Source organism: Gymnogyps californianus, chromosome 1, assembly GCF_018139145.2.
Source record: "Gymnogyps californianus isolate 813 chromosome 1, ASM1813914v2, whole genome shotgun sequence".
In the NCBI taxonomy this organism is placed as follows: Eukaryota; Metazoa; Chordata; class Aves; order Accipitriformes; family Cathartidae; genus Gymnogyps; species Gymnogyps californianus.
Window position 1 is genome coordinate 117,723,498 of NC_059471.1, and position 129,445 is coordinate 117,852,942.

The window sequence follows — 129,445 nt, forward strand, 5'->3', positions numbered from 1 at the left end:
TGATAGTTCTGTTTAAGCTGGTTGTAAAACCCCAGGGTGAGAGTCCATCTCAGTAAACACCACGCAAAAATCTTGCACAGATTTTGAGCTGAGCTGTGGTTTTTGCTGGCTTTTGAATTCTTTTCTCTTCTAGTACTTTGCAGTCCTTACGTGCCCAGTTTGTTACCTCAGACTGTTTGGGACAGTGTTGAACGTTCACTTGCCACCCCTGCTAAGAGACTTGGTAAAGAGCATAACCATAAGAGCTGGGTCCCACTGCAAGTGTTAAGTAAAGCACTTCATCTGTTCTGAGATCTGCAAACTGGAATCATAATGTTCATTCTCTGCTTTCCTCTCACTTCATCTTGTTAGGAAATGTGAATGGATACCTTATTCTGGAAACTTGCTTTGTCACTTGTGTTAATATAAGCAGGACAAAGCGTCCTTGATTCTGACTAGTATTTTTGCAAGTCACCATGATATAAATGGTAAGTGCTATGCGCTGAGTCTGTTACCATAGAAAAGCAAAATGCTGCCTATTCTTGTGCTGCAGTATTGCATGCACACTCTCACAGTCAGTGCTCTGGTTAATCTGCTTTCTATGATTTGCTGGTTGTTTATCAGAAATGAGTGCCTCTTAGAAGACTCTTAGGAATGTTTTTTTCCTTGTGTTTCATTTTCTGATTAGGAGAATAAAAAATACATGCCAGGTAAACCTATGCTCCCAGTTCCACATAGCGTCTCTTCTCACTGCAGCTAATTTATGGATTGTTAAGTGCTAGTGTGCTGTGGTGTTTCAACTCCATATGTTTAAAATGGCCTTTAGATGTGCTCAGATTTTCTGCAAAATTCCAGCCTCTGAAACATCTCTTCATCCCTGGCATTTTTCTGTTCTTGTTTTTATAATAGCTGTTGTCAATTTGCTTTGCTTTGTGATCTGTGGCAGAGAGGGGTCTGTAGTTCCAGATTGTAATTACCTGAAACTATGGTTTATTTTGCTCACTAAAAGAAGGTATCTCATTTTTTGATACTAGGTGGTGTATTTACCTTTGTTTCTTTTTCTTGCTTGGTTGTTTGTAAACTGTTCCACTGAGCTTATGCACTGTTACCATGCACTAGGTTTTGTCCTTGAAAGACAAGCATTACAAACTTTTCATGGGCTACAGAGAAGGGATAATTTTAAAGAAATATTTTAATGACAGCAAAGAGACGATGTTCTGTGTTTAAACACAAGGACCTATCAATGACTCGCCCAGTACAAGCAGTGTATTATCTTGTCTTTATTATTCTGCAAAGACGGATCTTCATAGAATTTATTACTGACAAATGCATAGGAGATTAACCTGTTTTCTTAATGGTAATTTATAATGATACTATAATCTGCTCTGTGTAATGCTCTCTTACCCAGAGGAAATGAAAACAACTCTAGCATGAAGAAACCCTATTGCTGTGGGTGACATCTAGTTGCCCTCACTGATATTACACACCCGTTAATGGAAGTGTTCACCATTTCACTCTGCAGGAGTCCCTCCTGAAGACTTCACGTGTGTGGGCTAGACAATTAGTTTCTGGAAATATGCCATAGCCAAGGACAGAGGGGTAGTGCTTAGATTTCAGTGTACTTACGCAAGGCCTCTCAAGGTAATATTTAGTGTTATGGCATCAATGGTGTGAAGGTGGTGGAATATGTCAGTACATCCAGCCCTTTTTTTTTGACTAAAGCTGATTTTAGCGGGGGCAGTCACAGGAACTTTGAGCATGTTTTGGAAATCCTCCATGGGGCAGTCTTTTCAGCACCACAGCTTAGTGGTAAAGTTCTTGCTACAGCCAGGAATAATAAAACAGCGGGGTGCTGATAGCTGAATGAAAACAACATCTAATTGCCTCTTTCTATATTAAAGACTCCCCTCTTGGCTGATGTGCCTTCTGGAGGGAGGGACATCCATATGCAGCTTGGCCAGATGCACGCCAGTCATTCTGCAAAGCCAACTTGTTTGTCTTTGCCATATCCCTGGAGCGGGGGTTATAAGCACTCCCTTTTCCAGCTGGGAAACAAATACACAAAGCAATTTTCACTTATTTATTTTCAATGGACTCTTTTGACTTCCTTGAGGTCAGCACACAAAGTCAACACATTTATGCATTAGCATGCATGATCTAACCTCAGGTCCCCTTCAGACCTCTTGGTGGATAACCTCAGCACCTGGAAAATCCTCTCCTTCCCCATTCCTTGTCTCCTGCTTAGTGAGGATAACAGCTAGCAGTTTCAGCTAAGGATGATGTTAATGTCTAAAATACAGCTTTCCCAAAAGTCTCCGGAAACAATGTGGATGATTACTATTAGCAGAGAAGACAGTATATACATGTTGCTATTCCTTTGTAGTTGAGGAAAATGGTTGGAAATGAGTCAACACTGATGAATGTGCAGATAGCTGAACATGCAGAAATGTGGTAACACATTTACTATGCAGCCTGCAGTGTAGTTAGCTTTTTATCTGATTTGCTAGTGTTGCTGCTACTGTTGGGCCTGTGCTTGGGTGGGGGAAGAGGAGGATCCAAAGGATCTTGGATCTTTTCTTGTATGTATGTCATGGTTTAACCCCAACCAGCAGCTAAGCAGGATGCAGCTGCTCCCTCATGCCGCCCCCTGCTCCCAGTGGGATGGGGAGGAGAATCGGGAAAGAAGGTAAAACTCATGGGTTGAGATAAGAACGGTTTAATAACTAAAGTAAAATACAATACTAACAATAATAATAATGAAATATAATAATAATAACAACAATAACAATAATAGTAATGAAAAGGAATATAACAAAAAAAGAAGAGGGAAAAAAAGAGAAAAAAACCCCAGTGATGCACAATGCAATTGCTCACCACCCGCTGACCAATGCCAGAGCCACGATCTGCCCCTCCCAGCCAACTCCCCTCCCGTTTATATACTAGGCATGACGTTCTATGGTATGGAATATCCCTTTGGCTAGTTGGGGTCAGCTGTCCTGGCTATGCTCCCTCCCAGCTCCTTGTGCACCTGCTTGCTGGCAGAGCATGGGAAACTGAAAAGTCCTTGGCTTAAGATAAGCGCTACTTAGCAACAACTAAAACATCAGCGTGTTATCAACGTTATTCTCACACTAAATCCAAAACACAGCACTGTACCAGCTACTAAGAAGAAAATTAACTCTATCCCAGCCGAAACCAGGACAATGTAATTTAATCATGTGTGCTGATACTTTGATATATGTAGGCTGGATGAGACTAGACAACTTAACCAGACTGGCTCAGGAACAAGTATTCTCTCTACCTGGAACAAATTCTCATTAGAGTTATTGTTTCTTTTCCCTTTTCCACCCAAATGATAGTGCAAATTAATGGAACCTGTTAAAGGTCTTACTAACTGCAGCTTGTGTTTACCTTCTCCAGAAACTCCACCCTGGGAATACACCAGACCTGCTGGATGCCCTCTCTGACTGTCCCTGGGTCAGGCTACAAATGATCTTCCATAAGTTCGCTGAACAGGAAAGGATTAAACTATGAACAATGTAGAATGAGATGGGTAATAGGGTTGAAAGCCTTTGATCTAGGCCATCAAATTCAGTCTAACACTGTTGAAGTTTTATGCATGGTTGAGAAGGGATTTTTTTTTTTTTTTTTTTTTTTTTAAGTCACAGGCAGATAGCTGTTCAACTCCAAATGGAAGAAACAGTGGGAATTAGCTGTCCTTTGGTAACCTCCTCCTGGAAATCATTTGCCGCTGAGAATTATTTCTTAGCCCAAGTGAAGTTAGTTGGGAATCTCAGGGAACTTCTGAGGAGGCAGATACCCACATCACAGAATTATTATCCCAATGTGCTTGGGTGTTAACAGTCTCAGCAGACACAGTGTTGGGTTAGTTTTCATTCCTTTGTTTGTTTGTCGTACTTAGGAAGAAGTCTACTGCTGGGAGACCTGAATTACTTCTACATCTGTTAGATAGGGGTTGGGTATTTCCATTTCCCTAACTTTCAATCTCATATCCCTAATTTTATAGATAAAGAAAAATAAACATGTGCTGTCAATTTTGATAATTACTGAACTTGCTGATGACTTGAAAAGGATAAATTTCACTGTGTCAGCTAAGATGGTGTGTCCAGTATTGCGCAGTTTTAAGCCCACAAGAAATCTTATCATCTTTCATAGGAGAAGCAGGCATGCTCAAATTATTGCTTAAGCAACATTTTGTTAATAAAATGTTTTGCAATTCAGTCTCCTATTGAACAGGCAGGGCAGGCTAAATGAAATAAAGATAAAATTAGGGGCAGTGGAAGGACACTGGATCTTAGACATGCACATACCTTGTAAATTTAGGGTAAATTAAATAGATAGCTGCAAAGCTTAGTAAAAGAGAAAAGAAAAAAAAATGATTGTTGGTATTTCCAAATGTTATTGGGGAATATTGAAACAAGACTTCATTTTTAGTTTGGACTTGTGCCATGATATTGTGCTGTCTAAAAGTAGTTCTGTATGTACAGACAAAATGCTTGCTACTGCAGATCACAGAAAGAGAAATTATGTTAATGGTTGGGAAGACAATACAATATAGCCAGTTAATGAAAGAGCTTGATCTGTACAGAAAATTATTTTGAGCAGATACACACATATATAGAAAGCAAGATTAATTTAGAGACCTTTGTCATTAAAGCAGATTTTTGTATGGTTTTGTGTGGGATTTAAGGGGGATTAAATGTTTGACATCACTTTGCCTGCACAGGCTATGCTGAAGAGGTTACTGAGCGGGTGATGGAGAATTCAAATATGCGCCTATGCTGAAAGAGTGGAAGCAATGGATCAGACTGCAGCCTGGCCAAACAAATTGCTGTATCTACTACGTTTCTAAAAGCAAGGTGCTTCTGGTTTGACAGCAGATGCCGCAGGGATGTAGAGCTGAAGGAATTTCTATGATTTGCCAAAATATGAGGGGAGCTAGGCGAGGACATCAGAACTGGGATGCCCCTGTCTTCTGTCTTCAGTGATGCCTTTCTTCACGTGCATCCTTTGTATGCTATGCTGTTTCTAAACAGTAAAAGCACTAAAAATAAAAAGTCAGCAAGGTGGATTGGCTAATCAGGTGCATTTCTCTTTTGGAAGAGATGGTCCTGGTCATGAAACTTCTGTTCCTCACCTGCCTGTGGCCCACAGCAGTGCTACACAGTTCTCAAAGTCAGCATCACCATCTTCATCATCGGCAACAATTCTCATTCTTAAGAAAGCATAACAGGTAAGCAATATGCTCTCTTCGTCTATGTTCATCTGATAAACTTCATGCTGTCAGCAACCTTTCAATGCACCCTCTTTGTTCACTGTCCTGTTTTGCCAGTTTCTGGATTTATAGTATGCATAGTATTGATAAGGTGTTCCCAAAACAGAAATGGTGAACTATTAATTAATTTTTCATAACCAGACATTTCATATTGTGATTTCATGAATGCTTCATATATATGCAGGTATGTACACACTCACACCCACACACAGCTCTTTTAACTTGTGTGATACCAGGCTACTGTTGTGATACCAGACTACTGTTGTGATGTACCAAGTATTCTTGCCCTCTCACTCCCATTACAAGAAGCAGAAATGCCTTCCAAAGTTATATGCCAATGCTGTAAAGTGACTTCCATTACCTAAACAGCTGAGTAGCTACACTATCAAGATACAGAAGACATTTTTATGGCACTAAATGAGGTGAATTATACCTTATTTGTAGTGATGACACAGTGTGTTCCCTTTCTAGAATTTACTTATGCTTTTAGACACTGAAGATTGTCTCTGTTCTTAGTCTTTCCAATCAAGTAGCTGCTTTAAAATGAATAATGATACAAAGGTTTTTACAAGTAAGTTTCTGTGCAAAGCGTTAGTGCTTTTTCCCACAAATGCAATTTCACATCTGCCATGTGAGGTCTCTGAATGTGTTTCCAGATCAATCTAATAGTATGTGAACAGACTGATGACTGCCAGTGATAATCCAAGCAAAATCTCTCTTTGTTGGGAGCTAGGAGAAATTGTAATAAGTAGCTCCATTTAAGGAAGGAGAAGGGATACAACTGTTACATTTTTCTATGTACTCGACCCCCTATTAAAATGGGCAGGGGAGCTCATAGTTTATTCATACAATATCACATATTGAGGAAAAGTAACATAAGTGGGCTCCTTTGATGTGTTTAAGCTATTTTTTCAAGGTACATGCTTTGTGGCAGGTGTACAGCTGTTTACCTTCTGTATCATTTCTTATGTGATAATCCAGCAGTGACATATCTCTGAATCCCTACATGTCTTGATAAAATCACATTTAAGCAATGCAAGGCAACAGAACATATTCCAGTGACACAATGGAGGTGCCTGGAGATGCTATATCGCTCAGTACTTCTGGATTTCAATTCAAGGTCATAGGTTCAAGTTTGGTCTAAGCCAAAAGCTCATGAAAAGAATGGCTATTCAGCAGACTGTTTCAAACTCACTGACAGTTTTGGAGTGAGTGCGGGTGCATGATTATTTGTAATAACAAAATAAAATAAATGGAACTAGCCCTAATATCAACATAAGGTCTAATCTGGTGCTTTGCTAATCTCAGGAAGCAGTTAAGAATCAAATGGAAACGGAATAAAATATCTTCTTATTGCTGTAATGGTAAGGAAGGTCTATTTTAAGCTCAACTGATACACTTTTGTCAGTGGTAAAAGGGAAGCATATGCTAGTGTTGTTTGCATTTATCCTGTTCTGCAATAGCTGAGAGGAGTTGCTCCGTCACTGACATAAAAAATCACAAAGCAGGAGAGAAGCCTGGTGGTAGGAGACAGCATATTTTGTGGCATCCTGCTGGACATCCTTTGCTGACCTCTTGCCACAGGATAGCAGTAACAATACTACAACAGTGTCCTCTCCATCTTCACAGATCTTTACTAATACATACAAATGGATCCGTACGACAATCCTGTGAGACAGGCAGAAGTGTGTTAACAGAAAGGAAGAAGGGGAACAAAGAGGAATGCCAGGACTGCATTCTCAACTGATGCTGACTGGTGTAGCAGTTTTCTTTACACAAGGCAATGCTTTGGCCTTCCATATCTTCATTTCCTAGGTCCTAGTGATTTGGAACTGGGAAGAAGACTGCAGAATCGGAGCCACAAAAGATCCCAAAGCTTAACAGCTGCAAATCACCTTTTGTGTGGAAAGGATCCAAATACGTTTAATTTCTCTTTGTTTGATTCTCTGGTTTTGTTCTAAAGGCAGCATTATCCTCCAGTACATTGCAACAGGGTCTGACTTTCCACCAGCCTCTTTTTCTTTCTGAGGAATAACCTTTCAGCCAGCACTAGGGTTATTAGGGACACAGCTGACAGATGGCCTTGGTTAAATGGGTGGCCTTTTAAAAAGAATCCCATGTGAAAATGTTACTTAACCTACAAGTTCCACTGTTTTAATAGAGTAACCCAATTCTCCCTCCAAAGCTATTTGTCTGCATTCTCTTGTAAAGAAGATTTTAAAGCATTAACCAAAAGTACATGAGAAAGAGATTATTCTCATGGTCCATTTCCTACAGTAAAGAACAAAACATTTGACTGTCAAAATATTAGACTTTTTGACAGTACATGTTGCTGATGTTACTGAACACTTAGAAATACATTTTTATGTGAGAGAGAACCGTACAATTTTGATTATTACACTTATCTGGGCTTCAAGATTTGATAAATGTGTTAAAATGTTTAAGAGATCACACTGCTGTATAACTGCACAGACTCTCCTGGGAGTAAGATTTCTGTAACTTCTACCTTTTGAATACCTTTGACTTGGTAGTAGCTAGACTATCTTGGGGACATAGCACTGGAAAGAAACTTATGGCCATTAAATCTAGGGTATTCTTTTCATAGAAGAGTTCTTCATAGTATTCTTTTCATAAACTTACCTAGTTTCATTTTGAATAAGATGAGAATTTTTTTCCCCACTATCCCCATACTGCAGCAATAAAGGAAGTGTGGTATCTTGGATACTAAATTAGCGTAACTGAAACCAAAACCTCTCCTAACTATCCTTCCTAAGACACAAGTTTCAGATTTTTCAAAATCTGTTGTGTTGAGGATGATGCTGGAAATGTGCTTATAACTTCCTGAATACCCAAAGGTGCTTCAGCCTTCCTCCGGTCTCCTACCAAGAACTTTTACCATATCATTAGTTATGCAGGGCATTAAAACAGAAGAACAGCCATGCAGGATCTTACCAAAGGTCCATGTACTATAGTGACATGTTTCCAACAAGGGCTGTAAGCACAAGTTTGGAAGAATAAGGACAGGGCAAACAAATAAGATATTTCCCCCTAATACTCCCACCCGTATCCAGTCACCAGATTTCCCTCAGAGATTTCCTGTGTTGTATGTAATTTCTGCAGATTTAGTGACCTTCAGTGGATTTCTTTTCCATGAACTTGTCTGATTCCTTCTTGAACCAGCATAAACTTTTGATAACCTGGTAAGTTGAAGACAACCAGATGGGATACTAACCACATCAATCCCGTGAACGCCACTGGTTATGGAACTACACTGATGGCATTATGTGGTTAAATGCTTTAACCAAAAATGATCCAAGTACCCTTGAGCAGACCTTTTACCTTTCGTTTGCTATCAGGTATTCAAGGTTAGGTAGGAGCAGCTAAATTTGTCTTTAAAGGCCTGCCACGTATTTGTCCATTGTTAAAGAATTCTGAATTAGTTGCTTTGGTTTTGGAGGCAGTGACTAACTGCTCTTTGAGAGCTCTATCAGATCCCAAGGCATTGAGCCATGAGTCCATATAACAGTACTGGGTAGTGAAGTGTCCAAAGAGTATATCTCATTTTTTTTCATCCAAAGAGCTAGTGCTTCCATTAACTTCCTATATAAGTACCAGCAGGGGTGTCTTCCCTATGTGATCTGAAACACTTCAAGTGCTTTTTATGATGTCTGTTGGAATTTAATTGTAGATTACCATTTCATTTGCATAATGTAAAATGTTGCCTGGAATACAGCTGTGGAAAGCAGAGCTATTATAACTGGAAGCAGTAGTTTCTTGAGCATATGCCTCACTGAGACGAACAAACTCGTATTTATCTTTGCCCGGATCTATGCCAATACCAAGCCATCTGTCAGAGTTCCCTTTATTACTACTACCCTAGGTAGGTAAAGAGAGATTTCCTATTCTTAGGTGCATGTATCTGCTGATACATGCATCTGCTGATGATTTCACAAAAATTTTTTCACCGAAAGGGTTGTCAACCATTGGAACAGGCTGCCCAGGGAAGTGGTTGAGTCTCCATCCCTGGAGGTATTTAAAAGACATGTATATGTGATGCTTAGGAACATGGTTTAGTGGTGGACTAGGCAGTGTTAGGTTAATGGTTGGACTTGATGATCTTAAAGTTCTTTTCCAACCTAAATGATTCTATGATTCTGTGATTCTGTGTGGGCTTTTCCTCTCAAACACCACAGCCTGACATCTGCCATACAATGAATGTGCAGAATCAATGACTGCATTTAGACTCCTAGATTATGGTGCCCTGGCCAAAGCTGCGTGATAAAGAGACCAGGGTGCCAGGCCACCGAAATATAATCTGTGTCTCTGCTGTGCTTCTGTGAGAATGAAAAGTATATCTTGACTGACCTCAGGAAGCTTTTCTGAGACCTAGGCTAGTTAGATCTGTCTCTTCTGCTTTTTAATGGAATTGGTGCCATGGGAAGGAGCACTCAAGAAAACATCTGCTGATGATTTCACAATGCTGTAGTGCTGATCAATAGTTAGATATGGGTTTAGGATTTCTTGGGAGTAAACAAATACATACATGCAACTCCCTTTGAATCACCAGTTAAATAACTGTAATGCTGCAGTGAGGACAATTTAATACTGTAACTCTTAGCCAAGGAGCAACATCTGGAGTCCAGATGCTGATGTTAAAGGAATATCTGCTGGAGAACACTTCTTAGCCTTGGGTGGGAGAAGCAGTCAAGAACGAGAAAAAATGTGAAGCAGAAGTGTATTATTTTTTAATTATTTTAGAAATATTTATGGAATTTTTCTAAGTTTTGGTACCTTTACACACGCAATGTTACCAGTGTCCATGAAATTAATTCCAAGTACCATAAGCATATATCTCTGCATGTAAGCCTATTTTCCTTTACAATAAAAAAATATATTCTGCCGAAGGAAAGTATTGAAGAAAAAACGTAGCATGTTTGTAAAGAAAGTGCTATTCTGACGCCTGCAAGATCTTGCCTAGCTTGAGCAACCACTTTTGATAGCAGCTAGAAACAATTATAGATACTCCAGCATTTGTATATAAAACATCAGCTTGACGAGGCTGTTCAAGTAAGTAGGCACAAAAGATGCTTTTCATATAGGCAGCATTTCTGCTTATTTTGTCCTCATGCAGGAAAACAGAAGGAATATCCAAATCCCATAACATCTCTTCTCAGTGGCTCATTAAGAAAAGAATTCCTGCCCTGGTAGCTTATGTTTTGCCTCTCATGACTAGGGAAAGTCTTCCTCAGTCACATACTTGCTTCTAGTAAGAAGTTGTAATGGATGTATCATAGTTTTAGCCTGCTTCTTCCAGTGAAATCATCGGAGCATCAAACAGGTATTTTCCTTGGCACATCCGATGACAAATAACCTAATGCTTCCAAACTGTATTAGCTGTGCCATGGCATTCTGAACATAATTCATCATTTTCTCTTATACTGGTTCCCAAGCAGCAGAATTTCCTCGTATACCTATTGCAGAGCATTGCAGGTGTTCAGTTCTACTGCCCATTCTACTCTGATACAGGCTTGCTCTGTGGTGATTTTAATTCTCTGAAGCATGGGGTTTCATTTTAGCATCCACATAATTTTCATACTTAGAAAAATAAAGTCTGTATTTGAAGTGCCTGATGGGCGTTCTGATTGCCCTGATAATTTGGTTCAGACAACACTGCCAAAGACATTCAAGAATACTAAGGTAAATTAATTTGTTCAAGCCCAATGATTCTGAATAGCCCAGCAGCCACCTCAGCATTCCTGTAACATAGCATTTTTGAAAGTAATTTCTTGGGCTTCATTATTAAGAAAAAAGGGGGGAAAGGAGAAAAAAAAAAAGTAAATACAGGCGCATACCTTATCCTAAGGTATTCCATACCTTGTCTTAAGCACTGTTTGACTATAGGGCAAATCTTCAGAACAGACTTCTATCATTCAGTCTAAAGTAATTAGAGTTGCTGGCAGCAAAGTCCCAGAGAATCAGAGAAGGCATGAAAGAAATTATGTCTAGGGAGAGTCCCTTGCCTGTGGCAAAGCAGCTGTATTTAAGTCATTCCTACAGATATATCTAACCTATTCTTAAATAGCCCGAGTGAAAGGAGTCTCAAAACCTGCCCAAGCAATATGTTCCCATGTTTCACTACTCTCACCATGAGACAGGTGTTCCTAATCTGTACCATAGATCTCCCTTGTTGCCACTGCTTATCCTACTGGGGAGTGGGCATGGAGCAAAGGGCCCTGTAAAAGCTCATGATGTGTTCTGAAGGCTGTGATGTGTTCCCTCAGTCTTCTTCCTCTAAATTAAACTACACAGGTTCTTAGAATTTTCCCATGCCTTTCCTGAAATGGGGGCCCAAAGCTAGGCATAATTCTGCAGCTAAGGTATGGCTAGTTTTGTTATTACTTGGGACCAGCCACTTAAAGCAGGACATGCAACAAGGAGTGGAAACTTAAGGAGACACCAGAGCATTTTCCTTATAGCAGAACCAAATAATGTAACGGCTTCTTTCTAAAGCCTGTGTCCCCCAGCTGCCAGATCTGACTGTAGATAGTCTGTGTTTTAACCCAATACCTTTGTGATATGAGCATGTACCAGACCCCTCTGCTGTCTGTGCCATGGTTTCTGTTTATAGGAAAAACAGAAAAGGAGTCTGCATTGTGATGGGCATCTGCTGTTCATTTTAAATGCAGGCCCAGCACATGAGATTTCTGTCTGGAGAGCTCGAGTCCACTGTTAGGCATGTGAATTTCCCAGTGGAGTTTGGGATGTTGTGCAGTACGTTCTGTGAAGGGAAGAAAGTTAGCAACAGTCACCAGAAAGAAGTACAGAATTCATGGCATCCTGCTTAGAGCACAGGTCCATCTGTGTTGCCTTGCTGCTACGCAGAGGCTCAGTTATGTGTGGCATGGGGAAAAATGCAGAGACAGGACTCTTGATGCAAAGAAATACTGCATGTCTGAGCCGCAAATAAGGGGATGAGCTAATGAGTAACTTGGCCAAATTTGAGTGATGTTTAAGAGGATCTCAAAAAACAAGTCCCTGGATCCAGGACCATCAGTTTTTCAGTCCTGAAAAATTATTGACTCATTTGAGCTCCGAGGAGAAAAAAAGATTTATAATAAAAAGTATAATTGTCTCTGTAATATGGATAATGTATGAAGTGATTTAAAACCATGGATACGTGGTGTTATTTCCAAGTCTGAGTTGCAAGTGGTTATGTGAATAATAACATTTTTTCAAACAGCTATAATCTCTTATATAATGATAGATACAATCTCAGAGGGGAACAGAAGAAGAGCTAGATGTTCTTCCTGGGACTTTTTATATATAATTGGTGTTCCTCATGGACCTGGGCACCCTCATACCTGATTTTCCTACCTTTTCCAATATATCTTTCTCCAACTTTATTAGCACAGTTTTTTCCCTTATCATACCAGATTCAACTGTCCAGTATTCTTGGGTCCCTGCTTCATGTAACTAGCACTCTTAATATCAGGCAGAAAAAAAAAAGAAGTTTATTACTTTTGTTTTTTTAAACATAGCAAACGAGAAATTAAAATGAGGAAACTTGACAGCACGAAAGTACGGCCACTTAAATCTGAGCAGCTTCTTCGCATAGAGGACCATGACTTTGCACTGAGACCTGGATTTGGAGGTAAGCAGCACATGCCTGTGCTGTGCTGGTTAATAGTTTATCCTCTTTCTGGAAGTTTACTTAAACTCTGTCCAGCAGTGTCACTTAAAATTGAATGACAGACTTAATTGCAGCTCACCTCTTTTGTTGTACTCCAGGAAATAAAGAAAGAAGAAATCCAGAAATACTTGAAGGCAAGGGACTTTTTTGTGTTTAGCATATCAATAGGAGAAACTGTTCAAATTGTCTCCTTTTCAGAACTAATTAAAAAAAATATTATTAGAATAAGATTCTTTGAGAACAGTGATTAAGGTATCCCTGTAAACTGCATAGTCGAGTAGCAATTAGCAAATTACTTAGTCATCAAATTTGTTTTGAGAGATTGAAATGAACCATCAATTCCTAAATCTGTTTGCTCTGTACAAAATTAAAAAGGCCTTCAGTTTACTACGATGTTGTTTCTGTGTTGTTGGGCTCTATGATGATTATTTCTTCATTTAACTAAATTGCATGTGGATAAAGGGAGTATTCAATGGGATGTTCACAGTTTGGATTCAATTTTGACTATCCTTCCTGAAAGGTAAAATGAGAAAGCTGCCCCACTAACAAGCTTTGTCTGAGCCTTTGCGTCACCAGTTCCACGTTCATGATTCATGAAAATAGACTGAACTGCTCTGGATTATGAAGCCATAATAAAATACATGAGGACCAATAATCAGCTGTGTAAACAAACATAAATCTGGGAGGCTAGCTGAAGTCTGTGGAGCTATTCTTGTTAACACCAGCTTCTGGGACCTGAGGCATGGCAACCATGCCAGGAGGGAGACCTGGGGTAAGAAGAGCGTCTCTGGATGTACTGGAAAAATGTCGAAGGGTTTCTTGTTACCCTAGAAATTTTGTCTTGTCAGAGAGCAAAAATCTTGCCTGATTTTGAACAATAGTTGAGATATACATCTGTTTCTTGACAACAAAAGTTAGGGTTACCTCTTGCCTAATACCTGTCTAGTCTAATATCTGTTAGTCTGGACATCTTCTTGTTACCACCTGCTTTGCCACACAAGAAATTTAAATTTTTGAGACTGCCATCTCAGAAAGGAAGTAGCATTTCCATGAAAGCAAACAACGGTTTGGGATGTACTTTATCGCTGGATCATCCCAGAAAGCAATAGTTATGACATACATAAAAGCAGCTTTCAGAATATACCCTGTGATCTGGCAGTTGTAATTTTCCACAGGCAGTGAGGATTTTTTTTTACACCCAGCAAAACTGTACCAGGCTTTTTCCCCTTGTCCTTTTATTTTCAGATGACTAGTCATAGAGCCCATTCAATTCCTCTTGAAGCCAGCTGTAGTTTTTCCACTGACTTCATTGCACAGGCCTCTCAATAATCACATTGCCATGGGTATGATTGCAGCTGTACTCCTGTCTTTCAGAAATAGCTTTCAGCAGAAGAGTGCATCAGCTTTGCTTCTCTTCTATCATCTACATGCCGTAGTGGCATGGGACGCACTTTTTTCAGTCACATCCAATAGTTCACTCACTTCCAAATTTTCAGAACTCTCTTAATATGTGGAATACTTATGCGTGAATCTCTCTAAGACTAAAACATCGATCCATTAACATTTTCACAGCACACAGTGAAAAAAGTCTCAGCGAAACGAATGTTGATCCCAGATTTATACTCCATTATTCCTACGTTACAGTAGTCAAGAATGGTTTGTTCTGCACAAGTGGCAGGTTAATAAGGCAGCAGCAGAGAGTTAGTACACAAGTGTGACCTCATCAGAGGACAAAACTCACCAACTGAAACATGAATCTGAATAACATACCCAGAATTATTGTATGACAGCAGAGGCAGGGTATGGGTTTCTCTGAAGAACGCTGATGATTAAGTGTGCAGCAGAAGGAAACTTAACTAGAGGAGAAGGTGAAATTAGAGATACCATTGCTACAGTCATTGCCATGGCAGTCATAACATAGCCCTGAACTGCACAAAGACTTACAACACTGTGGCTTTATGTATTTAAAGCAGGTGACATTTTGGGTTTGTTGTTATCAAATCTAATGAAGCATTTCAGTACTGTGATTCATGAAGGGCTTGTATCTGTCACATGCCACACTGCATGATTTATTCAGCTCAGCACAATGCATCAATTCACAATACTGATGGGAGAAAAAAGAACCAGGTCAAAACAGCTGGGTGAAAAACAAGTATTTTAAAATTGTTCTTTACCTTTAGAAGAGGGACAATTTTTTGCCCTCTCCTATAGCCCACTGCGATTTTCTGGGTATGTCAGGGAGTCAGAATGACAGATTTTGTTAATCTGGCTCCATTGTGCCCCTTTCACTGAGAAGGTCACTCATCCTTTGCACCAGTGTGGGAGAAAAAGCAGCTGGAAAATTCATGCTGTTTTGAACCTGCTGGAGATCCCTCAGTTCAGGGAACTCTTAAATCTAAATCTGGCTTGTTTGATTTCATTTAGCCACACACATGCAAAGTAAATGAGGCAAAGTACAGGACCCAGAGTTTTTACTATTTATAATTAAGTAACAAAGGAAAAACAGAGAGCGCACATGCTGAATTTGATTTGTAAACCGAGCAAACATGCACAGGAAAAAACCTGGGGGAAATGGATGTAGAACTGTTGGATACTGATGCTACCAGCTGCAGTGCTACTGGAAATAATTGTGACTTTGCTCATGTGACAGATTGCTTTCTCATGAAAGTATATCTTTGCTCTGTGGAGGTAAGAGATCCTTTTTTTGACCAAATGGACACAACTCTGCTGTCATTTATGTGAGTGTATTTTGGCATTCTTCTGTTGATTGTAATGCCATTCCAGCTGCATGATCAGAATTTGACTCTCTGACTGTTGATTTTAAAATTTAGTCCTGACATTGTCCATTTATTAACAGATTAGAGATCAAAGTATGAGAAGCATACTGTGTCAAGATGAAGCAGAACCAGCAAGCTGCTAGCAAGCTGTTTCTACATTTTTGCTATAGAAATATTACTTTGGCTGCAGTTCATTATACAGTGAGGTTGAGTGAAGCAAACCAATAATTCAGTACACCCAAACGTTCTTTTAAAAACTAAATTTACATTGTTACATTGTACTTATTCCCTAAGCCAGGGTCTTGGGTTGTTGTTTGGGAGGGGTGGGGGGTTGGGTTTTTCTTCCTTTCCTGGATTTTTTTTTTGTTTTGTTGTTGCCTTCTATGTAATGTCATGGTCCTCTTTTGTTTGGAAGTCTCCAATAGATGGACCCCCCGCTGATGCAAAGAGATGTGGACCAGCATAGTGATTTGAATAATTGCACTAGACATTGGACTAGGAGCACGGATGTTTCCTTTGCTCAAACAGCTTTATCAACTGCATCAGTGAACATTGTAGGAATTACATTTAGTCCTTGCTGCTTCCAGTAGCACTGATAAAGGCCAGGAGATGGGTATGTGAGGGGTCCTGCAATGGTATAATAATGCTTGCCAGTTCTGGTAAGGCTGTCTGTCTGCGTAGATCCTACCAAAGGAAACAAAAGACTGTCAGTAGACTCAGAGTCAGATCTTCTAATGACTTACATATCTTCGTACTACTATGGCCTAAAGTACTTGAACTGATTTTTCAGTGGCCTGATAAACTGATAATCTGTGAGAAGATAGCTTAATTTTGAACTGGAGAAAAAGTAAGAAATTAAATTATGTTGCCAGCACTTCTTGGAATGGTCATCCCCATGTTTTAAACTCAGTGAGAAAGGGTGAGCACAGGCCAATATCAGACAATGAACAGAGATTTCTAGCAGCTTAGATCTGAAGACCATGATGCAGGCTGCCTTAGCAGCCAAAATTGTGTACATTGAGAGAGGTGTTAAAGCAAATCCTTGGAAATGCTTTAAAGTTACTTTCTTTTCTACTATACATCTATTTATCTATATCCCATTATTTTCTGAACTATCTTATTTCAAAATACTGGCAGAAATCATTCGTGTGAGCTCTTGGTTTCCTGAGTTCTGCCTCCACTTATTAAAAATTAACGTTGCCATTAAAAAAAATCATAGACTAGCATATAGAGGTCATTCTTTTATTTCTCTGTGCCTTGGTTTTCCTGACAGTAAAACCCTTTCACAGACTCTCTGAACTATTTTGCAATCTAAAGATTATGGAACCACATGATCATTGTCACTGTGTACATGCAAGTTCTCACTGTGTATATATATATATACTGAAGTATGACAACTTTATTTTTCTTTTACATTGTGTCTTAAGGACCTGTCATTGCCTATGCTAACAGTGTGTTAGTTTAAGAAGTTTTAAAATTGGTTATCTCTGCTTTGTCAACCAATATAGAGGATAATAACATTAGCAAATATTAGAAATGATGGAAAAGAATTTAGTAGTGTTTAGCTGGTCAAGAGGTAACAGTCTTTCTAGACAATTTGCATCCCAATCTGCAATTAAGCGTGATCTTAATTCCAAGTTTTCAGAAGATCAGAAATCCCATTAGCTCACTCCCCCTTATGCTTCCTCACTCCTCAAGCTAAATTAGTAGCATTTAAAATCATCTGAAGGTAAAAGGGGGGAAAAAGGAAAGAAAATAGGGCCCAATGAATGTTCAAAAAATGCTGCAATTCTAATAGCTCTTTGCCACCAAGTTGTTTTCTTTTCTGCACCACAGCCCTCCCTGAAAGGTCAGAAATATCTTCGCGCTGTGGTGGAGAAGACTCTCTCTGATGAAAGTGGAATGGCTTTTTCTCATGTGTTACTGGAAGGAATAGCTGGGGTCCAGAACAGGAAGGAAATATTTTGGTAATTCGCAAGACCTCTAATAGGCTCCTTCTCCTGGATTTTTTTCTCTTACATTGCTAATTCTTCCATTCCAAGAGTTGGCTACTGCTAATACCAGTCCACCTTCATTTCTCACATAAATAAGAAAGAAACAAAATAGTAGCAAGATGAAAATACCATTGCCAGTAATTCTTCTGTTTCAGTCATTGCCAGAGGAAAGTAAATACATCGACATAGCTTCACTTCCCTGGGGCTTGTTTACATTTCTGTCTACCTGGTTTTCTTCCTCTACAGGCCCACAAGCCTTTTTTAGAAGAAAGTACTCCTATAGACCTTAATCCTTCCCTGGTCTCTGTCTCCTACTGAGAGCTTTCTGTAGACCTAGCTTTCTTCCAGCATACACTGTTACAAAGCCAACTGGGATACAGTGGATGGTTTTTCTAAATTCAACATTTATCTTATGGAATTTCAGGTGCAATCTGCTGCGTGTTCAAAGGTCTGACTATTACAAAAATACTATAGAATTCACTAAACCAGTCATTATTACTGTTGAAATTGATCCTAAAATGCTAAAAAGATCTCCTTTTTATGTAATATCCCTTTAGAATATTCCTTTTTAGAAAAAAGGGTATTATAGAATTTGCCTGCTGTACTTATCTATTAAAAAAATTCCATGCTCATCAAGGAATTCTTTTGCTATGCTTAAACCTTTAAAATGAAAGACTGGAAATGGCTTGTGTGAAGATAAACCTATCTGAAAACAATTCTATTTTTTCTGCTGAGGCGTAATTATCTTAAAAATCTGTGGGGCCTCCATTGTGAAAATCGCTAATCCCTCTAAAATAATGATTTGTAGCAACGCTCCAGAAGCAACTGAAGCTGCTCAATTTAATAACAAAATCCTCTCTGCCATCCCCAGTTTTGTCAAACTGGGAAATAAAAAACACAGCTTTGCTCTGGTTACTTTTTTCCAAAGTGAATTTGATGTTGTTGCCTGATGGTCAGCCAGAGATCGAAATTCTCAATATACTAGGGAGAAAGCTGTGGTGCAGACATAGAGGTAGACAAATCACTTCACTGTTCTGGCTGGTTTAGGATCCTTTCCAATGCTTATTGAAATGCTTTTTTTAAAAAACATCCAGTTGTGGTAAAACAAATCCAAGTGATGAAGAAATTACAGTTCTCAGCAACCTGTTCCCAATAGTTAATTATTACTGTTTCTAGTGGAGTTGATTTTGAATCACAAAAAAAAATGTTCCCAGAAAACTACAAAGCTCAGAAGGCCTAGACCAGAGTAAGACCAATATGTATCTTATGGGGATGGTGGTGTTAGTGACAACAATATAAAAAGGCTTCAGATTAGAAAGGTGAACAGCACACTGAAGTGACCGGGGTTGCATATATGTGCAGTGCTTAGTGTCTTTATCATCTACTTACAATTGTTGCCAAAGTAGAGTCAGAATAGGAAGAAAATACTTGCAGCTGCTATGATCTGTCAATAATAGGTCACGGCTGGGATTAGGGAATGTGGTTTAATAATTGTCTGTGGTGAATGCTAGACTGAACAGTATTTTCTCATTAAGCAGCATGAGTACAGTCTTTGGCCTTTCCCCAGACAGAGAACAGGAATCTCTTTTTAAGGAGTCTGTTTCACAGTTCTGGCATTTCTACCTAATCAGGAACAAATTTCATTGTAACAGTTCCCTTTCTATTTAATTCACTTTAGAACCATTCACTGTATTTCTCCTGGCCGTAGCTTTTGATCTCTTTTATGCTATTCAGTGTCCCCACTGACTTGGTTTTATAACAGTTCCCAACTTAGAGCAAGCTGTCCTTTCAAAGAATCAAGTGTCTCTGTGTGTATTCATGTATAACAGGCACTTCAGTTTGTGTGCATGTAACCAACGTAATCATAAGCTGCCACTAATTTCTAGTTCTGTGATCAGTTCCTTTATATCTGCCCAGATGAAGTGAATTATTGAATGAAATTGTGCCCACAGCTGAATAGTGCTTGTTGGGGTAGGAAATTGTAATTTTTGCAAATCCCAAGAAAGTATTAGGACTGCCATCATCACACTTTGAGCAGCTGTCACTAAGAAAAACCTTTTCATTGCTACACATGATATATGGCTTAGAAAGCCAGTTATCGTATTCTGTGATATGATTTGTGGGTAGCTCCTTGCCTGTTTGAAGAATGTTGATGGTAGACATTTAACTTTATTTGCTTTAGATTTGTCCTTGACTCAGAAACTGGTAAAGCCGTTGTTTTATGTAGAGAGCTGCTCCCGTCTCCTCCCCTTCCACCCACATAATTCTACATAAATAGGACTAAACCCACTGTTTTTAACATGCTAGGCAAGCAAATCATCCCCCAAAGTTTTAGTAATAGCAGTTAAGATCAAATGTACGCCCAGATATGAGCATTTCAGTATATCCTACCATGCGCCTCTCCCATAGTCCCAGGGTAAGAGTTTGGACACACCTACAATATCAAGAAGTTGAAGCTTTGTGGTGGGTAAGGTTAGATAATACACAGTTCATCTGCCTATTTGCAGTCACTCTAACCAACAGGCATTTCCAAGTCACAAGCCACCTCACCCCAATCTAGAATGTGCCTGTTACACTGCATGGACTTTAAAGGGAGCCAAGGGCTGAGGCCAGATTTCTATCTTCAATGCTGTTCGCATATTAGTAAGCTTTCGTACTGATCATGCTCCTAGGCTGTAGCACTGTGCTTCTACAGCTAGCCTGCACCAAGCCACCCTGCCTTGTGTACAGCTAGCTCAGGTGTCAGCTCTGCAATGTAGGCTTGTCCTGTTTCATCATGCAAATAAGGAGCTTGACAGACAACACCTCATCTTTCTGCGGTGTTTGCATTTAAATGATGTGTGAATGCCATTTGTGAATGATGTTCACATCATGTATAAATCCCACAATGACTTCTGCTTAGGCTAAACCTGTCTTTAGTTTACAAGATAGTTTAGATTTCAGTGGAATACTGAGAAGACGACTCCACTCAGATTACAACCAGGCATTTTTGTACCAGTACTTGGTACAAGTCAGTATTTAGCATAAGTAAACTACTTGTGTGGTGTGGTCAAAACAAAGACAAGAAGTGGTCAAAACTGGTTTAGGAGAGGCATCAAAATTTTTATTGGTTTGTGTGAAGAAGCCTGGCTGGATATATACATTGATACTCTTTTGCGTCAACCTCCAGGGCAGATGTCTCCTGCTGTCTCTGTTCTCCAAAAGAAGCAGCATTTTCCCAAGTGCTGTCTAGTGTTTTACTAATAAAATAATTGACTGAACTTTGCTGTCTGGAGTCCTGAATTTTGTTTTGAGCTTTGGCCAACAAACTGAGCGATGCATTCCTCTCAGAGAGAGACGTGATTTCCGAGCCAGACAGCACAGCTCTTGTCAGTGCTGAAACATGCTCCTGTGTGCCCTGCTAACTCTGAACACAATTTACCTTGCTTTCCCATGCACAATGCATCTTCATCTGTTCTGTGCAGGGTCAAACCCTCCATTAAAAAATACAAGTCAAATCAAGATATTACAGAGCCAGATTTTAAAATACCTCAAAAATAGTTCAAGATCTCTACTGGTAAGAACTGGAGGCAGCTGTGTAATCCTCGAGGGCTGCTATTTTAAGGATAATTCCAAAAAAAGACACAGTATTGTGGCTGGTTATCAGGAGAGTGATATTTCTGGACTACTTAGGCTTGACACTGATAAAAGGAAAAGACAAGAAAAAGACAAGTTAAAAAAGCTGTTGCTATCTCCTGCTGTTCAGACTTCCTTGTACTCATGTTTTGTACCAGATTATTTTAAATGTGTACTTTAAAAATATTTTAACTGACTCTTTTTAACAAATGTAATTGGAATCCCGTGTACAATAAGTACTATCAATTTTCATGCCAAATGCAGAATATTCTTCGGGGGGGGGGGCGTGTATACACATGTATGCACACATCTCTCTCCCCTCCCTCCTCTGTAAGGAAGTGATTAGTCAATTGCTTTAGTGGAATGACTTGCTTGCTGAAAATTACACAGGTACATAACCCATATAGAACTAGATCCTTCATTCTAGATATTGTACACTGAAGAGACTGGAAATAATTTTATATTTTGCTGTAATTTTTAATTGATTTTTAGTCACTTTATTGTAAAAATGCAAATATGGTTTTATAATTTGTTCATTCAGATCCCATTGTGTGATAAACTCACAGCCTTTTTCAGTGGCATGAAATAGTGGGGTAGTATATAAAATAAAGTCACGTAGTGCAGTTTGGTATGTATTGTACTTGCTAATAAATTATGTACTCAGTAATACCCAACGCTCCACAGAACATGCTTAGTATGTGTACAGCTTTTCCCTTATGAAGTAGTGAGCAAGCAATCCTTTTGCACAAATATGTATGCCAAACTTTAAATAGTTAAGTAACTAAAGATAATTAGGAGGCGTAATAGATATTTTGTATGTAAGTGTGGGAATAAGCATTGGAACTGGTAAGAAAGCTTTGCAATCTTTGATGTATTTGATATATTTACTCAGCTTTTCCCTATGACAGTTCTAAATAGCACTCCGAGCAGTTCATTATCTTTGGCACCACAAGGAAGCTGTCACTGCTGTCCAAACTGCAATGCCAATAACAACTAGTCTAGCTGCAAAAAGATCACTGAAGATTTTGTACTTATTTTTAGAACTGCTTAGCATCGCGTTTTACTTTGTTGCCATGGACTTTCTCATTCAGTGTACTAAGGTGAACAGACCATAGTAAACGCTGGGATGGGGTACTCTCTGTATGTTGCTAATACACAGTCTTCCCTTTAAAAATATGGATTTACGCTCCTCATCACTCTTTCATTCTGTTACATTGAAGGCTCGCCAATACCTGTGGGCATTGATGTGCAGGTAGAAAGCATTGACAGCATATCTGAAGTTGACATGGTAAGTTGGTTAGTAGAACTGGAATAAAGAATTTCAGCCAAAATTCAGGGTCTCAGAAACATCCAACTGGATGATACAGAATAATACAGTTAAAGAAAGTAAACCCTTAAAGAGCGCACACAACCTTGCCTTGAAGCATGCAAGTCATTCTCATTTAAACTAGTAAGTGTTATATAAGAGCACATGTTGAATCTCTCCCTGGGCAAGAGGAAGAGATCAGAGTGGACAGTGCTCTGATTTGAAAATGCCAACCATTCAGTAAGCCCCATGGGCTTCCACATGAGCTCTTAGTGCTCTGCACATTAGATGATGAGGCTTCATGTCCTTTGCTTCCTTTGCTTATGCAGATCTGAATATTCCCATCATTTCTGGCACGGGTGGAGCTGTGGTCATAACAAATGGAAATAGAAAAATCAGTTCCAGGAATGGTCCTAAGAAGGAGACGCCCTCACTGCAATCAAGGACCTGTAGCACTGGAATGCAGGCTGTTCATTCCTCAGCTGAAATTGTCACTAATAATGCCACCCAGACATTAGTGCCAAGTTGCTCTGTCCTAGAATAGCAGGGCATGTTAACTTTGCAAAGAGATCTCATTTACAATATCTTTTCACAGTGAGTGTAGCTTTAGTCGTAGGTGTTCAGTTTGCAATGGGATGTGTCAGAATGAACCCCTGCATTCCTTTGCAAACCTACCCAAATCATAAAATCATATTACAGAGGCACAAATCATATTACCAGGGAAGATCTAAGTATCTTCCCACTATTCTTATCAGAAGTAATTGTTCTACTGAGATAAATGATATCTGCCTAATAAGGCAGAAGTTATATAGGTGAGCACAGAGCAGTCAGGCTGTGCAGAAGCTCAGACTGGGTTTGCGGCATCCTCACCATCTCTTTCCACATGTATATTTGCAGTCATGTTATTTCTCAAAATAGGATGATAAAATATTTGTAACAATCTTTCATATTAAAAAAAATTGTAATTCTTGTAAAATTTCATTGTTTACTCTTATGAAATTCATCATATTGTTTCTTTATGATGCATTTCATTCATAAACGTACTAATCTAAAACCCCTGTGCAATATTTGTACAAAATGTACAGATTAATGAATTTTACAAATTGACCTAATGCTCGTGAAGAACTCAAATTAATCCCTTTGTAAAGGAACCACAGTCCATTCTAGGAAAAGCTTGTGAAGATTTCCAAAGGAAACCTGTTTCCATTTGCCTTTGGTTGGTTTTAAAGTTTCTTTATCACTTCACTGATGGCCCAATCCAGCGGACCACTGAAATCTGTAAAAGTTTCATCTAAGTATACATGAAGTATGAACCTCAGACTCAGACACCAGTGACAAGGCAAACAGCCAGTATCTCAGAGGTAGTTCTAATCTATATTTAAACTCATTGAGTGGTGTTTGATTCCTCTCATTGAGGATCCTCCAGATGATGTCCAGAGAAGAAATTGAACCTTTGCATGAGTTGATTACTTTGTACTGTTTTCTATTGTACGTGAATAAAACAAGCATTGTCTTCTTTTATTTTTAATTAAACGAAGGACTTCACAATGACTTTATATCTCAGACATTACTGGAAGGATGAGAGACTTTCATTTCGTAGTAACAAAAACAAAAGTATGACTTTTGATGGAAGACTGATAAAAAAGATCTGGGTACCTGATGTATTTTTTGTACACTCCAAAAGATCTTTCATCCATGATACAACTGTGGAAAACGTCATGCTCCGAGTATACCCTGATGGCAATGTACTCTTCAGTCTACGGTAAGAACAATACCCTTTTATAAGAAAATACATGACTGCAATTGTGGACCAATAGTCTGTACAGTAAGAAATTACTGGAAATACTTGCAGTTAAGATTCTGATACTGGACAGGCATTAATACCCTGGCATCATGTAATGGGAACTGGTGACCAGTGCGGCAGTGGGAAAATAAATTTAGGATTGATAACATATAGATAACGTATTTTTCTATCATTCACATATTGTTTCCTGTCACAGGATAATGGCAGTTTTTTTCATCTGTTGTAAACAGCGCTGAAGTTTATCAAGTGTTAATTCATTGCCAGTGGTTTTAGCAATATTGCAGTAGTTTTACTGTTGAGTATAGTAAAGCCCAAAATTATTAGCAAAGAACAAATGTGGGTTTTTTTCCCGAGCCTTTTAAAACTGTCTGTCTCAGCTATTTTCACCGTGGGATACCTGTAAACACACCATTGATATTAATCGGGGCTCCAGATAGATAGGCACAGAGAGCAGATCATTGGTGCTGATACCAGCAATGTTAGACAGGCATGTTGTGTGACTACAAGGAACTGGAAAGTGAAACAGCAATTCCAGGACTGGAACAGCAAGGTCATTAAATGTGTCTCCCTTCTATCTACATGTTATTGCTTTTCTTTATGAAGTAGGTTTGGATGATGTGGCAAGAAATAGTTTTAATGGAGGAATTTTCCCCCTAGGGTAAAGGCCCTGAGGCCTGTGCATTGCAGAAATCAGTTCTCCAGTTTGTTACTAATTAGGCCTGTGCACAGAGGTGATATTTCATCTAATCTGGCTAGTTTGAAGATTTATGCAAGCACTTGAGATTTTGGCTATGCAATAATTGTTCCAACAAGTAATGAATGTATCTACACTCTCATGAAGACATGCAGAAACCCTTACAACAACAGCTGTACACCACTTCAAAATAGTGTACGTTCAAGAATCACGCTGACCAGTAAGAAACAATGAGGTGAAATATGCATTTTATTGCTATATTCATTTCCATGCTTCATGAGAGAGAGAGGGATCAGAGGAACTACACTACTACACTAAGGCTTACAGCAGTGGCTCTCCATGTGAGGGGTATGACATACATTCAGCTGGGGGAAGGAAGAGTGGTGAAGAGACATAAGATGGGCAAACACATTCTGTCATCTTGCTGGAGAGGTAAAGTGTCATCAAGATTAACAGCAAGAAATTGTGCACAAATAGTTACAAACCAAAGGGAGCATGTGACGGGAAGGACAGAAATGGAGAGAAAGGAAAAAGCAAGATGGGAGGGAAGGAAAAGGAGAAAGTAGAGCTGAGGGACAGACACAGTGTGAATCAAGTTGCTACGTTTGCTCATTGCTTGGAATCCCCTCTGTGATGGGAGCCCTTGCCCTGTGTCCTGCATCACATTTGCAAGCTGGTGCTCTACTTTTCTTCCTTGCCCTTGTCCTCTCTGCTCCCACAGTTATCTTTCCCTAACCCCGCGTTACCAGATGGTGTGTACTGGGTGACGACTCCTTGCTCAGACAGGTGAGCTTGCAGCCAGCCTCACCTTCCTGTGCCAGTGAATAGCAAAGCCCCAAAGTTCCTGCCAAACCTGTGGATTTCTTCCTGGACATAAGCACGAAGGGCAGGTGTTCTGTCCTCTTCCTTTCCTTCTCTGTCAGTTCTTATCAAACTGAGAGGCAGGGAAAGGGGTGACCTAAAGGCTGGTGAATGAAGGTTTTAAAATGATTAAGGTGAAACAATGTGTTTCTAGCCTGAGTGGTGTTAATGCCTATGTTCCTAAAGAATCAGATGTTCATTAAAACACCCTTTTTGTATTGCCAGTTTTACACACAGTGGGTAGATTATATTCCAAACACTTATGTGCAAGAAATCTGCATATTCCACAGTTTTTCTTCAGTGCCTAGCATCCAGGATTTTATCAAAGCAAAGCAGAACAAAAATCCAGATTTGTTGCTAAAATAGCCTTTCTTTTTTTTAATCAACATTTTCTTGTTGTTCCCCTGATCCTTTAGTCAATAGCTAAAAGATGGAAACAACATCCATAGTTGGAAGTCTCATGCATGATTTTAAAGATGTACCACTCTTACAATCTCATTTCAAGCCAGTAAAATCTTACACTTGTAAAAATTCAGCTACAGGGTGATTACTGATCACAAGTTTTCAAAGATCACTTATATAACCAGTATATCCCTTATCACTTAAATCCCTGTAGGATTCAGTTTGGGGAAAACTGAAAAATCAAACTAAAACATCAAATGACATGCAAGCTGTGGCAAGAAAGGGAAATTTGGCAATATTTACCATATTTAAATTGCTGCCTCTAGCCTTTTTTTTTTTGTTTATTGGTTAAAATGTCAAGGGACATTTATCTTCTAAGCATTTGTGAAAAAGCAGGTGGAATGCAAAATAATGTCTTTGCCTAGATTTCCTTAAGCTTTTTAGAGTATAAGGCATTTCCATGGTGTTGAAGAGGAGAGTAGGCTTCCAGAAATTGCAGCTTATCTTTTTATGCAATTAAATATTATAACAATTCTAGCTGGGAAAATAGCACTTGGAATAATATTTGCTCTAATCAGTAATATTATCTACTTCAATCTATGACAAATCCAGTCAAGAAATGTGAACTCCCCTTGTTAATCTTCATAAGTGAAACTCTTCAAAGCAAAATGTGTGAAAGGCTAATGAACGATCAGGCCAGTAAAGGGTTTAAAAATAGAAGGTGATAAACTTAATAAGAAAGACTATTTATGATTAAAAAATATGTTCTCTCACTGATTTAGTTTTCTCACTATCTTGAAGCATCTAAAAAAAGTAGAAAAGCTCAATCATTAGGATTCTAAACAGCAGATTGGTTGGGGATCTCAGTAAGATGTCTGCACAGCCCTAAGAAAGTGTGAAATTTTTCATTTAATTTCTGTTTTTCTGTTCCTTTCTGCAGAATAACAGTTTCTGCTATGTGTTTCATGGATTTCAGTAGGTTTCCTCTGGACACTCAGAACTGTTCTTTAGAACTGGAAAGCTGTAAGTTTCATTCATACCTGTTCTTCACATGTGCATTTGTACTAACACTCCATCTTGTTCATAATACCTTTTTCACTTATTTTGATGTGTGACCTGAACCCATCAACCTGTACATATTAAACTGTGGCCAGTTTGGGATCTTTCCAGAACTCAGTGAGCTTTGGGAAGATAGAAAAACCATGATGCACCCTGCTTTGCTTTGACTCGGTTGATATTTCAAGGCCTAAATCTAAAAATGTTTCCTCTGTCAAAAATAATGGTTTTTTCTGAGAAAAAAGTGCAAGTTAAAAGTAAAATAAGATGTCAATATTTGACCTCATAGAAAAATGAAAATGAGAGCTTGTGTTACTGTGAAATGTCTGCTTTCTCACTCAGTTGTCTGTAGTAAGCTGTAGAGCTGGACAACAAAAGGTAATTCTGTTTTGCAGAGCCTTTTGATATCTCAAAATTTACTCTTATTTGGATTATGACTAAAACTGGGATGCTGGTTTGTTGTTTAGTTTTGGAAAAGAGAACAGATCCCCAGCGTTCAGGCAGTCTGCTCCGTGTGGTAGCTCCAGAGCTCCGATCCTATGTGCCCTGTGACCCTGAGCATGCCCATGTCCCCATCTGTCAGGTAAGCTGCTGGCAGGGCACAGGACTGGGCTCCACTTGAAACAAGATGGAATATGGTCTTTGCAAATTTTTCCATGTCAACTAACTGGCAAATCGATGTGAAAAAAATGTTTCTTTGGGGTTTTCCCAAATTGTTTGAGTGTTCTCCTATCCCTAAGAAAAGAAAAAAGAAGCATTATTCCAGCAGAAGAGGTGATTTAGTTTTTACTTTCTCATAGATGCATACAATGAAGATGATCTGATGTTATACTGGAAACATGGAAACAAGTCCCTGAGCACAGATGAGCACATCTCCCTCTCCCAGTTTTTCATCGAAGAATTCAGTGCTTCCAGTGGACTAGCTTTTTACAGCAGTACTGGTATAGTAAGCCCCTGTCATTAGAAGAGAGAAGCACAGGACACAATCATGCAGAATGTCTTTCACATTCAAACTCGTTGCTAATAAATGACTGAGAGATCTCAGTCAAAATGAGGTCTGTCAATCACACTGGTCTGTCAGCCTAGGTCCTCAGTTCTCTTTACATTACCAATGTGACACTTTCTTGATATTAGAAGAAGAGGCCATAATAGTACTTGTAACTTAACAACTGACAATAAGATCCTGAAAAAAATGTACAACAACCAAATATATCCTGTTGTGAGCTCTTGCAAAATCGTGGTGCTTCCCTGAAAGCCACTGGAATATTGGGTTTACAGGAATCTTTGGGTCCTGGTTATATAGAAAAGCTTGAAAATGCAAACTTTAAAGGGTCAAGTACTAGAAAACAAACAAGAAGAACCCCTGTGTGTTTTGTTGTCTAAAATCTCCTCATTTTTGGAGCTGTAAAATGTCATTAGAAGCCTACTAACTATCAGATTTCCACATGAGAGCATTTATAACCTATTGAGGTCTAATTCATGGTTTGCTTAATGTTCTATGTTTATACATAAGTTGCAGAAAAAAAATCCCTTTATGTCAGTGCTACATTGTTTAAATACAGGTATCTTCCCCAGACAGGTTTTTATTTCTCCCTGTAGATCTTGAACTATACTTCCTGGCAAACTGCACAAGGCTTTAGGAGTTTATTATAGTCTTGATTTCATGCAAGGTGGGTTTTATTTTCTTTGTATTTGTACATGCAATTATAAATTTTGAAATACTTCTCTATGTAAGTAGTCTAACTATACGTTTTTAACCAGATAAAATAGCATGCTTGCTACTGTACTTACCAGTCTGAGTCAATTCATTTCAGTGTGGATATTGCCCTTTATATCAAGGCAGATTAATAAAATAGAAATTATTCCATATAATATGATGAAATGCATAATGCTTTGGAAAAAAGCCTTTAAGACATACAGGAAAGCTGCAAATAATAGATTTATTTACTGTATTTTATTTACAGCATAGCTTCTTTTTGCATTTAAAAAAGAACCATTCAAGTTTGCAGTGGCTGATATTGAATGCAGAAATTCCAGTTTAAATTATGATGCAGTCTAAGCAGTGAGGAAGTCACAGCTTGATCAGGTTCTTCATCCTTATCTCTTGCTTGTGTATGAGCTAAGAACAGAGCTCCAGCTTTCAAGAACCACTGTCATGTGAGAAGAGGGCAAGTGATACCTTACTATCATAACTGTGCCTTGCTGAGATCTACGTCAAATTTGTCCTTGTTGCAAGAAGGAGACTGGGATATTTTCCACCAAACTGCTATCACTGTGTGTTGAAACTGGGTTCCAGGAACTCAGTTGGCTTCTCTCTGCCTTGCTATTCTCATCAAAAAACACTTATGCAAGCAAATACGGCCTTGTGTACAACAGTGCAACCTCATACCACCCCTGTACCCAGGCCTTTGCAGCACCTTCACAGCACCTTTGACTTTGCAAAGTGTAACTGCTTAAAGCTTACATGCAGATGCTTTGATGATGAGCTTACTCAGCAGGGTAAAGGTGAAAGGAAAGACTTCTTTTAAGTCGCAAGGACCACTGGGAAGTACCTGAATAACACGTGTACCATATCTGTTAATTAGAACACTGCCCTTTGTAGACATACACTTTTCTTTGGCTTTGAGGTTTTGTTTCAGTCAGGAAGTTCCACTTTCTCTTGTTCTTTTATTTTGCTTCTTGTTGGAAGAAAATGATTACACACAGACCCCGCCCCCCGAAGTAAGTAATAGTGGGGAACAATCAGCACAACTCTAACGGGAGCCACCTCCCCCTGAAATGTCTCAGGCAAAAAATGGACAAAAATGTTGCTCACAAAGCAGCCTTCTGCATTTTAGGTTCTGCATATGTTTTCCTGTGAATCTCAGTGAACTACACATGCGTAGCATTTAGGCTTTTGGAGTTCCCTGGCCTCCAAAGGAGCAACAATTTCAATCCATTTTAAAAAGACAATCATTTTTAAAACCAAAAACCTGCTCCACAACTGAAAACACACAGAGTTTCTTTTTTACGAAGTCGCTCTTTGTGATGGCATGACTGCTCCCACACAGGCTCATTGAGATCTCTATTTGTAGTGGACAGGCAGATGCTGCGCAGCCAGCAACTTTTGTCTTCTTTTCACCTCGCTATAAACTGATTTCCCTCCCATCGCAGGAGGTATAGCACACATGCTTTGCTGCACAGAGCATGCCCCAAAATTCACTAGATGGCACCCTTTCCTCTAAAGTCAACGCTGGGCAGGCAAACCGGTCTGACCGTAGGAAAAGACGTGCTGATTGTTGCTGGGTATTTGTAGTGTGAGAGAAGGCAGACTACGTTTTGGGGGAGAAAGGGTGTTGGCTTCACTGTCCTAGCTGGACTGGACAATTATATTCTGTCTGTATTTTCCCGGCAGTGTCACTCGAAGTCTATTTAGTATTTTTCAATTTCCTAACCTCAATTATAATATAGTATTTTATTTACACAGTCGTGATGCTTCACTCCCAAGGCAGCAGTATTTTAATGAGGCATGATGGACAGTTTGTAAAGCACTATATAAAACCAAGGTAGTGGCAATGTTTCTTAGGCATTTACTATTATTGACGTGGATACACCATTTCTTCTGGAAGGAGGGGGCCAGTGAACAGAGCTGTCTTCTCCCCCCAACCTGTTCCTTTCTCTTTTTTCAATAGGTTGGTACAATCGACTTTTTATAAACTTTGCACTCCGGAGACATATTTTCTTTTTTGTGCTACAATCCTATTTCCCAGCCATGCTGATGGTGATGCTGTCTTGGGTTTCATTTTGGATTGACAGAAGAGCCGTTCCTGCCAGGGTATCACTAGGTAAACCTTTAATGTAACCTCTAAACTTTAGGGAAGTGTAGAACGGATAGTGAAGAGGTTTTGAAGTTACCTTAGCTTCTTATTTACACAGGACATGAGCAAGTATATCAGGTAATTGCCTGAACAACACTACTATTGCCACTGTTGTCACTACCACAAACTCCTTTAGTCAACCTCTACATTTGGAAATGGGATGTTTGTTCAGACTGGCTTTGCTATATTAGATAACAGCTCACACACCACAGAAGGAAAAAAGGATGATTCTGCAGATTTCCCTATGTAGAATTTTACTTCATTCCTTTTTTTTTTTTTTTTTTTTGCAAAGACTGGGTTTTTCGTCCCTTCTTCCCAGCAAAGTAACAGGTAGTAACAGGTAGTCAGATCCCTCCCTAAATCCATGGTTCATAAGAGATACTCAATAGGCATAGCACAATCTATCTAAAAGCTGTGCAGCTCTGCTTTCTCTCTAGAAACATTTGATATCTTCCTACCAACTTGGAACCAGTTTCCTGACTTGTCCTATGTAGCAAAGCCTTTCTTTGTTAGGCATCTAGAAAATGTTTGCTTTGGTGCCTTCACTGTGCAAGGCACACAGGCTTCTGTGGAAGCCGAAGAGTAAGTTGGGCATCTTTCTGCTCTCACAGTTTTGGTTTTGAACACCACAGCTCAGGAGAAAAAGACTAATTACAGTGGGTTTTTTATAACATTATTGTTTTTCTCAGTGATGAATCAGTTGATACCACTTCAAGACTGCCTTTGTTGGGAATTTAATGCTGATGGCCTTGGAATGAGTACATTTTTTCAAAGATTAGCATCTCTGTGAAGATCTGATGGAAATTTGTTAAGATATCTAATGTAACCATAATGCATCTGAGTCCTGCAACTGTCAGTTTAAGAATTATTAAAGATGCTCCTGCTCTTTCTTCTCACTGATGCTAGTCCCAGAAGCCAACTGTACGTTGCCATATTTCTTAGACAAGTGAAAATTTGAGGACCTCTGTTTAAGAAACAAACTTGCATGTACTGAGGGAGCCCTCAATTTTTATGTATAGCTATATTAATCTAGAAAAAATAGGACTGTAGCTACCTCAGATCCCTTTCTATTGGCACAGTCTAAAGCTATTAATACCTGAGATATAAATCTATTTGTTAGTCTAAAACCAAATTATGCTACCTCCTACCTACTTTTATTAATGCATCTACCAATTCCTTTTATTTATAAGAAATTTAACTTCATCTTTAAAAATAAAGTTTTAATTCTCAGTAAGTAAGTCATTTGTAATGTTGCCAAGATGGTTTTGCTGATCATGTACTTTAATTTATACGTGGATTTCTGCAGAAGGTTATGCATCAGGAGTTCTATGAATAACGCACATTTCATTAGCATGAGCATACATAATTTATAGGCAATGTTAACAACAAAGTTTAAAAAGCTTAGCTCCCTAGCCTAGAGTATACATATTTTAAATAAATTGATTTCCTCTTATATGGTATATTTCAAACTCCATCCTTCAACCTAAGGAACTTGCAGAGAGGGAGAGGGAAAACTCTTGTATGTTCCAGTGGACTTGAACTAGCATAAAACTGGAGAAAGGCTACACTGAGACCCAGTTGAAAGGCCATGCTATCAGCCAGTGCTGTCTCACAGATGTCATTGAGATGTCTTCACTTCCAGTGTCACATTCATTTCTTTAAAAGCAGGGCCTGGCTTGGGTGTCGGTAGGTTTTTTTTTTTCCTGAGAGCAAAACAAAATGAGATGAATAGCTGCATGTAACAGGAGAGATTGAAAAGATGAGGGTGAAATTCTGGACACACTGAAGTGAACAAAAAATATTTCTTAGTTTCAATGGATATAGCATTTTTATGCTAGAGTGTTTTTAGAGAGCTATGGAGTTATGACAGAGACATACAAGCTGATATATATTCTCAAGAAGTACAATTTGAGAAGGGGTTGGGAGGGAAATCGGTGATTCTTTAGTGATTGTCCGGGACAAGAAAGTGTGTTGTGGAGACCCTGGCTCTGGTAAGTAAGGGAAGACCACAAACCTGCTTTCACTTCTCTGTAGCAGTGCCTAAAGCTGTCGCAGAAATGTGTTCCTTATGCTGCTGAATCACCAGTGTTGTGTCCCCACTGTTCGAACCTCGTGTGCTGCAGCTGTAAATGCACACACTGAGCAGAGAGATGATTTACTGGTTTCAGTATTGGATGTGATAGGTCCTTCATGGTTCACTCCACTTTTCAGAGCCTGTGCAATGAAGTTAAAGGCAGTGTCAATCATATGCCCTCACAAAGTTGTGCTGTCCAAGCAACGGTGACGAGCTGAACAGAACCAGCTGGCCAGTATTGTGATAACCTCCCCTTTTTCTTTGGCAGGTATAACTACAGTGCTGACAATGTCAACCATCATGACAGGAGCAAGTGCCTCAATGCCTCAAGTGTCTTACGTAAAGGCTGTGGATGTGTATTTATGGATCAGCTTCCTTTTTGTCTTCCTGTCCGTCATCGAATATGCAGCAGTGAACTATCTCACCACAATTGAAGAGAGAAAGCAACTCAAAAAAAGGGGCAAGGTACAATCCTCTGTGTTTTGGTGCCTTCAGAAAGCATCACAGAAGCCACAGTGTAATCCTGATACACCACTGTAATAACAGTACAGTAACCATCTCTGTGACTCCACTCTGTATCTCACTTTTCTTTACTTGGCTGAAGGGAGGAAACATATCGTTCTCTCTGAGATCTTGAGAAGGTCTGCGCTTTCTCTTCCTGCCTTTTCTTGTGGCAGAGGTTAGGGAGTACACCTCCTGATTCCCACCCCCTGGCCCCCACTGAGGAAGGTAACCTTCCTTCTGTTCTCAAATACTTATTGATCAAGGTATTTTTCCTCTCTCTGAAGTATACCCCAGAATGCACTCATGTAAGATTCCTTCCTGTTTGCTGTGAAGCAGAGCCTATTTCTCCTTCTCCTGCTTTGCCATTTTCAATTAGGAAGATGGGTTTAATGATGCCTTTTTGTCCCAAGACCAGATGAATGACAAGGTCATTTTTAGAAAAGTGTGCCTGAAGCAGAAATGTTCACAAGTTAAACATTTCCTTTCTGTGAAGCACTCACTTAAAGCCTTTCCTTCAAGAATATCCCCTCATGTAAACTCATTTGTTGGAATATCACAAGGGGAAAAACACAAAAAGGGCAGATATGTTGCTCATGATTTGATAATCCCATCAAAAAACTACTCATGGACATGTTTGAAGTCATTTCCCACAACTCCAGCAACGCAGACCTACAGGAGAGGCAAAGTTCGATTTTTCTATGTCAGAAGCTGGAGCACATATTGCCAGCTAGAAGCTGGCAATAATCAGTCAGACAAGTGTGTTTTATTGCATGTATCCCCTTCCTTGCTCATGTCCTGCCCAAGGGGGCAGGCCCCACAGATAGCAATACTGTGAGGTAGCCCTGTTCTCCATATGCTCTTCACAGAGGGAACAACACTGAAGAGAAAGCTTTCTTTATTTTCTGTTTTATTTATTTATAATTTACTAAAATGGCTCCTGCTAGACACAGAATAACTGTTCTTTGTTGCCAGGCTTCAGGAATGTATAGTATTGATGCAGTGCAAGCAATGGCTTTCGACGGCTGCTTTCACGACACAGATGTGGACACGGACCTGACTGCTTTCTCAGACCGCTGTGAAGAGAATGAGACTCGGGCACGTGCAGCCAGTGTCTCCAATGTGGACACAACTCGCATAAAGAGGAAGAGATCTCTGAAGGGAAACATGGGCAGGATTATTTTACAGAACAATCATGTTATTGACACATATTCCAGGATTATATTTCCCAGTGTGTATATTGTGTTCAACTTTTTTTACTGGGGTTTGTACATATGAACAAAACCCATTATAAGCTAGACATTATTTTGTGTATGAGGGTAGCATTGTACTTTAAAAATAACGCAACAGCAGTAGAGGAAAGGGTTAAAAGTTTCCGAAACTGACTTCTGCGTCATACCAAGGCTGGTTTGGTTAGCAGCAAAACTGTTAATGAAAAACTCTCACGAGTCTGGTTTCTTTTTCAACTGGACTGTGCAATGCTTCATTGGGGCAATCTAATCTAATGCACATGCTACTACTGCAGTAGCATAGAAGCAGTTTGCTTACTAAGGGAGCCCTTTGTCACACACCTAAACAGACAGCAGCTCCCACCTGAGGTATTATCCAGTCTCTATCTACACTCTAACCATTCCTCTTTAATCAGCCTTTCTGTTTGTTCTCCACTTGTGGTCCATTTTAGTAGGCAATCAGCACCAATTGCCTTCAAATAGCTCCTATCCTTATTTCACTTGCTGCATTTTGATTTTGCTAGGCAACCTGTATGCACCTCAGCAGCCTTTGTCCTCGGATGGTAACTAGGGGGAAAGTGATTATGGCTTAGCAGTGGAGTAGGGACCAGCAGAAAGCAGGAAGCAAAGCTGATGGGGCTTTGTACACTGTGCGTCACCAACACCTCAAGAAAAACCCTCACCATGTCAGCTGTCCCTGACTTCCCACAGGACCATTGGGAAGGGCCTCTATTTTGGAGAAATCTTGCTCACTAGTCCCTGAGGCAGCACAGGAACAATGTCCCAGACCCGATGCACTCAGTGTCTTACAGCCACCTCCCAGGTGGATGACTAGCGTCACCTGCACAAGCTATGCCCCTCACGTGACACCCACACACCTGTGCCTCATGTAGACCTGCTCTAATCACCTGCTTTCTGCATAACTGTTCTTTTCAGAAACACAGGCTTTGAGGCAGAGATTTTAGAAAACTTTGTCAAGAAAACAAACCAACCATGTCTTCAGCAGAATCTAGTTCTTCTGCTTTATGGTGCATACATGAGCTTGGGGTTTTGCCCCCCTCTCTCTCCCTTTGGCATTTGAGATTGAATGTTACAGTGAGGAGAAGCTACGTATGCCTGCTTGCAGCAGTGATCCCCAGCACAGTTCAAGACACCACACCGACACACACAGGAAATAAAAGGAAGCAGCTGTGCCAAAACAGAGCCATATACAGGAATCCTGTTGGTCCCAGATGAATCCTTCATGCAAATATCCTTAGGTTCAGGCTAAGGAGGTTGAATTAAGGATGTCAGGGACACACAAAAAAAGTGTTCACAGCTCCATAAAAGAATCAAGATTATTTTTGTGACCTTCCCAAATAAGGAGCATTTTCCACTTAAATTCCTTGGGTTTGTCTGTCATTTAATGAAATGAATTTATATTTACAAAGTCAGTTCAAAATTATAATTTGTGGTGGCAAAAAATGTCACAAGGTGAATGCTTGGTCACTGCTTGGTCAAGATTAGGATATGGGAATAAATTTGGAAGCCTGAACCACTCTCTGGTTTATTTGATTTTCCTGCTCCAATATTGTTTGCTCATAGCATGGTGATGCCTCTTACTCTTTCCAAAAGCTGCATTTGTCAAGCTCCCAATTACAGAGCTGGAGAAGCTGGTGACACACTGCATGCCGGGTGATTGAAATCTGATGGAGTGAGTGGGTACTCTGGCAGCCAGTTCGCTGCCAAACAAATGATCAGAGCTAAGACGGCTTTGATACTCTTCCAGGAAATCCTGTCATGGAAAGCAGAACCATACCAGGAATGACAAAGCTAGGAACGTAAAGCCAAAGGACACTCAGACTTTGGCAACAGCAACAGCACACTAGACCACAAGCTGAGCAAATGTGTAATATAGATATATAACCCCCCCCATAACATCCTCATTACTGCACTGCCATTATGGAGGCAACCGGCACAGATGTTCCAGATTGCCTGAGAAGATCCCATCTAACTGCTCCAGATGCATAACGCGTGTCCTAAACTTTTCATGTGAACTGACATAACATCATTGTTTTCACATAATTGTTTAAATCTGCCTTACAGGGAGAGGTATTTGTTGTGTAGCCACCAGCGAATCCTCAGCCTCCAACAGAAAAAATACCCATGTGCTTCTTGACCCAAACCAGTTCCCTCTTCCTAATTTCTTATAGGATCTGCAGCAGCAAAAGCCCCGCAGCGCAGCATGCCCAAGCCCCGTGTAGGCTGTCCAGCAAACAGGCCCACACATGGAAGTGTGGAGGAAAAGAGATTCCTGCCTGCATTTACCTTCCGGGCACATCCTATACAGGTGCCTGCAAGCTGCACAGCTTGCTTTGATAGAGGAAACTGTTAGTTACTTTCAACTGTAAATGTAAGCATTGGCAAAGTGTTCTCCCCACAGAGACTACTATATAGCAAGTTTTATTATGATAATGAAGAAGATTGCACGTTATGATGATGAAACTTAACTGCATACTTTTACAGCAAAGCTTATAATTTTTATCTTCTTAACGCAGTGACAGGGATGATATCAGGATCAATTATACTTCAAAAATCTATTGCTTGTATAAATAGTAAAAAATAACAAACAGTATCTAAATACGTTATTTCTTGTTTCGAGGGCACTAGAGGGCTGACTAAAACTCACATGACCCTCATCTGAAGCTTGTGTTATCTTCCAGAAAGCCATGGTAATAAATACTTTTAGTCAATTTGTCTAGACAGATCAGCATGGAAGTCTTTAAAAAAGTATTCACAAGTATTTCCCATTCCTGTTATTTGCAGCTGGTTTTGCAGCCAAACGTACAGATTTTACTTCCCACAGCGTTTACTGAAAGTTAAAACATCACAGCCATTATGTAAATACATACTTGAGTACTCATCCTAGTGGTATTCCGGCAGTTATGCTGAGAGTACTTGGTGGATTTTTGGAGCAGAAATAACAGCTTGTAATGGTTTCTGTGACCAGCTGAGGTGCAGGATGTGGCCTCCCTATTTTTAGCATCTGCTGCTACACCCATCTGTAGTGAGAAAACATCCTGTAAGTGTTAATGTAGGTGATGCAAACTTTTAAGTCTGGAGAACTACTTCATTCTTCAAAGCTTTATAATTCTCATGAAAGAAGTAAGCAGAATTTCATGCCAGTGACCTGTTTTCCAGAGAGCTACAAAAATGTACGCCTTTCAATATCCCAACTATTGGTGTTTACACTAAAATATTCACAATTTAATAAATTTTGCAAAGGGTCCTGAATGTTGAGTGACGTCGTGATGAACTAAGAATGAGTGAGAATTAGAAAGCAGAGAATGTCTTTTTCTTCGGAAGTCACAGCCCAATGAAAGAAAAATGCTTTATAGAGAAACTTAAATTTTACTGTCATCTAATTCGTACGCATTTGTACAATTAGGACAACCTTAGGTTCACGCCTGGCAAAATCTCTCTCCTGGTAACCCATCCACATGCTGATTAATCTGTATTTCATGATCAAGTGCCCACGACGTTTTGGTCAGCTGGTGACCAGAGTGGTCCAGGTGGTAAAGGAACAAGGACTGAACAGGACGAGCAGTGTTTGCCTTTTTCTCTCCTCCATCCCCTTTTTCCATCTATTATATTTTGCCGGTTTCTCTGTTCAGCACGCAGGAGTTGGCTGGATGCATTCATGAACGTAGAACCCACTGAAATCACATAACGTTTGTTCCAAAAGATCCAGCTAGTGCCAGGGAAGCAGGAAATTACTGTGCGAGTAACAGCCACACTGCAAGGAGGAACAGGACTGCAAAACCATTTTCTATAAAGGGAGGGATTTGAACTGGTATTTTAGATGTGAAAGGCTCCATTATTTCCCTCCATAAGTTGTTGATAGAGCACAGTCCCCTCTCTTATCTGTCATTGAAAGGCCCTCCTAGTAACTAACTTAGGCCCAATCTAACTTTCTACTTACATTAGCCATGCACTGTAAGGCTGCTGAGGTTTCTAAAATTCACCTTTTGCTGGTAGTTCTGCTTTGTATGCTTCAAGCTATCACTACACAAGAACAAAACTTCAGCAAAACCCACCTGACAATTTTTCTGATGTCTTTCAGCCAATGCAAATTAAACCATTAGCAGGCATCTTTAATACAGGTAACTAAAAATATTTCTAGAAGTTTTCATGTGCTCAGTGAGGATTCTAAAGATTTCTTCAAGGGAGCCTCAGAGGGGCTCTGGAAGCAGATTTTGGTCCAGGAAAAAATACTGCAGCTAAAGCCCAGGCACTTTTGTGTGTATGAAGTAAAATTTTATACAAATAACCACAAGGTTTTATGTTGTATCTCCTAATTTAATCCATATATTAACTTCAGTGGAGATACTGTTGCGTAATTTCCTATTGGTTTCAAAAAAAGGAGTATTTTTCTCTCTCACACATACACGCTAAATAACTTGGGTAGACGAAGAAGAAATATTTCTTGCACAGATTATGTTTTCAACCGGTGACTGCTTTAAAACTTTCTAGTTTGGGAGTGAAAAAAAAAGGTCGACGTTACATTCTCTCCACTAAGCGAGGTTAAATGGCGTGAAACACCGGCCACCGTTGCTGGCTGATACCAGTGAACACTATTCCTGCTCGACATCTTATTAGACGTCTCCTTCTTCATCCTCAGCAAGCCTTGGCAAAACGTTAACCATTGCCAACCCTGCTTCTCCGGCCGCAGGGCCAGCAGCCGCCGCCGCCGCCGCCGCCAGCCATGCACCGGAGGCAGGAGCAGGGGACCCACTCCCACGGCGGAGGCCTCCGCAGCCCGCACGGGCCGGGCCAGGGGAGACCGAGGGCGCTGGGAAACAGGCCCGAGCCGTTCGAGGAGACCCTCACTCCCGGCTCTCTCGGGACGAGCCTCAGCCCCTCCGCCGCCCGCCATGCGGCCAGCTGCACGGCACAGCTCCTACCGGCGCCCGGAAACGTCGCCTCCCGTGACACCCAGCGCGTCAGCGACAACCTCCCGCTTCCACCCCCACCCGCCTCGCCTGGCCTGGCCTGGCCTGGCCTGGCCTGGCCTGATCTGATCTGATCTGATCCGACCCGACCCGGCCCGGCCCGGCCCCCAGAGGCGCCCACGCCGCTGCCTGCCCGGCTCCGCCGCCATTTCCTCCCGGCCGCCGATCGCCTCCCCCGGCCCCGCCCCGCCCCGCCCCGCCCCGCCCGCTGCGGCCCGGGTGAGTGCGCGCCGCCGGGAAGCGGGGCTGAGCCCCCGGGGTCTGTGGGGGAAGGGGAGGGTTGATGGCGGCGGGGGGAACGGGCCAGCCGCCGCCCCGCCGGGCTCGGCGTGCCGCTGGGACGCAGGGAAAGGCGCCCGTGGGTGCGGGGCGCGTTGTGGCAGCGCCGGGCCCGGCGGCCTCGTGGCTGACCCGCCGGGGCTCTGAAGGAGCTGGAGCGGCTGAGGCGCTGTCCCCCTGCCCCAGGGCCCGTTAAGTCGGGGCCCCGGCAGCCGCGGAGGACGGCCGGTGTCACTCGCTGGGTGCCCCCGTGTGAGGCCGGCTGGGGGCAAGGAGCGCTGGCTGCTGCCTGCTGCGGGCACAGGAGCACAGTGTCCTGCCTTTCTCCCTTCTGGAAAAAGTTCGATAGTAGCCTGGTGTGGCCGTGCGGTGAGGGGGAGCAGTGGGGGCCGTGTGGCCTCAGGATCGCTGTGGCCGTCTTTGGTCCCCAGTGCTTTGGAGGGAGCTGAGTCCCGCTGCAGTTGCTGGGCCAGTTTAGAGGCCTGAACTCATAAACGGGTACATCTGGTGTGCGAGTTGAAAAATACTGAAGTGAAATAACTGTTTCTGTGTGAAGCAGGAACAGGTTCATTCTGTTGCTGTGTTTTTTCTCTAGCCCTACAGAGAAGGACTTGAGGGTATTGGTAGATGAAAAATTGGACATGAGCCGGCAATGTGCGCTTGCTGCTCAGAAGGGCATTTGTGTCCCGGGCTGCATCAAAAGCAGCGTGGCCAGCAGGTCGAGGGAGGTGATTCTGCCCCTCTACTCTGCTCTGGTGACACCTCACCTGGAGTACTGTGTTCAGCTCTGGGGCCACCGGCACAAGACAGACATGGGTCCAGAGGAGGGCCACCAAAATGATCGGAGGGCTGGAACACCTCTCCTATGGAGACAGGCTGAGAGAGTTGGGGTTGTTCAGCCTGGAGAAGAGAAGGCTCCAGGGAGACCTTATTGCGGCCTTACCAATGCTTAAAGGGGGCTTATAAGAAAGACAGAGAGAGACTTTTTACCAGGGCCTGTAGTGACAGGACAAGGGGCAATGGTTTTAAACTGAAAGAGGGTAGGTTTAGATTGGAAGGAATTTTTTCTGATGAGGGTGGTGAGACACTGGAACAGGTTGCCCAGAGAAGTTGTGGATGCCCCATCATTGTCAAGGTCAGGTTGGCTGGGGCTTTGAACAACCTGATCTAGTGGAAGATGGCCCTGCCCATTGCAGGGGGTTTGGACTAGATGATCTCTTCCAACCCAAACCATTCTGTGGTTCTACAGTTGTAATAACTAACAAAACACTACGGAACAGCACATGGTGTAAATGAAGCCACGTTCTGTGAATAGTACATATCTGAATTTAACTTTGTTAAATACAGTGTGAGTGAGCTGAGAGGTTGATTTAGGTCTGGAATTCAAAACTGGCAGTTCAGGCTTGGTTGCATTTGTGTTGCTGGCATTTGGGAATGTCAGTTGTAGATCTCCGTGCCTGCAGCATCTTCAGATGTTGCTAGCAATTGGGGACTAATTTTCAGTCTTTTTTTGAGTGTTCCCTTGCCTCATGGAGAACTGTAGCTTGCTGCAGCTGGGAATGTCCATCATCTCAGGAAGGCGGTGATGTGGATTCCCTCCTGCAGGACTAAGGTGACTGTAGGTTACTGTTGAGGTACAGGGTGTTACAGGAACTGCTGATGAAACACTCTGCCCAGGAGTTAGTGGATCAGTGAGAGTGTTTACTGTATACTGCTGCACAGGAGAACTTAGTACTGCGTGTAAGTACCAGAACTGGAGTTCAAGTTTCATGATAAGGGACCTGAGTAAGTAAAAGCATCTTAATAAATGAGAGCATTTACTTTTGGGAGTAAAGCTGTCATTTTTACTTAAAAAATGAAAGCATCAGCATGCCTTAAGTCCTCATGTGCTGGCTTCACAAACTTGCTCGGACATGCCCAGAGTCAGTTTGGGTTGGCCAGCCCAGACCTAGCAGGCAAGCTGTGGTGCTAGAGGGCTTGGTGCTGGCTCATTGTCAGGATACTTAACTCAGCTTCTTAGGCAGGTTTTTACTGCTGCCTGGCGCTCTGGGCTACTCTGAGGGATGAAATGCTGGTGCAGACTTAAGGCAAGTATGTCTGCACATACTATGGTGTTAGACCTACCGTTACTTGATTTTTGCCTTAACTTTCCTGAGAACTTGGCAGGTAAACCCTTTGTGAATTAACTTTTTTATTTTTACATAATGATACACAAGCATATTATCTACCTGGAAAAACAAAGTAAAGGAATTCCAGCTTTGAAATTAAATGTCTGTACTTGGTTGAAAGAATTCTTTTTGTTCTACATAAATGACAAAGTTTGACAGCTTTGCAGAAATGAAAGCAGAATCTTACAATTTTAGTTTTTATGTAATTGCATAGCATCAACAGAAAGGCCTAAAAAAGTTCCCTGTCTTCTGTAGACTTAGTTTTGCTAAACCTGGCCATTCAAGATACAGTATGGAGACCCTGACAGAGGCTGAGATGTGGGCCACTGCATGGTGAACATCACTAGATGCCTGGCACTGCCACATAATTTAACATAAAATTGTTTCCAGGGCCTGAAAACTCAAGCAGGTGCCCTTACTTCATGGTCCTAAAACCTGCTCCACCTGCAGGGGAGTCTGCTCTGGGTTTTTGTGTTTCTTTGGAAGCTGCTGTAACCCTCCTGCCAGTTGAATCATCCTTGCCCTCTGAACCTGGTTAGATATTCCTTCTTCCCTCACAGTGATCTACCCTTTCACTTGGCCTCCCTCTTACGGTGCCCCATTTCCCTGTGTTTCCTGTTCACTGTATTCTTGCGTAGCCCTTGGTGTGTGGTGTTGTACCAGTGACTGTGACCCCTCGCTGCAATAGCTGCCTTCTCTGTAGGTCCTGCTAACGCTTTAGTCTCGTAACCGTACAGCTATGTAGACACTGGGTTTACGATGTGTAAGCCAGCTTGAAAGGAAAGCTTAGCTTAACACACACCACACTAACCACTGCATTTAACTGTTTGGGTTCTGCACTTGAAATGCCATACATCTTCCTCCATTGTGCTCTGGCTGGAAAGTCATTGGAAAGTCTTCATTGTGCTTTTTTTCCCCCAATGTTAGTGCATTTCAAGGAAGTGTAGTAGGGTATGCGTTTCTGATCCTGTCCACTCTCTCCACCCCACTCTGCGTGTTGCCGTTAAATCTCTTAAAGCTGAGTTATTTTTTTAATAGTTTGCAGCTGTTGCTACAGAAGACCAGTCTACCACAGGTTCTTTCTGTGGGTGGATTCCTGCATTTGTAAAGATCTGTTGTGTGGCCATTGGGTTTCACTGCATGTTTTTTAGTATAAACTCAGCTGTGGGATTTGAGCTTCTATGAGCAATGGCTCCCAGTAGAGCCCTTCAGAGTTTACTGAGGTTTGAGAGAGGATTGGAGGCCTGCTGTGGGCTTTCCTTTTTCTGCTGCTTGGAGCAAATAGTGAGCATCTGAAAGCAGAGCTGTTCCCAGTAGCCTCTGATATCCCACTGGATAAGGCAAGAGGAGCTGCTCTGGGCCCGTGAGCTCTTGAGGTTGTGTTACTGGTTGACTGTTTTGGTTCTCTCTCCTCTTGAACAGGAACATGCCCAAGAAAGGAGGGAAGCATGCTGAAATGGGAAGAGAAATGCAGGCACAGTGTAAACGAGCAAAGGTGGAAGCAGCTTGTTCTCCGTCAGTCATGAGTTTTGAGAACCCAGACAGCCTCTTTGGAAGCTTGATCTCTCCCATCAAACAAGAGATGTTTTTCAGGGAGTATTGGGAGCAAAAGCCACTGCTTGTTCAGAGGAATGATCCCCTGCGGGCTGCTTACTACCAGTCCCTGTTCCAGTTGTCAGATTTGAAGGAACTGTGCAGCCAGGGTCTATACTATGGGCGAGATATAAATATCTGCAGATGTGTGAATGGAAAAAAGAAAGTTTTAAATAAAGAAGGCAAAGTGAATTACATGCAGCTGAAGAAGGATTTTGACCAGAAAAAGGCAACAATACAGTTTCATCAGCCTCAGAGATTTAAGGTTGGGTCATTTCATTGAATATAATTAATGCATGCTTTATAATGTGGTATACTTTGCTTGAGTAATACTGGACATAGCTTCATCTCTGTCCCCAGTAAGTCCAGGGGAAGTAGCTGCCATCGATGACCAGCTGAAATCCATACGTGAACTGTATTAATTAAAACATGGTTTATACTTTTGCACTGCCCATCATGTTTCAGTGCTCTGCAGTAAGAACAAAATCTGATTCATGCTAGAATATTAAGTATTCTTTTTAAAAGATTTGCTTTGTCGCATAAAAGTTTAGGAAAAAATAAATGCCCAAAATTGATGATTATGCATCTGTGTTTGCTTAAATTATCCCTCCTGCCCCACTGTTTCCTTGTGCAAATAGGGGCTTTTGTACTGCTTTCCTTTAATGGAGGGCAGGGTGTGAAACCATGTAAAATATTTCCAGGACGCTCCACTGTTCTTGCCAATGGATTGGCTTTGAATTGCACCATGGAAGTGTACCACCCCATTTTAGCTGAGTGTCTCTTGCTTGTTCTTTTTGATGCCTTTGCAATCTTCATGTATGAGAATGAGGCAGTGTGTCTGCACAGTTATGTAAAGGACTTGGATACTTGTAGGTACTTGGATTTAGGTAGTCCTTTTTTTGTCCCATGGTGTCAACACAATTTAATTGTGCAGTGGTCTGTAAGGACCCAAATACACAGCTGAGTCCCAAGTATAGTGTCGCTGGCTGATCTCAGTTCGAGGGTAGCTGTAACAGCCAGTGGCAGGGGCATCTGCAGGTGAAGCTGAAATGTTGCATGGCTTATGCTGAAATCTGGAGCTTGAGCTGAACCTACATAAGTTCTAGTTGAAGTTGCACTTGCGCAGGTCTGGTAGTTGGCATCTTCTGATATGAGAGTCATCCCTTCGGTGCATTGTCTGCCACATGTGAGATGTGGATGAGTAAAGTTTGTTCTCGAATATGCCTAAACAATTGGAGTCACTGGAAGAAGGTCTCTAACCTTCGTATGCTCTCTTTGATGCTAGCCCATATAATGCAAGTCCTACATGTGTTTATTGTCTTAAGATGTTTTGCTGTTCGTGGGATGATGGGTAGTTTATTTTCCTCTGTCTAGCCTTGTTTGTTTTTGCAACCTAAAAATGGTACAGGGAAGAGAACAAAGATCAACGCTATGTTGGGGTACCAGACTTCTTGGCTTACCGAATACCTTCACGGCAGATCTCCTTTGCATCTACAGTGCTTGCTTTCAGGAGAAACACTCATACAGAGCATCTGCCTTCCCAGCCTCTGTCTCCCTGTGGGGATGTGATCATTCTCTAGAAAAACTTCCCAAGCGATGGGGAGGCTGTGGGCTGGGTGACAGCCTGGCTTGGCTGAGCTCTTCAGTAGTAACAGCATCCTTTCTTTTTAAAGGAGGAGCTGTGGAAGATTCAGGAGAAGCTGGAGTGCTACTTCGGGTCTCTGGTTGGGTCGAATGTTTACATTACTCCCCAGGGGTCACAGGGCCTTCCCCCTCACTACGATGATGTTGAGGTAGGACAGCACAACCTTGTCTGTGAAACTGTGCGTGGGCTTTTGCTAGTGGCAGTGGATACCTGTATGTGCGCTTTTTTCCTGGTCTCTCTCATAAAATCACTTACCACAGAAAAATGTTTTTTCCACTGAAAACTTATGGTAATTGGTTGCAAGTGTTTCTTTATAGTTGTTTTTCTTCTATAATTTTACTGAAAAGGTACTAATAATAATATCTAATGGTAATATCACGTAAACTGTGCTTTCCAGACCTGGTATTTCCATTAGATGAAAAGAGAATTTGTTTTCCCAGCTGCAGAAGCTTTCTAGCACCTTTTTTTCATTTTTACTTCATTCAGACCCCCAAGAATCTAGAAGTCTTTTTTGCTTTACTAAGTACTTGCTCTTTCTTCAGCTGGACAATGAAAGCAGACTGCTTGTGCTGGTTCCCATTGTTGGTCCTACTGTTTTTAAGAAGTTACTGGTATGATGAAGTCCTGTGGTCCAAATGCATTTTAAATTAGCCTCTAAAAGAAACATTAAAATAGACACTGCATTAAAAAAAAAAAGTTTAGCTATCCCACTTAAACCAAAACAAAAAAAACCCCTTACATGTATTTTTTGCTTTTTATTATTTTCATTTCCATTAGATACATCTGGAGTTTCATTTTCCTTATGCTTGTTGTTCAGCAGCCCCACAACCTGCATGTTCCGGCGTATGTCATCAACCCCCAGCTTGCAGCATCCCCTAGATGTTTCTGATGCTCTGTTTGTCAGTGAATGGTGATAAAACCTCTCTCACCTGATATTTTGAATATCTCTGTGGCAGACATTACTTTCGAGTTAGTTGTCTAGCACTTATTTAAGCAACTGGAGAGAAACAGGGATTTCCAAATGCCTACCTTAGGATAAGAGAGATTACACTTCACAACTCTTCTCTCTGTTGTCTCTAAGTAGAGCCTAAAGAAATAGTTCAAATGTAAATTTCTGCATTGTAGACATCTAAAAAGTACTGTGAGAGGAATCCTACTTGCCAGGCTGTGGAGTAGCTGAGAGCAGGGAAGGTGAAATCTGTTTCTTCTGTTGTCAGAAAAGCAACCTGTGTCGCTTCTGTTTGCTTTCTATCCCTGATTTCTGGCATGGTTCCACCTACTTTCCAAGTAAGGAGATGACTTAAAATTTCAGATCAGCTGGATGTGTGAGGGGCAGCAAGGCTTCCTTATGCATTTGAATTTATGATCTTTTGCAGGTGTTTATCCTTCAGCTAGAAGGTGAGAAACATTGGCGACTCTATAAACCAACGGTGCATTTAGCTCGGGAATATAATGTTGAATCAGAAGATAGGATTGGGAATCCCACACATGAATTCATATTAAAGGTATTATAATTGAATTGCTTTACGTTGTCTGGGCTATGGTTGCCAGAAAAGTAGTCATGTTTAAAATGGTCCATTTCTTGAAGACAGTATTCTGAATGATCATGGTTGTGAAAATGAGGGGAGGGTTGGCACACAAAACACTGTGAGCACGAGAAATTTGGGTGATAGTTGTCTAACCTATCCTTTTTCAAAGGTGTCCTTTGCTTTAGTATTTAAACAATGGACCAAGAAACCAATTATTTCTGGAAATTCTCCAGTATTCTCCAAGTTGGGCACCCTGACTTCTGGATCATGTTTGTTGAGTTGTGTGCAGAAAAAACATTGGGTTCTGAAACATTTTTATGCTTTTACATGCTGTCTGTAATTGAATCAGGCTAATCCTTCTGTGCACTAAGACTTCCTGCTTTACCGAAGGTTGTCACTGTTCTGGTGAATTAGATTTAAATATTTATCCTTGGCTGATAAACAAAAGCATGAACTAAACCCTGTATTAACTTGCTGTATTAATTGTTTTTTCTTTTTCCAAACCTGAAAATCAAATGTTTGGCTGTTTTTTGTTATTTGGAATAAAAAGAGCATTTCATGAAGATTAATGCCCCTTTGACAGCAGGGCATCTGGTACTTGTCCTGTTCTGTTTTACATGCTTGTGCTTTATTTATTCAGCAGACAGCGCTGCTCTGTGTTGGAAGTCTCATTAGTTTCTCTGCTTTGTGGTCTGTCACAGGGCCTCTTTCTGCAAGGTCTCTGCTCTTCCCGGTGTTTGGACCTGCCTTTGGGTGTAGATAGTTTAGGAACAGCATGTCACATTGGATATGATACTGACATCACTAGCTTGTAGTTTGACAGATGGTAGTATTCAATTGTCATGGTGTATTGGGTGATGCAAAGTCTAGTAAATTACAGTTTCCTTTTTAATTTCTGGAACGTTTTAGGCCAGACTTCAATGCCTTTGATTTTTATGGAATAATGATGTATTCCACAAGCCATTTTACTGACATTAGTGGAGTGAAAATACTGGCCTCTGGAAAGGGCTTAAAAATGATCTAAGTTTTTAATTTATTTTTCTTCTGTTTGATGTTCTTCACTTCCCGTGACCCATTTCTTCTGGGTGGCTGCTGTCAGATTTTGGTTGTCTGTCTGGAGCTGTCTCTGACAGGGATGCTGTCAGATGACTCTTATTTCCTCCCTAAACTTCTTTCTAGAATATTTCCTTTCTCCTTTTTTGCCTTTCTGTCTGCAGTCTGCCATCCTTGGGCGGTTTAGAACAAATGGACCAGTTAGAGACTATATTGGTGGTGTTCTCCCTTCCCACCAAAAACTTGTAGCTGACTGAGAGCCAAGGCATGCTGGTTTGTCTATAAGGTCCCAAGCTGCAGTGTGTCTTGGTGACACTGCAACAGGCTGTGGCCGTGGCTGATTTGTTACTGATGTCAAGCACAGAGCTTATTTGGTAGCTGGCTATCTAGCCTTCTTCATGTATGATTTTCCATTTAATTTGCTGGTACTTCTCCCTTGTCCGCCCCTCCTTCCTCCAGTTCAGAAGTAAGAAGGCAGTGAAGTGATCAGGTCCGCGTTGTCTCTTGTCAAATGCTCTGTCCTGCCCCAATCTGGGTGTTGCCACCTGGAGTCTGTGAAGATTCTGATTGTTTTAATTGATGAGTGTTGTGCTTGCTGGCTCATGTGGATGAAGTTGATGAGACTACCCAGCAGATAAGATGAGTGAGAGCTGGACTTTGCAGCGAAGACTGCTTTCAAAAATCATGATCCCGGCTTCTTAGTGGTAGGCTTGGGGTGCTACAGCATGAAATCATTTCTTCTGCAGACTAGTTTGTCATCACTCTTGTAGGTGTTCAGGGCTCTTACCTTTCCTCTATGCGACCCTCCTTCCAGTTTGTTTTCTTGCTGGGGACGTGAAACAGCAAACGAAGAGAATTCAGAATACTCTTAGTTGGTTAGTGTAGTCCCTACACTGGTAAGGAAGGCAGTTTATTAATGGCAGAGAGAGGCTTGCTTCAGAACAAGTAAATTGTACATAGCTGATCGATGATGCTTCACAGCTTGTTATAAATGGATGAAGAGACTTGATCTTGCCAAGTCCTGTGAGGCCTCATCATCTAAAGAGACCTTTCAATTCAGTGAAAAATCAAGTAGTATTCACTTGAAATATATCTGTGTTAGACAGTTTGGTAGGCTCTTAGAAGTAGGTGATGTGACCAAATTTAAGGAACGGTAAAATTAAAATAGAATCAGATTTCATCATTGTTGCTTTATGAATGCTCTCTTTGACTGTGTGATCCAACTATATAGATGTTTATAGGAGAAGCCATAAGTAAACTCATTTTTCCTTCTTGGAGGCAATTTCCTGTGCTTTGCACTTCTCTCTTTCCTTGACTTTCCTAATCTAAATTTTTATCAGTGTGGAGATTTAATTTAGATAGGCGAGAAGAAAGATAGGGAGGAGGAAGGCTGTACTTGTTTTTTCAGTGTTTTAACTGAAAATTTCAGACAACAGTATTGTAACAGATTACCATCGTTATAGAGTATTTGGCTTTTCTTGTGGACTAGTGACCTTTTCTTTTGACATGATCTGACCAAATTCACATTGCACTGCTCCTCTGCTAGCCTGCTGTATTGCCAGTAGGTTCATCTCAGCTGCTTCTTTGTCCCCTTTATGCAACTGAGTTGAAGTGTGCATGTTCTACAATGTTAAAAGCTTGCTTTGTGTTTTCAGACAGGTGTATAGTAAATATTGACAGTAAGTTGGAAAGTTTAAGGTATCTGACATCTGGCTTAGAGTGCTTTATTTTACATTATTAAAGTGTACAATGGAGGATGTCTCTATTTTGTGATTTTAAAAAGTACGTGTTGTCAGTCTGTCTGCTCAGAGAGTATTTTCTCTATTTTGACTACAATAAGGTTTGACCAGGTGCCCTGAATATATCAATTCTCTTCCATTTTCTTGCAGCCAGGTGACTTACTGTACTTCCCAAGAGGGACTATTCACCAAGCTGACACTCCTCTTGGGATCTCCCATTCGACACATGTGACCATCAGTACCTACCAAAATAAGTAATTATTTTTTAGTTTTTTTTTTTCAGTATGGCTTTTCTGAAAATGGCTTTCCTCTACCAGATGATGTGTGTGAATGGTACAGACCTGAAACCGATGTTTCAAAGAAGCGATGTCCTGTTTCTTAAAAAAAACCCCACCTTGTAATGACCTCTGCTTAGCTCTTTTCTGTGTTCATTCTATTTAGCCCTTGTGTGGTTTGTTTTTCTGTGAGTAATACAGGGAGAGGGCATGTCACCTTCCCACCAGAGATGTGGTGACATGGAATATATGTAGGTACCCCACTATTATATATGTGCCCTGCTGTTAGAATCTAAGCTACTGTTCAGGTAGCAGTAGTTAAAGTTTTGGGGTTTGGGGGAAGGAGGGGAGCGAGACCCTTGTTGTTTGAAGCAGCCTGTTTAACAGGTTTTCATGCAGCAAGCTTGATTGATTGCTTTTTAATTGGTTATTTTATTATTTACCAGCTGTAGACTTTAATGTGGAAGATAATGTTACAACTGCAAACTCACTGTTGTGTTTAAAAAATCTCTCACCAGTGGCTGAAGTTACTGTTCATTTCATAACCCAGATAGTCATGAGTTACTCCTTTCATCATGTTTTCTCCTGCACTTGATAGTCACTCACACCTATTCTGATGGACTCCAAATTCTTCCTTTGCAAATATTTTCTACTTATCTGTGTTTTTCATCTCCTACCCCATGCATGCAAGTCGGATTTCCTTTGAGACTCATCTGATCCTTGTGCCCACTGAAGCATTGTCATCGCACAGAGAAATGCTACTGCCACCTAATCAGCCTCTCAGATGCTGGGTTTGGAGTCATTGGCCTGAGTTAGGAATAGGGAAGGATTTCTGTTAGCCACAAAACAGGGCAGAACAAGTTTGGGCATATTCTAGATGATTGTAAGATGAATCTCTAACCACCAGCTGTACTGTTCTGGAAGCCCAGGATGTCAGTACTGCTGGTAACTCTTAATGTGGCCAGTCCTCCAAGTTGGAGAGAGGGTTAAGATGAAGCTGTTCAAAGGTGTGAGTCTTCATAAAAGTTAGGTTCAGCTGATTTTAATTTACACTCATGTTCTATTCTTTTATTCAGAAGGCATAAAAAAAAAAAAGACGACTATTTTCTGTAAGCATTGACTGCTGTTGCAAAGAGTGTTTGACTTCATTTGTTATGCAGGAGGCAATATTAGTGGTGAGCCGCTTTGGCAAGTTTGATGGCACATTCAGGGGGATTAGCAGTGAGGGGCCTCCAAAGAGATGTCGTGCTCCTCCTCCCTTCCCCTGCCTTTTCTGTCCCACCGCTTTCTTGTGTTGACCTGGTGCTTCTCTCACTCCTGGTTTAGTGAACTGAGCAGACAGAAGAGTGACACTAGAGTAGGTGGGTGTTTGGCTTGTTGATGGAGGCTGGGCTGGAGTGATGTTTTACAGGCCAGTGTGCAGGAGTCATCCTGAATGCACCAAACAGGGTTTGTCCAGCTTGATCCGTACAGAGTTATTGGTCAAGTAGTGCTGGGGAGACAAGAATTCAGTTCCTTACAACAGGGTTGCTGGAGACCTGACAGGCTTGTGTGGAGTCAGTGCAGTTTCTCTGTGACAGTGTAAGCCAAATGCTACTTCACTGTGTTACTTGAGAGGCGGTGCTGTCGGGGAGCATGTTCCCTGGGTGCTTGTGTCAGAATGAGGAGAGGAAAAAGGAAAAGCTTGAAGAGTGCTATTCTTCTAAGGATAAAAAGTGCAATCATCATCCATTAAGGTTATTGGTAATGAAGTGTAAGAGCCTGCCTCTGCACCTGCTTTCAGCAAGCATAGGTAAAATAAGCAGCAGTCCTAATACAGGCTGGTATTTTGATTTGGCTTGTAGATGGAAGTATGGAAACATTTCCTTGGAAAATTGACAAGAACTCCTTGAAAATAGCTGTCCTTATTATGGAGGATGTTTGGACTCCTTGTGACCGCTCTGGAAGCAGCATGTGCAGAAGGAGCTGGGAGGGGAGGAAGTACTGGTGGAGGTGGCACCTTCAGGATTTTTAGGCACCAAGACAAAAGGGACTCCACTGTGCGCTGGAGGACGGTTCCTCTGGGCCAGATTGCAGCAGGCAGAGAAGTGTGTGTGTGTGTGGGGGGGTTCATTATAAGCAGGGCAGTTTGGAAAAGCAATAAGTAGCTGAAGATAGTTGCTGGCAGATGGAGATTAGGGGCAAGAGAAGGGAAGCAGTAAGAAATATAAGATGTCTAATTCTATTTATCAGCCAGAGTCCTTCCCTCCCAGTGTGTAGCAGACAGTGGAACACTTGAGTGGAAACAATAAAAAAAAAAAAAAAGTAAATGAGACTGTAACAAGTCATACTTTTTTTTTTTTTTTTAAACTAGTGTCTAGAGATCAGTGCTGAAAACAGGGAGTGCTGAGAGAGAGCAAGAGCAGAGAGGGTGAAGTGTACGTTGGAGGACAGGCCCTGCTCTGCTGCCTGCCCGAGTTGGATGGGAGTCTGCAGGCAGCCTTGGATGCTGGGCACTTGCCCTGGTTGTTTGCCCGTTAAACCAGCCTCTGAGGATGTAGTAGGGAGAGAGGTCATAGGTGGACAGGACAGCACTTCCGCGTGAGCGGCACGCCGGTTCCTGATGATGTTGACTCAAGCAAGGCAAAGAAGGTGCAGGCAGTAGTCCTCCCTCCCCTCCTCTAGTTTATTCTTACAATTGGGGAACAGAAGCACAGAGATCAAAGGCCAGTTTTTTTTTAAAGTAGGTAGGCTAAGAATGGGGATTTAACACAAACAAGACACCTACAAGGTGCCTGTTGGGTATTATTAAAATCCCTGTAGAGATATGTAGGGGTCTTGTTCCTGGGGTCCTAATTAAGTTTGTAGCAAAGCTAAAAACTGATGCCATGTTGGATTTGATAACCCTGGGTACATTTCCTCCTTCAGCGTGTCTCAAAAGCATGTTAAATGACACAACCCCCCCCACTTCACTGTGTGCAGTGAGGCCGTATGTGTGTGCGGTTGGATAATAATGGCCCCAGTAGGAATTTCTTCATTCACTGAGGTCAGCTTTAAGCTGAATCCACTGGTAAATGGCAAGCACCTGAATCAGAACAAACCGGACCCTTCTCAAGCCAGTTCCGTCCCTGTGTAGGAGTGCCACTGACCTGCAGCTAGTGAGGACACACACAGAGTTGAGATGAGAGTGAGCTATTGTATGAGACTACAGAGTGGTAATGGAAAGGCCAAAGGCACAAAGCAGGTTTGGAATTGGAGCACTGTGTTGCCAGCCCTTGACATCAGTTGTCTGTTTTATTTCAGTGCAACTATGTTAGTAATTTTCTTTTTTCTTCCTGTCCTTCAGCTCTTGGGGAGATTTCTTACTCGATGCAATTCCTGGCCTTGTGTTTGATACAGCAAAAGAAGATGTGGCGCTGCGGACAAGCATACCGAGGCAACTGCTTATGGTAAGTAGGTGGGACTAAGGGAATAATAGTGCCTCCAGCTGAAACTTCACCACTGAGGCAAGCATGTATCTTGTTGATCTGCTCCGAAAGCTCAGTGCAATGGCACTATCTTGTCTAGCAGCACAACCACTTCTTTTGAAGTCTTCAGGATGACTGTTCCGAGGTTTGCTCCATCTGAAGCATTGCCTAGTTCATTGCACTGCCTTTCTTTCGTATCATGCTGTCCCTGTATGGCTTGTTTCCTTCTAAAAGTAATGGTATTTGCTTTGGAGCTGACAGGCAGGCATAGTTCCTGTCAGGCCAAGCTTTTGAATCTTTAAAAGTTAGCACAGCTGTAAATTGTTCTGTGACCTCTCTATGGTAGTCCAGTTGTGCTGCTGATCAGCTCATCGGCATGCAGAAGGAACAAGTCTCTCTTTCAGCCACACTTGCAAGTCCTTTAGCATTGCAGGTAGCCCCAGAGCGAGGGAAAGTGAGCATCAGCTTTGGTGTGTGACCAGCTTGTGGGGAATGTGTAAAAGAAACAAAATTTGATGTTTTGGGAGTAAACGTTACCCTTTGCAAAGATAAAAGAGAAGCATCCAGATTTTCACTGCATTGCTGCACTACTTTCTCTTTAGGCTAGTCTGTTTAGCTTGAATTCATGTGAGAGCAACTCTGTGTGAATATTTAGCAGGTGGATATAGCTGACTCGACAAAAAAACTGAGTAGCCTTTTGAGAAGGCTTGCAGACCGCCTGGAAAACACCAGAGAACTGAGATCATCTGACATGAAGAAGGATTTCATTATGAACCGGTTGCCACCTTGCTTGGGATGTGACTCTGATCCTTTGACTCCAGGTAGATTTTGAAGTTACCAAAACTGGCTGATGTGATGGTAGAACCGTTGGTAACTCTGCCTCTTATGACTTTGGTATTTTACAGTAGGCAAAGGTTATAGTCTAGCATCAGCTTCATGTTGTGCTAGGCTCTATGTGTGCATTTGCACACCTCAGCTGGTTAATTACTTGTGTCTAGCAGAAGAGATGACATGTCTCTCTTGGAGTGAAATAAAGGTTATCCTAGACTGAAATTGGCAGCTTTAATAAACTACTGTGTACTGAGAATGTTTAACTGGTAGAATTTGTCCTTATGCTCTAGCTTGCTATTACAGCTTTGTGTAGGCTGTAAAGGTGAGAGAATTAAAAAAATCTCTTTCTGCCCCCCCTCCCCGAGTTTGAGAACATGTGGGTGTTGAAACATAGGTTAACAAAAAATCTAGCCACAAGAGAGCGGGTAGTGCACAGAGGGCTCAATTTGCACTGTTCGTCTGGTCTCCTTCCGTTCTAATGGAGAATTTATTTTTCTTAGGTGGGAAATTGCCAAAAATCGATAGCAAAATCAGACTGCAGTTTAGAGATCATGCAATCATTACAGTGGAACCAGATCAAGAGAATTCTGTAAGTATAATGAAGCCACCCTCATGCTTGGGGTGGGAGCGTGGGGTGGGGTGGGGAGCGTGAGGTATGTGAGTTGTTACTGTGTTGTACTGGTCTAAAAGGGTCACGCAGTTATACTTAGTTGGATCCTGCATCCCATTAAGGTTTGTTAGGAGATCACGGGGTTGTTGTTGAGCAGCAATATGGCACGTTCCTGCCTTCTGGAGGAGAGCTACAGAACTAAATTTAGTCTGCGATTCTGCATGGTAGGTGCATGGCTTTTATCTGAGGTTAGATGGGATAGATCATTACAGCTGCTAAATGGCCTCTATAGCTCTTGATAATGGATTTTTCTTTTTTTTTTTTTTATTCTTTGTATTTAAGAGCATGAATAAGTTATAAAAATAGGTTCCCTCAAGAGAGGGAATTCTCTTGGTTGCAGCTGCTGCTGACTGTGGTTGCGTTTAGTCTTCACTTCCAAGTTATCATTGTACCTAAGCGGGTGCCAGTGGCACTACTAAGTTGTTCCACAAAATAGATGCTGGCATCTTGGATTATGTTGTGTTCAGAATACTACTTATCGATGAAGGTTTATTAGTATGAAATTGTAGAAGTGCTTTTTGTTTTAATTGGAAAAAAAAGGGGGGGGACACACGGACTATCTTGTACAATTTTTTTTGCATGAGTAAAATGTTTCCCTCCAAGAAAAACATACCATAACTTTCTGATTTTTCTCCTCCATTTTGTTTATGTGTCCATATTGCTGTGAGGCTGCGTAGCTTTTAGAAACTTTTTTTTGCAATTCTTTGCCACCTTGCCTTCTGATGTCATACAGATAAACCCTGAATGACAGCACACATGCAAGACTTGTATCCACAAATTTGGTGTGAGACTTGCCCCCAGAGCTCTGAATTGGTTTGCACAGCTTTGACCAAGGAATGATAACAGGCATATGATTTGTAAGAGACAGATCAGTATCAGAATGGAAATTTATTGATGCACGGTCCTTCATGAAGACTTTCTAGGAGGTGCACCTTAAATGGCATGTTTTCTATACAGCATCAGTACTGTGAGTCTGAGGCAGTATTAGGCAGAAGATTACAGGTTGTAAATAAATTTTCAAAGATGTTTTGGAGAATCCCTTATTGCTGTCGTAGAAAGCTGTTGGATCATTCAGTTATGAAGGTGAATTGCTTTCATTGATGTAACAGCAGACTCCAGAATTAAGGAGCTAACATTGTCACTTGAGCGAGATGAATTTGAGGGTGTGGATCGTGTAACTGTTTTCTTCCTGCTGTCTTTTAGGATGAAATTCGCAGAGAGATGGTTTACGTGTATCATTCTTTAAAGAACAGGAGAGAAACTCACATGATGGGGACAGAAGATGATACTGGTAGTGAGGAAGGCGCATCACAGGTTTGCTCCCACAAACACACAACAAAAGCTACGTTGTCACATTGGGGTTTGCTGCATTAGACGAACTTGACCGAGATGGCAGCAGGGGCCTGGACTTTGCTGTGTTCCTCAGCACCCAAAGCATTTCTGCCCATCCCCAAGTACCCGGATAAACTGAGGCTGCAACACAGAGGCAGTTAATAGTAGAACTAAGTAATGTATGCGCATGCTTAATTAAATGTTTGAGATGTTAACAGGATTTCTTGCGCATGCTTTATGTCCTAGCGAGCAAAGCTACTGGAGCGGCTAGAAGTGTCTCTTCTGTGTCCTTTAGCACATCCTTTATTAAGGCTACTGGATATGCTAGCATTGTTCGGTAGTAGCAGGGATCACTGTGCCTCATGCACCATGTTTATGCCACATTGAACCCATGTTAGAGTCTGTATCCACTGGAATGTGCCCCAAGATAAGGGTGTTTATTTTAGGGTGGGGTGGGTCAGCATTGGGAGTACAGCGTTAACTCTTTCATGGAAATGTAGGGAGGGAACTTTTAATATTGTTAATAAGGCTGCAGATGGTTGGTCTCCGTTCTTACTTGGCATGTACAACGTGCTTTCGCTTCAATCATAAATACTCCTGAAGAGTGGCTGTGAGCTTTAGAACTTTTTGTTCCACTTTATGATAGTAAGACACTCTTAGGTGTGTGACCTGAAACACTTGAATAGGGGTCTGCACAAATAAATACACTGTAGAGGCAAACCAGAACACAGCCTGTTCTTGTCTCAGTAATTGCAGGAAGGCTTTTTGCCTGGCAGTTACTTACCTTTTAAGGTAAATCTCATTGGTTCTCTAGAGCAGAGAATACAGGTAGCTGAGGCTGTATACTGGCACCTGTACAATATGTGCAAATCCCAGAATACGCCTTCCTGCCCTTAAAGACTCCAGCCATGGTAATGGAGGTCCTCTGTGGTTCTGTCAAACTATGTCCAAAGACTGCATGTGGCAGATAGAAAGAAACTTGTATGACCTTCCAAAAATAATGGGCAGGGTTAGGCAAGAGGGTAAATTTAAAGTTTTCATTCTTCAATGTGGAAACCACATGAGGAAGCCGTGCACCTTAAGCCTCCCTACCGCGTAAGGTGTGCTAGAACATGTAGATGTCAGCTATTTTTGTATTAAGAAAGGTGGCAGGATAATACTGCATCTTTTGGAGGATGCTCTCAGAAATACCAGTGTGATGTGGGAAAGGAGCACAGACCTGCTGATCAGTACCTGTTATAGCCTAACACACTATTGGGTAATAAGGGACACTACACTCAGCTGAAGGATTTTCTTTATTTTTTTTTCCCCAGCAGACTCATGGACTGCGGTTTCCTTTGTCATACTTGGATGCACTGAAGCAGATTTGGAGTAGCAGCACTGTTAATGTTAAAGAGCTTAACCTTATCTCAGATGAAGAGAAAGAAAACCTTGCCTTGTCCCTCTGGACTGAATGTCTAATTGAAGTTATTTGATGCTTTTGTGAATTAGCTGCTCCTGTAAGTAGTATTTCTGGCCATTAAGAATCTCTTGAGAAAGGCTTATTAAATTACTTTTTTATCCATCCAGCCTTTGGTTTGTATTGCTGTCTAACAACGCATTGCAATATATATACTTCGCTATTTTCTGGTGCTAGAAGTTACTTTTCTTTCCTTAGCTTTGGGAAAACAGGCATGGGGAAGAACAGGTAAGCTGCTCATGAGCACATGGAGCCACAGCTCCATGTCTGTGGATGGATGAAGTCACTCATAGTAACACCCATGCTGTGGTATCCCCTTTCCTCTGGATATATGCCTTGATGCGGAGGACATCTAAAGGTGTACATGGAGCAGGCTCCAGGACCTTGGGCAAAAACAGTAACTTGTTTTTTTCATTGGTAAAGTTCACCAGCAATAAAACCCATTTGTTCGGTTTGTTTGCCCTGAGAGAACAAAAGCTTCTCAGTAAAAGCTGTGCATGTTGTTTCCCAAAGGGGTAAGGCTTTGCCCAAGAAAACACCTTTCCTCTCAGATGCTGCCACCACTGGAATAAACGAACAATAGTATTTAACCTCTACCTCCCCCAGCACCAGTTTAATGTGAAAGTAACCCAAACCTATATCTTCAGTGCTCACTTGAGTGGGTTTTATGGGAGTAGTGCAGTTACTTTAATACTTGAACATCGATGTTTAATATGCAAACTAATGTAACAGCACAGTCACATATTCAATATACTTATCCCTTTTTTGTCCATTTGAAAGGAAGTATTTTACAGGAATGTGCTTGACATCTGCTAAAAACAATTGCAGTATTTAGTTTGCTTAAAAAGAAGCCAACAAGCAAAAGGCTCCTCCTAAAAAAAGTTTTATACAATTAAAATATACATGCTTAGCATTTTACTTTCAAGATCTCTTAAGTACAAAAGCCTGCTTTACTTCGTTATGTAACACTGACACACCAGATGATACGATTTAGTCTACATCGGCTTTTAAAATTTCATACAGAAAGCAAGTCACATGTAGAACACTTGATATACTGACTTACATAAAAAAAGCTAAACAAGTGCTTTAGTTGGAAAAATATATACATTCATTTGAAGATCTGTTACTTAAACAGCAGATTTATGATAATTTTAGAATGTAAAACAGTAAGTGCAAGTAGATAGTTTTTTTTTTTAAATAGTACTATATAGAACTCCATTTCATACAAAAATAGACATCCGTATATTTTATTTCTGTGCCAAACTTAGGGTTATGTGGTTTTTTTTGTTTGGGGATGAATCCTGTTTGAATGCACAACTGGAATAGTTACAGCTTTTAGAAACTAAAATATCTGTCTTTAGCTAACCTAAACTCTTTAAATAGTTATAGAAATACATACCCTGAATATACAAATAAGGAAAAAAATATTACATTGTCAATGAAGTAGATTAATTTAGTGACACTGAAATCAAATGATCTAAGGGACTTCTCTTCCATGTCAGGTGTTCACAGCCCTACAAACGTCTGCGGTTCCTTCTGTATTGGTCAGTGTTGAGTGAGGAACATGCTTTTCAAGCCTGCAACAACTGCAGTCCAATAAGGTGTTTGGCGCTCTCGGTCTCAAGTGATAGCCAGTAGGCTGGTTGCATAGTGCTGAAATTGAGGAGAGCACTGGCGTGCCAAGGTCTGGACCATTCGTCCAAGTCCTCATCCTTTGGGCTAAGATGTACATGTTGTTGATGAGCCACAGTAACGTTAACATGCAGTTACGCTGTTCTTTTAACATTAAGCAAGCTTTGAAATGCAGGCTGCTAGCACCTTTGAAAATACATACTAGGGTGAATGATTTTCTGAAGGAAGACATGGTTTTGAGACCAAATTATATTGCATTAAATTAATCTATATACATCAGAACAAAATACAGGTAGAGTTAAAATCATTACTGCTCTAAATGCAGCTAGCCCTTGTAGAAGTCTAGCCTGACCCAGGATCGTTTATTCTCTTTTGATACATGCACATATGGCTCCATGTTAAAGGTGATCTTTAAAGGTGATGTTCAGTGATAACTCACAATTTCATGGGTTGGAAACAGGCCATGGGTCAGCAAAACCAGTTCCTGATCTGGAAATTTGATACTGTTAAAACAAATGAAGACAAAGGCCTACCAGTAACATTAGCGGGATGAAAGTCAGGCTTTCTCTATTGCCTCATTTCACATGCTGAGCTGGTAACTCCAGTTCAAAGTTGTCTTGATGAACAAAATAAATTGCATTTTAGCAAGAGATATGATTTGAGCTTCAGGACTGCTTGGAGCCTAAACAGTTTCACTTGGGACATAAAAGTCCAACTCAACCTCTTTCAAGCTCATCAGTGCATTCGTTCTGCAGTGAGCTTCCATCAGTTTGAGAGGAAGGTAAAGACAGCATTTCTAAAGAGCCTTTCCCATATTATCTCTTGCAGTTCATATCCTGCAAAACTTACGTCTGGTCTTTTGCATTTACTTTTAATACTTCAGATGAAGAGTAACAGTGACTTTCATAGGAGTGGCCTCTAAAGAATCAGCTTCCCTGCAGAAAGACATTAGATCAACCTCCCATCTTCCAGATTTGTGCAAAATTCAGTTGTTTTAGGAGTTGGTGCTTGGTATAAAGGAAAGTAGAGAGGAGTTGCTGCTTAAGGTTCCAGTGGTGTGTGATTTCAGTAGGTTTTTTTTTTCCCCCTCTAGCTGTTAATAACCCACACAAGGTCCATCTGTGTGTGGGGTTTTGCTCACAATATTTCAATATCCCATTTTTGTGAATGTTTGTCGTCCATTGGCTGATTCATAATGATGTGATTCTTGTCATAATAATTTCCTCCTTAAAAACAAAACAAAATCATGAAGGAAAAATTTTAAAAAGAAATGCTCAGACAAGTCTATGCACAATCTTTAAGAAGTGTGACTAAGTACAAAAATTAGCTGAAAAATAGAAATTCCATGAGGTAGGGGGGCTGGTGTCTGCCCCTCCACCTCTGTATGTTTGTCCCCTTCAAATGGTCACCTGTCAGCTTAGGCCCTGAGGAGCTCCATTAGTGAGGAAGCAGGGTATACCACAAACGAGTGTCCTCAAATGTACCTTTGTGCACAGAAAGAGCACCTCTAAAGAGATTTTGCTTTTGGCAGATACTGAGCTCCCACTATGTGTCTGGATTTTTAAGGCGCATATTGCTATAGTAGAAATACACAGATTCACAGATACATGTGAGATTATTTGGTGTAGCATATCCATTTCAAGCACAAATTTAGGAAGTCCTTAAAATAAAATTTCTCTCCTTTGAACACATATAGCATAGAAATGACAGTGCATTTTTTATCATCATACCATAAGTAAAAATCCACTAAAAGAAATAAGTGTTCTAAAGAGCTATCAAGTGGTACCTCGCCACCCCAGCCTTCAACATTGTATTTTGCAGTAACCTAGGCAGTACAGCTCTCTGATACTGTAAGAGCTGCCATCAGTATCACCAGTTGCATTTAATGGCTTTGTAGTAACCATGTATGAATTAGTAATGGTGGTTAAACCCCTTAGTTCTGGAAGCCAGGAATGCTCTATTCGTTCAACATGACGGGGCTGAGAATTCATTATTGGTGAGTTTGAGCTGCAGAGGTCAGATGTGTAATGGCCAGCAGGACCACTGAAAAGGCTGATGACTTCACCTGTGGGATGTGCCGTTACCCTGGTCTGTAAGCCCTGCAGGGGTGTTAGGCTATCAATTAATTTACTTAGACCTTTCATCTGAGAAGACAGCACCATAGAGCCTCCAACCTCATAACCAGCCACTGCAGTCACTGCCCCACTGCCTCTTGCTAGGGATAAAACCCTAGCGCCAGCAGCAGGGCTTCATCAAATTGTGTGTCAGGAACAGGCATTCTCCAGTGAGGCAGTTCTACCATGATGGGTAATTAGAAGGACTAGGACTTCAGCAATGACAATTTTAACCGGCCTGAAAACACTAGGAGTGAGCGCTTTTCTCTTTTTGAGCCACACCTATTCCATGGTTGCTTTTTCTTCACCATTTTGTCTTCTGTAACTTGCATTTCTTGCCATCAACACGACTGAACTCCCTGAAGTAGAATAGTTGATCTGATCAAAATAAACCTCTGGGATCAAAAGAGTTAGGTTCCCTCCTACCCTGTTTTTTCTTGTCCCACTGTCAAGCAACTGGACATAAACCTAACAGGAAAGATAGGATTCAGTATTTAACCTTAAGTACAAAAAGAGCTGGAACACGGCAATTAACCTCAATCAAAAACTGCACTTAGAACATGTGAGGTTTAGGTTTTTTTTTTTTTTTAAAATACCTTTAATATCAAGCACCAGTTGGTCGCTGAGGTGTGAACTGATGGTTCCATCCTCATTGAGTCTCCACTTTTGCCTGTCCTTCCCATGTTCTGCCCAGAGCGCGACTTTGGCCCCGGGCACATCTCTGCCACCAATGACATCCAGACAGGCATTGTTAGCCTAAGAAACAAGAAGAGAAGTGAGATCCAGGCCACAAAGCCTCGGTTTTGTGTCTGAGTTGTTTCTGTTTCAGGCACCGAGCACATCGCAGTAATCGTGCTATAGCTGGTAACAAGCCTGGCAAGCAAGCTAGGGAACAGATTATTCAGCAACTGACCAGCTGCTTCATCAAAGGTGGTGGTCTTCATTACTTCAGGTGTTTCTTCAGTTAAATCATCAGCTTTTTATATTCATAACAGACTGTCCAGGGCAGCATTAATACAAAATCACTGACTTTCTTCACATTATTACTTTTCCAAGAAATTCTTAACTCTTTAGAGGTAATAAACTTAAACTTGTTACTTTAGACAAAACCAGGTTTCTACTTCCAGGAACATCAGTCACATTAGACAGACGTGAAAAGTAGTCCAACTTGCCAAAGCAGACAGATCAAATCTGCCTATACATAGTAGGAGGATGTAGGTCATAAGCGTTTTGGTTTAAGATGCATGGGAGAGGCCAAAAGCTATCCTGGTGTTAATGCTAGCCTACAGTAAAAGCGAGAAGTGAAGGTGAAAGGACAGCAGGTGATACAACCCCCCCACTTCCAGCATCTGGAAACTCACCTTGGATTTGAAGAGTCCACGACAGTAGTGCCAGATCTGGGTATTCTTGCCGTTATACGGAGATGCGCACACTGATGTTGCTCTTATATCTGCTAGGCTTCCAGCGACTGTCAAATATTTACCTTGGGTTCGGTTCTTCACTCTGAGGTACACTGCTGGCTGAAATAGTGTGAAGGAAGATAGTTACAACCCAGAGATTAAGGAAGTCGATGTGAGAATGCCTCCCCTCCATCTTCTATCAGTTTTCTAAAGTCTATGTTCCATTTCCAGTTTCAGACAAGGATGTTCAATAATTTTTTTGTGGAAACAAATGTGCATGTAAAGCAGCAGTGAGTGTTTTTCACAGGCAGGCAGACAGCTGTAAGCAGCAATGGCAGATAGGTTTTTTTTTTAAAAATGTATTTATGTCTATAGAACTAATTCCTGTGATATGCAAATACTTCTAGTTCAGCACATTTCACTCATTCCAAGGCCAGTAAATGGGCTGTACTCCACAATCTTTTTATTCTCAGGACGCAAAACTGAGTCACATATCCAGCAACTTCAACCCCCATTAACTGGAATATATGGCAGAGAAGTTACACCATTGCTTTTGAACATACATGGAAAACAGGGTACTGGCTTGGCATCCCGGTTTACTCAGTTTACTCTAAAAATAAGGAGATTTTGTAGGGCCACTACAGGGGTCGAGCTTTTGCTCTGTTATTCACCGATTTTGGCGCAAATAAAGAGCGGTGAGTTACAAAGGGCAGCTCTGCTGGAACCCCAACTCAGGCACAGTTTTTCTTCTGGGAGCTTTGAATCTCCTTTTTTTCATATTAAAACAAACCCTAGGGTACAGACAAAAAAGCCTCTCTCCCACCAAGCATCCATAAACTACTGTGTATTAGTGTAGCATATAGTTCTTTACAAGGAAGGGATCGTATTATGAAGTCACTGAGAAAAATTTTTGTGTCTCATCTTGCATGAGTTTCAATTGTTTTGCTTTTTCTTGCACTACCTCTTACACTGGCAGACTTGACTCTTTTGGTAATTTGTGATGGAGCCAGAAGGAAGAACTATGAAGTGGGTGCACGTTTGTAGTATTGGTCCAGTCTCAAAAAAAATGACCATAGGCCCACAGAAGTGTCAAGCACAGGTCGCTGACTGCACAAACTCAAGGAAGCCCTCAGTTTGCAGGGTTTAAAACAAAACAAAACCAAAAAAATAATCACACAAACCTCAAATGCCAAAGTCCCAGCAAAGTAGCTGAAGTAAGCCCTCTAACACTACTCATTGTTGCAGTGTAAAAAAGGATGCTACCATATACAAAAGCTCTTCAGATTGCTGGCTAAAGAGAGAATTCTGTTTTTAAGATCAGCACAAATTATTTTCATTATTATTCGCAAAAACAGAGCTAAAATGGGATCCTTTGGTAGTTGTCACTTCCAGAGAATTCCATGGAGCTGTCAACTTCTTGGACTAACAAATCATTGGGAGGGAAAGAAAAAAAAAAAATCCTTTACTTTTCGGGGGGCGGGGGGGACACAGATAATGCATAACTAATGCTTAGGACGATTATTTGTGTTCACTGCAACATTTCCCCAGTTGAATCTAGTGTTTAAAAATAAAGCAGCATTTGTCACTAAGTGGAAACAAGTTGTTCTGCGAGAAGCAGAGCTAACAAAAACTCTTTTCCAGTGGAGTTACTGCTCACATTCCCTGCCACTCTCCCCTGTCCTTTTCCTATCTGCCCGGACGCTGTCCTCTCACAGCTGCGTGGCTGGGCACGTGGCAACACGTGCTTTGACTGGTTTGGAGCTTATGTGTGTCACTGACTACCTGATGCGTCTTGGAAAGGCAGAGAAGCAGAATTGTACCTGCTTTTCCTTGAATGAGGGGCATTTATCTTGGTCTTGCTTCTCTATCTACCTTTCACAAAGCTCCTAAGAACTTTGTGGTTTTGAGACCTGAATCTTTGAATGAGATTGAAATTGGCATTACTTGGGGTGAGGCAGAGAGGGGAAACCTGGTGGGACTGCATAAACTTTGCTTCTTTTGGAAATCCAGGCTACAGCACAATAAAATTTGCTCTTGCTTCCATTTATGTCAATTATGAAACAAGCCAATGTAGAATTGGTTTTTTCATTATTAATGTTACATGGCAAAAATGTAAAAATAGAGCATCTACAGAACATGCTAATGAGCCATTCAGAAAAACAAAACTTGGCTCCAAGAAACTAGGAATTATTTCCCTTTAGGAGCCTAATATAGATCTCAATAACTGCCACTGGAGGAATTTTCTGCTTCAGTAATCTTCCAGTAGGTCCTTCTGGCTGTCATCATTTGGCCTGATTTAAGGAGCACAATGCACACCGTTATACTTAGTGGTAGAGCTGATACTTGTGCACTAATCCCTGTCCAAAAAAAAAAATTGTCCTCATATGCTGTTACACTACCTGCTTCATAGGACGAAGGGAGCCAATTACTTTCCAGCCACTGTGTTCATTCCAGTTTGAAATCTCACTGGGCTCCAGCAGAATCTGCTTTCCTAAAAAATTACATCCTTCGTATGCAATCCACCTGGATACAGAAAACAGAACATGAAAGACTACACGTTAACCGTAGCAAACTAAACTGCAGGCTTGTGTTCAGGACTGTGCTCTTGAAAGCCCCCAAACCTGTCCACAGTAGTGCTAATATCAAACCTGTATTACCGCACTGCAAAATGCCATCCATTTCAGTGGTTAAACTGTTTTCTGTCCAAATTAAGACCTGTTTTCTGTTCATCTGCCTGAAACTTGTAAACTCCACTCCCCCCCCGCCCCCAATTTTTCCCACAAATATGAGAACCTCTGCGTGAACCCAGATAGGAATAATGCAGGTTTCAGTGGGCATTTATTAGGAAACTAGGAAGCCACACACCAGACTGCACTACTTGCAGCTTTGCCTGGTTGTACATATTAATTATGAGAGGATCTTGTCCAATGTTTTCTTTTGTTACAGTTAAAGCTTTCTGTAGCTACTCCACTTGTCTGAAAACACATACAAAATATTTACTCCAAAACCTATACATTGCTGTAACAGACTTTCCTGTAGTGAACATATCTGAGCCACGGACATAGCTGAATACTTTGTTAACACAGAGTTAAAGCATTGGCATATATTATCTACTGAGCAGATGTTTAGATAACAAGAGATCTATGTGTTGCTGCCTACAAAGGCAGCCTCAGGATCACACATTGGTTTTGTTTATATCAATAGGACATTGTTGTGCAGACAGTGAATCCTAAACGCTTGACTCTAACTCATCTGAACACAAAGTAAATACTGGTTTCTCCACGTTACCTGTTTAACAGGTCAGCTGCCAAGAACACGAGGGATGGCTGCACTCTTAAGTCAGTGAGAAAACATCCACAAACAGTGCTCACAGCACCTGTAATTTACTTTTCCCCATTGCGCATGATTTGGAGAAACTGACACCCAGCCTTGCTCAGGACTCCATGGAGGCTAAAATGTGCCAACTGTGAACTGCCTTGTAATGAGGCTGTATCACTGTTTCTTCAAATTAAGAAGACTGACTAACAAGACCTCCTGCCTAACAGGTATTCAGAGCAGCCTGACCACCGCTGTGTGTTCCTTATATTTCTAACACATTCCTGACTTTTTTCTTGCGATGCCTTCTGTGAAGTTACTGAGAATTCACTGTTAACGTTGTTCTTGGAGCATCAGTCTCATTGGAAATGCAGTTTCTGTTGCCAAAGCAGACATTTATAGGAAACAGAGAGGGGAAGGACTGTTACAGTAATAACCATCTGAAGCCAGGTTGGGCTTCTGGCATTCAGCGACACAGACAAAACTCATCTCAGCTCTCACACCGGGAGACCAGCAGCCTCCGCCGTGCCATCTCTCCCACACCTTGGAGTACCTCAGCCCCCAACCCCCTTCGCCAAGCCACAGTCCAGACTCGTGCCACTTCTGACTGAGGTGGTCACAGTTGGCTCAGGAAGGATCCTTGTACCTAAGCCTGGCAGCAAGATGCCATTGGTATATATACATAAATCTTTGTCATTTGTCTAAAGCTGACAGTAGGCTTTGGGGCAAGGAGCCAAAAAACCTCTAAATCCGCCTTCCTGAACTCTCGATCACAGGTAAGGCAAATAAACCCTCTAGGACATCCCACGGACTTCCCACGATCACCTGCCACCCTCAACCTTTAAGCTACCTATCTGCAGTGTGGGATGGGGACAGGCTGTGGAGGTCTGTTTCCTGGGAAGCATCACAAGGAGCTCAGAGAAAGCCCAGCCATTCTGCCCTGACCCTTCCCAGAGACAGGGAACCGGCTAACCTGGCTTGGATACTCAGAAATGAACAGGAAGATGGAGAATGGGCTGGACTGTTGCGCTCACTCTCCTGTGCTTTTCTACTACATGGTCCCAAAGCCATCACCCTTTCTTTACAGCCAACTGCACAGGCAAAGTGCAGTTCCAGTTCCACACCTCTGATGAGAGGGCAGAGAAAGGTCATAAAGAGATGTTCCCCAACAGGACACACTTTAGACTGTAACACCTCCACAGAGGCATGAAGGTTTACACACTCCCACCAGAAATAAGTCAGGTGTTCCTCCCAAAGAAGGCCTTTCCTCCTCCAAACCAGCACAGATCACGAGGAATGTGTGTATGCTGTTCTCAGCCTCAAAGGGCAGCTGCTTGCCACTCTCACCTGGGGCACCTCAAGACAACAGCAGCAGATGATCACTCTCTATATATTTTCAGCAAGGGCTCAGGATGGAAGTGGCACAGATGTTAGGGACTAGAGTTTATAGTGAATTGGCAAAGCTCTGTGGGGAAGCTTATATTCACTATGGGCCCACAGCTAAAGTCAGCAGCTACTGACTGCTCTTAAAGAAAGGGAGGTTCAATCCTTAACCAACCTTTCAAGAAAACGCTTGTGTGAAATTCCTGAAAGAAAACAGTCCACGGTGCTCTGGAGCATTAGCTAGATTAGGCTTAGCCTTTGTACCAACCTCAAAAGATCAGAGGAGTGCTCAGCAGTGTTACTGCGGACATTCGTAGAAGGGTTTTGACTTCCAGGTGGTAACAGACTTGATGCATTTGAAAAATTCCTCGTAAGAATCACAACAGAGATATACCTAAGCCGTGAACACTCTACACTAATTCTTTGCCCAATTAGTTCAAATTTTGCGTGGTTTTGTGTCATCCCATACGACCTCTCAAGAAAATTACAGCCTTGTCTATGTGAGAAAGGTGGGAAAAAGGTTAAAAATAAACACGGGAAACATGTGTTGCATTAGAAGAACAGCAGTTTCCAGTCAGTCTCAGCTGCAGGATGAGACTCTGCAAGTTATTTGTTGCTGCTGTGGATGTGGAGGCTAAAAACCTGGCCGAGACAGAATGCTTGGGAGTTTCTCCAAAAGGTGAAAGGGGGAGATGCAGAAGAGGTTAGAAGGTCACTTCTGCAGATGTGAAATGGTTTTCACAGAAGATCCTGCATGTGTATTCACACTCATGGAGGGGGGTTAAACTAATAACAGAAGCAAATTACTGTTCCAGTTGTCAGATCTACCCTGAGCTTCTCTCAGAAGTTGCTGCCTCTTTGGCAGCCGATCAGCACGTCAAGCTTCACTGAACCACTGCAGTGGTTTAAGTTAAGTCACTGCAGTTTATAGCTGGTATTTTACAGCCAGTTAATAAAGGCAGTCCGAGTTTACTCTACCTGTCTTTGTAAGTCAGCAATCAAAACTTATTTACTTTTGGTTCCTGGCTTGAACAATGGGCTCTATTGTTCATTACTTTATAGGGATAAAAGGACGATTCTTACAGGGGGAAATACACCCTCTGCCCAGAGTTTTTGTTCATTTTGGGTCCTGATATAAAAAGTGGGTCTAGCATTCAACCGCATTTTAGGTTTTTATATTATCTCAAAATAAACGTTAGAATGTAAAACACATCCTATGAAAAAAGGCAGTAATTGGGAGAAAATGCATGCTCAGTATTAGCTCCTATAATGCAAAACTGACAAGAATATTTCTTCTATACTTACAATCCACTTCTCACCCATACAGACTGAGTGTAAAAATGAAGGTCCTCATTCAAAACAGAATTGATGGGTTCACTGAAGTGCAGCTCTCTGCCCTTGCAGCATTCCAGAGCAAACAGACTGATGGAGGGCTCAGCAAAAACCTGGGGGGGGAAGGAGGAAAACAAAACAAAAAAAAAAGCAAAGTTTTACTAGGAATAGTCTAACTTCAGTTGTTAGGCATGATGCACACATTTGCCCACTTCAGTTTAATTTCCACATGCTTTTGGGTTAGATCATGCTCCCTCAGCAAATATAACAGCAAGGAAAAAAAAATGTACATCCACAAACAAAGCACACAGAGCTGAAACATACTGGATTTGTCAGTGGCTTTGTCATCAGAGTATAGTGCCCCACTGACACAGGCCAGACAAAGTGAATTGCTTCGAGATGCAGAGGTGCCTCTGTTTGCATTTGAAAAATCTCTTTTTGATCCAATTTGTATCATCAGGGCCTTGATTCCTTTTCATAAATCCAGTTTACTTATTTATTGATGGAACAGGTTACAGCAGTAGTTTTCAGGGTGATCTGCAGATTACATCTGAAGTAGTGAGGCCAATCACAAGTCTATTGTCCATAGACTTCAATTAGCTCACTGGAAAAATCTTAGGGACCTACAAATTGGAAAAGGTTAAAAACGTCAGAACTAAAAAGTTCTCAATGTTTTTAAACAGAAATTCCTATTTTTCTTCTGACAATCTTGAAGAAATAGCATAATTAGTAACCCCTGAAATCTCATGTAGAATTGAAACATTTTTCACTTAATGTCCTTTTCTACAGCTGAGAGATTGCCTATGAAAGCAAATAAAAAGATCAGTTTGCACGAAAATGTGGTATACCTGTAAGATCAGCAGAAAAGCACAGAGGGAACAGATTTAAATACACAAAGTCTGTGCCTTAGTACAAGGAACACTTGTACAATTTTTCAGCATTCTTAACCTAAAACCATAAGGGAAGTATCGTAACCAAACTCATAAGCACTTGTAATTTATATCTTGATGCAGCTGGTAAAGGAAGAGGGGAATAGGCCTGAATAACTGCTTCAATTAGCAGCCTCTCCAGGGAATTCACCTTGTTCTTGGGAGATGTTACCCTGAGATAGCCGGCCCAGGCAAAAGGTAGGATTTCTTCTGCAGCAAAGACACGGCCTCAGGTGGAACGAATGAAACAAAATCTTGAATTAAAGTTGACACAGGCACTGAGTAATTAAGAGGATTTAACTTTCATGTTTGAAGAGGCACATGTATTGTAGTGAAGTGTCACTGAAGAGCTCAGTGGTGATTCAGGACTTACGAATTTACTGGCACTGACTCAGTGCACTTGGTATGTAGCTGGTTGTTCAAATCCTGCCTCAGAGAAATCACTTTCCTCTGCCAACCAGTGCAGGGACAATGTAAGTCATGCAACACTGCATGGATAGGGAGTTTGCAGAGACTTTTTAAAGAAGAGCCTGGGATCATCCACCTGGAGAGATTTTTAAAGCCCACTGCACTCCTAAAAAACTAACATTACAAAACAGAAAGACATTAAAACCCATAACGTTTTTATTTTGGAATGTCATTTCATCCCACCTGCCTTCTGCTGGATGAGGTGGGTCAAATTTACTGTGTGTGTCTAAAGGCTTACTTTGAAATCTAGACTAGCAGACCTAGTGCAGGCAGCTACTTCTCAGGTTGCTTTGCTCAGCAAGGCAGTATCATCGCACTCCAGTTTGCAAGAGCCTACTCCCTTGGCACTGGCTTTCCCCTGAGTGGAGACCAGAAGCCACGTCCAGAACAGGTCCAACAGGGAAAATTTCTCAAGTGCATTAGTAAGCATAGCAAACACCATTTGGCATCCTTGTTGTTAGACATTGTTCCCAAAGCCTAAAATTTATCCTGCTGTTGCAATATTCAATATGTGAAGAGACAGGGATGCTGTACTAGATGGACAAGTCATCTGATCCAGCATATCCATTTATACACCAAGAATCAGAACAGCAAATTGGTGAAGTCAATTAAAATGACTCTACCTCTCATGTGGTTGAGACTGTTTGAACTCAATGGGCCTGAGAAAGCCCTGTCTGGTTGCTCAGAGTCCCAGCCTGTTGGTACGCAGCAGACATTGCATCTATGACACACACACACAACCGATCACAAGGACTGATACCACCTTTCCAGTGAGACCTCAGAAGGACTCCACTGATCTTGGCACAAACGTGAAGCACAGAAAAAGAAAACATGCTGCTGTCTCAAGCACTGAAGCTCTCACATTTCCATAACCATATAGAGAGCAATGAGCTGATTACTCACTTTATATATACCATTTTACACCAACAGCTGGCAGCAGTGACTTGGCTTGGCTTTTTTCTCTGATTTTGTTCTCAGAGCTCCATGGAAACTACCAACAGTAAAAAAACAAGGTTTTGAGGCTATGCTGTTACGCTTACTACAGAGGCATCTTGCTCCCATCCTTCCTTGCAGAATGCTGAGGTGCACTTTCACCCATTTTCAGGCTGAAGAGTCATCACGGATAGATAAGCGTGAGACTGACAGGATCGGCTTTCTTCACCAAGGCCCAATCCTGACAGGCCAGGGAGGAACAGGGCTCTCCAAGAGCCAGACGAAGGGCAACTGGGCAGAGAATACAAGAGGGTACAACCTCAGATTGTGGCGTTGCTTTAGGTGGACCCCAGTCCCCGATTTTGAAAGGTGAGCTAAAGACATCTACATTTACCCATGACTGGCAAGTCATTGCCGTGTCTAGGTCGGGATTACCTTAGCTTCCCTTCATAGTTATTTCAGTGAAAATACCTGAAATGCCATCCTTTGGGGAAAGCTTGTCAATTACAAGAATGACAAAGCACTAAAGAATGACTTAACCTGATCTTTGTGCATTAAGGAACTAATTGCCTTGCTTAAAACCAGCACCAATAAAGTTTCAAGAGGTTTTGCCTGTCCTGTTTTTTAATGCCAGTGTCCAGGGAGAAACTTGAAGAGATTTAATATATTCAAGAGGCCAATGATTAAGGAAGGCTATATTTACATAGCATTTAAAGATATAAGCAGCCTTGTGAACTGTTAAATACAGTGATATTCTTTACTTAACAGGTGTGGTAGCCTATGGCTAATACAGCATGTGATGCCATGAAAATGACGCAGCTTTTTTCCTTCCCCATGGTGTGATTTCAGAGGCTGAAAGGTAAGCCATGGAAATCAACACACTAAAAATCTCTTGCACAGTTCAACTCAGCTCAGACTTTCCCCTCAATGACTTCCACCTCTTTTTAACGGAGAGAAGCTGTGCACCACAAATTTTTCACAATTCAGAATTTTATGTTCTACCAGTTCAGAAAAAAATGCAATGCAAGCCTGAAGTGTTTGATATTAAACAAAGATCAGTGCAAGATAAGCTTTCTTTCAAATGCCTTTTGCTTGCAGTGCAAGGCTTAGGTGCTCGACCCAGTGAAAAGCAATAGTGTACAGACACAAAGAAGCTAACCAAAAGGTGCTACAACTGAAAACAAAGTGCACAAGTGAATTTGCACACATGCTTAGAATAAAAACAAGTATAGTTTTAGCTATGGATAACATATGGATAATTTTTCATTATGAATTTCGTGAAAATTAGTACTAATAAAGCCCTTTTGAGAAGGGCTCACCCCAAAACATATTCTTCCTCGCACCTTTATTTGCAAACTTAGATTTTGCAAACTTTGATGGGAAAGCCTAATAAAGCCAAAGAAAGAAATCAACGGGGCCAGACTAGCACGACTATAACCCAGTCATGGCAAGGGTTGGTACATTTCCTCACTTCGCGTCCCTGCTGACCTGTTGCTATGCTAACAGCATTCGCCAGAGCCTTAACTGGAGGAGACTCCACAGCTGTATTACAACAGCCTTGGAAAAATCTTTACTCTTCAGTCTTGGCTAACTCATCATTTACAACTGTCTTTACTGAAGCTGCGCTTGCCTGGCTACTCCCTTCAGTGTGGGAAGGATGCCTGGCTGAGGGAGAGGAACATGGTGCTGGATGACAGTAACACCCACAGTCCAGTCCCAGCTACACAAAATGACTCATTGCCTGGCCCTGGGAAACACCAATTAATTTTTGTATCCGATTTCATAATTTGCCTCACAGGAATGCTGAGGAGATTAGTTAACACCTGTATTTAACTTAGAAAAGATAATCAATATAGAAATACAGGAACTATCATGATTGATCAGAGCAAGAATAAGGAATGCCTCAAAAGAAAAGGGGGGCGGGGGGAAGTGTTGCACAACCTACAACCCCAATCTCATTTTTGTTTTTAGAAACTATGAGACTGGTTTAACTTTAGGGCTGAAGTTAACATTTTAGAAGGAAAACTAATTGCTCACTGCAACAATCCTGGACACTCTTGTCCATGTAAGTCACACCAAATATTACAGGGAGTTTGACAAAACAACATGCCCGAGAAAAGGCAGCACTAGAGCTGAACTCCCCATTGTAAGAACATCTTGTAAGGGTCTCTATCGCAAAAGATTAACCTCTTCAAGCAACAAACACTGGACAAATGCCCCAATAAGCAACCATGGCCCTATAAATGGCCCAGCTGACTTCACCCACTTTCTTGCCACCAGGCGAGCGGCCCACACTCTCCTTTTCATGAATTCATGGCGATGCAAAAGGCAAGTCCTTGCCGATGCAGGCATGGAAACCTGCACCTCTGCAGCAAATGCAGCAACCCTTAACCTGTGCCATGCTTTTACCCGCCTGCAGAATGGCTATCGACAACAATACCAGAAAATTTCATCAACAAGCTTTTCTTAAAGAGTGCTTTGGGGTTTTTAGATGAAAGGAGACAATGAGAGACAAAGTTACATTACTTCCAGTGTTCCTACCACTACTAAATAGAAGTGTAGCCTTCTAATGTTAAGTGGGCTTCCGAAGTGTGTAACTGCCTGTTCACTTAAAGAAATACATTCCTGTGAGATAGACTTTTTAGCATATTTTCCTCACTTATAAAATAATACATGAAAAAGACTCATTGGTCTTTCAGAAGCAGTCCCCTTTTCAGAAGGGGAGAGGCCATGTAACACATCGCTATTCAATATGCAATCTAGATTAATACATGGGTATTGAAACACTATTTTTCCTCCCAGAATACTGAAAACAAAGGACATAATTTTCTCATTAGCAAGGTACAGATATGCTTCGTTCCTTCTTTGTATCCTCTCATTAACCTACAGCTTATAAGTACTTTGTACTGCTAAAAGCATATTTTTTTCCCCCTCTGCCAGTGCCACACACAGGCCTCTACTTCTAGTCAACATCTGGGATGCAGAAACCTCACACACTGAAGCAATACATGACTCCCCCCAGTGCGAGAGTCCTTCCAACAGTTACACTTGCAGCAAGTACATCTCACTTAAAGGAGTGCAGGAGACAATGCACATTCAAGGCTTGGTGCCGAGGTCAAACATTCTCCCTCTTACACATGAGCTATCGAGATACCTTCGGTCTGAAATTGGGCTGGTATTTAAAGCTGAACAATGGAAGGAGTTCCCAATGTCACAACTGAAATCAGTAAAGCTATACAACAATTCCACTTGGGAATATGCTTGCTGCTCTCTTGAATGAGCTAACAGAAATACCTTGTAATAAAAAGGGCTCTGTTCCAAGAACAGTGCATTGCAGACAATGCACAGAATTAACTACGGCTGTTTCTGACCACTGACCAAACTTACTGCTGCGTGCTTAACATCACGTCTGTACTACACAATGCCTCTGAGCACCGTCCTGTGCGATTAGCATACACAATGTGTTAGGGGCCGATGAGGGCATTTCTATTTGTAAAACAGGTGTGGTTCAATAGCATTTTACGCTGTTTAGTGCCTCAATTTTGTGAAATACAAGGGCTCCTATTTGCAAGAGAGGAACTGAACTAAGGTGCAAGCCATTTACAGGAAGATGTGTGTAAGCTTCCCACACGCAGCCTGCCAAACACACTTCTCCCAGGGCTTGGCCCTCAGTAATCAAGGGCTGCCAGTAGCTTCCTACTATGCCAAACTGCATAGTTACTTCCCTGTGAGATTACAGGCTGAGGGATTTGGATGAGACCTACCATTTCGTGTCAAAATTTCACTCTGATTTAGCAGAGCAGAGTCCAAAAACCTAAATGTGAAAAGATCTTTAATCTGAAAACCAGGCTCTCAGCAGGTGGGAAGCTATAGCTCCACTGAAGTCACTGTATCTATGTAACCTAGTGAAAAGACCAGCTCTCAAACTCAAGTTGTACATCCTTTCCACCGTGCTCACTGCTTTTGGTGTTTGGGCTTGGGGTTTTTTTGGGTTGGTTTTCTTTTTGTTTGTTTGTTTTAAAAATCTGTTCACAAATGGAAAAAAGGACTTAATACTTGAAGAAAACTGAACTGAGTAATCTTTAAAGTCTAGTTTCGTAAGAGTTACATTGAAGGGCACATGTCACAGACTGAGGTCGTGTTCTGTGATCAGGGAAGGAGGAAGAGTTTTGGAGAAGTTGTTCAGTGCTAGAGAGGAGTGGGCAGAGCAGCCACTTGCTTCTCTTTTACCAACAGCCTTATGGCCAGCTTATCTTTGATGCTCTTGCATAGGAGCATACCAAGATATGGGACAAAGGCACACACGACAGCAAGACTCCAGAGGCGTACGTCCTGTGTGCAGGATTACAATAGCATATACAAAAGGCTGTATCTATCTTGTACTGGATAGTACAATGCATTCCTGTCCAGTCTCCCGGCCAGAGAGGACCTCGTATCTCACCTTACTGATAGAATAGGTCACTTGACTGCAAGTTGTGTGCTTGGGAAGTACAACCTGAAAGTCACATAAAGACTATATGCATGTGTAATAAGTACTTGTCCTGTATCTCAGAAGTCACCAAGAGAGAGGATGGCCACATGAGCTTTGGACTGGACTATCTGATGTGTCATACGCGGCTCACAGGCCACATGAATGGTATATTATACCACTTTATTGACCCATGATTTGAGATACCATTAGGAGGCGAAAACCTTTTTTATATGTCTCTAAAATAGTCAGTAAATTAAACAGCATTATGGCAAGTATATGCTACCTTGTAATTTCAATTTTCATGACTTCTGTGTGTACTTTGCTTTAAGACTGAACCTTGGCTGTAGGCCTAATAAAAGAAGTCCTGTATGCTTAGACAGCATGACAAAATGTCTCACTGCGTACTAAGCTCGCTGAGCTGTATTATAAAGACCAGTCAGAAAAATGCCAACCAATGCAACTCATACAAAAGAGAGCAACGTTGAACCCAGAACACCCAAGAGCATGTGCCTACAAGTGATCACATGCATGTGTGCACGCAGCCTGGCTTGTTCCTAACCCAAAAAATCCCGTAAGCCAAGAAAACAAACTTCACTCTTTTCCCTGAGTGGGAGGTTTGTTTAGCGCAAGCACTTGCTTCAGACATCTGACTAGGAAAAGAGTTCCAAAATGTTATTTTTTTTTCATTAAAGTCCTTACATATTGAATAGGCTTGAGGGATTTGATTGTAGCAGTCGGGCAGCCACAGGAACTGAGGTCAACGTAGAGGCCTTCTTCCAGCACACAGTGATTGTCAGTGATTTCCCCTTGGTAATACAGGAGCCAACTGCAAGAATAATGTAACAAAAAAGATTAGCTGCTCTAGTTGCTTATTAACAGTAATTTTTCAAGATTTAATATTTGCTAAGGAAAGAAGGAATAAAAAATTTGTTTGTTCTCCTTAAGCTTAAAAGACTTGAAAGGCTACGTGACAAAGCAACCAAAGCAGCAAAATCAAGTCATGTGGTACAGAAATCTCAGTTCCAGAGTCAAACGACGCAAGTGGAATGCAGACACTTCGACTGTACCAAGTTCTCAAAATCTGGAATAAATTCTAACTGGAGTTAAAAAAAGAATCACAGTAACTGTGCAAACTTCCCACAAGGAAAGCAAAATGCATGCTATCCAAACCAATGACAGAACGACAGTTACTGAGGTGTACTGCAAGACAAAGGGTCTAAGACATGATGGAATATGATGGGCATGTGTTATGCACTTTCAGCTGTCTGAAATGTAGTAGCGTTTAAAAAAATTTTCATATTACTTAAAATGGTGGCATGTAAAACAATAGACTTACCATCCCCGAAGAACCTTAAAAGAACATGGTATGAATGATGTAAAATCAGAAACTTCTGCTGTGAAATCTATACATGCTCCTTGGAAATGTGTATTACTGAAAGCTTTGAGCTACAAGAACAAAACAAAACAAAACCAATGACTAGAAGGGAAAAGAAAACATTATCATCACTGTAAACAGAGACAGCTGTGCTTTTAGAGAAGTATCCATTCAATTCACAAAGATACAATAAATAGAATGAATTCTCATTTATGGAATCTTTTACATTTCTACAGCTGCTTTATTTTTAGAAAGATCAAGTGTTTTATTGTCTCTGGGCCCAGTACAGGATGCTTCCCAGTGATGCTAAGGCAGTGGTATCGAGCATAAGTTCAACTGCAGCAAGAGAGGACCCAGAGAAAGAGAGAAGGCTAGGACTGAAGGATGTTATCTTCCATCCAAAGTAGCCCTGAACTCCAGCTAACTCTTGCTACAGCTCAGCAACCCAGCATTCAAAACAGGACGGGGAACCGTTGGTCAAAAGATACAGGGCTACTGTTGACAAAGTGCCTTGAAATCTGTGACCACAGCGATCGCAGATAGTTTCTCATTTAAGAACTAGCAGGAGAATTTCTGGGGGAACCGGGTACAGCCTGGTAGATGCACCATGATCTTCTGAAGTTCAGCTAAGCTGTTTTTACATGTCATGAAGAACGTCAAGCCACATTGAACCATACCCCACCAGTAAGATATGATCAATTCACCCTGAAAAAGCAGTAAGGTTGAAAGTGTTGCAGTAAAAAAGAAAAAGAAAAAAAAGGAAAAAAAAGTAGTATGATATAGCCTATGATCTATAGCAAAGTTGCCTAGAATTCTGTTCCCTTGGGCTGCCACCGTGTAACTGAGGTGAATTTCACTCTAAAGCCTGAAAGAGAGGCTAAAAAAGAATGAAAAAATTAACTGTATCAAGAGAACAGCTCATATTCTGTAATGGAAGAAAAACACAATGGCTGTTGCAAGAACTACTTCCCCCTTCATGCCCCAAATTGGCCTAGCTTCCTGCCAAAGAAAAGAAATCAAAGGCTTTTGCCAGTACAGAGCGAGAAGGCCAAACATAAGTATCAGCAAATGATTTTACGGAAAAGCTCAGTCTATGTTTTTAAAAGAAATGAATATGTTTCCTGTTAGAAAGAACAAGAAAGGCTTAACCTGGCCTTGCATGCTGTAACTGCAAACTGGAGAACACAAATCAGCTGCAATATAATGAATAAAGTGTAACTGATTTTTCTGTAAATATAATTGCACTGCTATGTCACAAAGCATCTGTTTAAGCTGTAATGACAACACAGTATTTCCTACCCACTTATCTCAAAGCTCTTTATAAAGGAATATATATATACACACTTTCTTTCATAGACCAGATGCTATGCAACGCTTTTAGAAAAGGTCTATAACTCATTTTTATACAGATTATGTTTAATAATGAATGATGGTCTTAATTTGACAAAAGCTGGGGTGAAGTACTGATTCCTCAGTGAAAACATTGCGTATCTGCAATTAGTCTCAAACTGCAGCTATTTCTACTTTGTCAGGGTTTGACATTACTATACGAGGTTTTGTTTCCTAAAAAGTCAATGGACACTATGTTGAAAATACAAATACAAGTTATCACAGCAATTATCTCTGCTTCCTAAATCATCTGTACAAGTCAGCTGCTATTAAAAGAGGCTTTGCTCTTGCTGGGCAAAACCAAGTTTTTTTTTAATAAATAAAATGAATGGCTTTTGAGAGTTGGTGATTTCAGGCATTCTTACATTATATGGACTTTGTTTATTAGGGAGTGTGGCAAGAGGAAAAGGTCAGGGGAGTTACTGAGAGATTTAAGAAAATTTAATTGCTTTTCAATTTCTGACAAGCAACTGAAAACAGAAGTGAAAAAAAGACACACACTTGTAGACAGTGAAAACAGTTCCCTTAGCTCAGACTTATGTTTATTAAAGGTGGGAGAATGTATAATCATTCAAAATAACTGGTATATGGCTTATACAAGGGTCAAACATTAGGCTGCTTCAGGATTTGCCAGCTCATACGCACCATGCTTTGAAGTTCCAAACTAAGAGACTGCTGTGTACATGGAAACTTTTATTTTACTCTGAATGTGAAATTTTTCATATTTGTCCAAAAGACTGTCCTTTACTTATCCTAAGTGATTAAATGTTTTCCATAAAAAACTTCCTGAAAATACTTCCCCTCCTAAAAGAACTGTAGCAATATGAATGACATTCTTCCTTCCCTAGCTTTAGGGCAGAATCCTATGAAAACCAGGATTGTCATAAGTCACGATAGTAGTTTTAAAAATGGTGTTAAGACTGCTATTAGAGAACCCAACAGGCAAAACACAATCTAGTATGCCAGTATTTAAAGGTGACTGCGCATATACACACATAGATTTTTTTCACATATCACTGGAAATAAAAAGACTGTAAAGCACAATTTATTGAAACTTCAAAGGTTTCAATTGATCTTAAAGGTCTGCAAAACTGGATTAAAGCACTCAAAGAATAGTTTTTGGAAGATTCTGAAAAAGAGTTGAAGATGAAGAGAAAATTATTTTCAACTGTTTGGATCCCACCGGTTTAATTTGATTTGGTTATTTTATCTGGTATCATTTACCAGGGCCTTACTGTGAACATACTTGCAAGTCTTTGATTTTGTTGCAAACCGCCATATGAATAGCTCTGGCGGGAAATCAGTGTTTAAGACTAAAATAATACACCAATTATGTCTTCAGATAGGAAACATTTCCTGTAGTCCTGGGTTAATCATAAAAATGTAAAACTAGGACTACCTGGAGAAAAAGAAGGGTGTGGTCAACCTGCTAAGTAACACAATGTATGTATTTCCCACGCGCTTATGGCTATTACCCATGCAAGCAAGAAAGAGCAAAATTGTGTCCAGATGACAAAATACTTAAGTTTTCTGAAACAGAACCATTGAGCTCTAAAGTCTCTTTTGTCTGAAAAAATGTCATGTTTCTTGAAATAAAGTTTTCCAAATCTGCTTAATTAAGAGCATGTCATAGAGAGAGCGATATAACCACCTAGATCATCACCCATGCTAGCAGCACACTCCAGGACAGAAAAAAAAAAAAAGAAATAAAACAACTAATGCAGGAAGGGAGGAGAGCCCTGTTGGGAAAGAACATTGCAGGAGACACAGACCATCCTTGGTGATGAGTGCAAACACTTAGAGAAGGTTTTTGGTTTTAAAAGATATCACAAAAGTACATTAATGGAACATAACCTTGCAAGATAACAACCAAAAGTGCAAAACCCTAAACTAACTTGTTCTTGAAACTAGAAATGAATTACAGGGACCACTTTCTCTTCATAAGTTGTCACCAAGTCAGACACAATTTTCAGGGAAACAGAATGTATCACAGAAGAGATTTATCACAGATTTGTTATAATCAGGATGTGTTCAGTTAAGGTCATATGTTACTGTGAGGAAAAGGGAAGCATGGAGCAAGTGGTACCTGCTGCCAGAGGAGGCATGATTCGGAGACTATGAAAAGCAGAGCTATGAGCATCCAAGACTAAAAAACCCAACTTTCCCTGTTGATGCATCTGCAGGTTTGAAGAGTGCAGTTCAATTTTCTGCAGTTTATACTTTCTTCTTCACCTCATACATGAACGAGATAGTGACAAACCAGATATAATGCAAAATAATGGAAAGAATATATGCCACAAAGTGAAGGATAAATGCATGTGATAGCGAGTTTCCAGAAACAGGAAGGAAAGAAGAGGAAAATAAATAGCTACAGAGACCCAAAGTCACTCAAAACCTACTGAACTGCTTGCATTTTTGAGGACAGAATACTAAAAGGTATGATCTGGAATAAAGCAAATAGAACATTAGCAAACTTAACATTTATACATCTACTAGTTTCCTCCGCCAATGCTCTGCTATATGGAGATGATAATACTGTGATATGTAACAAAGCAAGACATTCAACATTTCCTGTATTTAATTATTAAATGTAGTTTAGAACTAGAGACTGTTATATAATGTCAACATACCAAATGGGGAGGCTCATTCATTCCAAGCGGTTCCTGCAATAATAAATATATATATATGCATATAAATAAAATTAATCACAATTAATTTCCTAGAAGACATGTGAAGTTCCTGAAATTTGTTAATTATGAACTCAAGAGCAGAGAAAAACATACTTCCCACGCTCTTGGCATAATTCTCTTCCCCAGCCTCTGCCATCAGCTGCCTGTAAGCTCATGACTACCTGCCTGACTGTTCAGTCCCTTTCCACACAGAGAACTTGCATCAGCATTAATTTGTTCATATAATGTGGATTAGAGCCCATGTAAATGTCTCTGTATTTATTTTTGAGACTATTTCTTGAAAAAAAGTCAGAATTAAAACCAACAGAAGACTGGGACACCTCTTTCAACACATGCTCTTCAAAATAAGGTTGAATGTTTGTTCCCTTCCTATTTTCAGTGCAGTAGTATCATTTATTATATACCCATTACTGAGGATTGTCTTTGTTTTGCGTTAGGGTTTTGACAGTTCTGGCACTAATCTATTTGGGCAAGTTGCACTACCTTGGATTTAATAATGGATTAAAAATATTTCCTGTCTTTATTCACTATATGTATTACAAATATTTTAACATAAAAATGGGGGGGGGGGGGGAATGAGACCTCTATTATACAACAACAATACGGGCCAGATAAATTCTCAAGTATTTTTATATCCATTATCAATTAGGCATTACAAATTACTATGTTTTAAGGCAAATTAATCTTTCCAGGCCAGGTTATTCTTTCCACAAATGCAGTCTGCCAAAAGGAAGTTCTTCTTATGAAGTTTCCCTGACAATTTTCTCAACAGACAGAAAGATCCACAGCATTCAGTCTCCATCCTGAACAGATTCATTATGTGTCATCCACAAGAGTCTTTAACTTGTTTCCAAGGAAATAGACAAATTGATTAAACAGCATAGCCCACATGATAACATTGTACGCTCTGATCTCCAAAGGTCTCATTTCTTTTACATTTTCCCCTTAACAAGTTCTGGTAACTCACCAACTTAATAGGTCGAATTGACATGATGATTTTACTAGATCCTCCCCAGTCAAAGAAACATTTATATTTTCCTTTCTCCAATACATATTGCTCTCCACAGAAATATTTCTGCTGATATGCGACCCACCTGGAGAATGACACAAAAATTAAACTCAAAACATCACATTTTTCTGTGTAGTTTGTTGAACATACTAACGAGTTAAATAAAACAATTTTCTTTGGAGTTTTCTCGGTAAGTCCATCTGACAGACAGCGTAACATCAAACCCAATGAGAGGTGCAAAATTGTCACACACTTAATTTTCTGCTTTTACATTGTAAACACTACTTTGACAAACACACAACTTGGAGTTTCTGCCTTTCTATCACATATACATTCAGCATCAGATGATGCCTTGCTTAGAAGCCCAGAGGAAAGACACTTAATTGACAAATCTTTGAATCTCTCTCAGTTGAACCTTTACCTGTTCGGCATCCCCCCCCGACAGGGCTTTCTTCCAACTTTTCCAGTTGGATTTAAGAAAAATGATGCAAGAAGAAAGAGAAGTAAATGAGGAAGCCTTGATAGGATGAGATAAAGCAAAAGCTTGCAATAGTTGGCAGTTCAAGCTCCTCCCACCCTGCCTTCCCTGTTGCAATTTAAGAAGAAAGAAATCCCCAATTACATGAGACTGAGGGTCCCTCTAGCCCTGCACACATATTCTTTGGCAGTGGCAGAAGTAGATGGAGGCTAGTTAGTCGCTAACCTGGCCACTTTTGGTGGTGCATTCCTCTCAGTCACCCAGCACCCAGGACTGTTATACTACGGATATTAGAGGGCATCTCCTTTCCTAGTCCTTTTAGCACCTGTTTATGAACCTGTTTGTCATTAATTTGTCTAATGCTTTTTTAAACCTCCTGGTGCTATCTGCTACCACAGACTACTTTAGCAGCAAGTTCCAGAAATTCACTGCCTCTGGTCTAAGAAAGGCTTTTTGCTCCCCACCTCCCAATTTCTAAAGCAATCTTCAGCTAGTTCTGTAAAGCATCCCCCAATCATTGGCAGGCAGGATTCTGTGAACGCTGCTGCATTAAGCTTGTCCACCACCTTCAGGATTTTGCAGATCTCATTTGTATCCCTCCTCAGCCATCTCTTCTCTGAACTGAGTCCCAGCCTTTCTTTCATCCTTGTATCTCATCCTCGTAAGACGCTGATACCCAGTCTCTATGCAAGCAGTTCAAATCCCCCACTATTGCTACCTGTCCTAAGTCTGAAGCTTTTTTAGTCTTACTTAACAGTTGCTGATACCTATCACCATCACGGTAGGCATGACAATGTTAATACTGCACTTATAAAATTACTATTAAAGTCTGGAATTTCCACCCACATGATTCCATAGTGCTCTTTTCCTGTAATGTATTTTATGTTTTAGCACTTGATATCATTCTTCATGTACAGTACCACTCCCGTGCCTGTAATAGCCTACTCTACCATTCCTACAGAGTTGGTAGCTCCTCTGCTTATCCTTCCTGCAAATCTCTGTGGTATCTGCTGTATCAGAGCTGTCATTTCATGCCAAGCATTCTAGTTCCCCCATACTATTTTTTAGGCTTCTAGCACTTGTAAGTTTTGTCCTTGCTCCATCAGTTAATACAGCATATCTCCATCAACAGACATTGCAGGCGGTCTAATTTACCTTCCTTATTTATTGCAAATGTGCTGTTTATTTTCCTCCCGGACTTCACATATGCACACCAAAAGTTACCCAAGTCCGCTCTGTAGGCTGTATCAGCTTGAACCAGGTACTCTTCCACACCTGTTGGTTTAACCCCCTGCTTTTAGTTTAAATAGTTCTCTAAAAAGTATTTTAATTTTCAGTGCCAGCAGCCTGACGTTATTATAAGGCACAGCTCATCCTTTCTGTACAGGCTCCACGGGCCCCAAAAGGTATCCCAGTTCTTAACATACCTAAAATCCCTCTTCTGTACTACTGCCAAAGCTCCTGTATCATGAAACTACAGTCTGCGTGACCTCTGGAGGGACATCACAAGCTTTCCGTAGTAACAAGAATGCCCAGATCCAAATCAAATGTGTAGGAATGAGATTTAGCGAAAACTAAGATTTTTTTTTTCTTCCATTTACCAAGGGAACTGAAAGAAACATTGTTCTCCCCCAAATGTTTACCACCTGTACCATGTGAAATATATTCTGTCAGAAGATGTACCCAAACCCAACCGTGCACAAAAATATTTAATACTTCCATCCATATATTTCAGTAGACTTACACTCCACTTCTCACAAGAATTGACCTCGTCTCTGGGCCAAACCCAGCCTGCTCCAAATCAGGGATTTCTTCATTGACGATGTCTAATGCTTTCCCATCTTCATCATCAGACTGAAAAAGTGCCACTGATGACTCTATGAAATCCTAAGAGGCAGCACAGGAGTTAGAAGATAGGCTGTCACAGCTCAGTGACACTTCACAACACAAAACATTTTGGAAAAGAGTTGTAGCCTGAAAGACAGTGTTTTATAAAGCAGTGAAGGGACTTAGGTCCTTTGCATGGATCTTTACGGGATATTTTGGCATTGAAATGCCTAGCTGGAAGCCTGGCAATCTGATACGGCCTTCAGTGGTTTCCACTGAAGAGAATAACCACCTGCTGCCCCTGAGCACCATCCTTTCCTCCACAAGGTTGACTCAGAGTGCAAAGATGCCTGCGTGGGAAAGAGAAGGGTTGGGGATTTAGCATTGATCTTCCAACAGCTTCACAAATGACGACTACAAGCATTACCATGACTATAGTCTTTTACTTCAAGTTCTCCTTCCTCATCCCTTCCCAGCAACAAGGCAATAATCATGGAGAGGAAAAGACTGCGCAAGATCACCTTTCCAACACAAGGGGTTTGTAGTTTTTTTGATACATCCAGTGTATGACTAATCACTACAGCTAAAAAATAAAACCTGCATGACACTGTCATGTTCTTTTATATAGCCGTGTGACATTGCTTTATGCTTTCAGCTAGCACAGTTGCTTGACCAGATTACTTGCACAGCTTCAGATTATTTGAATTTGGGTTTCAAATCTCCAACTTTTTAACCACTCAGCAATTTTAAGCACACAGTTCAGTCACTGCTTGGGAAAATGAAAAACAACAATCCATTCACTTTATTCCTTTAACTTTCAACAAAAAGCATGAACTCAATTAAATTTAAGTGTTTCTGAAACATTCAGCAATGTTATAACAAATTGAAAATAAGTAAGTCTTGCAAACAAGAGAAAAGGTTATGAAGCAAATACAGGAGCTGACACAGATTCACAAACATGTGAGGACACCATCACAGGAATTATTTCACTAAATACTTCCTGCTGTAGCACTTACAAGCTACCAACCAGAGAGCAGTATGCTGAAGGCTACACTGAGAAAACAAAGACTTAAAACAATCAAAAACCACTTTGAAATTAAGGCCAGGCCACGCATGCAGCCAGATTCATTTGGTCAGGTGAACTTGATCAAACAGGCTCTTAGAGGACACCGTGCCTTTGTACAGGATTCAATCACAATCAATAATGAATACCAGTTTTAGAACGAACACTTGATGTGGCTCAACCTCTCTGCATTGTTTACAGGACACTAAAAAGTGATGGAACAAATTCTGTAGTAAAACTGGTTTTCCTACTAATTAACCATCTCCTCCTTTCATTTATTTAAAAAGCTGCAACTACTTCAGGTATACACTAGAAATTAAAGTGCCAGGTCTGGCAAAATCATCATAAACAACTGCAGCTTCAGACTACTTTGGGGGGAGTGGGGGGGGGGCAGAATCAACATACTAGTGCAATTTTAGTGCAAATGAAAAACAGTTACTCTTAACAGTCCTAAAGCAAGGACTTCGTAAGAGTTCCTGAAAAGCCATTTAGATCAAATCTGCACATAACTTCTTTGACTAAATTTAAAATACTGAAATATATCCAGAATTGTAATTACATTTAAAACATGTTTCAAATTCAGCCATCATTTTTTCCTCCCTAAATTTTCACTACAGCTTCTCTTACAATAAGCAATAGGAGAAATACTTAAAAACTGACTTTCAGACCAAGGCAAATCATTTTAGACTTGAAAACATTAGTGGGAAAGCCCCAAAGGCAACATACTCTGTTCCACTGAAAGAGACTCAGACACTCTGCTCTTTCCCTGATCACGACAGCCACAGGCAAACCCCAGCTTCACAGATTCTCTCATTTGACAATGCAGAAAAGAAGCAAACGCAACCATCCCCCAAACCAGCACACAGTACAAACTGTTGTCTGCCTCCAGGAACAAGCCCTGTATTTGACTCCAGCGTGTCCAATACAGATGCTGATAACAGAGGGGCAGTACGCTGGAAAAAACAATTCTACAAGTCCTTTCTATCTCTGCTTTCAAAACACTTCCTGAATCCCCACATTAGAGCTTGTGACTGTTCACAGCAGAAATATTTAAGATCGACAAAAACTGAAAGCTCTTGCAGTATGCCTACACGTGTGTACATCTTCACCAGTGGGTGGGGAGGGGTGACTTGCAACAATCCCTCTTTTGTGTGCGTTGTCTAACCTTTCTGATTTCTCAGGAAATTAAATTCATGCCTCAGCTCAACGGCAGTCACTGGTATGTGTACAGAAACACGGGCTGGATTTTCCTAGCGCTAATAAGCTCTGGTGGAACCTGTCATGTTGAGCGTTGTGGCGCAGGAACATCTGAATAGCTTTGCATAGTACTAAGCCACATTGACAGAGCCAGTACTGACACAGGCTTATGAGGCACGCTGTACCCAGCCTGGCTCTGCAGAGCCATTTACGTGCTTCTGTACCACGCTCCCTGCTTTGGGAGCATGGCACAAAGACATTCAATCTGTCTCTGCCTGGAGCTGACTCAGGTACACGGGGCTCATTAGCTTCAGGTCTGGGCTGGCCTTAAAGCCAACACAGTTAAGGTCACCTGGTGTCATGCCCGGGGCGGGGGAAAAAAAAAAAAAAAATCTAGCTGGATTGGCCCCTACATGAGACCATACCGGTGAGAACATATAAAGAGCAGGGTCAATGCCCAGCCCCACTCCCTACCTAAGCTGACCATGAATAATGCAACTCGGCTACGTTTCACAAAATCCTTAATCTTCTACAGACACTCGTGAATTCATCTGACTAAAACAGAATTTCCAGGGAAGAGCAATAAAGATCTGATATCCAGGAACACCCCTGCGGAGTCTGAGACCATCACAACCTTTACTGCACTTCTGACAGAATTTCTGAGATTACAGAGAAGAGCTAGTATGTTTGCTGTGCAGCAAGGGGCCTTAAGCACACAGAACTAGTTTTGGATTTTTGCCCAGGTCCCCTTGAAAACAAGAGTTTGGTACTGAAATGTTTTTAAAATCCTGACCTTAAGTATCACATACAAAGTCACGAAGGGAGCATATGGCAAGCCTGAACACTGACCTATGTACTGCACATCAGAGAGAGGCGGTCAATCTGTTGGTCAAGCCAAACAACAAAATGCCAGTACCACAGTCATTTTATTGGCAACCAGCTCGTTGCCTTTAGTTATGCTACAATTTGGGGAAAAGTGTTACTTACACTTTTATTATCAATACGTACATATTGATATATATTTATATGCCAATTTGAATGATATATGTTGATATATGAGTGCAAATCATACATGTTTGTAAAATGTTAATGACTTGAGCATCCTGACTGTTCTAGGCATGAGTCAAATTAAATACATGCATATACGTGGAAGGTCATCCCTGCTAGGCACGTGCACAATTTTAAGCTTGTAATTATGTCCTTTGCCAAGAGGAAGATTTAAAAAGATCAATTTAAGTTACTCAAGTATCCTATGTATAGCTTGAGAAGAAAGAAAAACTAAGATTAGTCAGTAATTGAATAGGATTCTGCACATTCAAAATGAGGAGTTAGAAGAAAATTCCTGCCTGTTTTTCTCAGAAACCTGGAAAAAAATTATTAGAGAAGGACATTTTTCTTCAGTTTATTCTCCTATCTTTATTTTAAGTCATATGACAGATTCTGACTATAAATATAGCTTTTCCTATAGGTGCCTTTCATAGAAATCAAAACTGCAAATTGTGAATTTAAGAATGGCCTTTTTGGGTTCACATTAACTTTTTTTTTCTTTTTTTTTTAAATAATGACTGTTGAGACAATGAGTTTGCTCTAAACGCCTATCTTCAAACTTCACAAAATTTCTGGCTTCGGAATATCACGTCTCCTCAGATGAGGAGATGAGTAATCTGAGTATACAAGACTGAGTAATCTCAGAGTGAACAATCTAATTCTCAAAAGGAGCCACTCTCTGCAGCTGTATTTAAAGATCACAGAGTTCCTATTACAATTAAAAAATCCTCAAACCCCCAAAACAAACAAAAAAACCCCAAACCAAAGGAAATGGTAAAGAAGTTCTAATCCCATGTTTCCCCATCACTGAAAAGTCTAACTTTGCTTCCAATACTGGACTCTGATAGAGCTTCTATTATTATTTCATCTTTGCCCCCACTAAACACATTTTAGTAGCAAAGATTTTTTCACTATGATTATTTTTGCTGCCAAAATTTTCTGGCACAAAAATCACAGAGACAGAGGGCAATGCTGTTTTAAGGCTTGCAACAGCTGGTGTGCTGAAAAGCTATTTTTATTTTAATAAAGAACTACACTGTACACCTACGCATGTTAAACTTTTAAGAAAATTCTGTTATAGAGATTCAAATAGCTTGAAGTGCAGAAGTGAGATACTTAGAAAATCTGGCAGGTAGACAAGGAATTCTGCATGATACATTCTTTGTATGAACTTTACAAAGGCTGTTTAGAACCTGCTTCTGCTTTACAATGTATACAGTCCAGTCTAAATTTCATCAAGTAGGAAAAGAATGAGAATGAACTTGGGCAAAAGATGGAATGACTAAACCCACGACAGCTGTACCATATATGAATAATAACCTTTCTCTTTATGTATAGAACTGTGCATAATTTGTGTGAAATTCATAAAAGTACTTACAGCCTGAAGGAACCGGAAAGACATGAGGACACTGTCAGTTCCCCCCCATGAGTGTCTGTCTTCATAATCTCCCTCCTCCAGCAAGTACTGACGGCCTTTGTAGCGTTCTTTATCATAGGCAACCCATCTAGAGCAACCCAACAAAAGAAAGAGAAATAACTAAAAGCAAAACAACTGCACACACTAAAAGCAAAATCAACACACTATGATTTTCCATAACAAATAAAAGGGGAAGAGAACATCCTAAGAACACCAAAATGAGTATCACAGACTCAGCTAACAAACAAAGCAATGCTTGTTTGAAATCATAACAGGCACCCATGAAGTGTTCTTTGTGGATCAAAATCTCACCATGTGATTCTTTCTCCAACAACAGTTTATTTGTGTAACGCTTCTCCATGTACCTCCTCTCAGTCAGCCATATTCCCAATACCCTTACTCGGTACTACAGAGGCTAGTACACATCTAGTGGCCAAAACACTGTAAGCCATCAATTGTCAATGACAAAAACCAAGCAGTAGATCTCTTCAGTGTATTAATAAATGATGAGAGTCTACCCTTGCTGGAGCTGGTGACAAAATGGATTTCAGCAGAACAAAATTTCACCTGCTTATACTGTTTCCTGCTCTAATCTAAAAACATATATATAGACTATATATGTCTATGAATAGACAAGTGAATTGAATATATACAATATATTGCATATGGAATATATTGTAGCACTAATGGAATAAAACTTTTTAAAGTATTTTGAACAAATAGATAAGGCTTGATTAAAAGAAGGCATTTCCACATCAACTTCGAAAGCTCTAATGGATCTTAATTTGAAGAAGTGCTTCCCCCTCCTTCTTTCTTGTAAGCATTTCTTTCATTAAAGCTCCCTTGTAAGTATTAGAACTGCTGTACAAATTCTGTTGGCATTGAAATTTGGCAGGCAGGAATAGCTTTACTTTTAGTACCATTTGGTTTACATTAATTCAGCTGTTCAAGTTACTGCAGGATTAAAAATAAAAGCTGCCACAACAGACAGAAGGATAATTTTTTATAATTTGAGGCTTCCCAGACAGCAAATACATAATGTATATATGAATAGATTATTTGAGTATTCACAATTAAGTTTATTTTGAATTTAGTGCTGGTAAGATTCTGACAACAGCCCGAAAGGATGTATGTTATTGAATCTTTATATTGAAGTATTAACATTGAAACCCCCCAAGAAAAAAATAAAAGTTTCTGAAAACTATTTTATTGCTAAGCTCTTTTGCAGAAGCAACCAGCCTGCATGCTTTCGAACAGTCCTATCCTGTTGGGTCTTGGGAGAGGTTGAAAGAACAATGTGTGGGGTTTGTAGGTCTCTAGAATAGCTGGCGCTGAGCCTACCTCGTGAGCAGTCCACCTAGGGACTGTGTTACACAGCCCTTTTTGTGCATGTGTGTGTATGACAGAGAGAGGGGCAGCGCAACACAGAATCAATCCAAGGCCTCAACGAAGGCAAATAAGGATAGATTCTTAATTCCAGATAACATGCAACAGGTAGCAAAGGAAAACCATTAAGACAATAAAACAGTTTATAGATTTCAGAGGCATTAAAATGTCAAATTGAAGACTGACCACACCTAGCCAAGGTCATTTCAGTAAATTAAGTAGAGACTATCAGAAGTATAAAGCAATATAAATTAAAGCTCTGTGTGAATGCTGTCATTAAGGAACAAAGTGGCCTGGTTTATTGGCATCCAGATGCTAAACACTGACTTCACACCTCTCACACACTTAGTTTTATCTTCCTATATTCCCTTAGATAGATAAGCCATATGGAGAGCCTTTTATCCAAGGTTGATAATTGACAAAAGAAATACATATTCCTTTCTTTTCAAAATATTTTACCAGTGAGAGATTCTAATCACCCCTTAGTTAGCACTTCTTAGCATTGAGTTATGATTTCCTATTTTAAAGTAAATAAAAGTGAAATATACTTACACTCCACCAATTACACGTATTGATCCAATTTTCTGAAACTCCTCTTCACTATCAAACAGGGCTGGGACAGAACTGATGTTTTCTGAAAACTCTTTGGACCATCCTCCAAAGTGGGTTTTCTCATATATTATTATCTAGAAAACATGATGTTCAACAATGCCTTGAGTATGCCCTGAATAGTAATTTGAAGTTTAGATGTGTGTACTGCTACAGTATGTGGAAGACACCTTTTTTCCCCCTCCAACAAGCCATCACTATGAAGAAAATTCAGGGTTGCATTCCTCAGCCCTTCTGATTCTTGAGTGCCCTAGAAGCTGAAGAGACCCTATTTGGATTTAGATAAGCTTGTCAGGCTATTGGCAGACATTTCCACAGAAGGATACTTAATCACACAATTCTATATACATAAATGCACTCTGCAGCTATATGACTGTGATTTATCCTGTAATCCTATGCCTGGGCAGTGTATATTAGGCTGCAGTGAATCCTACTGGGTCACAGCTAGACACACGGAGCTTAATCCTTCAAAAGTAGACAGGAGGTCTTTCTCTGTACTTTGCTGAAGTTATTTCAGTGACTGCAGTTAACACCCTCTTGAGGTTCCTCATCTGCCAAATCACACAGATCAGCTATTAATAGTATTAATATTCATTGCAATATTTATTAGAAAACCACCTGAGTCTTGCATGTATTTGAATAATTAAAACTTACCTACAGCATTAGCATTTTTGTGGAGAACTAGAAAAAGAACGGAAAAGGAGCAGTAACTCTGGATTAGCTTTCTGCTCCTCAAATCACAGAAGGGTCATGGTCTCACTAATGAGTCTTGTATTGGCATCGGGTATAGGAAGGAAGGGTCCTATTCCTGCCCCCTTCCTCCCCTCCCCCCTCCTTTTTTTTTTTTAAACTCGGTACCTTAAATGGGAAAATCTCTCCTGATCCCTTTTCATTACAGTGCCTGATGTGTCAGTCAGGAAAACTCATTTTTATTTTGTAAAAGCTTTACAATTCTTCTATAGCAAATTCACATTCTCCTAATATGTAAAAAACAAATTACTACTACTTTTGCATCTGATGAAACACTAGCAAGAAAGTCGACTTGACAGCATTAACTGAGTTTTTCTTCAGCAGCAAACACTGAATACTTAATCAAACACCACATACCCAACAAAAAGAAAATAGCTTAAATAAAGGTTTTATATTTCCAGTGTGCTCATATTTTATTCTCAATGTCCTCAGTGCTTACCTTGACGTTCATTGGCATTTGTACCTTTAGTCCACCCTAAAAAAAAGATGGGGGGGAAAGGTATTTATATAAAACTTAAAGTTATGCTTTGACATGTATTTTATAGTACTATCAGAGCATCAAGTCTTTGTAATTATATTCACCATTTTCAGTATTGCCCAAATCAAACACTAGTTTAAATACTCTGATAATTCAATAAAGGCCAGGGACACTATAAACCTGACCTACAAACAAATCAGTGTGTTGACAAGCCTGTAGGGGTGCAAGCACTTTAAAAATATTCCTTCATTGTCTATTAGCAATCTAAAGCAAATATTTACTATGTGTTTTTAAACTAATTTATACTGACCAATTTTTAAAATTAAATTTTAAAGCTTTGTTGTATATATTTCAAGTTTCTTAAGCACAAATGGTGGAACACTAAGAAACTATAAACACCATAAAAGAGAGAAAATATAGGCTGACATATTCATGTCTATGGTCAAAGAGAAAAGACAACAAATGCATTTTCTCTGTAAATGTTAGTGAATGATGTTCTGTGAGGGAATAAGACACCTACCTCCCGTGAGCGACTAAAAAGACAGCTGTTAGGTCGTATTCCTTCGTGGCTTTTAAACTCTCTTTCTGTAGGCTTGCTATGTATAGAGTAGAATTATGTATTATACCCTTCCACATCTCTTTCATATTTAGATCTACATGCTGTCTATCAAAACAAAAATTAGCCACACCTGCCAAGATTTTTGTGCAATGTGTGGTCACAGGAATACTACTGGGTAATAAACTCCTCACTTGGTCTTCCACCCCCAGTAGACTCTAGCTGTACCATTAAAAAAAAAGAAAATCAACAACTCTGAAGAGCTTTTTTAGGTAATGAATTGGTGTTGGCTGCAATACAATTAAGAGCCTTTCAGTTCTGTCTTATTTGACCTTCACTCAACAACAGCAGTTTCCCAGGAAGATGTCCTACTGAATCAGGTGCTCCCTCTGACTACGTGGTCTTACTTGGGCAGAGGCAGAAGCCCAGCAAGCCACGGCAACCACCATGCCATTACAACACTGCAAATGCACCGTGGCACGAGATGAGTGTTACATGTATAAGGATTAACTCTGAAAGGACATTAGAACCTAAGTTATATTTAGATCAAAACCTTCAGGGGAGCAACAATAGGAAAAGGAAGGCACACAACTTATTAGGGAATTGTGAAGTCCTCACCATTTTTAAGGGACGCAGAGATTTTACGTCTGCTGAAGGAATTTCAGATGGTGAATCGCATTCTTCCAAAACCTTCACCTCTCCCTTGTAATTAAAGTCTGAATAAGCAAGCCATCTATAACAATAAGGATAAAGGACTTATTAATCTCATTAGATAGATTACAAATACAAAGATCTTATTAAAATTATTTTCCTTTTTGTACTCATAAGAGCTAGATAATGTGTTTTAGACACTGCCAGCACATCAAAACGAAGCTGTATTTAAATACACTGGCAACATCAATGCTAAGAACATCTCAGATACTTTTTCTCAGTCCAAGCTAAACATAAATGAAAGGGAAGAAAATTACCAATTCGTTCACTTACTTTAAGAAGCCAGTTTGTTATACTATGAGCATACAAAACCAATGTCAGTACTGAGGATGAGACACTTACATCAAATTTTACCTAGGATTATCACCTTTGGAATTAAAAGGCTTCTAACATCAATGCCACTTTGTTTTTTCAGTAGAAGTTATTAAAATACGATGATTTACAACACTCCTTTGGAAAGCAGGCTACTGTAATTTTGACAGGAAGATTAAAAATGCTGAGACTCCTTCAGACTGTTTTAAATCAAAAAGAAAGCTGAATGTAGAAGTTGGACATAAGGTTAGTAGACAAAATAAGGAATGGAAGAAGTGGCATTGAGACATATGGAAAATGATGTTCTTAAAACTACACACACAGACCATAAGCAGTTAAAAGTTATACTAAGTTCTATCAAAACTAAGACAAGACTCTGTTTTTAATTCCTTCACTACCTCAAGCTTCAGAGACATATTGTGACATTGTGGGAAGGAAGGCTTAGCTCACGTGGAAAGGCAAACTCAAGACTCTTGTAAGAGAATAGCTAATGTCATTCTGCAACGATTTACGAGAAGAGGCACAGAACTCCCAAACTTCAGGAACTGTGAAGTGTTGGCAATTCACGCAGGAAACAGACTATTCTGCTCAATACAGGAAATGCTGGGCTACCAAGGGGCCTGTATCATATTGCATCACCTCTCTCCAGAAAGTCAGGATTTGGCTGTAGCTTGAGAAATGCCTGGATGATGTAATATTCATTTTCTGGTATTCAGCCATAGTGTTATAGTTATAACAGGGTGGGTGACTAGGGAGATAGTATCTATTCTCCAATGAACTAAAAGCTAATTATAGCTGAGCTGCTGCTTCTATTTATAAAGCTATTCAAAGATGGAATTATAGAAGAATTCTGCCAGCAACTAGAGGAAAAATGCCTTCAAAAATTTGGTTCCACTACTAGTAGCCTACAGAGCACAATGTGGAAATGTAGAGCTGCGAACATCTAGTGTATGTCAACTGATTTGTAGGGAAAAACCCCAAATATTGTTCCTATTGCTGACTGACATTCATCCCATGATGTTACTCCTGTATGTGCTGGCAAAATGGTGCTGAAAAGGTTCAGTACTCACACTCCTGATTTGACTCTTATATAAGGGTTTTTCTCAACATCCAGTTCTTCTAAATTGGCAACTGCACTCTGTATGCAGATAGGAAGTCCCTCTGTATCACCAGCTGCCAGGCAGAACTCTACCTCTGGAACGCCACAGTCCTGCGGAAACAAATCAAAGGGTAAGGCTTATCCACGCTTGCAGAGTCTGCCCCATCGCAGTGGGGAAGGACCAGTAACGTTTCCTTCTTCTTTCCCCTGTCTTCTCACCCTTCTAACCTAACTCCAGGCTTCATATGATGGAAGGGGTTTAGTTTTTTTTAAATGAAGACTGGAATTTTTAGAAAAGCTAAGGGAAGTAAATTTTGAGCTCCCACTAACTTTCAAAGAAGAACTATGCATTTATGTCTGTTGGGCTACTTCCAAAAAGCTCAGTTTAAATACTCTTCAAGTAAAGGATCTGACAGTATTTACTGATAGACAAACCATGCATATAATACTGCCTTTTTTTTTTTTTAAAGACGGTGCTTCTATAACACACATACAGATACATATGATGCATGCATAATTGAAACTTTCTAGAAATGTCTACTACATTCCCGCCTCCCTCCCTCAGTGATAATTAGGTTCTGTAATGCATCCGACTGCGGTTTCAAGCCATATGAGTTCAATTTTCTGTCATGCTAAATAAATCCACAGCATTTTAGACAAAGAAAGAAAAAGAACAGTACTAGAAAATGTTTGTTTTGTTAAGTAGACACTTTAGCAATTTTCCTGTTACTACAGAGCAACAACCTCTGTTACCTAACAGAAGGTTTTCTACTGATAGATACCATGCTGGAGAAGAACTTGCTGAACACATGGTCTTCTCTAGAATTTGCAGAGATTTTATTGAACCACTCTCATTTCATAATATTTATACAAAATGCATTGCCAATACTTTCTTTCCCACCATTCAAACACATCGTGAATCAATGAGGATCTTCTGTAAGGCCCTGCTTCAGCAGTTCGTTACGGAACAGTCTTCCTGTAACAGTGAAAGGCGGCTCATGTGCTTACAGAGTTTGCTCAGCTGTAGCTGGAAACCTTCAGTTCTCAGTGATAACTTCACAGCACCCTTCCCCTTATCCTCTTGACCCACGGGCCCATTTGCATTAGGCCAAAGGGCTTGGACAGCATAAAGAGACCTCAAAAGTCCTAAACGTGCCTGGAGGAAGATGCCCCTTGCATGTGCACTAGAGAAGAAGGTGCCCTCAGAGAAGCACCTGATTACTGGATTTTTTGAGGACCCATGCAGGATCACATCATGACAGAGATCCCACACGGCCTGTGGCTTCTGCGAGACCCAAAAGGCGAAACACAAGCACTTGCAGAGAAACCCAGCAACAGGGCACAAAGCTCTTAAAGTTACAGCACCTCATCTCATGACAACACCTGCATGCTCTCCTTTTTCATATAGGTTTTGAGGGGAGCTTTCAAATGATGGAATAACATCTCACCTAGAACACCTCTTCTTGGTTAGCTAAGTTCTTTCAGTAGTTATTTAACTGTCAGCAATAAATGTGGCAATTATAATAGATGGACTTCAGGATATTATTTCACTTTCCTCATGAGACCCGAAGTAACATAGTATGCTGTTTTGGCAACTCTCCCTCACGCACAATCGTGTTTCCTCTGTATTGTACCTTGCAAACAATGCACACTATTTGTTTTTAGAACAAAAACTGCAATACCAGAATTTTTATTTTCAGATGAGCAAAACCAGAAAAACTAAGAAAAAATACTTTCTAGTACAATGCTACTTTATGGCAAAGTGCTAAGGAACACCATTCCTCAATTCTAAGTGTATTGCTAGACAAGTTTAAAAAAAAATAAAAATCTCCTCATAGTTTTCACAGGTATATGTATCTTATTAAATCACAGTTAAGAAATATTTGAAGTTCGTGTTTTTTTCTAGTAATACCTGATACATGGTAAGGCTGAAATCTGTGAATCCAACAACAAAGCTTGATACAGAAAATCAGAAGTTGCACTTATAAGAATTCCACAAATACTGATGCTTGACTCTTAATGGTTTCAGACAAATTCTGAAACAAAGTACCTACAAGACTAGACAAGTGGCAAAATAAAGTATCTTTGCCTGCGGGCTCAGACAGAATATGAGATGGAGTATGTTTAATTTTAATTCAGTAGGAGGGGTTGGGTTTTTTTTTTAATTTGAAGATTGCAAAAAGCCAGTCTGTATTCTCTTTTCAAGTCTGCTCTCCTGACTCTGAAGCTCACGAGGCAGGCTCCACCTCACGAGATGAAGAACGTAGCAGTTCTCCAAAGGGTAGGTAAAGCACAAGCACTCATAATAAAATCTCTCCTATTTATCACCGTCTCTCTCCAGCCTGATTTTGATAGTCATTAAAAAACTCTACTCGTTGTGATGGTATTTTTGTGTGTCCTAGATTAAGTCCACAAAGTCCTTTCATAAACTGTCACATAGTAAACTCACGTCATCATCAAAAGCAATTCAAATATCTATTTTTAAAGGTAATAACATGTTTGAGGAAGAAGTACATTATATTTTCTAAACACATTTTTTTAAAGTCACAAATATACATTTTGACTTAAATATTGAGTTCAATTTACATATGTAATTCACAGACTGCAGAAAATGGTAAAATTTAGTATTACTGTATGAGGTGAACACTATGTATTTGCAGATGTACACTCAAATACTATGCCATTAATTTATATAATTTAAGCATGTAAACTTTAGCTTGGTAAATATTTGCCCTAGCATGTTCATATTTGCCTGAGCATATTTATAGGCATCATTACTTTCAGAGGCTTCTTTACCATTCCTAATAAAGCCACCATCTTTAGAAACAAAAGGAAAACCACACAAATATGATAGCATTCAGGTTGAGAACTAGATCCTTCAGTCCAAAGCCCTTTCATTTGCAAGGCGTCAAGATTTTGAAAGAAGATACCCACATGCAAAACTATTAACACAGTGTTTCAGGCCAGATCCCAAACTGGAAAGTTTCCTCCTTATACTCCCCCCCCCCCGCGCCCTGTCACCCCCATCACAAGCAGTCAAAACTCATGTCATATTCATTATCCTACTGACACGTCAGGCAAAAACAGAATAAAAAGCACAACGAACAGATTAGGTAGCTGTGTTCATTTCCAATGATAATACACAACCAGCAAATGCTTAGGTAGGTCATAGCCTCCAGGCATCCCACTCTGTCTTCCTGTACTCTGCGGTACTCTCCTCCTACCTCCACACAGTCATCCTGGAGTGTCTGTGCTTCCCTCATGGTCTTTTGGGAGCAGAGATGTTTACAAAAGTACGAGGAATGCTCGTGCCAGCTCGCAGAGAACAGATGCTTCCAAAACAGTAACACAGCCTTCAGCAGAAAGGCTAAGGTTTCTTCTGAAGAGGGTTAAGATGACCCTCAAGACCTTAGCATGAAATATCACTCTTTGGTGGCATCTCTGACATTCTTCTAGTCCGACCAAGAGCTCCACCAGAAGTGACAGACCGAGAGCCTTCAACCTCCTCAAGGTGGTCTTGGCTGTTTACCCTTCTTCCAGACCTAGGGTTAGAGCCCTAACAGCACTAGCAGGGCTAAATAATTTCAGCACTGTTAGGTCTTCTCCTTGGACCTGTAAGCTGTGGTGACTTAAGTCATCAAAATAGCCTATTTAAATGAGGTAGCCTTCTATGTCAACAACATGACAAAGAATGACTAAAGTCTGGCTTCCTAAGCAAAATGCCAAAACAATGAGACACGAAGCTATTGAAAACCAGGCCTAATTAGTTCTGGTATTCATACGACTGCTTTTTGATACAGCCTAGACACGCATCTTACTTTTGATACACAGTTTGTCCTTAGGACATGTCAGCTTCTGCAGCATTTTTTATTTTAAATCTTACTCTCTGTTGGTCCTCCAGCCTTTTTTACCCATTCATAATTCTTTCTCCCAGTTCTCCTGCTCTGTACCACTTTTGCTAGCACCCATCACTACCAAACCAAACTACAGAACTCAACAGGGCTGGTAGTAAAATAAAATAATATTAAGAAAATTAATGATTACTGTCCTGTAAATACCAGCTAGCAAATGAGACAATCTGAAGTTGCTGGGTATCTTCCTATGGTATCTGACAAAGTAGTCCCTGCTTGAATTAATAACTTCATTTCACCTACCAAACCACACAAACAAAAGAAACATACCCTTCACGTAATACTGTGAACATTCCCATTACAAAGAGCTTTGCTTAAGGAGAGTCTACAAGGAATCCAGTTATTCCCTGCCTAACCATCTTGCAGACAGTGATTATAAATTGCTGTTTCAGATCTCTTGTCACCTTGCAAAATAGTGGTTTACAAGATTACTCCAGAATGGAAACATCAGCAACTCTTCTCAGCTCTTGTTTTTGGGAAAGTAACATTTAGCACCCTCTTTGGGCTTCCAGAAACAGATAGAAAAAGCCCTCCAATTCCATAAGATCAATATATGCATTTGCAGTAGACCAGAGAACTGACTTGGCTAAACAGACTGCTGCAGGAGCTGCAGTGAACCTGCGTGTGCAGGCAGATTTTGCTAGCCTAGGCTCATGTTGACTTGCCTTAGTGGAATTCAGAGTCCCCATTACTTCAAATAGGTCTTCATTTTACTAGTTGCACGATCTGTTCCTTTGGGATCTTTTTTCCCGCCCTCCTAAGTTCCATCAAATTAAACACACATGGATACATCTAATGCGTATCCACAGTAAGTCAAGCCACAAGCTAACCACAAACCTAACAGAATCTTTGCTTTTTGTGGAGGCCTGAAGCCAAATCAGAGCACGAAGCTACTGGCAGACTGTTTCTCAGCAAACTAACATCTGCCAGTAAAAAATAAAAATAATATTAAATGTACCTCCTACAGTTTCTTTAGTAAACATCTGTTTTTCTCTTCTTGGCAAGCCATTTTCTTCTCAAATATTTAGCCAGTTTTCAAATCTGCTAACTCAAGGCATCTGAGCAGCCATCAAACAAGCACCATAAAAAGCCACTTGAATAATGAGAAGACAAGCCAGACAGCCTGGACACACAGCCAGTATGACCAAACTGGAGGAGAAAAGCCACTGAGCTACCCAGCCTATGAAAAAGAGAATGACAGTAAAACATGTGATCCTGCAGATCACATATACATGAGCTGCCTGAAAAAGAAACAGCTATTTGTCAATTAAAAACAATGTCTATATTTTTCACAAAAGATAAATAAATAAGGTAGCACTTTGGCAAACTACCTTCTAAAAGTAGTTCCTAAAAAAGAGGGATGCTTTCATGAATCAAGGTTTAGAGGACAAAACCCAGCTTAGTTAGTTCCACACCCACACTAGCTCCATACAGCCCTATGGACTAACAGCAAAAGTCCTCCCAACCAACCATATCTGCCAGAGGTTTAAGTTACACGAGAAACAGTGTTGATTACTGAACTAGTGTACTGTAACACAGCTTTCCATCTGTGTTCCATAAAAATGAACTGCATACTGGAAGAAGAAGAACACTCAAACCTACTTAGCTGTATTACAAAGATTTTTGTCAAGCATGATCAAGCTAACCACAGTGTCTTTCCTGTCCAAGGGTTTTCTTTGATAGCCAAGACACACCCAGCTTCGCTTGACTTCAGACCATAGTTCCACATGTTATTGTCATATTTCTTTAATTATTTAGCTGCCTTCCACATTATTGATCAATATTAATATTCCATATTGGTCAAATGCTTTTAATTTGTTTAGCTCAAATAAATGTTTATTTCATTATTCATGCCCTCGGCCAGCCTCTTTTGGATTTATTTATTTATTGTTAAGTCTTTAAGAGAATGAAAAAGTATTTCTAATCGTTATGACATTATGCCCCTGTATTGATGACAAAAAGGTTATCAATTTTAAAATGACCTCTATACCAGCAGAGAACAGAGAAACACCACTTTTTCTGAAAAACTTTCACATTGCAATACAAATGATAATTCACTCACAGTAAAGGGCCATTGCCCTGTGAATAACTGGAATGTTATGCTAAACAACAAGAGCACTAAGTCTTCTTAAATCACAAGATCTGGTAAATATATTCCTCATTCACTGAATAACAATGGATGCATTATATTTAGTTTTAGACATTTGATTCCTATCTTTTCAACAAAACGCCTTTTAAACTTCTGGCTGTATGCAGAGCCAGATGCTGTAGGTGTACCAGTTGTCCATGTGGAAACCCTACAGATGGCACAAAGCTGTAGAGGGAGCGACAGTAATTTTTGGAGGCTATGCTGTACAAATGGGATTGGAAACCCAACTACTAACTTCTGAAACAGAAGCCATACAGACACAGTAGATAGTTTAAGCTTAAGATTAAACACTTATTTGAAAAATATGAATTGATTTCTTTTAATTTCAATTAACTAGACAGGTAAACATCTAAAAGGAGGGGGGTCACTGTGTCAGGTAAAGGTGGTGACAAAGAAAGATAATCCATCTGCTCATTACCTTCAGGAAGAAAGGGAAAATTAGTGCAGCAAAAGCCCTGGAATTTATCTTGAAGGTGAAAAATGTGATTCATAGCAAATTTGAATAAAATCAGAAACACAGCATACACACATTGTCTGTTGCTAGTAATACACCACTATTGCCAACAGAAATTAATTATGTATGTGACTATATTATTAACAAAGTCTATACCTTTGTTACATGTTTGATTGAACCAACTGTGAGGTTTCTTCGATGATGCTTCACGCCCGGGAGATCCCAAAGGTGATCCAGCACAGCCTCTCCTTCTTCTAGTACATATTTCCGACCCTGGAACTTTGGTTTCTCATAAAAAATCCAGCTGCAATAATGATATCATGAACTGAGTCGTTGCTGTTAGGTAAGACTGTCCCTATACAGCACATCTGCTGGAAAGCTCAGTAATGATCTCTTCTTATCAAGCCAACTATCACACGTTTCTTACGCTGTCCCTCAGCAGTCACATTCACTTTAGATAAATACGGGGCTTGTACTTCTGTGCTTTAAAAGTAAAATACACAGTTCTCCTCCAGCACGTAGCCTAACATAACTTAAAATATGAACTGTATAAAAATACAGCTAAACCACAATGTAAATAAAAAGCCTTATTTTACCAGAACAAATATATTAATTGACACATCAAAACATGTCCTGTTCAGGCAGATACTATGCAAGGCATAAAACATATACATACTAATAATGGCATTCAGTATTTCTTAGGATATGAAAGAAATGTACGCAAAACCAAACAAGGCTGCCTCAAAACTGCATAAATGTGACATGCATTGTTACTATGGCTGACAGAAACATTCACTGTAAGCACCACCAATTAAATTCAAATGCAACAACTGACATGGTCCCAGCCCCAGCTTCCCAACGCAAACTGAAAAACACTTGCAAAATCTACCTTAAAGGTACTTCCTTCTGCATCCACATGCTACATTACAAACAGCAGCTGAGATTGTTCACTTTATGGTCCTTTTGCAACAGCTACTGTATAATAAAACTGAACTGTAAAAAAATCCATTTTCTTTGGCATACACATGCTTCTAGTGATGATTATGGCTGTACTGTCTCAGCACTTCAGGCAAGAAGTCTAAACTTACTTGTGGTTCTATTAGAAACTTTCTGTTTGAAGCTAGTTCCCAAGGAGAAACAATATTTTTTTTTTGTACTGCAGCATTTGAAGCCTTGTTTCATGCTTTTTTCATTGGTATCAGTCTAATTATAAAGAAAGAAAAAGACACTCTTGCAGATCAGACTTGTGTCATAAATAAAAGAAATGAAAATACAAGAGAAACACATATACAGTCTTTTGGAAAGACTCCATTAAATATGACCTGGATTTCTTACCATCCTCTAATTATCCTAAGTAATGCTCCAATGGGAAAGATCCAGGACATGGTATCTAGCACATCAGAATGAACTTCTTGTTTACTTTTGTCGCCATAAATATCATAAATAATAATCTGAAACAACATGCAATGCATACGAATGAGGGCCCATTTCAACATACAGTGTAGGTAGTTATTTTTTGCTTGGAATAAAACCTATTTCACTTTGTGCCCACTGAACTGATATGCTACACATTTTCGTCTTTTATGAAACACTCTACTGAACTAAAACAGCAGTTGCTGACAGAAATACAGTAAATTATTAGTGGCAGGATTTTTAATAATATAATCTCATTATTAGCATGTGCAAGCATATGCACCATTAAAATACAGAAAACTAGACTAACAACTTCAGATGCTTTCCATTCAAAAATTTTGGTATAACAAATTATTCCATGTATCATATTGATCTATGTGACACAAATTCTGCTTACCTTTCCCGGTCTTGGATTGTATTTGAGACTTGCCCTGTCAATGAGGTTCTAAAATTAAAAGGACATGGAAAACAACTATTAAAATCTACAACAGTAGCACAAAGCATAGACAGATTATTCGGGGTCCACTATTCCTATGAATGTATGCAACTGTCACTAGCAGAAACAATCAAAATTTGTTTCATTGTTATTCAGAGTTGGTGTAAATAGTTTAACAGAATCAAACAATCAGCAGAAAGCGGCAAGTGCCAGAAAGGAAGAACTATTATGGAATTTATAACTTCTGGAAATGTATTATCCTTTCCCAGCAAACAATAAACTGCATGTCTTAACAGTGGCAAAACCAAGAGACCTCTCACGCAGACTGAAATATTCCCAACATCATGGAAAGACTTTATTGTTCAGTTACGCATTTGGTCTATGCTGCATTTTCAATTTCTAAATATTGGAAGAACTGTTTCCATACCCTCATCTGCCATTGCCTTAAATAAACTAAAAAAGAAATGCTAATCTACGGAAGCAGCTGTATTACTTGCTAACTGAGCTACAATTCATAGAAGACTCTGTGATGAAACAATCAAATAGCCCAGTCAGCAAATATTTATATTTTTTGGACAATACAGCTCTACTAATCTCAGAAGTAGAAGTGAAAGAACAGCTTTCATATAAAAGGCAATTCCATCTTCAGGTTGAAATGTCCTTAACATGGACAAGTCTGTGTTTTGCTATTATACAGACTTGCTACTATGTGTATTTTCCTATTACATTTTCCGTTCACATCTTCTGTTTTACAATTAAGTCACTTTCATCTGTGTGCTGAACCAAGAATACTATGTTTTTAAAATTATTTTATCAGAAGACTTTTTTTTTAAACTATGATCTTAAACAGCCTAATTAATTTCTTTTATGATAAAAGAATTAACCTTAAAAAGGGAGGAAGGAGAATAGAGAGACAGCAATTTTGAATCTGGGCTAATCACTTTGATTATTAATATTATGTGACACGACATCTTACCGCTGACAATTCTCCCAGTTTTGGCATGGTGTTGTCTTGAGACCAATAAATCTTTGGCTGCAGCATATCCTGGAGAATGCTTCCAAACCTGGTCCCCTTCTCAGAGGAGCAATTGCTGGCAGATTTCAAATACTGGTAGTACACACTTGTAGGAGGATGCTTTAAAGCAGCATCAGCTTTCTGTGAAACTGGCTTACAAGGTGTTTGACTGGGAGAAGCCGCATCTGGAAACAGTTCTGGTTGCTCCTTAGAGTGAAGTTGTTCTTTTGAAAGAAAAAATGATTGTTCAGGAAACAAAGACCTATTTTGGTCATTTGATTGAAGGGTTGTTTTTAAATTCCCCCTCCACTGACTGGAAAGACAGTCATCTTCTCTCTCAATATCAAGCATATTTTCTTCATATGATGATTCTTCCTCCTCCTCATCCTCCACTCCCTCCTCCTCCTCCTCTTTACTGAACTGAGTAGTAAACTGTAAGCGCTCAGAAACTGACTGGAGAAGGGAAAGCACAGAAGCATGGTCAGTGTTATCTTCAGATACTCCGCTAGGACGGCCTTCAGGTGACACATCTGTGGAAAGTAAGTCTTCTTGGGAGCTGTCATCTTCGTATATTGGAGACAAAGAGAAAGGATATACTCTATAGCGCTTGGCCTCCACGCTCAGAAATGACTCCGAGCTATGGCTATCTGTTGCTTCATTCAACTTGTTATCCTTCCCATAACGGCAGGCTGGCTCATGTTTATTCTTTGCTCTTTCACACATTAGATGATCTATATTATCTGAAGGCAAATCAGAAGAAGAAAGTGAACCAGTTTGCATATCATCAGTTGAGACAGATTTGTTCTCAGTTTGAAGGGCATCTTCATAAATGATAGTAAAAGAACTGTTTTCCCACTGTTCAATTAGTGGAGAAAAGGCCAAAAGATCTGTCGATTCCTTCATTTCATTGCTGCACTCCAGACCATTTTCTTCAAGCTGATCATTTCTCTTCATGTCTTGATCCTTCATTTGTACCTGCTTCAGATTCTCATTATTTTGGGCAAAGACTGTGTTGTAGCAGTTTTTCCCTTCACTCTCCTCTCCAATAACAGACAATTCAGGTACAATGAACTGTGTATTTAATCCAATATTAACCTCTGCTATCTCACTTGCCCCTTCTGCTAGTTCCTCTTTACTATCCACTGCCTTTGAATCTTCTATGCTTGCTTTTACTTGTGCAGGTACTTCTTCTGCAGCCTCTCTTCCACAGTGTTCATACAGACTGTCCTCTGCACTGCCTTCCAGAGACGCCCAAGGATTGCTTTTGTCTTTGGATTCACTCTGCATGCCGATACATTCTTCATCAGGCATAAAAGATGACAAATTAACATTTACAGTTGGCAGCAATGTGCACTCTGGCATATTTGTATTATTGCATGAATCTTTTAACTGCAATGACAAAAGCATCTCTTCAGTCACAGTAGCATCTCTATGTATTAAATGTAAAGATCCATCAGATTTTCTACTAGTTGCTGATACTCCAGCTTTGCCACACATCTCTGCTGCAGCCAGATGTTCACACACCTTTCTATCATGTCTCTCTTTTGCTGGTATCATAAGATCTGATTCTAGCCTTGCTGAACTACCAGTAGGTAGAAATTCATTTGTTTGACATGTAAACGCATTATTTGGTATCTTTTCATCTCTCTGGGGCCACTCTATGCCATTTTCCATACTATTTGGAAGCAAAGGAGGACCTGAGCAATCTGCCTTTTCACAGTTTACAGTTACACTCCAAGTTTCCTTCTTCTCTGTTGGTTCCTGTGTTTTGGCAGGTAACTTCACATCCAGGTTTAAAATCTTTGGCTTTTCAGCGTTAGGTTTAGGCTCAACCTTTTCAGAAGACCTTTTACTCTCACTGCCTTGCCACTGATTGGATGCCAGTTTTTGTTTGGCTGAGTTAATGACTTCATCAATTGTTTCTTTTGCTTTTAGTGCTAGTGCACTATGTAGGTCAATTTTATCAGGGATGTAAGATAGTATCTTTTCATCTTGATTATTTGTATCCACTGTTTCATTTCCTGTAAATGAAGATGAGCCTCCTCCACTGCTCTCATTAAAATGTTTTAATGAAATCCAGTCAGCTGTGCAGTCTTCTGCTTCCAGCTGTACAGTTTCAGCTTTCTGATTATTTAGAATATCTGTATTCATTAAAGTATCCTTGCTCCCACAAAGCTGGCAGACACCAATGGCTTGTTTTGCTATTATTTCTTCTACAGCCAAGCGTAAAACTGAGTCCACTATTTCCTCAGCTTTTTTAAACAAAACAGCAGCATCTTGGAATTTAGCACATCCTTGTCCCTTCACATTGGTATCTTCCCATACTTCCTCAGAACAGAGCTCATTTGACTCTGCAGGTGCAGCAGCTGTTTGATAATCCGTCACAGAAGGAGCTTCTGAGATAGCAGAAGCACGGTTACCAAGAATCACCTGTCCCACAGCATTTCTGCACACGGTCTCAGTACAAGCTGACTCGGACGCCGTTTCCAAACATTTCAAAGGACAGATGGGTGATGGCATTGCCTCTGCCAAGACACTACTGTCAGCCTGCTGCGTGGAGGAGCCCTCCTCTGCCCCATCACTAGCTCTGTGACTGGAAGAATTACTGTTTCCTTGAGCAACGCCCAACATTTCCAATGCAGAAACGGAAAGGCTGGAGGCTCCTCTGGATCGCAGAGTAGGTGAAGTGGGCCTGGAGATGCAAACACCCCCCACATCTACTCCAGCAGCAGAGCTATCAAGTGTAGCTGGAGTAAGCTCAGGTTCCAGAGAACCCACCAGGCACGAAGCTCTTGGGTCTCCTGAGCAAAGTGGCACCTCAGTCATTCTGTCCTCAGGGGTTATTCCCCTAGACTCAGCAGCTGGAAAAATTAAGCTGTCCTGTTCAGAAACAGCAGACCATCTAGCAGTCTGGCCATTTTCAGAGTTAGTGGCAGGAGAAGGTGTTTTTCCTTGGTTGTCAGATGAAGAATCAAGTCCTGTGGGTGATATCCTAGGCTTATTACTGTTTTCCTTCTTGGAAGAAAAATTAATACACCTATCTTCAGAAATGGGTGGAGATTCAGAAATGATGTCTACATCAACTTCTTTTTCACAGATGAAAGCAGAATGGTTGGTCAAAGGTCTTCCTCCATATCTCAAGGCAGAACGAGAAACCTCCAGATTTTTTTCTTGCGACTTAGAAATATGAGAGGGAAGTTCAAAGATGCAATCCTTACACTCAGAAGGAACAAGAGCAACCTCAGTCATACCAGTATTGTCGATTTTAGAAGCAGCAGGAGTGCGATCGTCTGTCCTGTCAACGGTGATTAAAGGGCAAGGTGCAGGCTTTGCTGTGTTATGTTCTGTAAGTATAACTAATGCCTTGGCAGGAATGTCTTGAACAGTTTCAAGGGAAACAGGACCATGGTTGTGGACAGGAATAGAGTTTTCTGAGAGGCTCATCTCTACAGGCTCAAAGGATCTGCTCTTCTCATATTCAAGATCAGGATGGGAAAGTGTCTCTCTCACATCTTTTAAACTGACTTCTCTTTTCCCTACAGTTTTACTTTTGGACTTGCAACTAGGATGAAGAGAAGCTGAGCAACAGCCTCCAGTTTCAAAAGATGATTCGTAAGTTACAGAGAGAGGTGCTGTCAGCTCATCGAAGTTAGATTTCACACTTTCACACCCATGTATGCATGACGATACATTGGCAAGGTGTTCCACTGCAATCTCAGATAAAACCTTCATTGTTTCCACACCCTCAGTTTCTAGACAAGGTAAACCAGTCTGCTGTGTGGCAGTATCCTTAGAATTCTCCACACGGATTAATTGGTGATCATTTTGTACGTGCATCGGTTTCCCTAACTCACTCAGGTCTTCATTACAAGTCCCCCTGTCCATGACTATATCTTCATCGTTTTTAATAGATGACACTGAAGTAGTTAGATTACCTGCGGCTACGCATTTTTCTCCTTTGGACTCCATACGAAGCGAAGTGGCTATTTGTTCATTAAAAGGTAAAAGAACAGTAGCGTGAAAGTTCTGTGGATTTTGCTTTCTTTCTACAGCTGCCACAATTTTCTGTGTATCACTCTTTCTTAGATTACTCTCTTTATTTGCACTACCTGTATGCTGATCTGCTTGCTGCTGAAATGTAGTGATACTGGAATGAAGCATCTGGACATCCAACGTTAGCTCTGAGTGACTATCCATTTGATGATTACAGCAAAATTCTCCCTTACTCACCTGTAGTTCTTCATTAACTGTCTTACTTTTCGATTTGGGTGAATATAAACAATCATCCTGCATTTCTTTTGTGGGCTCCTTATTAGCTGTTTTACTACAACCGTTTTCTTTATCAAAGTTAGAAGTGGCATTTTTGTCTGCCTGAAACAGAGCTTCTGCTTCTCCCAGCAGTCCATCATCTTTTCCAACCAAATCGTTTGCAGAACTCATTTTAAGCGAACTGGTAATCTGGGAAGTAGAATTGGTTAGGATCTCACTGTTTCTACTACTAGATGACAGTAACGAATCTAGTGAATACGTCCTTTTAACTTTTGTTGCAGCTAAAGCAGGTGTATGTTGTAAGTCTATCTCATGAGATGATTCTGTAGATGAAGTTGTGGCCTTTGCAGTTATTTCATGTTTACTGCTACCCAAGCAATGCTGAGCTTTACCAGACTTTTTCCTTCCTATTTTAACTACAGAAGAATTTACTATGGCATCATCTTTGTGCTCTTTACCCTCATCTTCTCCATTTTCTTTTATTAAGTGTCCTGATTTCGGAGAGACAGCTGTTTGGATTTCTCCATTTTCTTTGACCATTGAAGCATTTCTGTTCTCAGTACTTTCTTCTCCTTTTTCAGCCATTTCTGATTGACTCTTCAGTAGCTGCCTAATCCTTGCAGAACCTCGGTATGTTGCATAAGTGACTGCAGGTGCTTCTGGCTTCCGTTGCATCTGCCTGTAACAAGGATCATCATTATCAGCACAAGACAGACTACCTAAATAGCTAGTGTGATAATAAAGGCTAATGCAAACTGTAGATGATGTACAATACTGTTTCCTTCCACAGGTTCGCACAAACTGTAGATTGCACGCAACACTATTTTCCTCCTTTTTCTGCTCTTCCTAAATATGGGTTTGTGTGACAAATGATACATACTACCTTTTACTGAAAAAGCCAACTTAAACTATAAGCAAAAAGTAGATGTTGCTATAAACAACTTCCATCATTTGCTTTCTACTAGACAACGGAATTACTATTTACAAATGCCAATGCAAGTCAACATTTGCAGTGACAGAAATAAGTATACTTTTGTGAAGATGTTATATCCTACTAAAGCAGGCCTATACTTCAAAACTGGGAAAAAAAAAATTACTGTACTAATGTTCATTAAAATATTGAATTGAAATTTATATTTTTACCCAAGCTCTCAACATATTGTTAAGGAACAGGATGAGGAGAAGCAAAATGTGGAGAAAAGAAAGTATACAACAGGGGATGCTTTCTGAAGCACAGGGTAGTAAGGAAAGAGTGTGAATGGAGAGCAGGTAAGAATGAAGACTGCTTGAATGCGGGAAATACCAAAATGAGAAGCCTAGAAATGTGACAAGGAATTGGTAGATCTAGCCATTCTTTAGTCTTAAATTTAGTAGCAAAAAAAGTGAATGCAAAAACTAACAAATGAAAGAATCACCATGGAAAAACTGTGATCCCGATCCTTCGCTGCTCTTTCTGACAATACTAAGGATAAACTCAGAGACTGTCACTTTCAATTTTCTGAAGAAGCAGTTTTTCTTCTTTCATAAAACTAACAGACACCACAAATACTCACCTTTCTTTCTACTGCTTCTCTCCTTCCCCCCTATTTTTTGTCAGTTAAAGAATTCTCACAAAAAATCAGGCAGTGACAATATGAAAGTGACTGTTAGCTTTTCCATTCTTCACCTTAAGACAAAGCAGACGCTCAGACTGTGCTTAAACTCCATTCTGCCTCAGCGTCCACCTAAACTAAGAACAAACTCTTTCAAACTCTTATCCAGTCTGACCCTATGTCTGCTAACCTGGTAGCTGGAAGTGGCCATTCGCCTGTCTGGGAAATTATACTCCTTTCAGAAGAGTCTCGGCGGGGGGGGGGGGGGGGGGGGGCGGGGGGAGATGTTAGCTAAGATTTTGATTTCTAATATAAAAGCATTGAAATAGGTAAAAAATATCTTAATAGCATCTTTAAAACCTCTTTGCAGCTTACCATTAGTTCACATTTATTGAGAAGTTATTACAGCTCTAGAGTTGAGGACAAATAATTTAAGTGAGAAATAGAACATAAATTTACTAAGGAAAATGGAACAGCAAAATAAATAATTTTGCTTATTTGAGTATCACTGAGTAACTGTAACTTCAAATATTGTCTGTATGGATTCTGAGTATGTATTCTCTCAACGGGTATAGAATAATATAAAAATGGAGTGGATTTACCAACCTAAAATAGAATCTCTTTTCTGTTAAGGTTCTAGAGGCCCATATTCTTACTTCAATATTAATTTTATTTTGAAGAGGGAACTTAATACTATTTAAAATCACAAGTAAACTTCCTCCTTGTACAGTATTTGGACATGCAAAGAGTACAAGTGAACTAAAAGTAACATTATTCATATCCATAAACATTTAAACAGAGATATAAACAGTCATTTATATGCATGTTTTACATTGCCACGTATATTTAGGCTAATGCCAAAATACACAAATATGGGAATTTAGACATTGTGAGAACTTGAAAATGAAGTTTGTACTGGGATTAAATTCATTGTAATCTCTGATGAAGGCTACAGCAGAATCTTAATATAGGGTTTATTAGCCAAGTATATTAAGTTATAGAGGAAACGGGAAAGTCGTGAATAAACAGCATGCCTCCCAAGCATTTGCAAAGTTAGATGTCTACATTTAGTCTTCTATACCACTAGTTTGGTTTCCAGAGATACCAACAGTGGTAGCTGCTAAACATCACACACACCATTTGTTAAAGTTGCTGTCTTCAGCATTCACACCTCTTCAAAGAAACATACACATTTCTGAGTGAAAGAAAACAAAACACAGTTGGAGAAAGGGTAGTAGAGAAAAAAAATGATTAATTTTTTTTTGTTTTCCTTAAAAAAAACAAATTATTTTCCACTTTCTCACAGAAACTTTCTTCTACATTAGAAAATATTTTCCAAAGCTCCAGAGACCCTAAAAATCTCAGGGGAAGGATCTGTTGAGTTCTATAGTACACTATATTCACTCGTGTGCTGGTTTTGGCTGGGATAGAGTTAATTTTCTTCATAGTAGCTAGTATGGGGCTACGTTTTGGATTTGTGCTGGAAACAGTGTTGATAATACAGGGATGGTTTAGTTATTGCTGAGCAGTGCTTACACAGTCAAGGCCTTTTCTTTCTGCTTCTCACACCGCCCCACCAGTGAGGAGGCTGGGAGTGCACAAGGAGTTGGGAGGGGACACAGCTGGGACAGCTGACCCCAACTGACCAAAGGGATATTCTATACCATATGATGTCATGCTCAGCATATAAAGCTGAGGGAAGAAGAAGGAAGGGGGGGACGTTCAGAGTGATGGCGTTTGTCTTCCCAAGGAACCATTACACGTGATGGAGCCCTGTTTTCCTGGAGATGGCTGAACACCTGCCTGCCGATGGGAAGTGGTGAATGAATTCCTTATTTTGCTTTGCTTGCATGCGTGGCTTTTGCTTTACCTATTAAACTGTCTTTATCTCAACCCACGAGGTTTTTATTGTTGTTTTTTGGTGGGGTTTTTTTGTTTTTGTTTTTGGTTTTTTTTTTAATTCTCTCCCCCGTCCCACTGGGTGTGAGAGTGAGCGAGCAGCTGTGTGGTGCTTAGTTGCCAGCTGGGGTTAAACCACAACAACTCGGCATCAAAGAGTCATAGCCATAATAAAAATAAGTCTTAAGAATGTAAGACTTGATCATGCTCTCATTCAGAATTAACCTTACTGAGTAACCTCTCCTATTTCAGTTAAGTCAGAATGGGGTCAAAATGTTTTAAATAATCACTGTTAAGCTTTTACAAAATCCATCAGCTCTCCCATACTTTGGCCAACCTCAAAAATAAAAGTCTGTCTACAAACATTCTGAATCCAGATAAAATTTCTTTCAAGAAAACAAACAGAACACAGGTTGGCACTAATTCTCCAAACAAGTTTTATGGATTCTTGAAAAGGAAAACTGTAATGATACATGTTTAAAGTGAGCATATTAACAGTATTGCAAGGTACCAAACACTCATTTCCACCAAAACCAAGGCATTATTTTGAATAAATGGCTTGATGACAATTAACTTTTACTGAGTGTCTTTCATTTCATGGTTGATATTTTGTCTGATATGCAGTGGGAAGAATTCAGAATTTATCTATAAACACGTGGCAAGAACTAGTGCTCTGACACAAACCTGGAAAATGTTCTTCCGTTTGTCTCCCATACCCAACTCTGCCTTCAAATTTCTCCCATGAACTCAGCAATTCTTAAACCCAAAGCTTCCAGAAATGGGATAAATGGGTTAATTTTACAGAAGATTGCCTACACAGGGATGACAGGGAGAACCCAGCATGGTGGGGTACTATATCTACATTGATTTGAGCCACAGATCCCAACAAATAGTTATACCATTTATTACACACGGTCAGGCAAAACAAACATACTCAGAAGTTTCTTTCTGCCTATGTGGCACCCTTTATCACTTCTCCCAATTCTTTTTGCTCTGTTTGTCTTCTGAGGGAATTTTATGCTCTGATTGATCAATTTTAAGCCTGAGCAAGACTCAAAGCAACCTGCCCTACGGAGCTCTGCGCACAAACCCAATCCTGACTAGCACTGGCTACAGCACCACTTCAGCTGCAGAACCTCATCCTGTAGTTGGCCTCTGCCAGTGTCTCCTAACACACAGCTCTGCTTTCCTGCAGACTTGTCTCTACCAAGAGCTTCTGCAGTGGATGCTATTTTAAAAGGGAACCAACCTCTCCTCGACAGACATGGCAACTTCAGGATCTCTGACCTTTGATAAAGAATTTGCTGCTCAGCATATTATGAAAATTTTGCCAACAGACCTTTTAATCCTAATGCATTAACTTTTAGGGCACATAGAAGCATGTTCAATCTGAATGTTCACATGCAACAACAAGACATTTAAAAAATGAAAACGCATGTTCGTATGTGGCAACGGTAGCAATTCAGCTGTAAGTCATGAAACACACTTAGAAGCAGGCTGTGTCACAGAAAATCTTTTGAAAGTGTCACTAGAGACTTGTTTCATAGACATTTAAAGTAACAATTCATTTCTGATCACCAAAAGAATATGTCAGTTCAGAATTTACCTTAAAAACTCTTTGCAAAATTTTTTTTCAACTCATATGAGGATACAGATGAAAGCCTGATTATACACAGAATCCAGTGTGTATTCTGTCACATATTTCAAATACTGGGAGATTCCATCTTTCCCTTCTTCACAGGAAGCTATTCAATTCCCTATAAAGCCTTAATTCAGTTTCACAAAAGACTGTTTGACAGCAACAAGAGAGGATGTCAACATGAGTTACATTAGATTTGTCAAAAGTAGGTGCTTGCAGAGTTTTCTTCCATTCTGAAAGAGAAATAAAAAGTTCAAGGGGGGCTAACTCAAGGAGGAGAGGGGAACATCTTCTGACATCTCATATGACAGACATCTTGTGTAACTTGCCCAAAAAGTGGCATTAGTTATAAAACAATCTTGTTGGTTTTGAAGCCCTGAAGCAGGAGGAAACCTACTACCTTGAATGCCTCATCTCAGTGCGTCCATAAAGACTATATTGCTTGCATCTTTTTCAAGTGTATGTCATCAAGATGGTGACCCCTCCAGTCTTCGTATTTGTACCATAGAATAAGGCAGAAAGCAGACAAACCTAGACTATTTTCAAAAAGATGGAGGAAGATCATACAGCATGATACAGCACTACATGGGTACAGCATCTCAGGTCCCCAGGCAGCACAGCTTCATTTGCACAGCATGGCATCCACGCTAGAAAGCCCTTACAACCAGCATCACTGCTTAGCTCCGGGCTCAATAGCTCAGGCTCAGCAGTGCCGAAGCGTAAGCATACTGCTGGCTGGCCTGTTTCTGCAGCATGCAACACTTGGCTCTCCCAAGATATGCAATGGCCATTTTTTCCTCATACCTCACTCTTCCAGATATTTTCTCCCCAGCCCAGCAGTCTCCTGCTTTTCAAGCATACATGTGCATGTTTCCCCGAATCTCCTCTCACAGACTGCTCAAAAGTAGCTCCCAGAGCAGAGAGATCTGCAGGCTACAGGCTGAAAACTGCTGATTTAAATCAGTATGTCTCTTGTGGTTCCTGTCTACCCCTCCCTGACTATTTTAAAATTATGCTATTGTTTATTTTAATTTTTTCTACTTAGCCTTTTTTCTACTGCATACTTAACCGACAACTTTTAATTATGTTAAGGTCCTTTGTCTGGAAACAACTGTCTTAAAGTCACTTTGAAAAACCTTCTGGTGGAATCCAACTTACTCAGCCAGCTGGTTTCCACACTCATGTCAGATCGTCATAAATGGAAAAAATAAATGTGTTATTGAAAAAAAGACACTGTGGGCTAACTGAAAAGTTGCCATATACAACTTAGAGGAAAGAAAGTGATTTTTTAGCCAGAGGGGATAGCTTCATGATTTAAATCTGAAGTTTGAAATACTTAGTGTCCTGGGACTTCATAATGTATATTTCAAAAGGTCAAAAGTTTGGTTGAACAAAGTGATTTGCACACAGTTGATTCTGCAGGAAATTTCAAAGCTAATGTTCCATAAGGACAATTAAGAGTCAATGACAATTTTAATAAAAGCAAATGTAGTCTCTGTGACCTTAGAAGGAATGCTTTTCCTTCCCCTTGCCCTTCATGGTACCACTTCTTGACTATCTTCCACATCTGGGAAAGCAACTCTACTCTTTGAGTCTGAAGGAAGAAAGCACAGATCAAGGCTGACCCAAAACACCAGCAACTGCAAGACCAAGACCAGCACAAAGGGCCTGGAATCACTCCCCGCTCTTCACTGCCATCTTTCCCCAGTACCCGGCAGCAGCCAACCTTTCTGCCCTGTACCTGTGGGAAGTATCCATGCACAAGTACCTGCCACCCTCGTCCCCCTGCACCCCACGTAGTTCAGCCAGCCACCCCTCCTTTCCCCTCTGTCACACTCAGATGTTCAAGTGCTCAAATGCCTGTGACCTGCCACTTCTAGGGAGCAGGGACAAGCATGGCCTGTGCTGCCTCTGCAGCAGTTTGCCACGTGCTGCCTCATGCTGACATGCAAGGAGGGGTTATAAGATGCTGCAAATCCCAACGAAAAGCAAATCGCATTCAGAAGCTGGATGGCACAAAGTTACCTTGTGAGAGATGGCCCCGCCTTCGGGCACAGAGCTGTAATAGAGGCTGGAAAGGACCGTGGGAGATCATCCAATCAATCCCTGCTCCAAGCTGGGCCAACTAGATCAGGGTGCTCGGGGCCTCATTCTACCACTTCTGAGCACCTCTGAGGATGGGCCTTCGGGACAGGAGCCCCGTGCACATGCCCCAGGGTTTGACCACTCTCATGGTGAAAACACTTTTCCCAATATCCCATGTTCCTGTTGCCTTTCGTCCCAACAGCGCATGTGTCTCAGAGGAGTCTGCCTCCATCTCCTCTAAGGCCTCCATGAGAGAGCTGAGGACAGCAGTAAGGTCTCCCCTTAGCCTTCTCTTCTTAAGGCTGAAGAAAGCCACTCCTCTTGGTCTCTCCTCATACATAATGAAGAATTAAAGCTAGGACATCCCTCTACTCTCAAGCAAGAGCGTAGCTTCAGATGCATTAAGGAAACCAAAGGGTTTGACTTCAGGATGCCAGAAACAAAGAGATTATTCCTCCCTTTCACGTACACCGATGCTAGGAGGAATTAGGCAGATGTATCAGCAGGAGATTATACTGGGACCTGCCTCTGAGCATTACACAGCTGCTGCATGTGCTCTGAAGAGGCAACCAAAGGTGACTACGTGTTCTAGCAGCCCACTTGCCTACTTAGAGCAGGGACTCGGTTATACCCTCTCTCTGATGCTAAATGCCACCCCAACAACAGTAAAGATGAAGGTGTGAGGATTAAGCCCTTATTGACAAGTAAAGACCTAGGAGGCCTGAACAATTACATTGCATGTAGCTCCTTAACTTCAAAATCACACTGTAAAATGCTGTTTCTAAGAAACAGTCTCTATAATGGAATACATTGCACAGTTGAACAACCCTATTTAAAAAAGTTCAGTGGAAAAAACAACCCAGTGAATTAATTTTCAGCTTAATTAATTTAGCTCAGTTTTGCATCATGCATCTGTTATGAATTACTCTTAAACTGAGAAGCTTTCATCCTTCAGAAACACAGAAAGCTTTGCTTTGGTGCCAACAAGAACCCTTCCTTTGGCCCATGGCCCAGGTCTGGGCAGGTACCCTTCTCTGGCGGGCAGGCCTGGGCCCGTATTTCTCCTACAGCAGAGCCCTGAAATTCACTCACCCCACTGTTGGAATCGGTCGCTAAATCTCAGCACACCACCTATCCTGACAAGGTCTCAGTTGACCCACATTGGCTTGGGCTCTCGTCAAAATTTGAAAGTCTGTCAGTAGTGTTAAAGGGTAGCTTGTTCAAATCAAGGTATGCATAGAGATGTGTCTGGAAGAAAAGATTTAAGAATAATGAAGCCCTCTTCTTTAGTGACCTAACACTAAACCCTTTCATGGAGTTTGGGTATACCCCTGCAATCACTGCTGGATGTCTCCCTCCACAGTTCACCACGAGAATTAGGGGCAGGATGATCCTGATCCTTCCCCAGGACAGCCTTCTAAATCAATTTTGGGCCATATTTGGCTGTCCTAGAAGGGTGGAACTATCCACATAGTTTATATCCCTCTCAAACAGTAGCAGGTCACTCTCAGCAATGACTCCCTGTCCATCTGAGCACCAGCAACTGAACACCACTGCACTTCCATGTCCAGTTTCTGAAGGCAGAAGCCAGAAAGCCATCAGAACAGGAATTACTACATCTCCCTCCTCCCTCCCCATTTCCCTGCCCCAAGATGCATACTTCTGCCCCCGACTCCTCCTTGTGTTGCTTCAAGTATCTGTGTAGCAAGTTGCATCAAGGAATTAAGACCAAAAGTAACCGATCTAGGTCCAAACAGCAGTGCTTGCAGGCATGCAGGGCACGTGCTGGCAGGACCACCCAGGGTCTACAGCTGTCCTGGTGTTCCCCAGAGCTACCAGCAAGGCAACTTTTTACTACAAAGGGAAGCAACTATCTCTCCTGTCTCTGATGGGCTGTATATTACTATATAACTATATGTATTTGTCTGTACAATGGCAATCTTTATGCAGGTATTATTATAATAGAAGTAATCAACACAGTGCTCTTGTTTTCCTCTTACTGTCATCACCCAACAGATGCTTTCAAAGATGGATGGACACTGCCATGCTGTGTGCACACTTATGGTTTTAAATGTTTGGGTCCTGTATGTAACATAGGTCCTGGGTAGGCAATTACAGAGAAGGACACGGCTCTGACCACAGCATGGATTTGATTTCAACAAATGCAGCAGCAGCTTCGCCACTCTTCTACATTATTCCTCAGGAATTACCTGGCGATACCATCGCTTGGAATTAAGTGATTTAATTTCCGTTCATTTACTCTTGATTGTCTGCCAAAGGCATCTACAGGGAAAGATGAATGCTGCTGCTACTGACTGAATCAAAACCACAATACACAATCCATCAGACAAATTAAGGGCTATGTTTCTGTATCACTGCAAGCCTGCATCTGACCAGTAACACAAAGGTGAACGACAAGCTCTGAAACAGACTGTTAACCAGAATTATGTAGACCCGAAGGATTTTATCAGATGTATTTCTAAGAGAGCAAAATAAAAGGACAGGATTTTTCACAGTACTAAGATGGGAAATACTATGCAATTAAATGTATAGCAACAGGTTTACCAGACTTTACAGTAAAAAAACCAAACCAACCAACCAACCCCTCACAAAACCCAACAATGTATGACACAGTAGAACTGTGAATGGTCTGAAATTTGTCTCTCCTCAAGGCTACCTCCCTTTCTGAATGAAATAGCTTTCAATGCTCTCACTAAACTATTACAAGGACTTTGCTCCTGGTAGGGTGTGAAGTGTAAAAGCATACCGTTTTGAGCATTTGCTTTTGAAATCACCCCCTCTCCTCTTCTACCTACAGTTAGAAAATCCTTGCAGTTGTAGGTTTGGGAGTTCTTTCTCGCTTCCAAGTCCACAAGGTTCGTAACAGAAGGGAAAAGTCACGATCTTAAATATTTTGTCGAATTGGGATATTAGCATCTTAACCAGTGGTCAGGATTTTACATTCAAAACATTTAGAGTGGCACAACTTTGATTTTAATCTCATTAACTATGTTCAGCAATGCAATAAGGCTTCTTGCTGAACTCCAGAACAAGCCCTGCAGTTTCACAAGTACTATTGTTTTGCACATCACTATACACAACATCCACTTATTGTTACTGGATGTTACAAAAACAAAAAAATCTACTAGAAGACAGGCAAATGGCAAGCAGTCAATAGAACAGATCCGGATCATTACTCATATATTTTGGGGGGAGGGGCGGGGACACAAGTATAAATTGTCAGAGTTGTGTTCTCAGTCACCTGTAGAGAGTACTGCCTATTACCACGACTGGTATTCTTGAGAAGATGGCAGGTATGCACTGCAGGAAGTCCGTTCTCAGGAGTCGTAGAGAAACAGCCTCAATTTTGAAGCCAAATCATTGCTTGTTAGTGAAAGGCAATATATGTGTACGTGAAAGAATTTTACATTATAGGAAAGAAAGATAACGGGGCAAACCCATGTTTTATATTTGTCACCTACTGTATGAAATCTTGATCTCTCTCATGTAGACTTTCAGCAGTGAGAAACTAGGTGAAGTGCATCCCCACTGTTCCACGGTTTTATCTTTAGGGCTTATTTCATCAGTTAAAGGTTGGCTTTAACATCATTAAGAAGGAGCGCAAAGCTAAAACTAAACATGAACTTTTCACTTTTATACTTACCCCTCTGTCACTAGGGACTATTCTATACAAAAGTTGCCATCTTACCTAAGTAAGAGATTTTTCTACACTTAGTAGCAAATACCTTACTTTGCATTTTTCTTTTCCACTTATAGCCAAATAAGCATTACTTTAAAACTGTATTTTATATTTTAATGACCTCACCCCTTTATCATTAACCTTTTATAGAACACTGCAAGCCCAATTGCTTGCTGTATTTCTCAATGGCAAGGAAATCTTCAACAATCCCAGACAAATGGAAGACTAAGGGATGCAATAACTGGAGACTTAGCCAACCCAACTCTCCTCATCCATTTTCAGTGCTGCAATTATTATGTTACTGTCCACAGTAATTGTTGTCTAGAGACTTTGCCAAATTTATCATGGTTTTGTCCTCTGTGCTCTTCCTTTACCACTTGCCACTATCCAGATTAAAGGAGCAGAAGCCCTTAAGGTACAATTACCTCTGAGCCAACCAGCCAGGGTGATGGAGGAATAACGTGACCTACATGTTTTGTCCCTCACAAACACGTACTCCACAGACTGAGCTCATGAATTCCACTTTCCTTGGCTCAAGGCCTGGAAACTTGAGTCTTTACCAAGTGCCAGGCCTCGCACTGAGGGCAAAATTAACCTCAGTCTACAGGTCAGAGCAGTCTGATTTCCTTGTATTTTGCAAAATATTGCTTTAAGGATATGAGGTTAATGAAGTTGTCTGGGTAGAGGCATCTGAGACCATTTGGTAGGTACTTTAGTTCTGAAAGGTTGTTTGGTTTTTTTTTTTTTTTAAACAACTCTAATGGGGATTATGCAATCTAACAACTGTCCCTCTTTCACTTATCGTTGCAACCTCCTCCCTAACCACAGATAACCTCTAATTTAATATTTAACTGCAGTTTAGAATTAAAAAATTCATTTAAATGTTCCTCGTGACAAAGGAAACAGTTGTAAGATTAATAATGCAGTGGTCTTAAGGATTTGTAAAGCCCTCAGCTTCAATTTGCCTCTACATTAAATGCTGAAATTGCAGTTTAACATAACAATCAATGGAATCAATAGTACCTTTGAATTTATATGGATCACTAGTATGTCTCATCTGTCTTTTGGGACCCAATCTTAAAGAGATTAGCAAAAGACCACGTTCACACCATCCCTTCCCTTCATGGTATCCATGGTCCTTCCTGTTCCTTTGTGCTACACCTTCCTCCCCCCCCCCCCCCCCCCCAATCATTATTCACGTGCTTTTAGCATCCACTTCCAACTACTTCTTAGTACTTTCTACAAAACTATCTAGCCAACCATCAGCAATCACGAGCACTTTTACACTTTAACTATGCTAAATGAATACTAGCTAGTTAATATTTAGTAAAGAAGTTTGCTAGTACTGAAGAGGAAAAACTGCTCTACATCCTTTAAACTTCCATAAACTAAAAGTGAACAAACCCGGCATAATCACTTCTGTAACAGAAAAAAAGAGGTATCCTTGATTCAAACTTTTTAAAAGGTAAACAGTGCAAACCTCTGCTTCCGCATTGTCATTTCAATTCTCTTTACTAATTGCTTCAGAAACACAGTTCACATTGTGTAGTCAGGCAGAGAAAAACATACACAAAAGTTACACAGAGATAGTCTAACTTGTTCGTATCCTGAGCCAAAGAGCAGAATCTACACTGTACTTTTGAGAATTAGTTTAAAAGGAAAATGACTGGTTTAATGTTTGCCCTATTTTACAACAGCTACAACAAAAACTCCACACATTTTCTTCCATTTAAAAAAGTCATTTTCCATGGAAAAACTTCATTCTGTATGTAGACCAACCTACCCCTACCTCCAAACTAGCAACACACATTTTTATATGCTTGCCTGACCATGAGACAGGTAAACTATACTGAGAAAATTCTACACTGATTTGCATAGGTTATCTAACAATATAGGACAATGTCAAAATATGGTCAATTGAAAATGCCAACTGCAACTTTGATTTCAAGAAAACCAAAATAACTCAAAAATACTTGCACAGAGCAAGGAGGTCATGTCAGTGAGTTAATACCCACACCTTCCAAACTCTGTAAGCTTTTATTAATGCCAACTTATTAATCCACATTGTTTTGAAGTAGTCACAAGAAGCAAATGAAGACTGAGACCATCTGACCCTCTAAACTGTGCATACAGACTGCCCAGCACCTTATCAATTTAGTGTTCAAGATCTACTCAAACGCAGCACTATAAAATGAGCAGAGCAGCAAAAAAAACCCCAAGCCATTCTGTCACTTCCACTGCTCCTATTCACGGGCCTGTAGGCATCAATAAAACAGGAAAGTCAAACAAAGCTCATGCGTACACTTTGAAAGGCCAGCAGAAGTCAGAGGTTTCTACCTGGAAGGAAATATGTGCACCAGCTCCTTATTGCATCAGCCAGGGGACTGGAGGGGGAAAAAAAAAAAAAAAAAAAAAAAAAGAGAGAGAGAGAGAGAGAAAGCCTGACTTCGTAAGGGCTGACTATGGTTGCCGCTCATCCACTTATTGCAGGCTCCGATTGCCATGTTTAGTTCACCACGTATTGGGCCTTCAGTTGAATCTCCAAGATTCATATTTGTCTGAAGAGACAGGAAAGACTCAAGGTAAATTAAAAGGAGTACAGCACATAAGAGGACTGACTTTGTTGGGGAAGAGAGTAAGAAAAAAAAAACCCAACCAAAACCCTGCATAGAGGACAGATTACCACTGCAAACTTGAATAATACAATCAGTAGCTGTGGGTGGAGAGAGCAAGAAAAAGAGCAAACATTGAAGAAAGTACAGCAGAAAGTATGCTGAGATAGAATATGGAAGAAACTACATGGAACGAAGTAAAAAGTAAAAAAAGATCCATTAATGTCTACTGTCTTTTTTGACTAAGCTCTCTGAGGCAAGGAGTGACTTTTCTTATATCTCTGCATAGCCCCTGGCAGAATGGCATGCGACTTACCTGCTGGTTTCCAGAGTATACTACAGAAACAGCAAATAGCAGCAAGAGACTGATGCAGCAAGCCAGCCTGTCCAACAGGTTTTAAGAAATAAACAGTTTGTTCAGGAACTAGACTAAATAACATAATGCTCCTAGGCCTCTCCAGATAGCAACTAAGAGGAGGAGAAATTTTCTTCTATATCAATCAATGAAGTGGTGGTGCTGGGCTGCAACATGCAGTTTGGAAAAAGTGTCAGTCAGATGTGTGCTACTATGATAAGAATCTGTAATAAAAACCAGTCGACCATGTCACAGACCAGACCAGAGTTCTCACGAGAACACAACCATTATTATTATTATTAATTACAAACAGTACTGTATCTTGGTGGTGGAAATACAGTCTTAAGTTCACCTGAATAGGTATCACATCCCCTATTCATATCCTGATCAGCCATTATGTTTATAATATAAAGGTGAATGACAGACGCCTCAAATCATTAGTCTACTGAATAATAAATAAGGACAGAGTGCTGGAAACAACCCCAATATGGACGTGAAATTCATTAAGCAGCTACTTTGGGAATCTCTGACCTCCTATATGGAGATTAAACACTTCACATTCCACAGATAAATATATTAAGCCCAACTCAAATTAGTTTTAAAACTTAAAAAAAAAGGTATTTCTTCTCAGTACATCCTCCCATTCTGCAATACAAGCAGGAACACTGAGATAGACTTACTGGTTACCCCAAATCATTACTTTCGGCTTAAATTTGAAATAAACATCCTGGGCAGTATTGAAAATCTGAATAAACATTACTTACAGATTCATTGCCTGTGGACAAGTCCATATTCTACACACCTATCAAAAACTGGACAGGTACCACATGCATACATACACACCTAACTCCAAACCTACGCTGTACTGGCCCATATATAGTCAAATATTCAACATAACAGCTACAAATGTTTTTTGAATACTATTACCTACGTTTATGCCACAGTCAGAAAGATTTTGTAATATACGGTGTGGACCACAGCCAATGTTTTCGCTTTTCTACTCTCAAACACACATTGGTGCCCTTGGCACCATATTTTTGGAAATCTTTTTTGGAAATATTACAGGACTGTTAAGGATGTTCCATATTTAGGCTGAGTATTTTATATAACCTTCTTTACATTACAGGAAAACCCCAAAGAACAAGTGGAAACAAAACACATAAGCAAAAATCACCAAGTCAAATAAACCAGGAAAGATAATTTAAAAATGAGGAAACCTTACTTGCAGAAGTAAAACCACTGAACTAGTGAGATATAAAAAAGCACAAACATTCAAACCTTTAATTTAGCCCACAATATGGACAGAAATAAGCTCTTTACACTTTTTTTTTAAGTAGATCTACAATACTGAACGTATTTCTAAATGCCACATCTTTAACCTCTCTTAACACTTAGAATGATCTACACTGGATCCATCCGTAGTCACAAGACTTCTAGAAAACCTTCTTTAAAGTTATATTTTGTTGCACTCAACTTCTCCTCATTTATTATAAGGTAGTTGCTACTAGAGTTTTGCACAAAGTCGAGTCAGGAACACTCCAACCATCCTTAGAAATGACAGTCATTTATCATACAGTCAGCAGAACTTGGTCAAGGTAGTTCTGTGCATGCACACACACACGCACAAACATTAACATATTTAATAATAAATTATAAAACTTACTTTTGTGCATCTGCAGATCGTTTCCAGCCTCCTTGCAGATCCTGTGAGATATCTTCCCCAATATTATTTAAGATGGCATCATCTTTATTTACAGAATCCTCTTTTATTCTAGCTGTAGAACAGACAGGCTCTTCAATTTTCAGATGCTTTGGCTGCATGTCCTCCAGAAGGGTATTCATGTTCTGTAAATCCTTTTCACATCTGTTGGGTTCATCTTGGAAGGTAGAGGGTTTAGATTCTACCAAAGAAGATTTTGTTGCAATATTAAATAAGCTTCCAAGAAAATGAAAAAAACCTTCTCGGGGTTGCTTGTCTTTATCTGATGTTTTGATTCCAGGAGTCAAACTAGGAAGGCTATTAGCCTTTTTCAGCTCCTCCTGGATTTCAGACTTGCTAAGTTCTTCTGTGGAATGGTTCTTCTCTTCATTTTGACAAACCTAAGATAAATACAAGGAGCACATAAACAAAATATTTCCCGTCATTTTCCCACCTTCCCAAATTCCTTAATCTTAATTTGCTCCTATGCATTGTATTCCTTTCAGGAGACCTGTTGTTTAAAGGTTCATTTTAAGATCAAAGCCCTGCGCTCTCTTCTTCTCTTTTTGTACTAAAAAGGTCCCTATTCTACAAAAAGCCAAAAGGACTACATAGGCTAGAAGATTCACAAAGCAGCTGCTGTGGAAGTAAAGTACAGAAGGACAGATGGAGAACAATTGCTTCAACTGGCAGAAAAAAAACCAGGAAGAAGCAAGGAACAATTTTTCACACTTCAGACTCTAATCTGCTCAGAAAGCACAGCTTCACAAACAAATCTATATGAGCTTGAGAGATGAACAGTTTTCAGCTTGCAAATATACACAACAACCCCATAGCAAAACACAAATGTACCATAGCCTTAAATGTAGGGTAACCTGCACTTGTAAAAAAACCAGGAGAATCAAGAACAGAATTTGGATATAATGAACTCAACTCACGTGCCAGAGATTAATCCTACCCACTATCCTTAGCAATCCCATGTTGCACCCTTTGGCCAGCTTTCCTTCAACTCCACAGGCAATTATCTGCACAGCTCTATTTCCAAATCTATTTGTAGTCTCACACAGCTCCATAGTCTACCATGCTCAAACTGCACAGTTTTCCATACAGCCAAAGTCCTACAGGCCACTACCCCTGCACTCACGACCTTCTGAACTGCCTATCAGCTCTATCAACTAACTGAACATAATTAGTACTAAGGCAGGGCTTTACCTCATTTAAACCACCTGTTCATTTCTTCCCTCAACTCAGCTGAGCATCCACCCCCAGGGGCAAGACAAGCTCTGGTCCTCACCAACTTATGCCCTTAACTTCCTTGGTGTCAACTTCTCTTACAGATCCAAGAACCGCTGCCCAAGCCCATGCTACTTCTGCCAAGACCATCTGCCCAAAAAGATGATGCAACTTCACTGGTAGGCTTCACAAACACCATTTGTAACCACATTATCAGCTTCACAATCTGCAAATGCTTTTTCCCTGGACTAAAATTTTCTGGGGAGCACCTCCCCCCATCCACACCCTTCGTAGTGGGTGCCATATGCTATTGCTGCCTATTTTATCTTTACAGTACAATCCTTGTAATTTCAATCCCTGTTTCCACTCAGTTTATTAAAACAGAATAAAAATTACCTCAGCTTTTCTTAGATGAAATCTATTCTGCTCAACAGGAGTGGGAAAGGAGAACATGAACAAAAAGTCCTATGCAAATTTTAGTTGTGTCAACAATATCTTTGGATAAGAGTAATTGTTTCAAATTGGATAACACCTACCCATCCAATCCAAGCAGACAGCTACTATTTTCATTAGGTCACTAATCCTATTTCAACTTGAAGATGTATTTGTTTCAAGTAACCTAAAATAAGCAAGTAGGCTTATTTGTTAATAGTCCATCTAGGACCACATTAATGATGAAAAAAGTGTTTTAATGAACACAGTTTAACCCTTGTGGAACAGCAATTTCTTAAAAACTTGCAAGTTACACTTAGTGATACTGCAGCAGTGGTCTTCAATCTTCAAGCAATATTTTTTCATCTTTTTCATACAGAGAGTAGATGCAACTGAAGTGATCAGATGTATGTGCTGGAAATGGAATTACGAGAGGATAGAAATTGAACGGCACTAATTTGTCCTTGAGAAATCCATACAACCTCTGATTTCTTTATACAGGCAAGACACTTAAACAACCATATTAAACTTTTAAGTAAACTTTCAAAAGTGGGCTAAGTCAAACTCTAGCCTTTTTTCATCCCACCTGTGATAAATCCCCCACATACTGCACTAATCAATAGCTGATGCGTCACAAAGGGATGTAGTCACCCCTGTAAAGTAGTAAATCCCTGCATACTACAAATCAACTCCACCCAAACCCACCCCTGGAAATGAAGATGACAACAGTGCAGCTTACAGATGTACCACAGTGCTGGCTGGTATCTTCAGTACTAGGCAAACTATGCAAGTAACATGCAAACCTGGGACGAATCTCTTGAGCAATTAACTTTATCTCATAGGAACTAAGTACTTTGCATAAGGAAATACAAAACAGAAACAAGAAAAAAATTAATTTCCAAAATTTGATAATACATAAATGATTCACCATAGTCCACTTCAAAGGTCTACTGTCACAGTTTCTTACTTCACTTTGATTAATACCTCAGCATTCTTCAATACTCCAACTTTAAGTGAGGGAGGGCATTTCTCTCTCCCTTGTTCTATGATTAGTATCATTCACATTAATTTGTCAGATTTAAAAGAGTATCAGTGCAGGAAGCACACAAATCTTACTATTTTCTCTGCAGATATAACCATTACAGGCTATAAACATTTATATTAATTACTACAGTATCTATGAAGTTAACAGCTAAATGCATTAACTGTAAAACAAAATATTACATTCAAAACCTGTCAACAGTTTAGTATTATGGTTTTTTGTTGGTTTTTTTGTTGTTGTTTGTTTGGGGTTTGGGTTTGGTTGTTTTTTTAAAGTCATTTGTATTCAGGAACTAGTGTTTTTTTTCCTATTAGGAACTGAGACTTCAAATATGGCTAAATCTCTACATGTGAAATTCTTCCCCTAGCAGCTCTGAGACATAATGCTTGTAAAGACTGTGCCTCTTATTTGTAAGCATAATTCATGCCCTGCATGAAAAGCTGTTTTGTAGTCTCTGTTTCCAGAAACAGAAATCTATTTAGACTTTCCTTCTTCTTTAATCTTCCTTTCCTTACTTAACTTTTGGTAAATCAAAAGAACAGGAAGTTTTAATATGAAAGGGTCCTTCTATACCTTTAACCATAAATAGTGTCTTGCATAAAAAAAGCCCTGGAGAATGTTTACACTGTGCTTACCTGAAGATATACACGGATATTAAGTCCCAACACAGAAACGATGCGAATCCTTCTTTCTTCCCTTCAATATAATCAATCCTACTCTCCATATATTCTCCCTCCTGCTCCACTTTGCCTTTGCTATAAAAGACAGCATGAGCTATTGGTGTTTTATCATTTTCCCATAAAACCTCAATTCAAAGTCTGAACCACTGTTTAGGCATTATACAAACAAAACTGTTCCCGCCACAGATTTTGAAGTTTGTATTTTAAGATAATGCCATATTCATATTACTGAGGCGAAAGTAGATGATCTGTAAAGCCAGTAAGCCTTTAACACAGCAGGAGCCTTCAGGCACAAGTGCCTGACAAACACAGCAGTATGATGGCAATTCCACAAGGCATATCACAGTAACTTTCACTTCTTATTTCCCATGCCTCTCTCCAAGCTCGTCTCTGACAGAAGCCCCCAGCAAATGCTCAGGAAAAAAAGGCAAGGGCATAGGATATACGCAACATAATCCTTTCCCTGGTATATCCCACCAGTTTTCAACAGTCAGGGCCTTTAGTTGACCTCAACAGAGCAGCTGCATCTGTGTTGCTATTAGGCTTGAGTAGTCTGATATTCACAACACTGGAAGAACACCAGTGACTCTCATAATAGTTACACGTCATGTCATCAGTTAAAAAAAATAATCCTCCTCCAGTGTCACAGCAGTCTGAACAGTTTCTCAGGCTTACCATGCAAACAATAGTTTTTGGATGAAAACCCACCTGCCAGACCCCTTTGAGATCCTTGCTGATGCAAGGAAAAAGGTTTTCTTGCCGTAGTGTTGTCTTTCTGCTCCTTTTGTATATGCACTGCCATCAGTCTTCCCCTTGCCTCCCCTTTCCCACTCTCTGTAAGCTTTCCTGCTTCTGACATGCTTCATAAAGCTTTAATCAGCTTTTATTCCTTTAGCAACTTGTTACTCAAAGTTTCACGGGGAAATCCCTGGGTAACCTGGCCTGACCTTATAGCTGCAGGAGGTTGGGCTAGATGAGATCCTGGGGTCCCTTCAACCTGAATTATCCTATGGTCTTGTGACCTCACACGCAACGTGGCTGGTGCAGAGGGGAAGCTCGGCAGAGCATGAAACAAGATTATGACTTAAATCAGGTGACTGAAGAGACTGCAGTGATAATTGAAGCTGTTACCTACTGTGCAGTCAGGTAGTGCGGTCTCACCTTGCTGGAGCAACCGCTGCAGAGAAGCCTGGCAGCCGGGACTCAGAAGACAAGCCCACAATGTCATGTCTCAAGTGTGATTCTTATCTGAGCTAATTTATTCAACGGTAGACTAGGTATGTTTTCCATGCTGTAATCCACTCCTGACTGTAGC

The 129,445-nt window shown here is 40.4% G+C and overlaps 2 protein-coding genes across 7 annotated transcripts; both read left to right on the top strand.

Moving 5' to 3' along the window:
- The first annotated feature begins 5,105 nt into the window (after window positions 1–5,105).
- GABRR3 (gamma-aminobutyric acid type A receptor subunit rho3) lies at window positions 5,106–35,184 on the top strand. Its single transcript, XM_050910625.1, has 9 exons — window positions 5,106–5,233; window positions 12,814–12,926; window positions 22,572–22,639; window positions 24,196–24,419; window positions 27,359–27,441; window positions 28,275–28,415; window positions 31,146–31,298; window positions 33,674–33,870; window positions 34,882–35,184. The coding sequence occupies exons 1-9, from the start codon at window positions 5,106–5,108 to the stop codon at window positions 35,182–35,184; spliced, it is 1,410 nt and encodes a 469-aa protein (XP_050766582.1).
- Window positions 35,185–40,306: 5,122 nt separating this feature from the next.
- Window positions 40,307–58,254, top strand: RIOX2 (ribosomal oxygenase 2). 6 transcript variants are annotated; one of them, XM_050894405.1, is made up of 11 exons: window positions 43,813–44,431; window positions 45,840–45,959; window positions 47,188–47,316; window positions 50,283–50,386; window positions 53,733–53,839; window positions 54,236–54,244; window positions 54,522–54,674; window positions 55,185–55,273; window positions 56,558–56,645; window positions 56,958–56,959; window positions 58,003–58,254. In XM_050894405.1, exons 1-11 carry the CDS (start codon window positions 44,000–44,002, stop codon window positions 58,159–58,161), a joined length of 1,392 nt encoding a protein of 463 aa, XP_050750362.1. In that variant the 5' UTR covers window positions 43,813–43,999; the 3' UTR covers window positions 58,162–58,254. The 6 variants fall into 6 exon arrangements, with proteins under 6 accessions (XP_050750335.1, XP_050750327.1, XP_050750362.1 ...); XM_050894378.1 differs by lacking the exons at window positions 54,236–54,244; window positions 56,958–56,959 and adding an exon at window positions 40,307–40,345 and having other exon boundaries at window positions 43,996–44,431; window positions 53,733–53,835; window positions 54,509–54,674; window positions 56,558–56,668; window positions 58,000–58,254; XM_050894370.1 differs by lacking the exons at window positions 54,236–54,244; window positions 56,958–56,959 and adding an exon at window positions 40,832–40,903 and having other exon boundaries at window positions 43,996–44,431; window positions 53,733–53,835; window positions 54,509–54,674; window positions 56,558–56,668; window positions 58,000–58,254.
- The last annotated feature ends 71,191 nt before the right edge of the window (window positions 58,255–129,445 follow it).

Bases quoted from the DNA above. Each gene is read 5' to 3' on its own strand.
- RIOX2 (XM_050894378.1), top strand. From the start codon at position 44,000: ATGCCCAAGAAAGGAGGGAAGCATGCTGAAATGGGAAGAGAAATGCAG. The intron at 44,432-45,839 runs GTTGGGTCATTT...TTCTTTTTAAAG, and splicing joins ATCAGCCTCAGAGATTTAAG to GAGGAGCTGTGGAAGATTCA. The intron at 45,960-47,187 runs GTAGGACAGCAC...GATCTTTTGCAG, and splicing joins CTCACTACGATGATGTTGAG to GTGTTTATCCTTCAGCTAGA.
- GABRR3 (XM_050910625.1), top strand. From the start codon at position 5,106: ATGGTCCTGGTCATGAAACTTCTGTTCCTCACCTGCCTGTGGCCCACA. The intron at 22,640-24,195 runs GTAAGTTGGTTA...AATTAAACGAAG, and splicing joins GCATATCTGAAGTTGACATG to GACTTCACAATGACTTTATA. The intron at 24,420-27,358 runs GTAAGAACAATA...TCCTTTCTGCAG, and splicing joins AATGTACTCTTCAGTCTACG to AATAACAGTTTCTGCTATGT.